Source organism: Hordeum vulgare, chromosome 5H (genome assembly GCF_904849725.1).
Source record: "Hordeum vulgare subsp. vulgare chromosome 5H, MorexV3_pseudomolecules_assembly, whole genome shotgun sequence".
NCBI classification, from domain to species: domain Eukaryota; kingdom Viridiplantae; phylum Streptophyta; class Magnoliopsida; order Poales; family Poaceae; genus Hordeum; species Hordeum vulgare.
The window spans coordinates 401,801,112-401,945,290 of NC_058522.1; the positions used below are offsets into that span (position 1 = coordinate 401,801,112).

The 144,179-nt window shown below is 45.4% G+C and overlaps 4 protein-coding genes and 2 pseudogenes across 5 annotated transcripts; 4 read left to right on the forward strand and 2 right to left on the reverse strand.

Annotated features, from left to right (window-relative positions):
• The first annotated feature begins 34,990 nt into the window (after nt 1–34,990).
• LOC123396776 lies at nt 34,991–38,106 on the forward strand (annotated as a pseudogene).
• A 1,312-nt stretch (nt 38,107–39,418) lies between these two features.
• Nucleotides 39,419–42,781, forward strand: LOC123453163 (mitochondrial outer membrane porin). Its single transcript, XM_045129934.1, has 6 exons — nt 39,419–39,611; nt 39,728–39,795; nt 40,992–41,102; nt 41,192–41,281; nt 41,356–41,564; nt 42,233–42,781. Exons 1-6 carry the CDS (start codon nt 39,566–39,568, stop codon nt 42,534–42,536), a joined length of 828 nt encoding a protein of 275 aa, XP_044985869.1. The 5' UTR covers nt 39,419–39,565; the 3' UTR covers nt 42,537–42,781.
• A 227-nt stretch (nt 42,782–43,008) lies between these two features.
• LOC123453162 (isochorismate synthase 2, chloroplastic) lies at nt 43,009–46,855 on the forward strand. 2 transcript variants are annotated; one of them, XM_045129932.1, is made up of 15 exons: nt 43,023–43,422; nt 43,512–43,762; nt 43,891–44,008; nt 44,120–44,236; nt 44,315–44,461; nt 44,681–44,755; nt 44,826–44,894; nt 45,090–45,208; nt 45,326–45,383; nt 45,528–45,638; nt 45,754–45,838; nt 45,961–46,058; nt 46,155–46,247; nt 46,330–46,448; nt 46,547–46,855. In XM_045129932.1, the coding sequence occupies exons 1-14, from the start codon at nt 43,036–43,038 to the stop codon at nt 46,402–46,404; spliced, it is 1,803 nt and encodes a 600-aa protein (XP_044985867.1). In that variant the 5' UTR covers nt 43,023–43,035; the 3' UTR covers nt 46,405–46,448; nt 46,547–46,855. The 2 variants fall into 2 exon arrangements, with proteins under 2 accessions (XP_044985868.1, XP_044985867.1); XM_045129933.1 differs by lacking the exons at nt 46,330–46,448; nt 46,547–46,855 and having other exon boundaries at nt 43,009–43,422; nt 46,142–46,246.
• A 25,539-nt stretch (nt 46,856–72,394) lies between these two features.
• LOC123396695 (uncharacterized protein At4g33100) lies at nt 72,395–74,610 on the forward strand. The gene is made up of 2 exons (XM_045091553.1): nt 72,395–72,692; nt 74,248–74,610. Exons 1-2 carry the CDS (start codon nt 72,489–72,491, stop codon nt 74,362–74,364), a joined length of 321 nt encoding a protein of 106 aa, XP_044947488.1. The 5' UTR covers nt 72,395–72,488; the 3' UTR covers nt 74,365–74,610.
• An 86-nt stretch (nt 74,611–74,696) lies between these two features.
• LOC123396696 (alcohol dehydrogenase 2) lies at nt 74,697–77,118 on the reverse strand. Its single transcript, XM_045091554.1, has 9 exons — nt 76,811–77,118; nt 76,570–76,706; nt 76,439–76,482; nt 75,932–76,260; nt 75,744–75,826; nt 75,572–75,647; nt 75,376–75,437; nt 75,169–75,264; nt 74,697–75,082 (listed from the first exon to the last, which is right to left on the reverse strand). The coding sequence occupies exons 1-9, from the start codon at nt 76,842–76,844 to the stop codon at nt 74,822–74,824; spliced, it is 1,122 nt and encodes a 373-aa protein (XP_044947489.1). The 5' UTR covers nt 76,845–77,118; the 3' UTR covers nt 74,697–74,821.
• A 52,674-nt stretch (nt 77,119–129,792) lies between these two features.
• On the reverse strand, nt 129,793–142,870 carry LOC123396777 (annotated as a pseudogene).
• Nucleotides 142,871–144,179: the final 1,309 nt, after the last annotated feature.

Below are 144,179 nucleotides of genomic sequence, written 5' to 3' on the forward strand. Positions count from 1 at the left end.
GCACCGCGTATTTCCGTTGAGATGACACAGTAAAGACTGAGGTTTAGAGAAATCTAAATTGTCGTTTCTTGAAAGTTTGGGGCTTCGACACTTATGTGAAAAAGTTTCAGTCTGATAAGCTCGAACCCAAAGCGGATAAATGCATCTTCATAGGATATCCAAAACAATTGGGTACATCTCCTATCTGAGATCCGAAAGCAAAGTATTTGTTTCTAGAAACGGATCCTTTCTCGAGGAAAGGTTTCTCTCGAAAGAATTGAGTGGGAGGGTAGTAGAACTTGATGAGGTTATTGAACCATCACTTCAACCAGTGTGTAGCAGGGCGCAGGAAGTTGTTCCTGTGGCGCCTACACCAATTGAAGTGGAAGCTGATGATGGTGATCATCAAGCATCGGTTCAAGTTTCTACAAGCCTCGTAGGTCGACAAGGTCGCGTACTACTGCAGAGTGGTACGGTAACCCTGTCTTGGAGGTCATGTTGTTGAGCAACAGTGAACCTACGAGTTATGGAGAAAGCAATGGTGGGCCCGGATTCCGACAAATGGCTGGAAGCCATGAAATCCGAGAGAGGATCCATGTGTGAAAACAAAGTGTAGACTTTGGTAGAACTACTTGATGGTCATAGGACTATTGAGTAAAATGGATCATTAAAAGAAGACAGACGATGATGGTGATAAGTCACTATTAAGAAAAGCTCGACTTGCGCAAAGATGTTTTCGACAAGATCAAACAGTTGACTATGATGAGACTTTCTCACTCGTAGCGATGCTAAAGGTCTGTTAGAATTATGTTAGTTGTTGATGCATTATTTATGAAATATTGCATGTAGGATGTCAAAACATTGTTTCCTCGACGGTTTCCTTGAGCAAACATTGTATGTGATACAACCAGAAGGTTTTGTCGATCCTAAAGATACTAGCAAGTATGCGAGCTCCAGTGATCCTTCAATGGACTGGTGCAAGCATCTCGTAGTTGGAATATACACTTTGATGAGATGATCAAAGATTTTGGGTTTGTACAAGGTTTATGAGAAACTTGTATTTCCAAAGAAGTGAGTGGGAGCACTATAGAATTTCTGATAGGTATATGTGGTTGACATATTGTGAATCAGAAGTAATGTAGAATTTCTGTAAAGCATACAAGGTTGTTTGAAAGAAGTTTTCAAAGGAGTACCTGGATTACGCTACTTGAATGTTGAGCATCAAAGATCTATGGAGATAGATCAAAAGCGCTTAATGAAAGTTTCAATAAGATGCATGCCTTGACAAGTTTTGAAAGAGTTCAAAATAAGATCAGCAAAGAAGGAGTTCTTGGTTGCGTTGTGAGGTGTGAATTTGAGTAAGACTCAAAACCCGACCCCGGCAGAATAAAGAGAATAGACGAAGGTCGTCTTCTATGACTTAGCCATAGAATCTAAAGTATGCCATGCTGTGTACCGCACCTGATGTGTGCCTTGACTCAAAATCTGTTGAGAGGTACAGAGAGTGATCCATGATTGAATCACTAGCAGTGGTCAAAATTTATCCTTAGTAACTAATGGACTAAGGAATCTTTCTCGATTATGGAGGTGGTTAAAGAGTTTGTCGTAAAGGGTTACGTCAATGCAAGCTTTGACACTAATCCGAATAACTATGAGTAGTGAAACGGATTCGTGTAGTAGAGTAGATATTTGGAGCATTTCCGAATAGCACGTAGTAGCAGCATCTATAAGATGACATAAAGATTTGTGAAGAACGCACGGATCTGAAAGTTTCAGAACCGTTGACTAAAACCTCTCTCACGAGCAAGACGTGATCAGACCCCATAACTATATGGGTGTGGGATTCATTGGAATCACATGGTGATGTGAACTAGATTATTGACTCTAATGCAAGTGGGAGACTGTTGGAAATATGCCCTAGAGGCAATAATAAATTAGTTATTATTATATTTCTTAGTTCATGATAATCGTTTATTATCCATGCTATAATTGTATTGATTGGAAACACAATACTTGTGTGGATACATAGACAAAACACTGTCCCTAGTAAGCCTCTAGTTGACTAGCTCGTTGATCAAAGATGGTCAAGGTTTCCTGGCCATAGGCAAGTGTTGTCACTTGATAACGGGATCACATCATTAGGAGAATCATGTGATGGACTAGACCCAAACTAATAGACGTAGCATGTTGATCGTGTCATTTTGTTGCTACTGTTTTCTGCGTGTCAAGTATTTATTCCTATGACCATGAGATCATATAACTCACTGACACCGGAGGAATACTTTGTGTGTATCAAACGTTGCAACGTAACTGGGTGACTATAAAGATGCTCTACAGGTATCTCCGAAGGTGTTAGTTGAGTTAGTATGGATCAAGACTAGGATTTGTCACTCCGTGTGACGGAGAGGTATCTCGGGGCCCACTCGGTAATACAACATCACACACAAGCCTTGCAAGCAATGTAACTTAGTGTAAGTTGCGGGATCTTGTATTACGGAACGAGTAAAGAGACTTGTCGGTAAACAAGATTGAAATAGGTATGCGGATACTCACGATCGAATCTCGGGCAAGTAACATACCGAAGGACAAAGGGAATGACATACGGGATTATACGAATCCTTGGCACTGAGGTTCAAACGATAAGATCTTCGTAGAATATGTAGGATCCAATATGGGCATCCAGGTCCCGCTATTGTATATTGACCGAGGCGTCTGTCGGGTCATGTCTACATAGTTCTCGAACCCGCAGGGTCTGCACACTTAAGGTTCGACGTTGTTTTATGCGTATTTGAGTTATATGGTTGGTTACCGAATGTTGTTAGGAGTCCCGGATGAGATCACGGACGTCACGAGGGTTTCCGGAATGGTCCGGAAACGAAGATTGATATATAGGATGACCTCATTTGATTACCGGAAGGTTTTCGGAGTTACCGGGAATGTACCGGGAATGACGAATGGGTTCCGGGAGTTCACCGGGGGGGCAACCCACCCCGGGGAAGCCCATAGGCTTTGGGGAGACACACCAGCCCTTAGTGGGCTGGTGGGACAGCCCCAAGGGAGCCTATGCGCCAAGAAAAAAGAATCAAAGGAAAAAGAAAAAAAAAAGAGGGAGGGAGTGGGAAGGGAGGGGGACTCCTCCCACCAAACCAAGTCCAACTCGGTTTGGGGGGGGGAGTCCTCCCCCCCTTGGCTCGGCCGACCCCTTGAGGGTCCCTTGGACCCCAAGGCAAGGTCCCCCTCCCTCCTCCTATATATATGGAGCAATTAGGGCTGATTTGAGACGACTTTCTCACGGCTGCCCGACCACATACCTCCATAGTTTTTCCTCTAGATCGCGTTTCTGCGGAGCTCGGGCGGAGCCCTGCTAAGACAAGATCATCACCAACCTCTGGAGCGCCGTCACGCTGCCGGAGAACTCTTCTACCTCTCCGTCTCTCTTGCTGGATCAAGAAGGCCGAGATCATCGTCGAGCTGTACGTGTGCTGAACGCGGAGGTGCCGTCCGTTCGGTACTAGATCGTGGGACTGATCGCGGGATTGTTCGCGGGGCGGATCGAGGGACGTGAGGACGTTCCACTACATCAACGGCGTTCTCTAACGCTTCTGCTGTACGATCTACAAGGGTACATAGATCACTCATCCCCTCTCGTAGATGGACATCACCATGATAGGTCTTCGTGCGCGTAGGAAAAATTTTGTTTCCCATGCGACGTTCCCCAACAAGTAACATACCAAAGGACAAAGGGAATGATATACGGGATTATATGAATCCTTGGCACAAAGGTTCAACCAGTAAGATCTTCATAGAATATGTAGGATTCAATATGGACATCCAGGTTCCACTATTGAATATTGATCGAGGAGTGTCTCGGGTTATGTCTACATAGTTCTCGTACCCGCAGGGTCTTCACACTTAAGGTTCGATGATGTTTTAGTATAGTTGAGTTATAGGTGTTGGTGACCGAAGGTTGTTCGGAATCCCGGATGAGATCATGGACATCACGAGGGTTTCCGGAATGGTCCGGAAACGAAGATTGATATATAGGAAGTTGGTGTTTGGATTTCGGGAAGTTTTCGGGCATTGCCGACAGTGTACCGGGAGTGACGAATGGGTTCCGGGGGCCCACTGGGTGGGCCCACCACGCCCCAAGGGGTCCACGTGGGTTTATTGGATGCACAATAAGGTATAATGGGCTGACAAAGTCATCCAAGGAATGCCCATGAGGAAAAAGTGAAAAATCCAAAAGAGGTGGGAAAATAAGGAAGGAGTCCTAATCCAAGTGGAATTGGAGAAGGACTCCTCCCTTCCCCAAGTCGGCCGACCCAAGGAGGCCTTCTTGGCCGGCGCCCTAAGGGCTTGCCCCACCCCTTGGCTCCTCCTATATATACTAGAGGTTTAAGGCTTTTTGAGACACAACTTTGCCACGTGCCGCCCTCTCCTCTAGATCGTAGTTCTTCCTCTAGATCGATTTTCTGCGGAGCTCGGACGGAGCCCTGCAGGAATAGACCATCACCATCACCGGCGTGCCATCACGCTTACGGAGAACTCATCTACTTCCCCGTCCCTCTTGCTAGATCAAGAAGGCAGAGATCGTCATCGAGCTATACGTGTGCGGGACGCGGAGGTGTCGTCCGTTCGGCACTTGATCGGGACGGATCACGAGACGGTTCGTGGGACGGATCGTGAAGACGTACCACTACATCAACCACGTTTATTAACGCTTTCGCGTAGCAATCTACAAGGGTATGTGGATCCGATCTCCCTCTCGTAGATGAACATCAGCAGGATAGGTCTTCGTGTGCGTAGGAATTTTTTTATTTCCCATGCAACGTTTCCCCACAGATGTGTCCGCATTTTTCTGCGGCTTGACGCAGAAAAGATTGAGCTAGAGCTGGAAGTGGGGCTTGATGAAGATGAAGTCCTCATATAAGACAATTTAAGAGGTGATATGGAAGATCGAATTGGGTTCAAGATGGTGTAATGGAAGGATGTATAAACGGAATAGGGCTTGGAGGAAGGGTGTATTGGAAATACGTACCTCGGATGAGGTGGGGAATGAGTACTACACGCTTGCCCTCCCAAGGTTCTCGAACTTGAGAGGCAGAGGATTTTCTTACCAACATCGGGTGAATGGCGCCTGACCTCATCCTATGGTGGGAGGTAGCCGAGTGCCTTGAGCTTGGTGATATTGTTTGTGATGACGTCGAGGGGAGCTACAACCCCCTCAACTCGCCACCTTCTCCTCCTCCCGTGTCGTTGCCGTGGTGAGCTTGCCTTTCCCGGCGAAAAGTGAGGAGGTAAGGATTGTGCTTGAGCTTTGTTCTCTGGCCGCTTCAGCTTGAAGATTGCAGGATCAAGGAGCAAGGGGAGACACGTGGAAATGAAATTTCACTCATCATTTACCTTTTATAGGGTAGTAGTAACAATACCGAAGGGGTGCGCTGCATGACAGTAACATAGCAAGTTCCCAACGCGACGCGCACACATGAATTGAGGGATGTTGCTGATGACGCCACTAAAAATCTGGAGCACGATCTCTTTACTGGTGGGACGTGCCAATGGCAACAACCTTGAGATGCGGTTCGCATGACATAATAACTACTGATGTGATCTTTCGGTTCAGCAATACACAATGGCGTTTCAAGTTTCGCCAAGTTTCGCCCAAGTTGTTAGACCATCTCCAACAGCCGCGCAAAAAGGCGCGCGCGCTAAAAAACGGCAGTTTACCGCGCGGGGGACTGAAATGCGCGCTCCAGCGGCGGCGGGAAAACCGCGCGCGCGGGAACTGCTAGCGCGCGCGCGAAAAGGCGGCAGCCCGCGCGCCATTTTTGTGGCGCCGCGTCCCGCGCGCCCAGAAAAGGCAGCGCGCTGCCCTGCCTCTCGCGCCGCGTTCTCTCTCCCTCTGCCGCTCGCGCCGCCGCCGCGTTCTCCCTGCCTCTCGCGCCGCGCTCTCTCTGCCTCTCGCGCCGCCGCCGCCGCCGACGAGCCACCATGCCGCCGCGCCGCCGTTCTGCGTCGGGCTACCGCGGCGTTCGCCAGCGCCCCAACGGCGGGTTCTACGCCGAGATACGCTCCGGCGATCTCCGGCTGAGCCTCGGCACGTACGACACGGCGCACGAGGCCGCCCGCGCGTTCGACGCGGCGGCGTGGCGCCTAGGCAGGCCGCGACTGCAGATGAATTTCCCCGACGTCCGCACGCTCCAGCAGGCATTAGACCTGGCCCCGCCGCCTCGTCTAAACTCCGCACAAGACCGTGCGGAGCACACTGCGCTGCAGCGCCGCCTCCTCGTCGCCCAGGAGGACGAGCGGGTCATGGCGGAGTGGCGCCGGCGCCACCCGGAAGACGTCGCCTACGGGCAGGAATACTGGGAACGGCGCCGCGAGGAGGACACGCGCCGCCTCCTTTTATTTAAATGCAATCTATTTATTAAAAAAAATTGTGCGTGCTGCATTTTTAGGCACTGCTGGAGCGGCGCGCGTGCGCTGCATTATAGCGCGGCTGCTGGAGCCAGCGCTGCGCGACGCGCAAAACCAGGCGACCAGCGCGCGGCGAACTCGTTTTTTAGGCGCGGCGCGAAGCGCGCCTGTTGGAGATGCTCTTAGAGCCTGGGCCAACTAATGCACCAACTCCCTCGTGGGGAGACTTTGTTGTTAAGCTAACTAGGCGCAGTACGAGTCTTCACATCTGTCGAGAACAAAAGTACTTCTCGGGGAAAGCTTTCTTGGGGCTCCTAGGAAGTCCTAGGTATATAACTCCTCAAATAAAAAATACAGTTACTTAAGAGGAATACTGTTAAAGAAGGCGTTGAAGCAGTTTACTAGGCCCGAAGACCAACAAAGAAGAACAAGTCATCCAAGGATTGTCCTTGGTTTGGAAGATCAGTTCAAGCGCTACTGATGGTATCATGAATAAGGAGGTGCTAACCATGTCGACCCCAAGGATGGGTCAGGTCAAGGACCCCCAAACTATCAACCAAGTGGGCTGCACTATTGAGGCCTTACAACATACTCAAGATGGAATCTTCTGAAGATTGGACGCACACTCCAAGACATTGGCCCCCTTCTTCCCTCCCAACCCTAGCCGCCTCCAGGCCTCACCCCCTCCCCCTCCCTTCCTCGCCGCCGCCTGAGGCAGCCGCCGGGCAAGCCGGGAGCGCCAAGGATGGTGGCGGCGGGGCCTAGGTTGCCCTGCCTCTGCGTGGGGAGCCCTGGATGTGGAGTTGCGGCTCCTTTGGCGAGGCACGGCAAGCTAGCAGCCGTGCGGGCGGTGGATCTGGCATCCCGGCCGCGCGGGCAGCGAGATCCGGTGGTCGTTGGCGTCCGACGGCGGCTTCTCCGATCTGGCGCCTCCCCTCCTCCCTTGTTCGGCGTGCGGGCTAGCCTGGTCGGGTCGCGCTTCCTTGGGTCATCAGTTCTTCTCAAGAGGTGTTGCTGGTGGCGGGGATCTAGTTCGGGCAAAATCCCTGGCCGGCCACGTCGACAACGACGCCTGAGGGCGTCGTTCCCCTCCTTGGAGGCGTCGATATGGACCGATCCCCTCACTTCCCCTTCCCCTAGGTCTCCCGGGCGAAAGCCTTAACTTTGTTGGGCGGCGGCGGCGCTCACGGCGTCGTTCCCTTCTTGAAGGCGTCGCTTTGGGGACCTTGGGGCTGGGTGGCGCTTGTGGGTGGTGGGCGACGGCGGTGCTGCGGCCCTATCCTAGCATGGATCTGTGTCCGTTGCTTGGAGATGGACTCGCGTAGGTGGAGGTTATCGTTTGGCGTCATGGTGGCGTCGATGGCGGAGGCACCTTCCAAGGCTAGCACCTCAATCTGCTCTGAAGATGGACCAGTGGAAGATGGCGGCGGCGACACATGTGCGTGCGTCGGACCGGTTTGTGCCCAAGACCCGGTATGTGGCTCGGTCGGGGCCTCTGGCTTTAGACGTTAGGCTTAGGTGAGAGGTCTGGGTATTTGGCCTAGCTTGCACCCCTTCATCATATGGATAGATGTAGCGGCAGATGTTGCCAAGATGGCAGATTCAGACATTTTGCTGTACTACTTTGTACGGTCCTCGAGAATAATCAATAAAATGGCCGCATGCATCTCCTAGATGCAGAGGCCGGGGGTCATCCTCCTTCTCTAAAAAAACACTCCAAGACATTATGTTATCCTCGGCATGTTCATCCTCCATGTAACCGACCTAGGTGTAATCCTAACTATCTCCGGTGTCTATATAACCTGAGAGGATTAGACCATAGGACCAGATTCATTCACACATATGATCTCGAGATAGATCAATTTATACTTTGTATCCATTCACAATCAATACAATACAAGCAAGACGTAGAGTTTTACCTCTTTGAGTGGGCCTGAACTGTAACGACTAAGATGCGGTCCTTTCCGATCGGGGGATCGAGGCCCCGAATTGGAAAGGAGCGCATCTAAGCGTCTCGCAAACAAGGTATCACATCACATGCATAATAATAACAGATAGACAATCAGGGGTTCAATTGCCTTCTCATAAATATATCAGAGTACATCACGCATACAATCAAAGTAGTTCCGCTACGGACTACAAAACAAGGGAAATGGCTATGCTACCCTGCCTGCTGGCCCACGATCACGACCACGCCTCAATCTTCTGGATAGTTCACGTACAGGCGGACGGTCTCCTCTTCGTACTGCCACGCCAGCTGCGTGCCATCGGGATCACCTGTCTCTGGGGTACCTGAACCTGTTGGTATTGTGGAGGAATCCGTGAGCCACGGGGACTCAACAATCTAAGACCTTGGTGCCAGAACTAGTCAAGTTATTAGGTTGGAAAGGGTAGAGTGTTTAAGGTTGCACCATCCGAAGCTTGATATGGTGGCTAACTTACGTAGAACATTTATGAAGGTGGACTATACTAGCGGTCGAGAATGCTTGATCACTAAGTGATCCTGAACACCTACCTACGTCAATCCTAACCCCACCATGTTCCCGATCGAAGAGGAATCTTCGAGGGGACAGTCACGGTTACGCACACAGTTGGCAATTTTAATAGCTTATGTTTAAGTTATCTATTACCGGATGTTAACAAAATATTCCAAGTTGCCACATAACCGCGGGCACGGCTTTCCGAAAGATTAAACCCTGCAGGGGTGCTCCAACTAGTCCATCACAAACGTACACAGGCCGCAAAGTAATCCTCTATCACGAATCTCGTGATCTCGTCGGATTCCTTAGAGGAAAACCTCAACTCTGGGGAGAACCAAAGCTTCACTGGGATTCCTATACGCAAGAAATATCGCTAAGGTAAGACAAGACTAGCAGGACCTCCCGACGTGTCGACGACCCTGATAAGAGTCGCGTATCTCAGTCTCAGGACACGCCGGATGAGCGATGGTTACCACGCCAAAACACCGAGTTGCCTCGGGGAGCGTAATAAGCTGCTCTGGGTTGGACCAACACTCATGAGGAGCACTGGCCCGGGTTGTTGATTAAATTCCTCGGGGTAGCTATTCCCTATGCAGATTATTATTAAGTGATTAGCAAATTAACACCAATGTTGGGTCCTGCCGGACAAGTCTTAACACTACGCGATTTATCGAGGGGGTCCCCATAACAACCCCGAACGTGTTAGGAGCGATCAATATGGAATCAAACACCGGTAGCCGGTAACTATGGCGGCAATAACGGAACAAAGCACCCGGTAAAAGGCTAGGCCTTCCGTTATTTACCAAGTATATAGGTGCATTAATTAAATAACAGAATTTAAGATAATGATATCAAGCTCATGTTATCACATGAGACAAAGCACCTGCATCTAGCAACGCTAACATTAGTAGCTGAGCAAAGCCTACTTAGCCATTCAAGTTTGCTAGGAAGGGATGTGTGTTTGGTTTCATGGCATATCAAGAGGCAAATATTTCAGTGGTACGCAGTGAGCATATGACAAAGGAAATGTGTTGGGGCATAGTTTATGCCTAAGTAATTTTGGTGATTGATGACTATACCGTAGAGGACTAACCGTGTGTGTCAAGGTTTCAGGTAACACACGTCAACAGCACAAGACGACACGACTCCTCTCTTCTGGAACGGAAGCACGGCGCTCTCGAAGATTCTCTTTATTTGAGTCATAGGAAAGCCGTACTATTAAGAGGGGATCCGTAGTGGAAAGGTTAGGGTGGAATCTATCTTTACACACGCACACTTTGCATTCTCCCTTTCCTTATCTTTTGGAGCGGCCCTCGCCTATTCATCTTGAGCATCTCTGCAAAATGGTCCCCAGCGGTAGTACCGCTGGACTGCCAGCGGTAGTACCGCTGCAGCCAGCGGTAGTACCGCTGTCTGGCGGTAGTACCGCCCCTTGTCAGCGGTAGTACCGCTAGCCAGCGGTAGTACCGCCCCCTGGTCAGCGGTAGTACCGCTCCAGGTGCCTTGTTCCACCTACCTAGCGGTAGTTCGTGGACGGACCCTTTTGCGAAGACTTTCCCGGCGGTAGTAGTGCTTATGCACTACCAAGGGGCCAGCGGTAGTACCGCTGGTGCCAGCGGTAGTACCGCTGGAAGCCCCAGCGGTAGTACCGCTGCATCCAGCGGTAGTACCGCTCCTTCCCAGCGGTAGTACCGCTGGATCTCGGGCAGAGAGTGGGAAAACGGTATGAATTTTCCCCCCACTATATAAAGGGTTCTTCTAGCTGAGGAACTCTATCTCTTACCTCTCTAAGCTCCATTGTTGCTCCACAAGCTTAAAAGTGCCCGATCTCTCTCCCTAGCCAATCAAACTTGTTGATTCTTTAGGGATTGGTTGAGAAGGCCTAGATCCACACTTCCACCAAGAGAAAAGTTGATTCCCCCCACCAATCCCTTGCGGATCTTGTTACTCTTGGGTGTTTGAGCATCCTAGACGGTTGAGGTCACCTCGAAGCCATATTCCATTGTGGTGAAGCTTCGTGGTCTTGTTGGGAGCCTCCAAGCTTTGTGTGGAGTTGCCCCAACCTTGTTTGTAAAGGTTCGGAAGCCGCCTTCAAGGGCACCTATAGTGGAATCACGGTACCTTGCATCGTGCGAGGCCGTGAGGAGAATACGGTGGCCTTAGTGGCATTTTGGGGAGCATTGTGCCTCCACACCGCTCCAACGAAGACGTACTTCCTGTCAAAGGGAAGGAACTTCGGTAACACATCCTCGTCTCCATCGGTTCCACTTGTGGTTGTTTCTATCCTTTACTTTGTATTTGCTTTTGCTTGTGACTTTATCTTAGTCAGCTTAATAGCTCTCATTGTTAGATTCTATCGGGGTCACCTCTTTGTCATATTATTTGTGAACCCACATAGTGTTTACCTTAACTTGCTAAGATTAATTAAAAAGTGGTCGTTGTCTATTCACCCCCCCTAGCCAACCATATCGATCCTTTCAATTGGTATCAGAGCCACGTCTCTTTATTAAGGGTTTAACCACCCGAAGATTATGGAAGGCGGAGAGGAAGTGAACCATGGGCAACCCGAGGACATGGACTTGACTTCGGTCACAAGGGACGACTTGAATACGGCTATGGCAGCCCTCAAGACGTCCTTGACGAGCGAAGTCAAAACCATGCTTAAGGAATTAATTGATGGTCTTAAAAGTTCACCCGAACCGGCTTTAGTGGTTAAACCCACCATTTCCGATTCGGAGGCCAACTCCTCTAAGGAAGCGGCTAAAGGTATGCAACCTGCTTCACCTCACGAAAAGGATGGGACTGGAACACATGCCTCTGTTCCACCTCCCATGACATATGGAGGACCCGTTCTCGCACCTCGTCTTAATCCTGTTGGTCCTCCTCCTAAACTTGTGAAAGGTGACTTTGCTAACTGGGTATTCTATATTAAGTCTCATTTGAATCACAGCTCAACAAACTTGTGGAGAATTATCGAGCAAGGATATTACCCCCATGACCCAAGCAACCTCACTCCAAGAGAAGATGCAGACAATCAATATAATCACTCTGCGCTGTTTATTCTCCAGTCTGCTGTGCCACCTGAAGATCTTCCCCACTTACGTCCCTTCACATTGGCCAAGGATTGTTGGGAGCATATTATGGTGTTGTATAAGGGAAGCTCTAGTATTCAACGATCCAACTATGAAGTGATACTTGATCAGGCCGATGAGTTTGTGATGAAGGAAGAAGAGGACCCTCGTGATCTCTATCGGAGGGTGACTGCTATTGCTGTGGCACTAAAGGACCATGGGAGTAAGGATGTGGATGACACTTGGGTCAAGCGCAAGTTTCTCAAAGCCATCATGCCTTTCAATAAAGCCATGTCATCTGTCATTCGTCAGCGGCCAGACTTCCACTCCTTGTCTTCCAGTGAAGTGTTGGATGAGTTCATTGCAATGTCAATCATAAACGAAACAGCCGACAATGCACTTGCTCGTGTCCGATCAAAAACCACTTCACCCAAACTTGCGTTGAAAGCAAGAGCAATGCTTGAAGAAGAAGAAGAAGATGAGGAAGAGGAGAGTTGCCCGGAAGACACAAAGTATGCCTATCATGAGCACATGGCTCTTGCATCAAGGCAATTCTGGGGAAATAAAAGGAACTCAAGACCAACCTTCAACAAGAACAACTCAAGTGGATTCAAACCCAAACAACGAGTAAGGACATGTTATAACTGTGGCAACGTGAGTCACTTCGTGGCAGAATGTCCCTATGAGAAGAGAGAAGACAACGGAGGCAAGCTCATTCGCAAAGACAAGACCAAATCATTTCCAATCAAGAACAACTTTGTGAAGAAACCTCACCCAAAAGGAATGGTGGCCCTGGAGGAGTATCCTTCTGATGATGATGATGATGATGATGATATAGTGGCAACGGCAACTGTTGCTATAGCCACTACCCCTTCCCAGAAGGTGTCTCTCTTCAACGCCCCCAACGAGAACCACATCACCAAGTGCCTCATGGCAAAAGGTACCAATCAGGTAACTCCTATCATTAAGACCAACATTGCTTCTGCTCCTTCATTGTTAAATTGTGTAGAAGATAGTGATGTTGGAGAACTTAATGAGCATGATCTTGATAAGTTTCTATGCACTATTAAGGGAGAAACCAAGAAGCATTTTGTTGCTCTCTTGGAACAACTGGGTGAGGCCACTGACCTCATTGAGTCTCATGAGGAGACCATCTCCGAGCTTCATGGACATAGTCGTGACTATGCCGATGAAATTGCCGAATTATCTAGTGTTCTAGAAGAAGAGCGCACTCTTCGTTTGGCTCTTGAGGAGTCATATAACGATGACTGCACTAAAATGCAAAAGAAACTAGATCATGATGTTGTTCTTACTCGCATGCTTAAATCTGAAAAGTATGCTCTTGAGGTTGGCCGTGACAGACTCAAAGAAGAGTTTGACATACTTGACAAGGCCCACAAAGCCTTGAAAGGTGTTCATTTCTCTCTGAAAGAGTCTCATGATCAACTCCAAGCAAAGCTTACCAAGGAGATCTCTACTTGTCCCCCCTTTGTGTTAATTGATAATACTTGTGCAACTAATCCCTGTTGTGAGCATGTTCATCTTGTGGAGGAAAATGCCAAGTTAAAGGAGAAACTTGAGAAGGGCCTTGTGTCATGCAGACAAGGTGAGAAGAGTCTGAACGACCTCTTGAGCACTCAAAAGGGTGTTGTAGGAAAGGAAGGACTTGGACTTACCTCCAAGTCAAAAGGTAAAAGGAAGAACAAGAACAAACGATCTCTCAACCTCATGGACATCTTTGTCAAAGAGGGTGAGGGGACTCAGAAGGTGAACAGGAACAAGGTGGACTATGGGAACCCCAAGAAGGGCAAAACCGCTCCTACTAACACAGCCGGCAAACTCAATTCCTCTTATGTGTTATGTTGTGCTAGTGATGGGCATGTTTATGCCAGATTTGTTGGTTCCTACGATGAAGATATTGAATGGGCTATCTGGGTTCCTAAGACCCTTGTATCTAACATGAAAGGACCCATTAAAAAATGGGTACCTAAAACCAAGCCTTGATCTATTGCAGGAGTTTGCTTCCGGTGGGGTGTCATGGTTGCTCGATAGTGGAGCAACAAATCATATGACCGGAAGCAAGGACTTAGTGGTGGATGTGCATCCTTCTCCATCTATGCCCACCCATGTCCAATTCGCCGATGCATCCTCGTCAAAGGTATTGGGATTTGGTAAGGTGGTCGTCTCTCAAGATTTGTCTATTGAGAAGGTCATGCTTGTTGAGTCTCTTGCCTACAACTTACTTTCCGTTCGTCAACTTGCAATCATGGGTTTTTCCACTTTCTTTAATATTGACACTGTGGTCCTCCTAAGGAGCAAGACTCTTAAAGTAGCCTATGTTGGACATGTCGAAAATGGTCTCTATGTGGTAAACTTTTCAAAGCGACCCACTAAGACTGCGACATGTTTAATGGCTAAAGTTGACGTGGGCTCGCTTTGGCATCGCCGTTTAGCTCATGTCAATATGAGATCTTTGCAAAGTCTTCTGACAGGGGACCATGTCCGTGGACTAAAAAATGTGAGCTTTGCTAAAGATCGTGTTTGCAGTGCTTGCATTGAAGGAAAGATTCATGAAACTGCTCATCGTCCAATGACTCTTATCTACACTAAGAGGCCATTGGAACTTCTCCACATGGATCTGTTTGGTCCCCCAACATTTGATAGTCTTGGAGGCAGAAAGTATTGCTTAGTGATTGTTGACGATTACTCAAGATATACCTGGGTATATTTCTTCAAAAGGAAGAGTGAAACTCAACAAACGGTCATCAACTTTGCTAATGAAGCGCAACGTCAACATGAAGCAAAGATCTTGATGATTAGGAGTGACAACGGCACCGAGTTCAAGAACTACACTCTAGATGAGTTTCTAGGTGATGAGGGAATAAAGCACCAATATTCTGCACCATATACCCCTCAGAAAAACGGCATGGCAGAAAGGAAGAACCGGACCTTGATAGACGCTGCAAGAACAATGATGGCAGAATTCAAATCTCCATACAACTTATGGGCAGAGGCCATCAACACAGCATGTCATGCGTCCAATCGGCTCTACATTCGCAAAGGCTTGAACAAGACTCCGTATGAGATTCTAACTGGAAACAAACCCAATCTCAAGTACTTCCGGGTATTCGGTTGTAAGTGTTTCATTCTTAAAAAGGGTACTCGGTTAGCTAAATTTGATTCTAGAGCACATGAGGGTATCTTTGCTGGTTATGCTACAAACTCTCATGCTTACCGTGTCCTCAACAAGTCCACCGGACTAATTGAGGAGACGTGTAACGTAGAGTTTGACGAAAATAATGGCTCCCAAGTGGAGCAAAGTGGTCTTTGTGATATAGGTGATGAAATTCCTCCCGAAGCCATAAGAAGAATGGGGATTGGTCAAATACTCCCCATTGAGGAACCCCTTGTGGCCGAAGGAGAAGGACAATGCTCTACTCAAGTGGAGCCATCACCCCCACAAGCCCCACACGCTTCCGATGAACAAAGAGAAGACTCTCAACAAATTGATCAAGCTCTCGGTCAAGATCAATTGCCTAACAATGGTGATATGCCCATTCAAGCACTACCACAAGACTCTGAACCAGCATGAGATCAAGATCAAGAGCAACCACTAATACAAGATAAAACCAGTGAACTTGCTCAAGTCGAAGGACAAGATGATCAGGAGACTGTCTCACAATTCCCATCTGGAGCTCCAACAACTGGCTCAAGACGCAAGGGCAAACAAGCGAAACAAGGCGACGCTCCTCCATTATCTAATGAAGAACTCTTGGAGCGTCGAGCAGCCAAGAATGCGAACAAGCTGAGAGTCAAGTCACACCTTATGAAGAATGTTCTTGGCAGTTTAAAAAAGGGAGTGTCTACTCGTCAACAGCTTTGGAATTATTGTGAGCATCACGCGTTTGTCTCGTATTGTGAACCTCAACAGGTACAGGAAGCGCTCGATGATGAGGATTGGCTTATGGCCATGCACGAAGAACTTAACAAAAGGGAGTGTCTACTCGTCAACAGCTTTGGAATTATTGTGAGCATCGCGCGTTTGTCTCGTATTGTGAACCTCAACAGGTACAGGAAGCGCTCGATGATGAGGATTGGCTTATGGCCATGCACGAAGAACTTAAAAAATTCGAGCGCAACCAAGTCTGGGATTTAGTACCTCGACCAACGAAGGAACATAATGTCATTGGGACCAAATGGATATTTAAGAACAAGCAAGATGCAAATGGAATTGTGATTCGAAACAAGGCAAGATTGGTGTCTCAAGGCTACTCCCAAGTCGAGGGTATCGACTACGGTGAAACCTTTGCCCCTGTTGCTCGTCTAGAATCTATTCGCATGTTACTTGCATTTGCTTCTCATCATAACTTCAAATTACAGCAAATGGATGTGAAAAGTGCATTTCTTAATGGTCCTTTGAATGAGTTGGTATATGTCAAACAACCCCCGGGATTCGAACATCCCAAGCTCCCCAATCATGTGTACAAACTCAATAAGGCACTCTATGGCCTTAAACAAGCCCCACGCGCGTGGTATGAGTACCTTACTGAGCTGTTACAAGATCGTGGGTTTGAAATTGGGAAGATTGATCCCACTCTTTTTACTAAGAGGGTTAAAGGGGACTTGTTCATATGCCAACTATATGTTGATGATATTATCTTTGGCTCTCCTAACATTTCATTCAATGAAGAATTTGCTGCACTAATGACTGAGAAGTTTGAGATGTCCATGATGGGAGAGTTGAAGTTTTTCCTCGGATTCGAGATTAGACAAGGTCTAGAAGGGACATTCATCAAACAAGCCAAATACACTCAAGACATGCTCAAGCGGTTCGAGCTCGAAGATGTCAAACCGGTCAAGTTTCCCATGCCAACCAGATGCAAGCTTGACAGTGATCCCAATGGTAAAGCAGTGGATCAAAAGGTATACCGCTCCATGATTGGATCCCTCCTTTACCTCTGTGCATCTAGACCGGATATTATGTTGAGTGTAGGGATATGTGCACGGTTTCAATCCGCACCAAAAGAAAGTCATTACATGGCTGTCAAACGAATCTTTCGATATTTGGCTCATACCCCAAACTTTGGTCTCTGGTATCCCAAAGGAGCAAACTTCAATCTAGTTGGCTATTCTGACTCAGATTGGGCTGGAGATTGTGTGGAGAGGAAGTCAACGTCTGGAGGATGCCAATTCCTTGGTCGCTCTTTGGTAAGTTGGTCTTCAAAGAAGCAGAACTGCGTCTCCTTATCATCCACCGAGGCTGAGTATGTGGCGGCTGCAAGTTGTTGTGCTCAATTGCTATGGATGAGGCAAACTTTAAGGGATTATGGTGTCACTTGTGACAAAGTGCCTCTTCTATGTGACAATCAAAGCGCCATCAAGATTTCCCTCAACCCAGTGCAACATAGCAAAACCAAACATATTGATATTCGTCATCACTTCATCCGTGAACATATCAAGCTAGGTGATATTGAGGTTCACTTCATCCACACTGAAGAGCAACTTGCAGATATTTTCACCAAGCCACTAGATGAAGCAAGGTTCCGGGAGTTAAGGCATGAGCTAAATATCATTGATTCAAGTAATGTGGATTGAAACTAGGCATATTGCACCTCACTTCACATTCCATCTTGGTCTAGATGTAGGCATGGACATAGGGGGAGTGTTGTTCTCTCAATGAACTCTCCCTCCCCCCATTATGCGTAAATCAATCTAGTCTTTCACGTTAGCCATTGTCAAATGGTACTTGTGCTTCAAAGACGAGCATTGGTCATGAACCCAAGGATAATTCTTCGCGGTGTCATACCATTGTCTCAAACATAGGTGGCCTCGGCCACCGCCCCTCCATCCTCTCTTGCGTATAAAGGAGAGGATATGCAATGACAAGTCAGTACTTTTCTTGGAAGTCATCCATTTTTACTCACTTGTCATATGCCCAAGTTTTCCCGCCTTCCCTAGCCGTGTTGAAACATGTACAACGGTACTACCGCCAGGGGTAGCGGTACTACCGCCAGGACCCCAGCGGTACTACCGCTAGGGGTAGCGGTACTACCGCCAGGACCCCAGCGGTACTACCGCCAGGACCCCAGCGGTACTACCGCCAGTGGTAGTGGTACTACCGCCAGGATTCAAAATCTAACACGCCCGGCTGGGATATTTCTAGGGTTTCGAGGGGGAGCGGTACTACCGCCAGGGGAGCGGTACTACCGCCAGGATCCCGGCGGTACTACCGCTACACCCCAGCGGTACTACCGCCAGGTCAGCGGTACTACCGCTGCCCGTACCCCTTGGGCTATATAAAGGGAGGGGGAGCCCGATTTTTCATCTGTTTCTTCTTCCTCGCAGCTCCTCCCTCCCCTAGCCCGAAAACCCCCCGATTGGATCTCCCTTCATGGAGCTCCTTCTCCCCGTTGGTGTGGAAGGGCTGCTTCACTTCTTCTTCCTCCTCCAAAGCCATGAATCCCGGTAAAAAAGGCTCCTCCCTTCTTCTTTTTGATTACACGTGTTCTAGGGTTAGGAGCATTGGGGATTGGACTCATATTTTTGATCCTATGGCTAGTTTTTGGATGGCATGAAGGAAATATTTGAGGGGGCTATAGGTCCGATGATTTGTTGTTGTGTTTGCTGCCATGTCCTAGGATTCATTCGTCTTAGATCGATCACTTGAATTTTTGGATTAGATCTAAAACGTGCTCTCTCTTGCCTAGGCATGTTTGTATCTCTTAATGCTATGTGTTCCTCATGACATTAGGGCTGGGATGTACGTCTTAGTGTTCACATTCAGCACATGCCCTCGAAAACGAGTATTATTTGTCAGATCTGAAAGTCAAACCCCCAGCGGTACTACCGCTAGGGGGTAGCGGTACTACCGCTAGGACCCCAGCGGTACTACCGCCTGGGGTACGGTACTACCGCCAGGACCCCCAGCCGTACTACCGCTAGGCCCCAGCGGTACTACCGCTGGGCCCCAGCGGTACTACCGCCAGGGGTGGCGGTACTACCGCCAGAGCATTCACAGTGTATTTCCTGCTTGTTTTTGCTTAGCAATGCGTGTTTACTTGTTTCGCGTTTTCAAGATTCATTGCCTTGACTCTTCTTGTCGCCTTTTTTTTGCTTTGTGGTCTGTGTCACAGGTGGCTCTGCTCGCCGTTCGAACCCCCACGGGAAACGCAATCCAAACAGTTTCGCAACCCAGAGGCGCCCGAGGGGTCTGCCACGTCTGGCCTGCCTCCCAAGAAGAAGTCCTTCAAGAAGGTCGCTCACAAGGATAAGAGGGTGAATGTCCGTACAATGTCCCCCAGGGACTTTCTGCAATTTCGCACCAAGAACCACTATCTCCAGGAGAGGGATGAGATTGATGGTGTTGACCATGTCTGGGTAAGGGACCATTGCAGGATCTATCGGGATGTTATTGCCAACTTCAAGAAGAACTTTGTCTCTGTCCAGTGGATTCATCTGGCACATCTTCAGCGGAACACGGAGTACTTTGGTGATGCCCTCACTTTGATTGACAAGCTGGGAATCAAAAACATCATCTCCTTCAAGACGGATTTTGATCCCACGGCAGTTGCTCAGTTTTATGTCACAGTCCATTTCTCCCATGATGAACAGCGCTCCATGATATGGATGACTGGGTCAAAGAAGATGACCGGTTCCTGGGCAGAGTTCATGCAGTTCCTTCACATTGACTTTCAGGGTGCTGACACTCCTCTTGGACTGCGTCCTCATGCTCCAGCCCCCACCGATAGGGCCCTCGTAAAGGACAGACTGCAGTCACTGTATCTGAGTAAGGGGGTGCTTCCCAAGCACCTGGACATCATGCATCGCATCTTTCACAACACCCTCTTCCCTCGGAGTGGTAACTTCGATGAGGTCCATGGCTACTTGGCTGAGATGTTGTTACTTTGTGAGGAGGCTATGTCTCAGGAGTCTGCTCCACTGGATATTGCAGATGTGATGTTCACAGAGCTCTGGAACTGCAGCATCAACCGTAAGGTTCCTATCTACGGGCCTTACCTGTTCGCATACATCTGCCATAAGTGGCAACAGGCGTTTCCGGATGAGGTGCTCTACGCACAGTCTGATTACATTGTGCATGACCCAATCAAGCTGCGCGTCAAGGACAAGTGGGCCAACCCATCTTCATCTTCTCAGCACATGGACACTGATACAGAGACCGCTGCTGGCAGAGGACCTGCCTCTCAGCCCCGCTCGTCTGCCATGCCATCTTGGGCTATCAAACTGCAGGACAAGATGAAGACACTTTTCTGTATGCAGGCCAAGGGTCAGTATCAGCCGCACGTGGCTCAGAAGCAGAGCCGCCAGAGGCATAAGCGTGTTCTCAGGACCTTGGATGTGGACATCTCCAGCGGCTCAGAGGACGACATCACGCCTGAGGCCACTTGGATGCAGGCTCAGGGGTACCAGTGGTCGGGCGATGAGGCGCAAGAGGAGGAGCAGACCGACCAGGAGGGGACAGACGAGTCTGGTGATCCTGAAAATGAGGAGTAGCTACCTTTGGCATTAGGTGTGCCCCTTTTTGGTGTCTTGTGCCAAAGGGGGAGAGAGTCTAGGATTTGCTTTTTGCCTTCATTTGCGAACTTTGCATTACTTTGCTTTATCTCGTATGATTTGCTTCGAACCTGGTTTGCTATCTTTTGTGAGACATGATGATCTTATGAGAGTTTTTATTTCCATCATATGATGTGAGTCATATGTTCTGTTTTTTCATATATCTCCATCTTTTTGTTCTCATATTATTCTCTGTGCAAATCCGATATTGTCATCAATCCACCAAAAAGGGGGAGATTGTTGGGGCATAGTTTATGCCTAAGTAATTTTGGTGATTGATGACAATACCGTAGAGGACTAACCGTGTGTGTCAAGGTTTCAGGTAACACACGTCAACAGCACAAGACGACACGACTCCTCTCTTCTGGAACGGAAGCACGGCGCTCTCGAAGATTCTCTTTATTTGAGTCATAGGAAAGTCGTACTATTAAGAGGGGATCCGTAGTGGAAAGGTTAGGGTGGAATCTATCTTTACACACGCACACTTTGCATTCTCCCTTTCCTTATCTTTTGGAGCGGCCCTCGCCTATTCGTCTTGAGCATCTCTGCAAAATGGTCCCCAGCGGTAGTACCGCTGGTGCCAGCGGTAGTACCGCTGCAGCCAGCGGTAGTACCGCTGTCTGGCGGTAGTACCGCCCCTTGTCAGCGGTAGTACCGCTAGCCAGCGGTAGTACCGCCCCCTGGTCAGCGGTAGTACCGCTCCAGGTACCTTGTTCCACCTACCTAGCGGTAGTTCGTGGACGGACCCTTTTGCAAAGACTTTCCCGGCGGTAGTAGTGCTTATGCACTATCAAGGGGCCAGCGGTAGTACCGCTGGAAGCCCCAGCGGTAGTACCGCTGCATCCAGCGGTAGTACCGCTCCTTCCCAGCGGTAGTACCGCTAGATCTCGGGCAGAGAGTGGGAAAACGGTCTGAATTTTCCCCCCACTATATAAAGGGTTCTTCTAGCTGAGGAACTCTATCTATTACCTCTCTATGCTCCATTGTTGCTCCACAAGCTTAAAAGTGCCCGATCTCTCTCCCTAGCCAATCAAACTTGTTGATTCTTTAGGGATTGGTTGAGAAGGCCTAGATCCACACTTCCACCAAGAGAAAAGTTGATTCCCCCCACCAATCCCTTGCGGATCTTGTTACTCTTGGGTGTTTGAGCATCCTAGACGGTTGAGGTCACCTCGAAGCCATATTCCATTGTGGTGAAGCTTCGTGGTCTTGTTGGGAGCCTCCAAGCTTTGTGTGGAGTTGCCCCAACCTTGTTTGTAAAGGTTCGGTCGCCGCCTTCAAGGGCACCTATAGTGGAATCACGGTACCTTGCATCGTGCGAGGCCGTGAGGAGAATACGGTGGCCTTAGTGGCATTTTGGGGAGCATTGTGCCTCCACACCGCTCCAACGGAGACGTACTTCCTGTCAAAGGGAAGGAACTTCGGTAACACATCCTCGTCTCCATCGGTTCCAGTTGTGGTTATTTCTATCCTTTACTTTGTATTTGCTTTTGCTTGTGACTTTATCTTAGTCGGCTTAATAGCTCTCATTGTTAGATTCTATCGGGGTCACCTCTTTGTCATATTATTTGTGAACCCACATAGTGTTTACCTTAACTTGCTAAGATTAATTAAAAAGTGGTCGTTGTCTATTCACCCCCCCCCCCCTAGCCAACCATATCGATCCTTTCAATTGGTATCAGAGCCACGTCTCTTTATTAAGGGTTTAACCACCCGAAGAGTATGGAAGGCGGAGAGGAAGTGAACCATGGGCAACCCGAGGACATGGACTTGACTTCGGTCACAAGGGACGACTTGAATACGGCTATGGCAGCCCTCAAGACGTCCTTGACGAGCGAAGTCAAAACCATGCTTAAGGAATTAATTGATGGTCTTAAAAATTCACCCGAACCGGCTTTAGTGGTTAAACCCACCATTTCCGATTCGGAGGCCAACTCCTCTAAGGAAGCGGCTAAAGGTATGCAACCTGCTTCACCTCACGAAAAGGATGGGACTGGAACACATGCCTCTGTTCCACCTCCCATGACATATGGAGGACCCGTTCTCGCACCTCGTCTTAATCCTGTTGGTCCTCCTCCTAAACTTGTGAAAGGTGACTTTGCTAACTGGGTATTCTCTATTAAGTCTCATTTGAATCACAACTCAACAAACTTGTGGAGAATTATCGAGCAAGGATATTACCCCCATGACCCAAGCAACCTCACTCCAAGAGAAGATGCAGACAATCAATATAATCACTCTGTGCTGTTTATTCTCCAGTCTGCTGTGCCACCTGAAGATCTTCCCCACTTACGTCCCTTCACATTGGCCAAGGATTGTTGGGAGCATATTATGGCGTTGTATAAGGGAAGCTCTAGTATTCAACGATCCAACTATGAAGTGATACTTGATCAGGCCGATGAGTTTGTGATGAAGGAAGAAGAGGACCCTCGTGATCTCTATCGGAGGGTGACTGCTATTGCTGTGGCACTAAAGGACCATGGGAGTAAGGATGTGGATGACACTTGGGTCAAGCGCAAGTTTCTCAAAGCCATCATGCCTTTCAATAAAGCCATGTCATCTGTCATTCGTCAGCGGCCAGACTTCCACTCCTTGTCTTCCAGTGAAGTGTTGGATGAGTTCATTGCAATGTCAATCATAAACGAAACAGCCGACAATGCACTTGCTCGTGTCCGATCAAAAACCACTTCACCCAAACTTGCGTTGAAAGCAAGAGCAATGCTTGAAGAAGAAGAAGAAGAAGATGAGGAAGAGGAGAGTTTCCCGGAAGACACAAAGTATGCCTATCATGAGCACATGGCTCTTGCATCAAGGCAATTCTGGGGAAATAAAAGGAACTCAAGACCAACCTTCAACAAGAACAACTCAAGTGGATTCAAACCCAAACAACGAGTAAGGACATGTTATAACTGTGGCAACGTGAGTCACTTCGTGGCAGAATGTCCCTATGAGAAGAGAGAAGACAACGGAATTTCGGATTTTCGGATTTTCACTAATCTGCCACATGCCCACTTTGTCTAAACAGATTCTCAGACTTAGTGAAAATCTCAGATTTTCACTAATCTGGAATTTCGGCCACATGCCCACTTTGTGTAGGCACAACTTGCACACAAGGAACACTAATAGAGATTTGACACCAACATGTTGTAGAGGAGATCACCTACTACTACCACACAAGAAACCATGCCCTTGGGCTCAACCTATTCCATGGAAACAAAGAGCAAACTTGGAACAAATCTGAATATGTCAACTCCAGAAAGTGTCCCAATGGCAAAACTAACCTCACCACTGGATTCCTTGGGAGATTATACCCCAAAATCATATATAATATGTGGGCACTTACTTGGAACAAGTGACCACAAATTAAGAAGGAAGAAGCTACTCCAAATCATGTATAGTGAATAGTGCAACATTTCATGTGCATTCACTAGATCAATCCTACATGGATGCTTGTTCATGTGCACAACACCAATGGTTACATGAGGGTTTTTGACCCCATGTATGTGTGTCATAACACATCAAAATCACAAGCACCTCTACCAAAGCTATCCACACACACAAAACACCATGCCCTCTCACATATGGTCATGTGAAGGTGCATAGTTTGCTTGCAAAGGTGGGATGCTTCTCACACACACGTCTACTCCACATGACCCACAACCACATCATGCTCTTGATCAAACACATACCTACACAAGCTATCATAGCAAGCATCTCTAGAACAAGCTCACACATACCAAGATATATGTGGTGAGGGGGAGACCCTCCACACACACAAACACACTCCTCTAAAACTTATAAGATCACTACACAAGAAATAGGGTGCAGCACACATGACCAAGCTAGGCTTGCATTCCTACTAACATAAAACAACCTACACAACCCTACTCAAAGCATCTACATACACACACAAAGCATCAACACCATGTATGTGCACAACACACACACCCACACCTCACACATGTAAGAACCACACCACTAATGCATTGCAGGAAAGTAAAATAGATGCACTCCTATTAATGCTCATAATATTGGCACAAGAAGTAGCACAAGAAAATAGCAAGGAAACAAAAAAATGAGAAACAAAGAAAAAGAAATAACAAAAGGGCTGGTCAGGGATTGAACCCCCTGCACACCACTGCGCTACGGAACGTTTCCTGACAAAGGAAAGGATTGAATCTAGTTAAGCAACTTCTCTGCGCGCCCTGCACCGAGATGCACCAGAACAGGGAGGTTGCCGGGCTTGCCTCGCCATTGCTGTTGCTGCTGCGCCAAGGAGACCTACCCCCTGCTACTGATGCGCCTGCTATGCCTCCTTTACACGCCACTACAACAAGCTACTGCTACTGCACCAACCTGCACCACCGCATCAACTACTACTCCGAGCAAGCCATCAGCATACACGCACAGCTACTACGGCTGTTGCTCGGGACAGGGGCGCACCGCTAGTACTCTTGCTGGATATGCTCGTGGGAGAGGGGAGGAAGGTCGGCTCACCTTGGGGAAGGAAGGGAAGGTAGCGATCGGAGGAGAGGGAGATGGAGAGGAAGAAGATCGGCAACGAAGACGCTCCTGGATGCAGAACCGAAGCAGAACGAAGGGGCTCCGGGTCCGCGGCGAAGACGAGCTCCTAGTCGATGGTGAGGGCGCTCCTCGACCTCACCGAGAACAAAAATGGGGCGCGGGCACCATCCCCGTGCCCCTGGACATGACCGTAGGCGCTGCTCGACGGAGACGGCGGGGTAGACGGCGGCGGGGCTGCTCTCTCTCTCTCTCTGCTAACTCCTACAGAGGCTTACCAGGAGGGGGAAAGAGAGAAGGAGGAAGGGGGAAAGAGAGAAGGAGGAAGGTGGCGGCGCACTGGAGGAAGGAGAGGGAAACCTAGGGAAGGAGGAGGGTTCCCTGCGTCTTATATTACCTCGGGGGAGGCGTTTGAGCCACAGAATCGAGGCCATGGAGAATCGGTGGAGGAGGGGGAGTCGTACACAGTGACGTCGACGGAGGAGGAAGAGGGACGCGGGATGGGCTGCGCTGCGCACTGGAGGAGGAGAGATGGGCCTCTCTGGTGGGAGGAAGCCCACCAGAGCGCATCTTAAAAGGAAAACGCCACAGCAACTATTCCTATTAATAAAACAACAGGAAAAGGAAAAAGGCCACAGAGTAAACCACAAAAGATAAAAATAAAAGGAAAATGTCCCTCAGCCTGAAATTTAGCAAGCTATTAGAATAAAATAACAGAATGATTTTTGGGGCATATGAAATAAATACAAAACAGCAATATTGGTGGCTGTTTTGTGTTTATTCTAGCACCTTTAGCACCCAAGACAAATCACCAAACTAGCACATATTTATTCCCACAATATTTCCTAAACCCTGAACATTTTAAATTCAGGTTAGGAACAAGTTGGAATTGCACTTGTGGAATAAAAGAGAGAGGGGGTTTTGCACATAACTAGAGGGGGTTTGAAAATAATGCCAAGCACCACACTCCACTACTTCACACCACATCATCACATGTGCATCAACACATTCTCCACACTAAGACATGGCAAGGTATAGAAGCAAGCAAAACAAGGCATGGTAAGAATGGTATGGCATGGATGCATGCATGCAAAAGAAGAATACAAGGTGACACATGAAATCATACATGCATAGATAGCTCTCATGACAATGTCAAGGTGGTCCCACATGAAAGGTTACAAAAAGGGGAAAGCTTTACACTTGGGGCACTACAAATTCTCCCACACTACAAAGAAGATCTCGCCCTCGAGATCTAAGACTGAAAGAAATTGGGAAATTCAGAACGGAGGTGATCCTCGCGTTCCCAAGTAGCCTCTTTATCGGAATGGTGTGACCACTGCACTTTGAGAAATTTGACGGTCTTGTTGCGGGTCTTGCGCTCAGTCGCCTCGACAACCGCAATTGGATGCTCACGATGAGAAAGGTCAGGCTGAAGGTCGATGTCTTGAAGGTGCACAGTGCGCTCGGGGGTCTTGAAGCACCTCCGAAGCTGAGAAACATGGAACACATCATGGACATTTGCAAAGGTTGACGGAAGCTCGAGCTGGTACGCAAGGTCGCCTCTCTTGCCGACCACTCTGAACGGACCAACAAAACGAGGTGCAAGCTTGCCTTTGATGCCAAAGCGATGCATACCCTTCATAGGCGACACCTTGAGATAGACGAAGTCATCAAGCTCATAAGACATGTCACGGTGCTTGCTATCATAATAGCTCTTCTGACGGGACTGAGCTGCTCTGAGGTTGTCGCGAATGATCCGACACATCTCCTCGGCTTCTTCTATCAAATCATTCCCAAGGATCTGACGCTCGCCGGTCTCGGACCAGTTGAGCGGGGTACGGCACTTCCTGCCATAGAGAATTTCAAACGGAACCTTGCCAGAACTAGCTTGATAACTGTTGTTATACGAGAACTCCGTGAAAGGCAGACAATCTTCCCACTTCATGCCAAAAGAGATAACACACGCTCTCAGCATATCCTCAAGAACTTGATTCACTCTCTCCACTTGACCACTAGTCTGAGGATGGAACGTTGTGCTGAAGCGGATCTTCGTGCCCATAGCAGACTGAAAGGAGTCCCAGAACTTGGAAGTGAAGATACTTCCGCGATCCGAAGAGATCATCATAGGCACACCGTGCAAAGAGACAATCCTGGAGGTGTACCACTCTGCCAGCTGAGCTGCTGAAATGGACTCCTTGACTGGAAGAAAATGAGCCACTTTACTCCACTTGTCGATGACGACGAAGATGGCATCATTACCCTTCTTGGACTTCGGAAACCCGGTGACGAAATCCATCTCAATGTGATCGAACTTCCACTCGAGAATCAACAAAGGCTGCAAAAGGCCTGTTGGACGTTGATGCTCTGCTTTCACCCTTCGACATACATCACATTCATTTACGAACTGGGCAATCTCACGCTTCATACGAGTCCACCAGAAGGTCTGTTTCAAGTCGTGGTACATTTTGGAGCTTCCAGGATGAATAGAGAGCAGAGAGTTATGAGCTTCCTCCATGATTACATTCCTGAGATCACCTTTCGGGACGACAAGGCGATCCTCGAAGAACAACGTGTCCCTGGCATCAACAGTGAAACAGTTATACTTACGAAGACTCTTTCCCATGCCAATCTTGACCTTCTTCACCATAGCGTCAAGAAGCTGTGCTTCTCGGACCTGATCCTCCAAGGTAGGAGAGATATGAAAGTTTGCAAGAAATCCCTGAGGTACTAGCTGAAGGTTGAGCTTCCTGAAAGACTCACAAAGACCAGGCTGGAGAGGTTGTAGAATCAGACTGTTGCAATATGCCTTCCTGCTCAAAGCATCCGCCACGACATTAGCTTTGCCTGGCGTGTACTCAACACTGGGATTAAAATCCTGGAGCATTTCCACCCAACGTGTTTTCCGAAGATTCAAGTTAGGCTGAGTGAAGATGTACTTGAGACTCTTGTGATCGGTGAAAACTTCAACCTTACGTTCCAACAAGAGGTGTCTCCAAGTCATCAGAGCATGTACCACAGCTGCTAGCTCAAGATCATGCACAGGATAATTCTTCTCCGCTGACTTCAACTACGTGGAGGTATAAGCAACCACCTTCTTATCTTGCATCAGGACTGCACCAAGACCCTGGAGAGAAGCGTCGCAAAAGACCTGGTACGACTTGGAATCATCCGGAGGGACCAAGACTGGAGTGGATGTAAGCTTCTCTTTGAGTGTATCGAAGGCCAGTTGACACACAGTCGGTCCGTGCCATCCTTCTTCTTGACAAACAGAACACCACAGGCCCACGGAGACGAGCTCGGTCTGATCAAACCCAAATGCTCCTTCTCATCGAGTTGCCTCTTAAGTTCCTTCAATTCTTCTGGACCCAGCTTGTACGGCCGCTTGCACACGGGCTCTGTGCCTGGCTCAAGCTCAATCACAAACTCAACTTCTCTGTGCGGAGGCATGCCTGGCAGCTCTTCAGGAAACACATCTTCATATTTGCAGACCACCAGGACTTGCGAAATAGGATTGATCTCACCCTTTTCATTCAAAGAGAACAGACGGATAGTATCATCGTGCGCCGCGAATATAATCACATCCTCCGAAGAGTGGGTAAACTTAACTTCTTTGGCTTCACAATCAATTGATGCCTTGTTCATGGCCAACCAGTCCATACCAAGGATCAAATCAATGTCGGAATTTCCCAAGACAATAGGAGACGCCAGAAAAGAATAACTGCCTATCTTGACAGAAGCATCCGGAACCCTCATGTGCGAACTCATTCGCATGCTCGGAGAAACCACACGGAAGGGACTATCCAAATGAATTGCAGGAATATCATGCTTAGCAATAAAAGGCTTGGAGATGAAGCAATGCGATGCACCAGAATCAAATAACACTTTAGCAGGAATATCATTGACGAGGAGGTTACCCATGATCACATTTGACGAGTTTTCTGCCTCAGCTGCGTTCACCATGTTGACTCGAGCTGATCTGGGGTTGAACTTGACAAGAGCGTTGCTTGGAGATTTGCATGGAGGAGGAGGCGGCAGTCGGAGCTGAGAAGTACACTTGTTGGCATAGTGACCCTTCTGCCCACACTTGTAACAAATGACATCTGCTGGCTGCCGGTATTGTGTCTGAGGAGGCCCTTGGTTGTGATGCTGGTATCTCTGCTGGAAGATAGGGTTGGGTGGGTGGGAAGAACCACGACCACCAGAGTGCTTAAGCTGTTGTGAGTGTCGAGGAGGAGGAGGAGACACCCAAAACTTCTGTTGCTTCTGAACCACGTGCGTCGAGGAAGAGTTGGAATCTCTGAAGCGCTTCTTAGAATTCTCCACCCTGAGCAAGGCTGCCTCTGCTCTAAGAGCTAGGTTGTAGAACTTGTCGAACTCCTCGGGATCGTGCACGGCAAGAGCTAACTGCAAATCTTCTTTCAAGCCACCTCTGAACTGATAAATCTTGCTCTTCTCGTCAGGGATATCCTGCAACGCGTAACGGGCCAGCTCGTGGAACTCAACGTTGTACTTGTACACGGAATTCCCACCCTACTTCAAACACCTGAACTTCTCACGCATCTCCTCCACAAAGCTGGAAGGGATGTAGTGGGACCTGAAGTCGCGAGAGAACTCATCCCAAGAAATCACCCTAGCGCCTCTGGAGTCCTTCAGCTGTTGCCACCATATAGAAGCCTGCCCCTTCAACTGGAATGTTGCAAACTTGACAAAATCCTCCAGACGCACATTGCTACACTTGAAATGCTTGTTCATATCACGGATCCAGTCTTCTACATCAAATGGCTGGTCGCAAGAAGTGAATGTCTTTGGTTGGTTCGACAGGAACTGGCTCATGCTGGAAATTGCCTTGCTGCTGATTGGCTCTCTCTTGCAATAACTGAAGCAACATCTGGGTGTTTGCATTAGTAGCAACCATCACCGCTTGCCAGGCCTCTGCAGGAGGAGGCGGCGGCGGAGGAGGATTCTCCGGAGGAGGAGGTGGAGGCGACATATCCTCACGCCCTGGGTTCTGACGAGTCGATGGAGACAGCATATTAGCCCACAGAATAAATTGAAGATTTTGCTGAATCAAAAGACAGGAATATCTGAACAGGAATAAGCAATTGCACTCGAACAAAATAGTAACGATGCTTCCTCAAAGTGACGGGCGACAAAATTCCGATTAAGACCAATGCAAACAAGTATGAGCTAGAACTGCTCGGAACAAACATATGATCGAGATTTCATCCGATATCTTCGTGGATAAGATCACACGGGCTTGAATTTACAGTAGCCATCCTGTGCAAGGCAGTGCACACGACATACGAAGTATCCCCGAGTCGTAGCGAGCTACAAGGACTCTTTAAGACACAACAAGAACCGTTGTGAGACGACCGTCAACAAACATACCCACTGAACATTGAATCCCAACCTCAATCATGCATCTGCAGGAAGATAGTCCTATAAGATACTACTTGATATCCCACCTAAGAATTCCCGAAATAATTGGTTATGCAATCTGGTACACGGATACAAGGAGTATTATCACACAACTCATATACTAACCCGTCACTTGTATCACATCCGTCAACACACAAGCAGCATCTCGGACCTTCATCTACAACAGACCCTTGTGATCACAACGATACTAAGTATGGCAGTACCCCCGAACAATCTGCACCAGTACTGGGGACATCGGGGTTATCTCGCCACTACCAGTATTGAAGCAATAACGAACATCCTTCGTTCTTAGATACTCAGAAATCTGAATGATGGCGATGTGCGCAAGAGTCCCCTGGAGCTTAACTCCCCGGAAGAAACTCAAAGCAGACAGGAGGCACCAAGACAGGACTCCATCACATCGAAATCAAATAGATTTCACAAATACCCGCGTGATCCTAAAAAAAATTGAGCAAGAAGAGGAGTAGAATTAAAGATTTCCTAAGTCGGGAACCTCACCAGAGCATAGAAGAGGAGAAAAAAGAATCCTAATCTCCGATATAACTAAGACTCAAAACATTTTCTAGACTCGACTCGGCCAAGTACGATCACACAAAGGCTCCTATGGTCGTAAGGCTCTGATACCAACTTGTAACGACTAAGATGCGGTCCTTTTTGATCTGGGGATCGAGGCCCAAAATTGGAAAGGAGTGCATCTAAGCGTCTCGCAAACAAGGTATCACATCACATACATAATAATAACAGATAGACAATCAGGGGTTCAATTGCCTTCTCATAAATATATCAGAGTACATCACGCATACAATCAAAGTAGTTCCGCTACGGACTACAAAACAAGGGAAATGGCTATGCTACCCTGCCTGCTGGCCCACGATCACGACCACGCCTCAATCTTCTGGATAGTTCACGTACAGGTGGACGGTCTCCTCGTCGTACTGCCACGCCAGCTGCGTGCCGTCGGGGTCACCTGTCTCTGGGGTACCTGAACCTGTTGGTATTGTGGAGGAATCCGTGAGCCACGGGGACTCAACAATCTAAGACCTTGGTGCCAGAACTAGTCAAGTTATTAGGTTGGAAAGGGTAGAGTGTTTAAGGTTGCAGCATCCTAAGCTTGATATGGTGGCTAACTTACGTAGAACATTTATGAAGGTGGACTATACTAGCGGTCGAGAATGCTTGATCACTAAGTGATCCTGAACACCTACCTACGTCAATCCTAACCCCACCATGTTCCCGATCGAAGAGGAATCTTCGAGGGGACAGTCACGGTTACGCACACAGTTGGCAATTTTAATAGCTTATGTTTAAGTTATCTATTACCGGATGTTAACAAAATATTCCAAGTTGCCACATAACCGCGGGCACGGCTTTCCGAAAGATTAAACCCTGCAGGGGTGCTCCAACTAGTCCATCACAAACGTACACAGGCCGCAAAGTAATCCTCTATCACGAATCTCGTGATCTCGTCGGATTCCTTAGAGGAAAACCTCAACTCTGGGGAGAACCAAAGCTTCACTGGGATTCCTATACGCAAGAAATATCGCTAAGGTAAGACAAGACTAGCAGGACCTCCCGACGTGTCGACGACCCTGATAAGAGTCGCGTATCTCAGTCTCAGGACACGCCGGATGAGCGATGGTTACCACGCCAAAACACCGAGTTGCCCCGGGGAGCGTAATAAGCTGCTCTGGGTTGGACCAACACTCATGAGGAGCACTGGCCCGGGTTGTTGATTAAATTCCTCGGGGTAGCTATTCCCTATGCAGATTATTATTAAGTGATTAGCAAATTAACACCAATGTTGGGTCCTGCCGGACAAGTCTTAACACTACGCGATTTATCGAGGGGGTCCCCATAACAACCCCGAACGTGTTAGGAGCGATCAATATGGAATCAAACACCGGTAGCCGGTAACTATGGCGGCAATAATGGAACAAAGCACCGGGCAAAAGGCTAGGCCTTCCGTTATTTACCAAGTGTATAGGTGCATTAATTAAATAACAGAATTTAAGATAATGATATCAAGCTCATGTTATCACATGAGACAAAGCACCTGCATCTAGCAACGCTAACATTAGTAGCTGAGCAAAGCCTACTTAGCCATTCAAGTTTGCTAGGAAGGGACATGTGTTTGGTTTCATGGCATATCAAGAGGCAAATATTTCAGTGGTAGGCAGCGAGCATATGACAAAGGAAACGTAATCTAGCATAACAAGTCTAGAGATGGAATCAAGGTCATATCATCTTGCCTGTGATATCCTCAGCTTGGAATGGTTCTCGATCGTCCTGCACGTACTCTCCTGAGTCCACGTATTCGTTCTCCGATCCCGGTGCTACCCAACATAAGAATAACATCCAATGAACAACATCACCTCAAGATGCAACAAGCACATGATGCATGAGATGAATATGAGCATGCATCACTATTTCTACCACTAACACGAGCACGAGGAGTGAATACATGTTCCTGGATAGAACTGCACACTAAGCTATTTTGACATGCATGAGAATGACATGATCAGATGCGTCTTGTGAAAACGATGCAAAACCATATAAAGAATATTACAATCGGAGCTACGGAGCTACGGATCAACGGGAATCAACGAAACAAGATATGAAGCCCTACGTAACAAAATCATCACCACACACTCAAATGCACAACTCTGGTATTTCCAGGTTGCCAAGACATAAAACAAACCATCATGTATGGGGTGGAGCAAAGAAGAACACCACAACATCAACTAAGCACTCACAAACATCAAAATGACAAAACTACAGAATCTACCATAAACGGCATCATAGCACTTTGTGAGCTACATGCAAAGCACCTACAGCCACCCAAATATGACAAATAATATATGTGGATGTAGCTATCCAAGAATACTACAAGCACAAGCAAGAATCACGCAAAAAGGAATTAAACACAGAAAGTTACAATGCTGCGAACTTGCCCAGAAATATCAGTTTTCAGGGACTTAGTGAAAATTCCAGATTCTCACTTTCTGTCTATGCTCTGAAGCATTTTGACAGCAGCCAAAACAATATCTACAGGACTCCAAATGACATGAAATTTTACAAGGAGCTAGCTCATTATGATGATGGATTACCGAGTGGGCCTAGAGATACCTCTCCGTCACACAGAGTGACAAATCCCAGTCTCGATTCGTACAACCCAACACACACTTTCGGAGATACCTGTAGTGCACCTTTATAATCGCCCAGTTACGTTGTGACATTTGATACACCCAAAGCCCTCCTACGGTATCCGGGAGTTGCACAATCTCATGGTCTAAGGAAATGATACTTGACATTAGAAAAGCTTTAGCACACGAATAACACGATCTAGTGCTATGCTTAGGATTGGGTCTTGTCCATCACATCATTCCCCAGTGATGTGATCCGTTATCAATGATATCCGATGTGCATGATCAAGAAACCATGATCGTCTATTGATCAACGAGCTAGCCAACTAGAGGCTCACTAGGGACACACTGTGGTCTATATATTCACACATGTATTATGATTTCCGGTAATACAATTAGAGCATGAATAATAGACAATTATCATGAACTAGGAAATACAATAATAACCACTTTATTATTGCCTCTAGGGCATATTTCCAACACCTTCCATCTCCCAGCTTATCGCGTCAATCCAGGACGAGGCTAGATCCTGGGCCAGGGCGGGCGCACACGGGCTTAGATCGTTACTTTCATAGTTGACTAGGGTTGTACTTGGGCTAAGCAGCCTGTCACCATTGCTCTGCAACTCTCTGTCTTGTCTTATGTGCACAAGACAATGAGTTTGCACCCCCTCTCTCTTTATACGTTGTACACATCATCTCCCCTATCAACGAAAAGTTATGCACCATTGAGTATTCGCGAAAGAAACCAAGTGCACCAACACACAAACACACACACACATATGTTGTTTTTTCTACTTGTGCACCTAGTACAAGAAAAACTCAAGCGCTGCATGGCAGATGATTTATGAGGGCTAGTGGTATTCCGAGCCCACCAGGGCTCAAGTCCTCGTGGTTGCATTATTTCAGGATTTATGACGATACATTTTTAGTGAGAGGATACGTTTTCGTCGATGACGAGGCGCCTATGGTGACATCGTAAATCTCAAGATGATATGTCGGTTCACTCTCTGAGAGGTGCTCGTACGGATAGGATGTGCATGTGTGCGTTCATAAAAATAAATATATGCGCGTGTATATGAGTGTTTGTGTGTGTACTATGTTTAAAAAAGATGATTTTACCAAACATGATTGCATGAGCATAGCAAGAAAGATGTGATAAAAATAAGGAAAACTCTTACCTCCCACCGGTTGATCGGAACGATCTATTCGCCGCCTCCTCGTCCGTTGATCTCGCTCCATCCGCCAAACCAGATTATGCTCGTGCGCCAACGGAGCACAGATCTAGCGAGACCGTTTCCTGAAACTAGAGCGTTATTTCAGGAAACAGCCCTGAAGCTGGGCACGCTCGCGCTCGCTGGAAGGAGGCGATGGCTACCGGATCTCGGAGGGTGACGGCACGGCCGCTCGCCCCCGACGTCGGCCGCTCCCGCCGCAGTCCCTCCGTCACGAAGTCAGTCAGCCCTCCCCTACCCCCACACCTCGCGCCGCCAGCCGCTCGTCTCCCACGTCGGCGACCAACGCACACCGTTGCCAGCCGCTCCCGCCGGCAGCCCCTCCGCCCCCACCGACAACTCCTCCGCCCCCGATGCCGGTCGACCCTCCCCTTCCCCCAGCCTGCCCCACCCCCGTGCTGCAAGCCGCTCGGCCCCAACGCCGGCCGACCCTCTGCACGCGGCAAGCCGCACCATGAAGGGTTGCAATTTTTTTTTGCAACCTCGCTTTTGTTGCAAAAGTTGTGTGCAACATGACCTTTGTTGCAAAAATTTCTTTCGCAACAGTACCTATGTTGCAAAAAGACGAAGGATTTTTTTTCTGCAACAAAGCGACTGTTTCTGGAACTCGACCGTTGTTTCAGAAATTAATGGATCTAAAATTTACTTTTTGCAACAAAGCAATTGTTTCTGCAACTCGACCGTCGTTTCAGGAATCACTGGGTGCCCGGTCGTAGCCTCGCGCGCTGATCGAAAGTTGCTCGTGAAGATTGGACGGTCATTCAGATGACGAATGTTTACTAAATATCCGTCGATGGACGCGTAACAGTCCACTAAAAATAATGTTATTTAAACCATAAGGACAAAATGTCGCAGGAGTCGTGTGGAAACCTGAAAATGAGTCTATCCTACTAATAAAAGGTCAAATGAAAACTTCTCTAAATACACACAGCTATTACCCCCATAAAAAACAAACACCAATCACCACCACACAGTTAGTCAACAAATTACAATCTAACGGCCTTCCACCATCCATGCACCACGACGGTGTGCAGTTACCAAATTAACAAAGGATGACAGTGCTCCACCTCCTCCTACAACGAACAACTGTTGCACCTCCCAAAAAAAAACGAGCCAATCAACTACAGAAATTTAGGCAGAATTAACGGCAGCCACACGCCCTGTCCTCCACCATCGCCGTCGCCTCCGCCTCCGCCTCCCCCTCCCTGTCCGCCTCCGCCTCCAACTCCCCCTCCCCGTCCGCCTCCGCCTCCGCCTCCCCCTCCCCCTCCCCGTACGCCTCCGCCTCCGTCGTTGTCGCTCCCGCCGATCCGGGTGTCCGAGGACACCTCCCGCTTCCGCTACACCAACCCTACGGGCCACCCTTCTGGGATCCGGATCGCGCACATCACTGCCGAGGCCGTGCGGCTAGTCGGGGGTGGGGGCGCGCGGTGGGTGGTGCTCGTGGACGACGACACTGTGCTCTCCCCGGACAACTTGGTGGTGGTGCTCGGGAAGTACGACTGGAGGGAGATGGTGTACGTCGGGGCCCCGTCGAAGAGCCACTCGGCCAACAACTACTTCAGCCACGGCATGGCGTTCGGAGGCGGAGGCGTCACGCTCAGCTTCTCTCTCACCGCTGCGCTCGCGCGGACGCTCGACGTGTGCATCGAGAGGTACCCCAGGCTGTATGGAAGCGACGACCGCCTCCATGCTTGCATCATAGAGCTTGGCGTGCCCCTTTCACGCGAATATGGATTCCATCAGGTGTGGAGCTATATCCTTCAACTTTTGTTTGACACTCAACATTTTTTTGCTATTTACAGCGCTTATCTTATTTGTAGAGATCTTATCAAATGGCTATAAATCTCATCCGAGCAACGCAATTGGGTCGCTTAGCCTGTCATGCTATGTAGATTCTGCTAGCAAACTGTAGTTCTCAGGCACGCTCCTCCCCCCATTCCATGCTTCATTAGTGCAATGTGACATGCTCTTCATGTCGACTGAACGAATATGGGGATTGCTGAGGAATTAGCCCCACCGTTGATCTTGCTTTGCAAGTTTTGATGCCGATGCGCTGTTTTGAACTTTACTATGGGTATCATGCTTGATTCGTTATGACAGAAAGAAAGTTGATCCTTTCTCTGTGGTACCACCCTAGCTGTGTCCTGTTTTGTTACCTCGCTGGTTGTAATGCATGTACAAAAGTAGGGCCTTGCCAGAGTGTTTATGATAGTGAAAGCAAGTTTGGTTGGGCTTGACTGGTGCTTCCTTCTCATAGAATTTGCTTGCTTGTCTACTTTTTTACGGTACTATCTTTGTACATCTATCTGTTGAATAAGCAGTGCGTCATTAGAGAAAGAGACAATTACTGATCAAGCTATTTTGCTTAGTGTGGGCAATCGACCTTTGACTACATATTTTGATTTTCCAGTTCATTTATGTATTATTGATTTGGAATTTTGAATACATCTCTCTAACCTCCCTGCTCTCCTAATGTATGTACTTTCTCTCTGATGTTGTAATCAGTGGGATATCAGAGGCAATGCCCATGGTATATTGGCTGCTCATCCAATTGCTCCTTTCATCAGTATCCACCATGTGGAGTTTGTGGATCCTATATATCCTGGATTGAACTCTCTTGAGAGCTTGGAGCTTTTTACGAAGGCTATGAAAACAGAACCCATGAGCTTCTTGCAGCGCTCAGTTTGTTATGATAAAAAGTAGAAGCTTACACTTGACATCTCTTTGGGTTATGTTGTTCAAGTGTACCCGAGTGTTCTTCTTCCTCCTGAATTGGAACGATCCGAGCGGACTTACATTGCTTTCAAAAGGATGAGCCAGAGAACTGAATTCGATTTTGACACCAAGGAAATTCAGAAGTCTATGTGCAAGAAGCCAGTCTTATTTTTCTTGAAGGATGTTTGGAAGGATGGGAACATAACTAGAGGCTCCTACATAAGGTCAAGTGAACGGGATGACCTCAAAAGGAAGGTGTTTTGCTTTAGGTCTCCTCCTTTATCTGACATAGACGAGATTCAAGTTTCTGCGTCCTCATTAAGCAAAAGATGGCATCTGGTTCGTTCTAACATTCCTTAGAAAAATCTCCTCTGCTCTTTCAACCTTCACAATTGCTAACCATCATTATTCTGATATAGGCACCAAGACGGTTATGCAGTGTTGTGAAAGGATATGTTAATGATACTCTGTTTATGTTTGTTCGGCAATGTGGACGCGGAGCATTCGGCTCAGCCTCTGATTCTCTTGATTGATGGAGATCAGAGATGTATATTTTCTGTCCACATGATACCTGCAAGATGTAGTTACCATCCTACATTCTTTGGATCAAGTGTTCTGGAGGCTCTTTTTCTGCCTCAAGCACTTGGCAGTAATTGGCTGCTTCTATACTACTGTTAAACAAGCAAACAAGAACTTTCTTACGTGTACCCAGCAATTATTTTTTCTTATTTTTTTGTTTCTGCTTTCTTTTATTATTTTCTGCTTTATTTAATTTCAGCAACTATTCCCTATAGCAAAAATGTGTGACATGGTCCAACACATATCTTACAGTATTTTAAATGATCACAAAAATAATTGGGCCCATTGGAATATGTTTGGATTTTTCCATGGAATTTAAGAGCACTTTTAAATGCAAAAATGACTTTGTTTTGATGGTGGGGTCCACACCAACATCGAGGGTGATGTTGTTTTCCTTAATAATAATTGTTTTGGATTATTCCACAATTGTGCAACATTTTTTTGATGTTGTTTGGAAAATTATTTTATTTCCATATAATTCAAGTGGCTTTTTACGTGGAATTTGAAAAGAGACATGCATTTCAACTTGATCATATCCAATTTAGCAAAATGATTTCTTGCTGATCATGGTCATCATTGTAGCTTAATTACAATGCTTACTGTAGCAAAAGCTGAGGATGTCACAAGACCGGCATACCCCATTAATAAGCCACAATTCTTCACCTGTGAGGTAGCTCTAGAAGCTTTAATTTCACGTCAACTGGTTATATATGTTGGGACTGTTGATATTTTTTGTGATTTACAGTTACTCACAACGGATTTCTGTTTGATTTTTTGGAGTTTCTGCAGGTGATACCTCAACCTTTATATGCAAGTGTCAAAAGATCTCAGGTTGTATATATTTTCTTTGAAATATCAGGTTGTGTCCTGTTCTAATGCCAGATTATCTGTATTTTAAGCCTTTTTTTCAAACATCGAAGCTAGATATGATGCATCAAGTGAAGAAGTTAGGATTCATTCCAGTTTGCTGCAACCTTCAAGCGAGCCCAATGTTTCTCCTTGTCTTATGTTACTCCAAACATTTTTTACATCATTCCACTGAATACATTTGTTTTCAATTTTTCAATGAAGTGCAAGTAATGTGTATATTGTGTGTGTTTCAATATTTTTGCAGCTATATATATATACTAAAATTTTAATATAAAAAGTAATTTATAAATTATTCGATTAGTCGTGCGTTGCATGTGCATGCTAACTAGTGACAAAAACAAAACATTAAGCTAGGGTTTATGAGGGCCCACTCGCAGCCGCAGCCGCTCTCGCCATCGCCGGGTGCGCCGTAGAATTCTCCGCCTTTATTCTCCTCTCCCCCCCTTCCTCCCTCCCCCCCACCACCTATCCGCCGCCTCCCCCCATCCTCCACAAACCCACGCAGCTCCAGCGGCGCAGGCGCATCCCAGCTCACCGGCGGAAATGGGCGGGCCAGGCCTCTACTCCGGGATCGGCAAGAAGGCCAAGGGTGAGCGACCGGCCCTCCGTCCCTCCCGCTCTACCCGCGTTCGTGGGATTTTTCCCCCCTCCGAGCTAGCTTCCTCCCTGTGAGATGCGCTGATTGATGCTGCTCGCTCGCTGCAGATCTGCTCTACAGGGACTACCAGACCGACCACAAGTTCACCCTCACCACCTACACCGCCAATGGCGCCGTAAGTGCCCCCCGACATCTCGTCTATTCATTCATTCAGGTCGTGCCGTTGCGTGCCCCGTCGTGCGTGAAAGAGACGCGGTCTGATCCGGGCTCTAGGAGATTATTAGGTTTCCCTGATCTGGTCGCGCGGTTTATTGTCGTTCCATGTGATCCGAGTGATCGCTGCTGGGTAGTGGTTTGACGACCTCTGGGTAGCGCGAGGGTATTTAGGTAAGGTGTATTGCTGCTTATGGCTTTGCATTTGTTTGGCTGATAGAAGAATTGATTCTGTTGGTTAGGACTTCGGAGTATGGGATGGAACTCAATATTCTAGCCTTGTCATGATCCTGAATTCGCCAGGGAGTTTCTTGTTATAGAAAGTACACTTAATATGTATCGGTTGGTTAGATTTCGATGCTTGAACCACATATTTCGACATCCAAGTCATCAGCACAGGGCTGGAGCCTGGAGAACAATAGCTGCATTACTGTTTTGTTGAGGTAGCTATCTTGTGAGTAAATTACAAGCACACCAGTATTTAACGACTGTTGTACTGCGTTCTCTGGGGCTGTGTATGGGGGCTTTTCTGTCAATGTTGATCAGGTAATACAGTCATCCGTTAGACCAAAAGAAATGGACTAATCCAATGTTCCAAAAACTATTCTACTTTATTATCTGGGCGTTTCCTTATTCTAGTGGCGCTGGGGGAGGTGTGGGCTCTGATTTTTTTCATCTAAAATAAAATAAGATATGTATCTTGAGTCTGATGCAAATGGATTTATGCTGTCATCAATCTCTTCAAAACATGATATATTCCTTCAAATTATCATTATTGTGGATGCCACCCCATTCTTAGAACAGAATCTTTGTGTGAAATGTCATTACAGTGATATATACTCCCTCCGTTCCTAAATATAAGTCTTTTTAGAGATTCCACTACGGACTACATACGGAGCAAAACGAGTCAACCTATACTCTAAAGTATGTCTATATACATCTGTACGTAGTCCTTGGTGGAATCTCTAAAAAGACGTATATTTAGGAACTGAGGGATTACTAGTGTCACTGATGTAATGCTGTACATATCCTAGCGTTCTCTTGATATTACTTTTCTTGTGACAAGTGTTGTTATTTTGACACTGCTATGGTAACGGTGCGGTGCGTATGATATAAGTTCTATTGTCTTTAACATTTCCTTTGGATTTCTCTATGCAGGCAATTACTGCTACCAGTACAAAGAAGGCTGATCTGATACTCGGTGAGATCCAATCACAGATCAAGAACAAGAACATCACCGTAGATGTGAAGGCAAACTCGGCATCAAATGTATGTCTCTCTCTCTCTCTCATCAAACATTATAATTATTCTGCTGTGTTTCCAGCTTTTAGTACTGACTGGTTCGTTCTATTGGGCAGGTCATTACAACAATTACCGCTGACGATCTTGCAGCGCCAGGGCTGAAGACCATCTTGAGCTTTGCTGTTCCTGATCAGAAATCTGGAAAGGTTGTACCCTAACCCTGAATGTAATGGTTTCTTAATTGGTTGTTTCTCATGTTTGATTATTTCTTTGTGTGCAGGTGGAGCTCCAGTACTTACATGATTATGCTGGTATTAATGCAAGCATTGGCTTGACTGCCAATCCTGTAGTCAACCTCTCTGCTGCGTTTGGAACTAGTGCTCTAGCTGTTGGTGGTGATGTGTCGCTTGATACATCCACCAAGAATTTCACCAAATACAATGCTGCGTTTAGCTACACTAACCAAGATCTTATCGCATCCCTGAACCTGTGAGTTTTCAAGATCTAGCTATGTAAATTGGACTTCCAAGTATTACTTTGCCAATCTTAGCTTTTAATCCTTGTGACATCTGCATAGGTACTCCCTCTGTAAAGAAATATAAGAGCGTTGAGATACTAAAGTAGTGATCTAAACACTCCTATATTTCTTTATGGAGGGAGTAGATGTTAATCTTCACAATTTGCTGTATCTCACTTAGCAAGTTTTTGTTCAGTTGAGACAGTATACAAATAGCTAGAATATAACTTTCCAAGGTCTTTTTGTGTTATATTAGTTCAATCTCTGTCATCTATCATTTGCCTTGGTAGTTGCAACATGTTCCTAACAAACTCTTGTATCATTGCAACCACAAATAAAACTGATCTAGCAAGCAGTTGCTGTGTGCTTTTATTATTATTTTTTCCTTCAAATCAGACGTATCCTTTCTCAACTAGCTAATATTGAGCAGTGCCCCTGGAAGTACAGATTGTGAGCTGTTAGATTCTTTAATCCAAACCAATTAAACAAGCTCTTGGTCTTATTTCTCTCGTATGTTTGAGCTTCCTCAGAAGAATCAAAATGTATATGAGCTAATGCAGTTAACCAGAAACTAACGTCAACTTGCAGAGCACCGCTGGCTAGTTCCCACTAACGATTTGAAATTGAATTATTCTTGCAGGAACAACAAGGGAGACAGCCTCACCGCATCCTATTACCACTTTGTGGAGAAGTCCAGCACAGCTGTTGGGGCGGAGCTGACCCACAGCTTCTCGAGCAACGAGAACAGCCTCACCTTCGGCACTCAGCATACCCTAGACCCGCTCACCCTCGTGAAGGCTCGCATCAACAACTCTGGCAAGGCAAGCGCGCTGATCCAGCACGAGTTCAGGCCGAAGTCGCTCTGCACCATCTCGGCGGAGGTGGACACCAAGGCCATCGAGAAGAGCTCGAAGGTCGGCATTGCGATTGCTCTCAAGCCTTGATGGCGAAATCAAGCCCTCTCTTTTCTGAACTCTCAGGGGTGTTCCTCGGTTTCGGATGGAATCGTGGCGATTTGACAAATACTTCACACGCCTTGGGCGCGTTGTCGCAGTCTGTTAGATTTGAAGAACTGCCGTGTTTCATTCCTGAGGAATTTTGTCTTTGGTCGGTGTAGTGCCTGTCCGTTGAGCCACACTTTGCAGTAATAATTCAAGCTCTGAAAATCCTGAACTTGATTCAGCATTCATTCGCCTCTTCCATTCCCCCCCAATTTTTTTTACCTTCCTCTGGTAGTCCTACTCTACTTTGGGAGAAGAAATTGATGCTGAATTAAGCCCTCGATATAAACGGCTGACATCTAGAACGGCTGACTGGTTGGCCACGTCGGAAAGTGTGGTGCGAACGTGCGGCTGATCTGCTGGCCACGTGGCGGAAGAGGAGATTTACGTTTCTGCCACTTATCCCGATGAGAATCGTCTCTTATCTCTTCTCTTTTCCGTCATGACGAAACATGCATCAACGTCTACAACGTACGTGGGGCACTACAGTCTCGCTCGATACCCCGTCCTCACGGCCGCAGCGTCAGCAATGGCGCCGTCGTCGTCGCTCTACTCCTCCGGCCGCCTCCTCTCGTCCCGCCCGGCGTCCAAGGGGCTCGTACGTGGTCTCCTCACTCGCGACGGGAGCAGGTGGGTCAGGCCGTCGTGCTCCCTGTCCATGAACGGCTGCACGGCCGACGCCGGCGACCAGGGCGCGGTGACCACGCGCGAGACGCGGGCCCTGCCGGCCGCGTCGGCGCCGCAGGAGGCCGTGGGACAGCTCAGAGCCGCCGTCGCCGCGCTCAACGCCGACCCGCCGGTGTCCTCCTCCGGCATCATCCGCCTCGAGGTAGCAAAGCATATATCATACGCATCGTCGATGGCGCGTGTGTGGTGTGGAACTGCGTTTGATCGTATCTGGATAAAATGCGCGCGCAGGTGCCGATTCGGCAGCGAGGGGACGCCATCGAGTGGCTGCACGCGCAGACGCAGAGCTCCCTGCCCCGCTGCTTCTTCTCCGCCCGGGCGCCGCTGCCGGACACGCCGGCCATTGCCGTGGGCAGCAGCAACGGCAACGGTGGCCACAAGGAGCAGTGGGAGCAGCCGGTGAGCGTCGCCGGCTTGGGGTCGGCGGTCTTCTTCCGCGGCACGGACGCCTTCTCCGTCCGCGACTGGCGAGCCATCAAGAGGTACTACGCAAAAACTCACTACCTACTCGATCAGCTAGTAGTATGCCTTTTGGAATCGAATGAATTATGATAAAGCTTAGCTGAGAGCGCGTTCACGATGCTGTTCCTCCTCTTCTTTCTCCGTGAAGATTTCTTCCAAGGGATTGCCCGCTGATCCGCGCGTACGGCGCCATCCGTTTCGATGCGTCGAGTGACGCCTCGGTCGAATGGGAGGATTATGGCGCGTTCTACTTCGTTGTTCCACAAGTAAGTCGATCTGCGACTGGTGACAATTTCATTCTGCATGATGAATGCAATGTGCATGTGTACTGGCTTCTTTCAAGTGTGTGTGATGTAAAAATGTACTGCATTTTGCAGGTTGAGTTCAGTGAGCTCGAGGAGGGCTCGGTTCTCGCGACGACGATCGCGTGGGACGACTCGCTTTCTTGGACATGGCAGAGCGCTGTGGACGAGCTCCAGTCAACATTGCACGAGGCATGGCATTTTAATTCTGTATATCTTATCATGTGGAAGATAGTAAGTTAGCAACCGCTAATCTGAATTTGTATGCAGATATCACCCTGTTCAGTTAAGGTGAACAGGTCCACCCTACAAACCGCCATCGTAAATCTCAATCATGTCCCCACCAAGGCGTCCTGGGATCTTGCGGTTACTCAAGCTCTTCGGATGATCAAAGGGAGCCAAACGGAATTAGTCAAGGTAAACCATTCATTACGTCACTGTCTGCCAAAACAAAAACTACCCGAGTAGTTCTTCTTGCTCGTCTTTTTGCGAGTAGAGAGTGGTTTACTTCAACCAATCTCTTCCAAATCTGATATTCGTGCCAATGCTAGAATTTTCCAATTGGTGAAGAACATACTTGTTTTCCATTTTTGTTCACCAAATATTTTGAACTTGCCAATGAAATATTTTCTGCAGGTTGTGCTGGCAAGGTGCAGCAGGTACATCACTGATACTTGCATCGACCCTCTGGAGCTGTTAGCTTGTCTGAAGGTATGCTGCATTGCTGCCCCCTCCCCTCGTTGTTTACGAGAAGATCATTCCGTGACTCCTTTGTTTACAGGTTGAGGGCCAGAATGCCTATCAGTTCTGCATACAGCCACCTGACGCTCCTGCATTTGTTGGAAATAGTGTATGTCTTCTGCTATGCACTTTCTTTTCATCCTGATATACCTGACCTTCCTCCATATCATGTGTAGTCAGAATCCACTTTAGAAATAGGTCTTACTTATGCCTTGTGCATTGTTCATCTTTATATTTTTGCTCTAGCGTTGTTAAATAACTCTGTTCTAACTATTTGCTAATTTTATCGAAACATTCTGAATAGCCAGAGCAACTATTTCACCGGAAATACTTGAAGATTTCCAGCGAGGCTTTAGCCGGCACGCGAGCAAGAGGGAAAACAAGGGCCGATGATTTTAAAATTGGCCAGGATTTGCTTCTAAGGTTTGTTTCCCCTCTTTGTGTTCATAATCATAAGATTAACATATTTATGAAATTTTACGGTCATATCGGCACCTTGTACGGAAACCGACGGGCCAGTAATTTGAATAATTCTTACAGCATCAAAGAGGACACTGAATTTACTATAGTACGGGAAAACATAAAGAAGAAGCTTGAGGCAAGTTAAGTTTCACAGTCCTATTTCAGATATGATCCTGAAATAGTTTGCTTTGCTCTTGGTACTCAGCAGTAATGCTTTTCCGAAAACAAATTATGGTTACTGCAATTTTTGTTGAACCAGTGGATCTGATGTGATCTGCAGATGATATGTGATGAGGTTGTTGTCAATCCCAGCAAGGCCCTTCGGAAACTTCCAAGAGTACAACATTTGTCAGCTCAATTAGCTGCAAGATTAAGAAATGAGGACGACGAGGTAATCTATGATTCAAACATTAGGGATTATTTAAATTTTCTTTTGTCTTGGATTATTGGAGACATCGACTAGCATTCCTATAATAAACTATTGATTCTTTGTTCTGGTATTGCAGTTTGACATCCTAAATGCTCTTCATCCAAGCCCAGCTGTTTGTGGCTTGCCCACTGAAGAAGCGCGCCAATTCATACGAGATTATGGTGTGCGCCTTTATTCTGGCTAAAATGTCACCTATAAACTGACATATGCTATATGTGTTTTGTATTTACTATGCAACATATTGATTGCTATCTCTGAATGCTATTTTCTGATGTTGTTGCAGAAATTTTCGACCGTGGAATGTATGCTGGACCTGTTGGTTGGTTTGGTGGGGCTGAAAGTGAGTTTGCTGTTGGGATTAGATCAGCACTACTTGGAAAAGTAAATAAAACTACATGTCATCAATATTTGTGTAAGCCTGTTCCTTGTTAACTCATCCTAATTTAGAAGCATAAGTCACGTAGCTGTCTTGTCCAGGGATATAGCACTTTAGTTTATGCCGGTGCCGGGATTGTCGAAGGTACAAATCCATCTTTTGAATGGGATGAGCTTGATCTCAAAGCATCTCAGGTAGTCTCTGTCCAACATCATGATTGTTATTGCTGACTTCTATTTGGAATGCTAACACATTAGGTATTATGGTTATTTTCAGTTTGCAAAGTTGTTGAAGTATCAAGAACATCATATTTTCTACCAAGAGGCAGGAAACATGGGGACATTGATTTGAACTGTAACTAATAAGTCATCAGAGATTACAATGCTTAGAAAGAGGTGGGAAATTACGTTATCTCAGTTATATAGAAAGTCCACAACTTCAGTTTCTGATCTGACATTGGAACCGCCGATGTGTTGATTTTGAACTCCTACAGGGAAGTTTTGATTTGATGGGAAGATTCTAAATGGAGTTCGTCGGTTTGTGTGTGTGCGTAGTAAACTTGAAAGGATTTCAGCCTGATTTGCATGGCTCCTGAAGATGCAATCACAAAAATATCGATTCGAGGAGATGACAGTGATGATAGTCGTGGAGCGTACAAAAGATTAAATAAAAGCATATTAGATAATTATGTACAATGATTGTAACAAACCAGTTTAGTGCAAGTGTATATTACCATTCTTTTGAGTTCTTCTCCGGCCTGGTTGTTCAATTGCTTATATGATCTGGATGCTTCTTGTTGCAAGCATAATGTACCTAATGCATTATTTTCATCTGATGGGCAATGCCATAGATCACTCATTTATATGAGATCATGTAACTCACTCACACCGGAGGAATACCTTGTGGTCGTGGGTTTAAGCCCCACGATTGGCGCCAACTGTCGTGGTTTTGTCACGGCAGATGTCCTCGTACAAGGACTTAGGTGTGAGGCCATCACAACCATGTGGCGGCTTGAGAGGGGTTAGTCGGAATCGAGAGACGCGAGTTTACCCAGGTTCGGCCCCTCCGATGGAGGTAAAAGCCTACGTCCTGCTTGTGTTTCATTGATGAAGATGATGATCTCGATTACAAAGGTGCAGACTCGGCACCTCTAATCTCGTGGGTGTCTAATCTGTCTATCTCATGATTTGTCTTGTCTAGACCTAAGTTGTGAATCTTGTCCCTCTTGGGGCGCCTTACCCCTCCTTATATAGGTGGAAGGGGTAGGTTTACATGTAGAGTCCTACTAGGAGTAGGAATAGGACTAGTCTCTCTTGAATCCTAATCCGGGTCTTGTTTCCTTTGTGAGGGAGTCTCTCCTCTTCTTGGGCCTTCTCTTGTGAGCCGGCCCTCCTGGCCTCTCTATGAGACGCCTTATGCCAGGGTGTACGCCGGGCCTAGGGCCTTCGTCATTTATCTAAGTCGCCTGTGGGGTCTGTTGGGTAACGTAGCATAAATTCAAAATTTTCCTACGCATATTCAGATCTTCCTATGGAGAGACCAGCAACGAGAGAGGGGTAACAGCATCTTCATACCTTTGAAGATCGTTAAGCGGAAGCGTTGCTAGAACGCGGTTGATGGAGTCGTACTCGCAGCGATTCCGATCTAGTGCCGAACCACGACACCTCCGCGTTCAACACACGTGCAGCCCGGTGACGTCTCCCGCACCTTGATCCAGCAAGGAGGAGGGAGAGGTTGGGGAAGAACTCCAGCAGCACGACGGCGTGGTGTCGATGGAGAGACGAGGTCTCCCGGCAGGGCTTCGCCAAGCACCGGCAGAGAGGAGGAGAAAGAAGAGCACGGCTGCGCCGAGAGAGATGGAAAACCGTGTGTCTCAATGGCCAAAACCCCTCTCTATTTATAGGAGGAGGGGAGGGGGGTGCGCCACCCCTAGGGTTCCCCCCTAGGTGGTGCGGCAGCCACCAGATGGGAGGGGGGCGGCGGCCAGGGCACGGAAAGGGGGGGGGGCGCCCTAGGTGGGCCTTGGGCCTCACCTGCGCCTAGGGTTTCCCCCCTCCCCCCTTCTCTGGTGCGCATGGGCTGGGAGGGGGGCGCACCAGCCCACCTAGGGGCTGGTTCCCTTCCCCACTTAGCCCATCTAGCCTCCCGGGGTCGTTGCCCCCCTTCGGTGGACCCCCGGGGCCACCTCCGGTGGTCCCGGTACGTTACCGGTGATGCCCGAAACACTTCCGGTATCCGAAACCATCCGTCCTGTATATCAATCTTTACCTCCGGACCATTCCGGAGCTCCTCGTGACATCCGAGATCTCATCCGGGACTCCGAACAACTTTCAGTAACCTCGTATAACAATTCCCTATAACCCTAGCGTCACCGAACCTTAAGTGTGTAGACCCTACGGGTTCGGGAGACAGGCAGACATGACCGAGACACCTCTCTGGCCAATAACCATTAGCGGGGTCTGGATACCCATGGTGGCTCCCACTTGCTCCACGATGATCTCATCGGGTGAACCACGATGTCAAGGATTCAATCAATCCCGTATACGATTCCCTTTGTTTGTCGGTATAGAACTTGCCCGAGATTCGATCGTCGGTATACCTATACCTTGTTCAATCTCGTTACCGGTAAGTCTCTTTACTTGTTCCGTAGCACGTCATCGTGTGACTAACTCCTTAGTCACATTGAGCTCATGATGATGTTCTACCGAGTGGGCCCAGAGCTACCTCTCCGTCACACGGAGTGACAAATCCCGATCTCGATTCGTACCAACCCAACAAACACTTTCGGAGGTACCCGTAGTGCACCTTTATAGTCACCCAGTTACGTTGTGACGTTTGATACACCCAAAGCACTCCTATGGTATCCGGGAGTTGCACAATCTCACGGTCGAAGGAAAAGATACTTGACCTTAGAAAAGCTTTAGCATACGAACAATACAATCTAGTGCTATGCTTAGGATTGGGTCTTGTCCATCACATCATTCTCCCGATGATGTGATCCCGTTATCAATGACATCTAATGCCCATGATCAGGAAACCATGATCATCTATTGACTAACGAGCTAGCCAACTAGAGGCTTGCTAGGGACACATTGTGATCTATTTATTCACACATGTATTACTGTTTCCTGTTAATACAATTATAGCATGAACAATAGATGATTATCATGAACAAGGAAATATGATAATAACCATTTTATTATTGCCTCTAGGGCATATTTCCAACAGTCTCCCACTTGCACTAGAGTCAATAATCTAGTTACATTGTGATGTATCGAACACCCATAGCATTATGGTGTTGATCATGTTTTGCTCGTGGAAGAGGTTTAGTCAACGGGTCTGCAATATTCAGATTCGTGTGTACTTTACAAATATCTATCACTCCACTCTGGACATGGTCCTGGATGGAGTTGTAGCGGCGTTTGATGTGCTTCGTCTTCCTGTGAAACCTGGGCTCCTTGGCTATGGCAATGGCTCCAGTGTTATCACATAAGAGTGTCATTGGACCCGACGCGCTTGGAATCACTCCAAGGTCGGTGATGAGCTCCTTCATCCAAATTCCTTCATGAGCTGCTTCTGAAGCAGCTATGTACTCCGCTTCACATGTAGATGCTGCCACGACTTCTTGCTTGCTGCTGCACCAGCTCACTGCCCCACCATTCAACACATATACGTATCCGGTTTGTGACTTAGAGTCATCCGGATCTGTGTCGAAGCTAGCGTCGACGTAACCCTTTACGACGAGCTCTTCGTCACCTCCATAAACGAGAAACATTTCCTTAGTCCTTTTCAGGTACTTAAGGATATTCTTGACCGTTGTCCAGTGTTCCATACCGGGATCACTTTGGTACCTCCCTACCAAACTTATGGCAAGGTTTATATCAGGTCTGGTACACAGCCTGGCATACATTAAAGAGCCCACGGCTGAAGCGTAGGGGACAGAACTCATCTTCTCTCTATCTGCTGCCGTGGTCGGCGACTGAGTCTTACTCAATCTCATACCTTGCAAAACTGGCAAGAACCCTTTCTTTGAGTTTTCCATATTGAACTTCTTCAATATCTTGTCAAGGTATGTACTTTGCGAAAGACCTATGAGGCGTCTCGATCTATCTCTATAGATCTTGATGCCCAATATGTATGCAGCTTCTCCAAGGTCCTTCATTGAAAAACTCTTGTTCAAATAGGCCTTTATGCTCTCCAACATCTCTATATTATTCCCCATCAATAATATGTCATCCACATACAGTATGAGGAAAGCTACAGAGCTCCCACTCACTTTCTTGTACAAACAGGCTTCTCCGTAAACCTGTATGAACCCAAACGCTTTAATCACCTCATTAAAGCGAATGTTCCAACTCCGAGATGCTTGCACCAGCCCATAGATGGAGCGCTGGAGCTTGCACACTTTGTTAGCACCCTTAGGGTCGACAAAACCTTCTGGTTGCATCATATACAACTCTTCCTTAAGGTTCCCGTTAAGGAACGCTGTTTTGACGTCCATTTGCCAAATTTCATAATCATAAAAGGCGGCAATTGCTAACATGATTCGGACTGATTTCAGCTTCGCTACGGGAGAGAAAGTCTCTTCGTAGTCAACTCCTTGAATTTGTCGAAAACCCTTTGCGACAAGTCGAGCTTTGTAAACGGTTACATTACCGTTTGCATCAGTCTTCTTCTTGAAGATCCATTTATTTTCTATGGCTCGCCGGTCATCGGGCAAGTCCACCAAAGTCCATACTTTGTTCTCATACATGGATCCTATCTCGGATTTCATAGCCTCAAGCCATTTGTTGGAATCCGGGCCCGCTATCGCTTCTTCATAGTTCGAATGTTGGGGAACGTCGCATGGGAAACAAAAATTTTCCTACGCGCACGAAGACCTATCATGGTGATGTCCATCTACGAGAGGGGATGAGTGATCTACGTACCCTTGTAGATCGTACAGCAGAAGCGTTAGAGAACGCGGTTGATGTAGTGGAACGTCCTCACGTCCCTCGATCCGCCCCGCGAACAATCCCGCGATCAGTCCCACGATCTAGTACCGAACGGACGGCACCTCCGCGTTCAGCACACGTACAGCTCGACGATGATCTCGGCCTTCTTGATCCAGCAAGAGAGACGGAGAGGTAGAATAGTTCTCCGGCAGCGTGACGGCGCTCCGGAGGTTGGTGATGATCTCGTCTCAGCAGGGCTCCGCCTGAGCTCCGCAGAAACGCGATCTAGAGGAAAAACTATGGAGGTATGTGGTCGGGCTGCCGTGGCAAAAGTTGTCTCAAATCAGCCCTAATACCTTAGTATATATAGGAGGGAGGGGGAGGGAAGAGGCAGCCTCAAACCCTCAAGGTTTGGCCGAAATTGGAGGTGGAGGAGTCCTACTCCAATCCTACTTGGAGTAGGATTCCACCTTCCCACTTGGAAACTCTTTCCACCTTGTGTTTTTTTTCCTTCTCAAACCTTATGGGCCTTAGTGGGAACTTATTCCAGCCCACTAGGGGCTGGTTTATCTCTTCCCATAGCCCATGAGACCCCTTGGGGCGTGACACCCCTCCCGATGGTCCCCGGCACCCCTCCCGGCACTCCCGGTACACTACCGATGAGCCCGAAACTTTTCCGGTAATGCACGAAAACCTTCCGGTAACCAAATGGGGTCATCCTATATATCAATCTTCGTTTCCGGACCATTCCGGAAACCCTCGTGACGTCCGTGATCTCATCCGGGACTCCGAACAACATTCGGTAACCAACCATATAACTCAAATACGCATAAAACAACGTCGAACCTTAAGTGTGCAGACCCTGCGGGTTCGAGAACTATGTAGACATGACCCGAGAGACTCCTCGGTCAATATCCAATAGCGGGACCTGGATGCCCATATTGGATCCTACATATTCTACGAAGATCTTATCGTTTGAACCTCAGTGCCAAGGATTCGTATAATCCCGTATGTCATTCCCTTTGTCCTTCGGTATGTTACTTGCCCGAGATTCGATCGTCAGTATCCGCATACCTATTTCAATCTCGTTTACCGGCAAGTCTCTTTACTCGTTCCGTAATACAAGATCCCGCAACTTACACTAAGTTACATTGCTTGCAAGGCTTGTGTGTGATGTTGTATTACCGAGTGGGCCCCGAGATACCTCTCCGTCACACGGAGTGACAAATCCCAGTCTTGATCCATACTAACTCAACTAACACCTTCGGAGATACCTGTAGAGCATCTTTATAGTCACCCAGTTACGTTGCGACGTTTGATACACACAAAGCATTCCTCCGGTGTCAGTGAGTTATATGATCTCATGGTCATAGGAATAAATACTTGACACGCAGAAAATAGTAGCAACAAAATGACACGATCAACATGCTACGTCTATTAGTTTGGGTCTAGTCCATCACGTGATTCTCCCAATGACGTGATCCAGTTATCAAGCAACAACACCTTGTTCATAATCAGAAGACACTGACTATCATCGATCAACTGGCTAGCCAACTAGAGGCATGCTAGGGATGGTGTTTTGTCTATGTATCCACACATGTAAATGAGTCTTCATTCAATACAATTATAGCATGGATAATAAACTATTATCTTGATACAGGAATTATAATAATAACTATACATTTATTATTGCCTCTAGGGCATAATTCCAACAGTCTCCCACTTGCACTAGAGTCAATAATCTAGCCCTCACATCACCATGTGAATTACATTGTAATAAATCTAACACCCATACAGTTCTGGTGTCGATCATGTTTTGGCCGTGGAAGAGGTTTAGTCAGCGGGTCTGCTACATTCAGATCCGTGTGCACCTTGCATATATTTACGTCCTCCTCCTCGACGTAGTCGCGGATGAGGTTGAAGCGTCGTTTGATGTGTCTGGTCTTCTTGTGAAACCTTGGTTCCTTTGCTAAGGCAATGGCACCAGTGTTGTCACAGAACAAGGTTATTGGATCCAGTGCACTTGGCACCACTCCAAGATCCGTCATGAACTGCTTCATCCAGACACCTTCCTTAGCCGCCTCCGAGGCAGCCATGTACTCTGCTTCACATGTAGAATCTGCTACGACGCTTTGCTTGGAACTGCACCAGCTTACTGCACCCCCATTAAGAATAAATACGTATCCGGTTTGTGACTTAGAGTCGTCCGGATCTGTGTCAAAGCTTGCATCGACGTAACCTTTTACGGCGAGCTCTTCGTCACCTCCATACACGAGAAACATCTCCTTAGTCCTTTTCAGGTACTTCAGGATATTCTTGACCGCCGTCCAGTGATCCACTCCTGGATTACTCTGGAACCTGCCTGCCATACTTATGGCCAGGCTAACATCCGGTCTAGTGCACAACATCGCATACATGATAGAACCTATGGCTGAAGCATAGGGGACGGAGCGCATATGCTCTCTATCTTCATCAGTTGCTGGGCACTGAGTCTTACTCAATCTCGTACCTTGTAACACTGGCAAGAACCCTTTCTTGGACTGTTCCATTTTGAACCTCTTCAAAACTTTATCAAGGTATGTGCTTTGTGAAAGTCCTATCAGGCGTTTTGATCTATCCCTATAGATCTTAATGCCTAGAATGTAAGCAGCTTCTCCTAGGTCCTTCATAGAGAAACTTTTATTCAAGTAACCTTTTATGCTCTCCAAAAGCTCTACGTTGTTTCCAATCAGTAATATGTCATCCACATATAATATTAGAAACGCCACAGAGCTCCCACTCACTTTCTTGTAAATACAAGATTCTCCAACCACTTGTATAAACCCAAATGCTTTGATCACCTCATCAAAGCGTTTGTTCCAACTCCGAGATGCTTGCACCAGTCCATAAATGGATCGCTGGAGTTTGCACACTTTGTCAGCATTTTTAGGATCGACAAAACCTTCGGGTTGCATCATATACAACTCTTCCTTAAGGAAACCGTTAAGGAACGCCGTTTTGACATCCATCTGCCAGATTTCATAATCGAAAAATGCAGCTATTGCTAACATGATTCTGACGGACTTAAGCATCGCTACAGGAGAGAAAGTCTCATCGTAGTCAATTCCTGGAACTTGTGAAAAACCCTTTGCCACAAGTCGAGCTTTATAAACGGTCACATTACCGTCAGCGTCCGTCTTCTTCTTAAAGATCCATTTGTTCTGAATAGCCTTGCGGCCCTCAGGCAGTATCTCCAAAGTCCATACTTTGTTCTCATACATGGATCCTATCTCGGATTTCATGGCTTCTAGCCATTTGTTGGAATCTGGGCCCACCATCGCTTCTTCATAATTTGCAGGTTCATTGTTGTCTAACAACATGATTGATAAGACGGGATTACCGTACCACTCTGGAGCAGCGCGTGATCTCGTCGACCTGCGTGGTTCAACAGAAACTTGAACTGGAGTTTCATGATCATCATCATTAACTTCCTCCTCAACCGGCGTCGCAACGACAGAGGTTTCCCCTTGCCCTGCGCCACCATCCAGAGGGATGAGAGGTTCGACAACCTCGTCAAGTTCTATCTTCCTCCCACTCAATTCTCTCGAGAGAAACTATTTCTCGAGAAAAGTTCCGTTCTTAGCAACAAACACTTTGCCCTCGGATTTGAGATAGAAGGTGTACCCAACTGTCTCTTTTGGGTAACCTATGAAGACGCACTTTTCCGCTTTGGGTTCCAGCTTTTCACGCTGAAGCTTTTTGACATAAGCATCACATCCCCAAACTTTAAGAAACGACAACTTTGGCCTTTTGCCATACCACAGTTCGTATGGTGTCGTCTCAACGGATTTCGATGGTGCCCTATTTAAAGTGAATGCAGCTGTTTCTAATGCATAACCCCAAAATGATAACGGCAAATCAGTAAGAGACATCATAGATCGCACCATTTCTAATAAAGTACGATTACGACGTTCGGACACACCATTACGCTGTGGTGTTCCGGGCGGTGTTAACTGTGAAACAATTCCACATTGTCTTAAGTGAGTACCAAACTCGAAACTCAGATATTCACCCCCACGATCAGACCGTAGGAACTTGATCTTCTTGTTACGATGATTTTCCACTTCACTCTGAAATTGCTTGAACTTTTCAAATGTTTCAGACTTGTGCTTCATCAAGTAGACATAACCATATCTACTTAGATCGTCAGTGAAGGTGAGAAAATAACGATATCCGCCCCGTGCCTCCATGCTCATTGGACCACACACATCGGTATGTATGATTTCCAACAAGTCACTTGCACGCTCCATTGTTCCGGAGAACGGAGTCTTAGTCATATTGCCCATGAGGCATGGTTCGCACGTGTCAAGTGAATCAAAGTCAAGTGACTCCAAAAGTCCATCAGCATGGAGTTTCTTCATGCGCTTTACACCAATATGACCCAAGCGGCAGTGCCACAAAAATATGGCGCTATCATTGTTTACTCTAACTCTTTTGGTCTCAATGTTATGTATATGCGTATCTCTATCAAGATTCAATATGAACAATCCTCTCACATTCGGTGCATGACCATAAAAGATGTTACTCATAGTAATAGAACAACCATTATTCTCAGACTTAAAGGAGTAACCGTCTCGCAATAAACAAGATCCAGATATAATGTTCATGCTCAACGCAGGCACTAAATAACAATGATTTAAGTTCATCACTAATCCCGATGGTAGTTGAAGTGACACTGTGCCGACGGCGATTGCATCAACCTTGGAACCGTTTCCTACGCGCATCGTCACTTCGTCTTTCGCCAGCCTTCGTCTATTCCGCAGTTCCTGCTTCGAGTTGCAAATGTGAGCAACAGAACCGGTATCGAATACCCAGGCACTACTACGAGAGCTGGTTAAGTACACATCAATAACATGTATATCAAATATACCTGATTTTTCTTTGCCCGCCTTCTTATCTGCCAGATACTTGGGGCAATTGCGCTTCCAGTGACCCATACCCTTGCAATAGAAGCACTCTGTTTCAGGCTTAGGTCCAGCCTTGGGTTTCTTCGGCGGATTGGCAACAGGCTTGCCGCTCTTCTTCGAATTGCCCTTCTTGCCTTTGCCGTTTCTCTTGAAACTAGTGGTCTTGCTCACCATCAACACTTGATGTTCTTTACGGAGTTCAGACTCTGCGACTTTCAGCATCGCAAACAACTCGCCGGGAGACTTGTTCATCCCTTGCATGTTGTAGTTCAACACAAAGCCTTTATAGCTTGGCGGCAGTGATTGAAGGATTCTGTCAGTGATAGCTTCTTGCGGGAGTTCAATCCCCAGTTCAGCTAGACGGTTTGAGTACCCAGACATTTTGAGCACATGTTCACTGACAGACGAGTTTTCCTCCATCTTGCAAGCATAGAATTTATCGGAGGTCTCATACCTCTCGATCCGGGCATTCTTCTGAAAGATGAACTTCAACTCCTGGAACATCTCAAATGCTCCATGACGCTCAAAGCGACGTTGAAGTCCCGGTTCTAAGCCATACAAGACTGCACATTGAACTATTGAGTAGTCCTCCTTACGCGCTAACCAAGCGTTCTTAACATCCTGATCAGCCGTAGCGGGTGGTTCATCTCCTAGCGCAGCATTAAGGACATAATCCTTCTTTCCAGCTTGTAAGATTAGCTTAAGATTACGAGCCCAGTCTACAAAGTTGCTTCCATCATCTTTCAACTTAGCTTTCTCTAGGAACGTATTAAAATTGAGGATGACACTTGCGTGAGCCATGATCTACAACACAAATATATTCAAAGTGGACTTAGACTATGTTCAAGATAATTAGAGTTCAACTTAATCAAATTAGATGCTAAACTCCCACTCAAAAAGTACATCTCTCTAGTCATTTGAGTGGTTCATGATCCACCTACACTATCCCAAGTCCGATCATCACGTGAGTCGGGAGTAGTTTCAGTGGTAAGCATCCCTATGCTAATCATATCATCTATATGATTCATGATCGACCTTTCGGTCTCATGTGTTCCGAGGCCATGTCTGCACATGCTAGGCTCGTCAAGCTTAACCCGAGTGTTCCGCGTGCGCAACTGTTTTGCACCCGTTGTATGTGAACGTTGAGTCTATCACACCCGATCATCACGTGGTGTCTCGAAACGACGAACTGTAGCAACGGTGCACAGTCGGGGAGAACACAATTTCGTCTTGAAATTTTAGTGAGAGATCACCTCATAATGCTACCGTCGTTCTAAGCAAAATAAGGTGCATAAAAGGATTAACATCACATGCAATTCATAAGTGACATGATATGGCCATCATCACGTGCTTCTTGATCTCCATCACCAAAGCACCGGCACGATCTTCTTGTCACCGGCGCCACACCATGATCATCCATCAACGTGTCGCCATCGGGGTTGTCGTGCTACTTATGCTATCACTACTAAAGCTACATCCTAGCAAAATAGTAAACGCATCTGCAAGCACATATGTTAGTATAAAGACAACCCTATGGCTCCTGCCGGTTGCCGTACCATCGACGTGCAAGTCGATATTTCTATTACAACATGATCATCTCATACATCCAATATATCACATCACATCATTGGCCATATCACATCACAATCATACCCTGCAAAAACAAGTTAGACGTCCTCTAATTTTGTTGTTGCAAGTTTTACGTGGTGACCAAGGGTATCTAGTAGGATCGCATCTTACTTACGCAAACACCACAACGGAGATGTATGAGTTGCTATTTAACCTCATCCAAGGACCTCCTCGGTCAAATCCGATTCAACTAAAGTTGGAGAAACCGTCACTTGCCAGTCATCTTTGAGCAAAGGGGGTTACTCGTAACGATGAAACCAGTCTCTCGTAAGCGTACGAGTAATGTCGGTCCAAGCCGCTTCAATCCAACAATGCCGCGGAATCAAGAAAAGACTAAGGAGGGCAGCAAAACGCACATCACCGCCCACAAAACCTTTTGTGTTCTACTCGAGAAGACATCTACGCATGAACCTAGCTCATGATGCCACTGTTGGGGAACGTCGCATGGGAAACAAAAAATTTCCTACACGCACGAAGACCTATCATGGTGATGTCCATCTACGAGAGGGGATGAGTGATCTACGTACCCTTGTAGATCGTACAGCAGAAGCGTTAGAGAACGCGGTTGATGTAGTGGAACGTCCTCACGTCCCTCGATCCGCCCCGCGAACAATCCCGCGATCAGTCCCACGATCTAGTACCGAACGGACGGCACCTCCACGTTCAGCACACGTACAGCTCGACGATGATCTCGGCCTTCTTGATCCAGCAAGAGAGACGGAGAGGTAGAAGAGTTCTCCGGCAGCGTGACGGCGCTCCGGAGGTTGGTGATGATCTCGTCTCAGCAGGGCTCCGCCTGAGCTCCGCAGAAACGCGATCTAGAGGAAAAACTATGGAGGTATGTGGTCGGGCTGCCGTGGCAAAAGTTGTCTCAAATCAGCCCTAATACCTTAGTATATATAGGAGGGAGGGGGAGGGAAGAGGCAGCCTCAAACCCTCAAGGTTTGGCCGAAATTGGAGGTGGAGGAGTCCTACTCCAATCCTACTTGGAGTAGGATTCCACCTTCCCACTTGGAAACTCTTTCCACCTTGTGTTTTTTTTCCTTCTCAAACCTTATGGGCCTTAGTGGGAACTTATTCCAGCCCACTAGGGGCTGGTTTATCTCTTCCCATAGCCCATGAGACCCCTTGGGGCGTGACACCCCTCCCGATGGTCCCCGGCACCCCTCCCGGCACTCCCGGTACACTACCGATGAGCCCGAAACTTTTCCGGTAATGCACGAAAACCTTCCGGTAACCAAATGGGGTCATCCTATATATCAATCTTCGTTTCCGGACCATTCCGGAAACCCTCGTGACGTCCGTGATCTCATCCGGGACTCCGAACAACATTCGGTAACCAACCATATAACTCAAATACGCATAAAACAACGTCGAACCTTAAGTGTGCAGACCCTGCGGGTTCGAGAACTATGTAGACATGACCCGAGAGACTCCTCGGTCAATATCCAATAGCGGGACCTGGATGCCCATATTGGATCCTACATATTCTACGAAGATCTTATCGTTTGAACCTCAGTGCCAAGGATTCGTATAATCCCGTATGTCATTCCCTTTGTCCTTCGGTATGTTACTTGCCCGAGATTCGATCGTCAGTATCCGCATACCTATTTCAATCTCGTTTACCGGCAAGTCTCTTTACTCGTTCCGTAATACAAGATCCCGCAACTTACACTAAGTTACATTGCTTGCAAGGCTTGTGTGTGATGTTGTATTACCGAGTGGGCCCCGAGATACCTCTCCGTCACACGGAGTGACAAATCCCAGTCTTGATCCATACTAACTCAACTAACACCTTCGGAGATACCTGTAGAGCATCTTTATAGTCACCCAGTTACGTTGCGACGTTTGATACACACAAAGCATTCCTCCGGTGTCAGTGAGTTATATGATCTCATGGTCATAGGAATAAATACTTGACACGCAGAAAATAGTAGCAACAAAATGACACGATCAACATGCTACGTCTATTAGTTTGGGTCTAGTCCATCACGTGATTCTCCCAATGACGTGATCCAGTTATCAAGCAACAACACCTTGTTCATAATCAGAAGACACTGACTATCATCGATCAACTGGCTAGCCAACTAGAGGCATGCTAGGGATGGTGTTTTGTCTATGTATCCACACATGTAAATGAGTCTTCATTCAATACAATTATAGCATGGATAATAAACTATTATCTTGATACAGGAATTATAATAATAACTATACATTTATTATTGCCTCTAGGGCATAATTCCAACAGTCTCCCACTTGCACTAGAGTCAATAATCTAGCCCTCACATCACCATGTGAATTACATTGTAATAAATCTAACACCCATACAGTTCTGGTGTCGATCATGTTTTGGCCGTGGAAGAGGTTTAGTCAGCGGGTCTGCTACATTCAGATCCGTGTGCACCTTGCATATATTTACGTCCTCCTCCTCGACGTAGTCGCGGATGAGGTTGAAGCGTCGTTTGATGTGTCTGGTCTTCTTGTGAAACCTTGGTTCCTTTGCTAAGGCAATGGCACCAGTGTTGTCACAGAACAAGGTTATTGGATCCAGTGCACTTGGCACCACTCCAAGATCCGTCATGAACTGCTTCATCCAGACACCTTCCTTAGCCGCCTCCGAGGCAGCCATGTACTCTGCTTCACATGTAGAATCTGCTACGACGCTTTGCTTGGAACTGCACCAGCTTACTGCACCCCCATTAAGAATAAATACGTATCCGGTTTGTGACTTAGAGTCGTCCGGATCTGTGTCAAAGCTTGCATCGACGTAACCTTTTACGGCGAGCTCTTCGTCACCTCCATACACGAGAAACATCTCCTTAGTCCTTTTCAGGTACTTCAGGATATTCTTGACCGCCGTCCAGTGATCCACTCCTGGATTACTCTGGAACCTGCCTGCCATACTTATGGCCAGGCTAACATCCGGTCTAGTGCACAACATCGCATACATGATAGAACCTATGGCTGAAGCATAGGGGACGGAGCGCATATGCTCTCTATCTTCATCAGTTGCTGGGCACTGAGTCTTACTCAATCTCGTACCTTGTAACACTGGCAAGAACCCTTTCTTGGACTGTTCCATTTTGAACCTCTTCAAAACTTTATCAAGGTATGTGCTTTGTGAAAGTCCTATCAGGCGTTTTGATCTATCCCTATAGATCTTAATGCCTAGAATGTAAGCAGCTTCTCCTAGGTCCTTCATAGAGAAACTTTTATTCAAGTAACCTTTTATGCTCTCCAAAAGCTCTACGTTGTTTCCAATCAGTAATATGTCATCCACATATAATATTAGAAACGCCACAGAGCTCCCACTCACTTTCTTGTAAATACAAGATTCTCCAACCACTTGTATAAACCCAAATGCTTTGATCACCTCATCAAAGCGTTTGTTCCAACTCCGAGATGCTTGCACCAGTCCATAAATGGATCGCTGGAGTTTGCACACTTTGTCAGCATTTTTAGGATCGACAAAACCTTCGGGTTGCATCATATACAACTCTTCCTTAAGGAAACCGTTAAGGAACGCCGTTTTGACATCCATCTGCCAGATTTCATAATCGAAAAATGCAGCTATTGCTAACATGATTCTGACGGACTTAAGCATCGCTACAGGAGAGAAAGTCTCATCGTAGTCAATTCCTGGAACTTGTGAAAAACCCTTTGCCACAAGTCGAGCTTTATAAACGGTCACATTACCGTCAGCGTCCGTCTTCTTCTTAAAGATCCATTTGTTCTGAATAGCCTTGCGGCCCTCAGGCAGTATCTCCAAAGTCCATACTTTGTTCTCATACATGGATCCTATCTCGGATTTCATGGCTTCTAGCCATTTGTTGGAATCTGGGCCCACCATCGCTTCTTCATAATTTGCAGGTTCATTGTTGTCTAACAACATGATTGATAAGACGGGATTACCGTACCACTCTGGAGCAGCGCGTGATCTCGTCGACCTGCGTGGTTCAACAGAAACTTGAACTGGAGTTTCATGATCATCATCATTAACTTCCTCCTCAACCGGCGTCGCAACGACAGAGGTTTCCCCTTGCCCTGCGCCACCATCCAGAGGGATGAGAGGTTCGACAACCTCGTCAAGTTCTATCTTCCTCCCACTCAATTCTCTCGAGAGAAACTATTTCTCGAGAAAAGTTCCGTTCTTAGCAACAAACACTTTGCCCTCGGATTTGAGATAGAAGGTGTACCCAACTGTCTCTTTTGGGTAACCTATGAAGACGCACTTTTCCGCTTTGGGTTCCAGCTTTTCACGCTGAAGCTTTTTGACATAAGCATCACATCCCCAAACTTTAAGAAACGACAACTTTGGCCTTTTGCCATACCACAGTTCGTATGGTGTCGTCTCAACGGATTTCGATGGTGCCCTATTTAAAGTGAATGCAGCTGTTTCTAATGCATAACCCCAAAATGATAACGGCAAATCAGTAAGAGACATCATAGATCGCACCATTTCTAATAAAGTACGATTACGACGTTCGGACACACCATTACGCTGTGGTGTTCCGGGCGGTGTTAACTGTGAAACAATTCCACATTGTCTTAAGTGAGTACCAAACTCGAAACTCAGATATTCACCCCCACGATCAGACCGTAGGAACTTGATCTTCTTGTTACGATGATTTTCCACTTCACTCTGAAATTGCTTGAACTTTTCAAATGTTTCAGACTTGTGCTTCATCAAGTAGACATAACCATATCTACTTAGATCGTCAGTGAAGGTGAGAAAATAACGATATCCGCCGCGTGCCTCCACGCTCATTGGACCACACACATCGGTATGTATGATTTCCAACAAGTCACTTGCACGCTCCATTGTTCCGGAGAACGGAGTCTTAGTCATATTGCCCATGAGGCATGGTTCGCACGTGTCAAGTGAATCAAAGTCAAGTGACTCCAAAAGTCCATCAGCATGGAGTTTCTTCATGCGCTTTACACCAATATGACCCAAGCGGCAGTGCCACAAAAATATGGCGCTATCATTGTTTACTCTAACTCTTTTGGTCTCAATGTTATGTATATGCGTATCTCTATCAAGATTCAATATGAACAATCCTCTCACATTCGGTGCATGACCATAAAAGATGTTACTCATAGTAATAGAACAACCATTATTCTCAGACTTAAAGGAGTAACCGTCTCGCAATAAACAAGATCCAGATATAATGTTCTCGGCCTTCTTGATCCAGCAAGAGAGACGGAGAGGTAGAAGAGTTCTCCGGCAGCGTGACGGCGCTCCGGAGGTTGGTGATGATCTCGTCTCAGCAGGGCTCCGCCTGAGCTCCGCAGAAACGCGATCTAGAGGAAAAACTATGGAGGTATGTGGTCGGGCTGCCGTGGCAAAAGTTGTCTCAAATCAGCCCTAATACCTTAGTATATATAGGAGGGAGGGGGAGGGAAGAGGCAGCCTCAAACCCTCAAGGTTTGGCCGAAATTGGAGGTGGAGGAGTCCTACTCCAATCCTACTTGGAGTAGGATTCCACCTTCCCACTTGGAAACTCTTTCCACCTTGTGTTTTTTTTCCTTCTCAAACCTTATGGGCCTTAGTGGGAACTTATTCCAGCCCACTAGGGGCTGGTTTATCTCTTCCCATAGCCCATGAGACCCCTTGGGGCGTGACACCCCTCCCGATGGTCCCCGGCACCCCTCCCGGCACTCCCGGTACACTACCGATGAGCCCGAAACTTTTCCGGTAATGCACGAAAACCTTCCGGTAACCAAATGGGGTCATCCTATATATCAATCTTCGTTTCCGGACCATTCCGGAAACCCTCGTGACGTCCGTGATCTCATCCGGGACTCCGAACAACATTCGGTAACCAACCATATAACTCAAATACGCATAAAACAACGTCGAACCTTAAGTGTGCAGACCCTGCGGGTTCAAGAACTATGTAGACATGACCCGAGAGACTCCTCGGTCAATATCCAATAGCGGGACCTGGATGCCCATATTGGATCCTACATATTCTACGAAGATCTTATCGTTTGAACCTCAGTGCCAAGGATTCGTATAATCCCGTATGTTATTCCCTTTGTCCTTCGGTATGTTACTTGCCCGAGATTCGATCGTCAGTATCCGCATACCTATTTCAATCTCGTTTACCGGCAAGTCTCTTTACTCGTTCCGTAATACAAGATCCCGCAACTTACACTAAGTTACATTGCTTGCAAGGCTTGTGTGTGATGTTGTATTACCGAGTGGGCCCCGAGATACCTCTCCGTCACACGGAGTGACAAATCCCAGTCTTGATCCATACTAACTCAACTAACACCTTCGGAGATACCTGTAGAGCATCTTTATAGTCACCCAGTTACGTTGCGACGTTTGATACACACAAAGCATTCCTCCGGTGTCAGTGAGTTATATGATCTCATGGCCATAGGAATAAATACTTGACACGCAGAAAACAGTAGCAACAAAATGACACGATCAACATGCTACGTCTATTAGTTTGGGTCTAGTCCATCACGTGATTCTCCCAATGACGTGATCCAGTTATCAAGCAACAACACCTTGTTCATAATCAGAAGACACTGACTATCATCGATCAACTGGCTAGCCAACTAGAGGCATGCTAGGGATGGTGTTTTGTCTATGTATCCACACATGTAAATGAGTCTTCATTCAATACAATTATAGCATGGATAATAAACTATTATCTTGATACAGGAATTATAATAATAACTATACATTTATTATTGCCTCTAGGGCATAATTCCAACATCGAAGGTTCACCGTTGTCTAATAACATGATTTCCATCACAGGGTTGCCGTACCACTCTGGTGCGGAGCGTGCCCTTGTGGACCTTCGCGGTTCAGCAGTAACTTGATCCGAAGCTTCATGATCATCATCATTAACTTCCTCTACAGTTGGTGTAGGCGCCACAGGAACAACTTTCCGCGCTACGCTACTATCCTGTTCGAGAGGGGGTGTAATTACCTCATCAAGTTCTACCTTCCTCCCACTTACTTCTTTCGAGAGAAACTCTTTCTCTAGAAAGGATCCGTTCTTGGCAACAAAGGTTTTACCTTCGGATCTAAGATAGAAGGTATACCCAATAGTTTCCTTAGGGTATCCTATGAATACGCATTTCTCCGCTTTGGGTTCGAGCTTTTCTGGTTGAAGTTTCTTCACATAAGCATCGCAGCCCCAAACTTTAAGAAACGACAACTTATGTTTCTTGCCAAACCATAGTTCATACGGTGTCGTCTCAACGGATTTAGACGGTGCCCTATTTAAAGTGAATGCTGCAGTTTCTAATGCGTATCCCCAAAATGATAGCGGTAAGTCGGTAAGAGACATCATAGATCGTACCATATCTAATAAAGTGCGATTACGACGTTCAGACACTCCGTTGCGTTGCGGTGTGCCAGGCGACGTCAGTTGTGAAACGATTCCACACTTCCTTAGGTGTGTGCCAAACTCGTGACTCAAATATTCTCCTCCACGATCAGATCGTAGACATTTAATTTTTCTGTCACGTTGATTCTCAACCTCACTCTGAAATTCCTTGAACTTTTCAAACGTCTCAGATTTGTGCTTCATCAAGTAGATATACCCATACCTACTCAAATCATCGGTGAGAGTGAGAACATAACGATAGCCACCGCGAGCTTCAACGTTCATTGGACCACACACATCAGTATGTATTATTTCCAATAAGTCGTTTGCTCTCTCCATTATTCCTGAGAATGGAGTCTTAGTCATCTTGCCCATGAGGCACGGTTCGCATGTGTCAAATGATTCAAAGTCAAGAGACTCTAATAGTCCATCAGTATGGAGCTTCTTCATGCGCTTAACGCCGATATGACCAAGGCGGCAGTGCCACAAGTATGTGGGACTATCATTATCAACTTTACATCTTTTGGTACTCACACTATGAATATGTGTAACATCACGATCGAGATTCATCAAGAATAAACCATTCACCAGCGGAGCATGACCATAAAACATATCACTCATATAAATAGAACAACCATTATTCTCTGACTTAAATGAGTAGCCGTCTCGCATTAAGCAAGACCCTGATACAATGTTCATGCTTAAAGCTGGTACTAAATAACAATTATTAAGGTTTAAAACTAATCCTGACGGTAGATGTAGAGGTAGCGTGCCGACGGCGATCACATCGACCTTTGAACCATTCCCGACGCGCATCGTCACCTCGTCCTTGGCCAGTCTCCGCTTATTCCGCAGTTCCTGCTTTGAGTTGCAAATGTGAGCAACAACACCGGTATCAAATACCCATGAGCTACTACGAGCGCTAGTAAGGTACACATCAATAACATCTATATCACATATACCTTTAACATTGCCGGCCTTCTTGTCCGCTAAGTATTTGGGGCAGTTCCGCTTCCAGTGACCTTTTCCCTTGCAATAGAAGCACTCAGTCTCAGGCTTGGGTCCGTTCTTTTTCTTCTTCCCGGCATCTGGCTTACCGGGCACGACAACAACTTTGCCGTCTTTCTTGAAGTTCTTCTTACCCTTGCCTTTCTTAAAACTAGTGGTCTTGTTGACCATCAACACTTGATGCTCTTTCTTGATTTCTACTTCTGCAGACTTGAGCATCGAGTACAACTCGGGAATGGTCTTCTCCATCCCTTGCATGTTGTAGTTAAGCACAAAGCCTTTGTAGCTTGGTGGGAGAGACTGGAGGATTCTGTCAATTATAACATCATCCGGAAGTTCGACTCCAAGTGAAGTCAGACGACCGTGTAACCCAGACATTTTGAGTATGTGCTCACTGACAGAACTGTTCTCCTCCATCTTACAGCTAAAGAACTTGTCGGAGACTTCATATCTCTCGACACGGGCATGAGCTTGAAAAACTAGCTTCAGCTCCTGGAACATCTCATATGCCCCGTGTTGCTCAAAACGCCTTTGGAGCCCCGTTTCTGAACTGTATAGCATGCCACACCTAACCAGAGAGTAGTCATCACTCCGCGTTTGCCAGACGTTCAGAATGTCCTGGGCTGCTGCGGGAGCGGGAGGGTCACCTAGCGGCGCATCAAGGACATAAGCCTTTTTAGCTGGTTCAAGGATGAGCTTCAAGTTGCGAACCCAGATCGCATAGTTGCTACCATCATCTTTCAACTTGTTTTTCTCTAGGAATGCATTGAAATTGAGGTTGACGTTGGACATCTACAATATTTATAAAGACAACTTTTAGACTAAGTTCATGACAATTAAGTTCACTTAATCAAATTAAGTATGAACTCCCACTTAAATCGACATCCCTCTAGTCATCTAAGTGATACATGATCCATGTTGACTAACCCGTGTCCGATCATCACGTGAGACGGACTAGTCACCATGGTGAGCAACTCCATGCTGATCGTATTCAACCATACGACTCATGTTCGACCTTTCGGTCTCTTGTATTCGAGGTCATGTCTGTACATGCTAAGCTCGTCGAGTCAACCTAGGTGTTTCGCGTGTGTAAATCTGGCTTACACCCGTTGTATGCGAACGTTAGAATCTATCACACCCGATCATCACGTGGTGCTTCGAGACAACGAACCTTCGCAACGGTGCACACTTAGGGGAATACGTTCTCGAAATTTTAAGAGGGATCATCTTATTATGCTACCATCGTTCTAAGCAATAAGATGTAAAACATGATAAACATCATAATGCAATCATATAGTGACATGATATGGCCATTATCATCTTTGCTCTTTTGATCTCCATCTTCAGGCATCGCATGATCATCATCGTCACCGACGTGACACCGTGATCTCCATCATTGTGTCTCTGTGAAGTCGTCACGCCAACTACTACTATCACTACTACTATAGCTAACCGTTAGCAATGAAGTAAAAGTAGTAAGCACATGCCGTTGCATCTCATACAATAAATTAAGACAACTCCTATGGCTCCTGCCGGTTGTCATACTCATCGACATGCAAGTCGTGAAACCTATTACAATAACATGGTCATCTCATACATCATACATGCAACATCACAACTTTGGCCATATCACATCACATGTCAAACCCTGCAAAAACAAGTTAGACGTCCTCTAGTTGTTGTTGCAAGTTTTACGTGGCTGATTTGGGTTTCTAGCAAGAACGCCTTCTTACCTACGTGACAGCCACAATGATGATATGCCAAAGCTATTTACCCTTCATAAGGACCCTTTTCATCAAATCCAATCCGACTAGAGTAGGAGAGACAGACACCCGCTAGCCACCTTTATGCACGGTGTGCATGTCTGTCGGTGGAACCAGTCTCACGTAAGCGTACGTGTAAAGTCGGTCCGGGCTGCTTCATCCCACAATACCGCTAGAAAAGAATAAGACTAGTAGCGGCAAGCAAATTGACAAATCATCGCCCACAACTTTTGTGTTCTACTCGTGCATAGAATCTACACATAGAAAACCTGGCTCGGATGCCACTGTTGGGTAACGTAGCATAAATTCAAAATTTTCCTACGCATATTCAGATCTTCCTATGGAGAAACCAGCAACGAGAGAGGGGTAAGAGCATCTTTATACCTTTGAAGATCGTTAATCGGAAGCGTTGCTAGAACGCGGTTGATGGAGTCGTACTCGCAGCGATTCTGATCTAGTGCCGAACCACGTCACCTCCGCGTTCAACACACGTGCAGCCCGGTGACGTCTCCCAAACCTTGATCCAACAAGGAGGAGGGAGAGGTTGGGGAAGAACTCCAGCAGCACGACGGCGTGGTGTCGATGGAGAGACGAGGTCTCCCGACAGGGCTTCGCCAAGCACCGGCAGAGAGGAGGAGAAAGAAGAGCAGGGCTGCGCCGAGAGAGATGGAAAACCGTGTGTCTCAATGGCCAAAACCCCTCTCTATTTATAGGAGGAGGGGAGGGGGGTGGGCCACCCCTAGGGTTCCCCCCTAGGTGGTGCGGCAGCCACCAGATGGGAGGGGGGCGGCGGCCAGGGCAGGGAAAGGGGGGGGGGCGCCCTAGGTGGGCCTTGGGCCTCACCTGCGCCTAGGGTTTCCCCCCTCCCCCCTTCTCTGGTGCGCATGGGCTGGGTGGGGGGCGCACCAGCCCACCTAGGGGCTGGTTACCTTCCCCAGTTAGCCCATCTAGCCTCCCGGGGTCGTTGCCCCCCTTCGGTGGACCCCCGGGGCCACCTCCGGTGGTCCCGGTGGTCCCGGTACGTTACCGGTGATGCCCGAAACACTTCCGGTATCCGAAACCATCCGTCCTATATATCAATCTTTACCTCCGGACCATTCCGGAGCTCCTCGTGACGTCCGTGGTCTCATCCGGGACTCCTAACAACTTTCGGTAACCTCGTATAACAATTCCCTATAACCCTAGCGTCACCGAACCTTAAGTGTGTAGACCCTACGGGTTCGGGAGATAGGCAGACATGACCGAGACACCTCTCTGGCCAATAACCATTAGCGGGGTCTGGATACCCATGGTGGCTCCCACTTGCTCCACGATGATCTCATCGGATGAACCACGATGTCAAGGATTCAATCAATCCCGTATACGATTCCCTTTGTCTGTCGGTATAGAACTTGCCCGAGATTCGATCGTCGGTATACCTATACCTTGTTCAATCTCGTTACTGGTAAGTCTCTTTACTTGTTCCGTAGCACGTCATCGTGTGACTAACTCTTTAGTCACATTGAGCTCATGATGATGTTCTACCGAGTGGGCCCAGAGCTACCTCTCCATCACACGGAGTGACAAATCCCGATCTCGATTTGTACCAACCCAACAAACACTTTCGGAGGTACCCGTAGTGCACCTTTATAGTCACCCAGTTACGTTGTGACGTTTGATACATCCAAAGCACTCTTACGGTATCCGGGAGTTGCACAATCTCACGGTCGAAGGAAAAGATACTTGACATTAGAAAAGCTTTAGCATACGAACAATACGATCTAGTGCTATGCTTAGGATTGGGTCTTGTCCATCACATCATTCTCCCGATGATGTGATCCCGTTATCAATGACATCTAATGCCCATGATCAGGAAACCATGATCATCTATTGACTAACGAGCTAGCCAACTAGAGGCTTGCTAGGGACACATTGTGATCTATTTATTCACACATGTATTACTGTTTCCTGTTAATACAATTATAGCATGAACAATAGATGATTATCATGAACAAGGAAATATGATAATAACCATTTTATTATTGCCTCTAGGGCATATTTCCAACAGGGTCAAGTATGAGTCGCCCGCTAGGTCACTTCTGAGTCGCCGGTGAGTCGCCAAGTCCTTGGCGGGTCATACTTCAAGCCGGGTTACACTGCGGGGTATATCCCCGACACCTTGTATGTATCAAACGTCACAATGTTATTGGGTGACTATAAAGGTGCTCTACAGGTATCTCCGAAGGTGTCCGTTGAGTTGGCATGGATCAAGACTGGGATTTGTCACTCGGTGTGACGGAGAGGTATCTCGAGGCCCACTCCGTAATACAACATCACAAATAAGCCTTGCAAGCAATGTGACTCAAGTGTTAGTCACGGGATCTTGTATTACGGAACGAGTAAAAAGACTTGTCGGTAACGAGATTGAAATAGGTATAGGGATACCGACGATCAAATCTCGGGCAAGTAACATACCGAAGGACAAAGGAAATGTTATACGAGATTATATGAATCCTTGGCACAGAGGTTCAACCGGTAAGATCTTCGTACAATATGTAGGATCCAATATGGACATCTAGGTCCCGCTATTCGATATTGACCGGGGAGTGTCTCAGGTCATGTCTGCATAGTTCTCGAACCCACAGGGTCTGCACACTTAAGGTTCAGTGACGTTTTGGTATAGTTGAGTTATAGGTGTTGGTGATCGAAGGTTGTTCGGAGTCCCGAATGAGATCACGAACGCCACGAGGGTTTGCCGAATGGTCCGAAAACGAAGATTGATATATATGATGGTTTCATTATGTCTCCGGAAGGATTTCGGGCATTACCAGCAGTGTACCGGAAGTGACGAATGGGTTCGAGGTTTTCACCCGGAGGGGCCCACCCATCCGGGAGAGAGCCTAATAGCCCAAGGGTGGTGCACCAACCCTTAGTGGGCTGGTGAGGCCAGCCCAAGTGGGCTATGTCGGCTAAGGAGAAAAAACCAAAGAGAAAGAAAAAAAGAGGGGGGTGGGAAGGAAGGAGGGGACTCATCCTCCTCCAAACCGAATTGGAGTTGGAGTCCTCCTCCTCCTCTCTTGGCCAGCTCCCTTGGGGCTCGCCCCTCCCCTCCTCCTATATATACTAGAGGTTTTAGGGTTTTTGAGACACAACTTTGCCACGTGCAACTCAAACCTCTACTTCGTAGTTCTTCCTCTAGATCGATTTTCTGCGGAGCTCGGGCGAAGCCCTGCAGGAATAGATCATCACCATCACCGCGCGCCGTCACGCTGCCGGAGAACTCATCTACTTTCCCGTCTCTCTTGCTGGATCAAGAAGGCGGAGATCGTCATCGAGCTGTACGTGTGCTGAACGTGAAGGTGCCGTCCGTTCGGCGCTAGATCGGAACGGATCGTGGGATGATGATGATTTGAATCACGAAGTTGTACCACTACATCAACCGCGTTTTTTAACGCTTCCCGCTTAGGCCTCGTTCAGTTACGCCCAGCCCCGCGTGGTTTTGAGTCGAATCCATGGGGGTCCACGCGGATTACCCCCGCTGGGGAATAAACCTTGCGTGACCATATTCCTTCGTTCGTTTAAGCCCCGCGTGTTCTTTCCCCGACCGAAACCTCTTCAAATTCATGCGGAAATAATCACCGTCTAGCACCCCATGGAAGGAATCCCTGGCGAAGCGCAACTCTCCTCTCTCCCATCTCTGCAGAGCGAGGCGACAAAAACGAACGCGTATTTGTCGCGGTGGGTGTCTGCGGAAGGGGATAGCAGGGATTAGTGGGGATTGGGTGCAGGGAAGGGGTTCACTCAATCCCTGCAGGGATTGGACCCCCTAGTGGATTAAATTCATAAGAACCGAACAAGGCCTTAGCGATCTACAAGGGTATGTGGATCCGATCTCCCTCTCGTAGATGAACATCACCATGATATGTCTTCGTGTGCGTAGGAATTTTTTTGTTTCCCATGCATCGGTCCCCAACAAAGGCGTGGCCGGCGTGGTGATGGGGCGCGGTCGACGGGGACGAACCACGGGCGACGAGCGACGGGGCATGACGGACGGCCGACGGGGTTGGACGCGGCCGGCATGGCCGGCTCGGACGGCTGGAGGAAGGGGCGATGGTCGCCGGACCGGAGGAAGGAGCTCTTACCACAGTTTTACAATTTCTTTTACAGTTTTTGTTCGGATGTAGATAAAATGAACCCTTAAAATGGCTTTTTTCGATTTGTATCTCAGTTTTACAGTTTGTGTTTTTACCGGATCTGCTAGAGATACTTTTACAGTAGGAAAAAAACACCCCTTAAAAAATAGAAGAAGAAAAACAAACAGGCGTTCGTGTGAAAGTAAATACAACACGTGTATGCAAATTCGGCCTCGCTTTCCTCTCAAAAAAAAAAGTCGACACGACATTTTTTTAACACAATACAAACGCAAGCGCTCATATATACGCGCATATAGTTATTCCTATGAACGCACACACGCACACCCTAACTCTATAAGCATCTCCGACAGACTAAACCGTCATATCATCTTAATATTTATGAAGTCATCGTAGGCGCGCCCTCGTTCTCTCACTGAAAGTGCATCCTCGAAAATTCTGAAAAAAAATGCAGAAATAATGACGATTTGTGGGAGAAACTGGAATCCGCTTCGATTTAGTTTAAGTAGTAATACCCCAATACGCCTTATGACCCGATTATACGGTAAATAAACTGTCTTTGCGCAGGAAGGTGGGGTCGTGGTGACGGGAGAGAGAGGGGGAATCAGGGAAGGACAGAGCGAGAACACAAAACGAGACTCGGCGACGGCGACCAGGGAGAAGCAGCACAAGGATGGTGTTCGGCCGGAGCAAGCCGTCCTCGTCCACGCCCTCCCCGGAGGCCTCCACATCGTCCGCCTCCGCGGCGGCGTGCTCCGAGCTCCGGGCGGCGTACCACGAGTGCTTCAACCGTTGGTACGCCGACAAGTTCGCCAAGGGGCAGTGGAACAAGGACGACTGCGCCGCCGACTGGCACAAGTACCGCGCCTGCCTCGAGGTAAACCCAAGCCCACGCCTGCCATCCCCCCTCCCCCCAACCACAGTTCGCTGTCATTGCCTGCCACTTTAGATTGGATCACCGGTTTGCTATGCGCGCGGTGGAGATCCACCCGCCATTGACCGCCTAGTTTTCTCTAACGGGGCTCCCATCAGGGATGTGGATTCGTGGTTACGAAGATCTTATAGTTTAGGCTGAGGTAATTCCAGTGAGGCATTAATTTCATGTAAGATTTGGAATTGCTTGTTTAGGAAGATATTTGAGGAGGGACTGTCTCGATTGTGTCGCTTCTTGGACTGGGTTGCCTTAAGGTGGGTATTCTGGGGAGAATGTGAGAATCGTCATAGTAGGGGGGCTTATCGCGTTGCTTATTACAATCTTGATTTAGATTGTGCTGCAGTCCTCATGTTGCAAATGTGGGATCTGGCCATCGTCTGCAATGGCAGTTCAGACTTCAGAGCTTTTATGTCGACAAGTAATGTAGGCTAACGAGGATGTTGTTTCTTGTTAATTGTTATATCCACTCTTCAACCCCAAAAGGTTATTGCCTAAAGACAGAGGTTATTAGCCTTTTTTGAATAGTCCGAGCAATTGAGCTTGCAAGACTCTGCTAGTTCCATCGCATTTGCATGACAAGGCAGTTAATTGATATCTCAGGGGAGCTCAGTCTGTAGAGAGTTAACTAACAATGGATTTTTATTTTCTGGATAAAAGGGACCGAAGTAACCACTAACCAACAAACCCTTCTATGCTTACATCCCAGGCTACACCAAAAAGGAATCTTGCTAAAACCATTTGCAGTTACAGGTGTTTTTGTTTTGCTTATTGGCTGCTGCTAGGTTGTTTTCTAGGCAAGTATTGGTCATAACTGGTGCGATGCTGGTGAGAATTCGGGACATGGTTGGTAGGCATTCTGGTTGCTTAGTGGCTGCCAACCCAGCCAAAGATTTGCTATTTCTTAGGAAAACTCACCGTTGCCAATTTCTATTGTTGGACAGACTTTTTTTTTCACTTGCAGAGTTGGAAGCCCATTGTTCTTCATGACTTAATTATGTAGTGTAAATAGCAATGATGTGTATTCCGTAAAACTGGTGGTTATATCAAATCATGCAAGATCGATGGTTCACAGATTTGTATTTTTGTTTGCAGTAATTTGCCATTACTGCGAGGAACGAAACCTTCTTAACAGCCGAATGTGTTTTACTATTACTTTTATTTACAGATAAAGTTCTCACTTTATCAAGATTCGGCCTGTATCTGTGTTATTTACCATGTTGTCATATATCTGTGTGTTACGAATGATTGTTCAGGGATTGAGTTCAACAAAGTTGTTTCATTCACAAAAGCACTGTTGTATCGCACGATGAGTGTTGAACATGCACCAGTACCCTGTTTTCTTCACTGCGACATAAGCAATATGTCTTGTCTTGAATTTCAGTCATTTAGGTTTAGTTTTTTTTTTCTTTTTTGAGAACAGGTTTAGATTTTATGATTTAATGTTGCATGTTTCTTGCTTATCTAATGGCCCATCGTTCCGCGTTTTAATTATTTCTAGGAACATCTCGAGGACAAGCATCTCAGGCAAATCCTACTGGAGTCTGAAACTTCTCCCTCTTATGCCCAGCTTGATCCCAATTCTTCGTCAAGACAAGGTTCCGCCCCTTCAAAATGACAGTCTTGTGCTAACAACATGGTCGAGTTCTTTGCTTGATCAAAATTCAGAGATCATTGGTAGAGTGAACCACAAAGTCTGTATTTAGATACATGTTATGTCCCTGGATCATGTCGATTTCAGCTCATGAGATTAACTTCGTAAAATTTGCTTGGATCTGACTGTACCCAACTCACAAAGTGTACTCAACCAAGCAATAGTTTGTAATACTGAGCAGTTCTGGATTATGAAATTAGTTGAATAGTATCAGCTGTCCAGGTTCTGTAACACTGTTTCGCGCACGCTTCCTGTAGCCAAAGGATGAGATGTAGATTAAGTCTGATCATGTGCTGTGATGAGAAACAAATCACTGATAGTATTTCGAATAAGTAGACAGAGGGAGGGGGGTTGCATAAGAGCTGATACATGTGTGTTGTACAATAGCAGCGAGGGATGAAGAACAGCCAGGTGCTCTACTCTACTCCTCCATCCTGATGACGCAGCGCAGGCCTTCCCCCCTGAGCATGAGGTCGAAGGCTGTGTTGATCTGCGAGAAGGGCAGGCTGTGGGTGATGAACTTGTCCAGCTCCAGCTCCTTCCTCATGTACATGTCGACGACGCCGGGGAGGCCGGTGCGCGGCTTGTAGTTGCCGAAGAAGGTGCCCCTGAGCGTCCTCTCGTTGAGGAAGTTCATGGGGTGGGTCTTGAACACCGCCTCCTTGTGCGCCACGCCCCACCCCTGCTCCCATCATCAGGCCATAGCATTAGTTTCAGGATTCAGTTTCAACTTTGAAGCAGAAGAAGCAAGGTGGTCATCGTATGTACGTCGTGCACGCATTCAAAGGCGGATATCATGGCGTCGGCGTTGCCCGTGCACTCCACCGCCCGGTTGACTCCTCCATCGGTCATCTCCACGATCACCTGTGGCGGCACCACCATTGATTGGACTGTCAGGATTTGATTTGGCGCAAGGTTCTTGTGTACGAATGTCATGAACAAAAGGGAGAGATCGATGCATATATGCATGTATACCTCTTGCACCGGCTTGGTGTGGTCTTTGGGGTTCACAAAGTCGGTGCAGCCAAATTTCTTAGCTGAAAAACAATGGACATGCATGGGGTTGCAAGGTTGAGTCGGTGTGCTCCGATAACTTTTGGCCAAGATGGGTGGAGTATTTTTTTTTCCTTCTTCCTGAATATCGATGGCAGTGGCAGATTATCATGCGTACCTTGTTCGTGTTTTGCAGGGTTCAAGTCCACGCCGATAATCCTTGATGCGCCGGACATCCTGGCCCCTTCCATGGCCTGATCATGCATGTGTCAGATACGCAGCAATTTTGGCATGGTTATAGCACACAATTCTCATCGAAATCAAACAATATTTCCTTGAGGAATACTTACAGCGAGGCCTACAGCTCCAAGACCGAAAATCGCCACCGTCATACCCTTCTTCGGTTTCGTGACGTTGAGCGTCGCACCGAGCCCTGAATTGGAGGCGTGACAACTTAGTAGTTCCACCAAATATGTTGATTTCACCGGCTGGGAAGATTTCCATACGTGTAGGTATAGATATAATGATAGATTCTTACCGGTCGAGATACCACAGCTAAGGAGGCAGACTTTGTCGAGGGGCGCCTCGGGGTCGATCTTGGCGACGCACCCGACATGGATCACGGTGTACTCGCTGAAGGTGGACGTCCCGAGGAAGTGGAAGATGGGTTTCCCGTCGATGGTGAAGCGGGACTGCCCATCGTCAATCATCACGCCACGGTCGACATTGATCCTGAGGAGGTCACAGAGGTTGCTCTCCTCTGACATGCAGTGGGCACACTCCTTGCACTCTCCGGTGAACACCGGGAGGACATGGTCTCCCGGCACCAGCTCCGTCACGCCCTCGCCAACGCTCTCCACAATGCCGTGAGCATACAAATCATAATTCAGGTGAGGATTCAAGCTAGTAGATTTCATCAAGTAATTAACAAATACTTCCTTCGTTTTATAATATAATAGCGTTTTTAACACTAGGGAGTAGAACTTAATACAGGGGAAAGAGAGTGGGAACTAAGAGAGAGGCAAAAGGTGAAGATGGATACCCTCCAGCTTCATGGCCCAAGATCCTAGGGAAGACCGGAGTTTGGCCCTGCCCAAATCCAAGCAGCACGTCACCAACACCCACTGATCCATCCATCCATTCAGATGAAGTAATTTGAAAACACAAAAGTGGTACGTTCGCCTCCCAGAAGTAGACGTCGGTGTGGCAGAGGGCGGTGTAGAGGATCTTGTCGCGCACCTCCATGGCCTGCGGCGGCGCCACCTCCACCTCCTCCATCGACAGCGGCTTCCCGGCCTCCCAGGCCACCGCCGCTGCCAATACCAACCAAATTAACCCATTAGATTAACTAGGCGCCCTTGCTAATCTCATCTCATCCGTCCATTCCAGGAAATTAAATAGTTCAGGAACATCCAACCTTTGCACTTGATCACCTTCCCGGCGGTCGCCATTTCACTCCAAGAACTTTGGTCGATATCTCCCCTGCTGTTTCTTCTTCTTTTTCCCGGTCACGGCTTTGCTGATGAGCTGCTGGTGAGTAGCCGAGCTACATATATACACTGGCTGCTGCTTCACTGTGCTCGATTTTTCAACAAAGGGAATATGTTAATATCATAAAGATACTAATTACATCCTGTCTCTACAATAACGAAATGTACTAAAGACATTATGGATGCACACAACCAAAAAACTTAAGAAGTAAAAAAATAATCTTGCTATGATGATCAATTTCTAGTAGCTGCAATACAAACCACCACTAAAACAACACTTGAAGTCTAAATTCTTTAAAAACGACGCTAAAAAAACCAGTGTATAAGCACCATCGTCGTCTGATCATATATGAAGCGGATTGATTGATGACATGAGACGGGGTGTCAATGCTGGCCTTGCGAAGGCGGATTGTTTTCTTCTTTTGATTATGATAGTTTTTATTGATTTTTACCACCGCATCGCGTCAATCAACATTAATCGGTCCATTCAGAAGACAATTCTCAGATTTGGTTTACGACATGATATCTGTGGGGTTGGACTAGTTGTCTGGCTAAAACTTTGGAGCACTGTTTCAGCAATGGACCGTAGCATATGGTGACGGTAGCAAGGAGATAAGTGTGTGGAAAATAATTGTGTGGCCCGTGAAATTAAAGCCTCAATAATTGGCTCATTGATCTGTTCTTGCTCTCATACTGTGATTTCGACGTTTATGTGTGAAGAATTTTTTACATCAATCAAACTGCTGCCTGCCTTTCATTTTTATGAATGTTAGGGTTTATGTACTAAACTACTAAACGGTTCCAAAATGGTTGCACTGTTGCAGGGTACGATTTTACTATGATCATCCAGATATTTTTATTGGATATTTCATTTGACAAGATGTGGTGTAAGAAAATCCTCTAAAATCATAAACTTAAGTGAGGATGTATTTGCTGGTAATTTAAATATTTGTTATGTTGAAAATAATAATTTCATGTCATTTTAACAGAAATTACACCTTAACATTAACTTTACATGTTATAATTCCATATTGTGTTGCGGAAATATAACTTATAATGAGTACTTTCAAGTTGGCAAATGGCATGATGTTAGTCTTAATCATATATCATTATTTGAAGCCAAAGTTGCAAATGGCAATGGTGAACAACCGTGAAATATAATGCCTAGGGCATGGATTTGTTTTCCCCGGAGGCTTTTATGTTATTTCACCACGGTGGGGTTCTACTTCAACAGCCTAGCACTCCCTTCATTCCCTTATACAAGGTCACAAACTTAAATTACAGGTATCAAGATAAAATTTAATGACTACTTTAAAAGACAACTTTTCTTTTGTTAACCGGGATCATTAATACGATGCATGCATTCAAGGTGGGAATGAGAAGAAAGTAGATATGTGTCATTATGACTACATGCATGCAAGTATTAAATAAGTTGCTAGAATGAGAAAACATCATTAATTTTTTTACCTAGATTAGTGTTTATGGTCTTATATATATGCAAAATATATGTTTTATAGTGTTCTTGTATAAAGGAATGAAGGGAGTATGTTTTTTTCCCTCCCTTCCCCTCATGCATGCTTGCATAGTAACTTCAGCTTAGTCAAATCCAATATTTTTTGTGGATGTACTTTTTAGTTTAGCACAAAGGAGGAGTACTATTATTCTACCGGGTCCATATTTTAGGCAGTTATCAATTGTAGGTGTTTATATTTTCCTCTATGGGCAGTTGTATTTCGTTGTTAGTGGGCTGCACAAAGTTGTCCTACTTAAAGCGGATGCTAAGAATATGAAGTCATTAGAAATTTCTTTCGCATCCTAGTCTTTTATCCAACTTGGATTGCTTATGGGTGGCGGAGCTAGGAGAGAACCAAAGGTGGAGGAGAATATACATTGGGGGGGGGGCACCGGCCCCCTGAGGAATGCATGTAGCTCTGCCAGTGACTTACGGGATTGCCTGTGATGATAGAACCCATTCTTGAAAAGGGTTTTCAAGCAACCGTCACTGAGTCGTCCTAATGCAACTCCAAGGTGCTTCAGTTTTTATTTCCACATTCTTGCTTGGAAGAAAGCACACAACTATGGACGCACTCTCATTCAAGGACGAGCTAATATCGATCGACGGGGCGTAATTTTTTTGCTTTTCACGTAAGCTTTATAGAAAATTATCAGCTCTACTCCTCGAGTCACTTTGTCAAAGGGTTTGAGTTGATATTTTCTTTTGAAAGTTTACCATATCTTGATGAGATCACAAGTGCTCAGTATAGTACATTTGATGATTGCGTCGACATGGTTTATGGTGATGACTTGGATGTTTGGGCCTTCTTTCTTAATCACCCCGGTTTCAATTGGCCAAAAGTTCTTGATGACCGAGCAGAATGCAATAAGTGGATGATGAATCAAAGGGGGCATAGGGGTGTAACCAAAAAAGAGTTGGGAATCATGTTGATATTGTTGAGAATGTACATCGATGTCACTCGGTGCTAAGTTGTAGAAATCTCAAAGCATTTCGTTCTTTATGCTTCTTTGTATATCAATGTGCTTTGTATATGGCACTTACACATAAGATGACTTTTTTTTGCATATCCACTTGCTTCCGTGGGCTTTGGTCATTATCCGCGTGGTTTTGTCGAGGTACATTTTCTCTTGAAAACTTAATGTGTTCTAGATAATAAGTTTTTTTATTATGTTGATCTTTTTTTGAACATATTGCCATTTGTGAAAATATTTGCTCAAGCTTCTGAATTGGGTTAGCCATCGTTTGAGAGATCACCCGCTTATGTTTAGGCTTACGAAATTGTTGGCATTTCTATCAATCATGGCTTCCTTTATGGTTGTACGACATACGAACGTTCTCGCATAAAGCTAACTAAAAGTCTATTTCCATAGGATCCGATTTTGTTTGAATACATTCGTGAAATGTGTATAATTATTTGTTTCAGTTGATGGCTTGTTATTTGAGATCTATTTGTATATTTATCTTAGTGACCATGGATCATCCTAAATATTTACTCTTTTCTCCATCCCCAGTTCTCCAAATTAATCATTTTTCAGCAAATTTATTCCTTTCAGTATACATATCTCCTCCTTGCATGCCCTAGACGACATCCTCTCCTTCCACCCTTGAATCTCTTCCAAATCATTTCTTTAAGAAAATTCAAAACCTCCACTTTTGATTCAACATTAATTTCTCGCTGAACATGACATCAAGTTATTCCTTTTAGTGGTCATTGTTTGTTTCGGCATTAATTTCCAACACCTCTGAGACTTCTTTCATGCGTTGAGCAATGAGCAGTAGTGTTCTCGTTGAACATGATTGTAGTCTTCTCTTTGTCTATGCATTGTCCCAACAAGGATTCGTACATACTTAAAATTTCTTTTAGCTTCACAACATTCTTCATGATCTGCATAATATGAGGGAGTCACCTACGAAAAAGGTGCAACGTACTAGGAGTTTTTTAGTAAAAAATTATTCCTTTTCATTGAGCCATCTGCTTCAACTCTGTGTAGCAAAGATGAGAAAGCCTCAACACAAATAATAAATAGATAAGGGGACAAAGGGTCCCTTATCCAAGCAGCATTCAACTACGACATATGTTAAAAATGATTTTCTTGGTGCCATTAAATCACAAACTGAGTCGATGACATCTTTAATTTATGACTTTGAAAAAACTGTCATTAGCTCCTTGTTTATTTCATGAGTGACCCTCGGTTGTTTATCCTTCGTTAAATTTGGAGGAACTGAGGGATGGCAGTTTTAAAAAGATTAGTGAAGTACTCCTTGTTCCTCTTTTACAACCCATCCACCATCTTTATTTTCTTAGCTTGTTTATGTGGTTCCTCCTTTCTCTTCAACAGATGCATGGAAATAAGCATTGTTTCTTCTCCAAATTGAAGCCGGTTTTGTGTGCTCTTTGTATCCTATCCATCTCATGTTGATCCTCTAATTCTTCCAATTTATCCCTCAACACTCCTTCTCTCGCAAATGAATGTGATGTGATCTGACAACTTCGGCAATCTAGAAGTTCACACTTCATTTGCTTTATCCTTCTTTCCCTGTCACCAAGCTCATTTTGATCCATTCATTTAACTTCTATTAAATTCTTGTAAGTCCATTCATACTTCCTTCGTTTCATAGTAGCATAGATTCTTCCTAAGATTTTGTCACCACTTTCTCACAGTTTGGTTCTGATAGACATTTTGCTTCAAACATAAAATTCCACTTCCTGGTCTCATGTGAACTCTTTATGAATTTCCAGTGTTTTATATTATAGCATGGTGGTCATAGTGGCCCGGGGGGGGGGGGGCATTTCAGTTTAAAACCACCAAACTTGTTTCCCCAACTTGGATTTTCAAGTGACTTACCAACTCTCATATACTGTGACCAACAAGCTAGTTCATAAAATTTATTTAGAGACTACCGTGTAGGGCAACATCTTCGCTTATACAAGTAACACATCACATTAAGAATAATCAACCTCTTTACAGTATCAGTGAGAGATTTGCATCTTTAGCGGAGCGATTTTATGAAATGTTCTCTCTAACTGCAAAGGTCTTTTTCCCAGGTCCTACTTCACGGGATCCCCTCGTGCCAAAGATTAGTATGCCATCAACATAGAAGGAAAGGACACTCCTTGCCCCCACCATAATGGTAGCAAACATGTTTTTCGTCTTCATTGACAACAAATCCTATAGATTTGAAGCTTTGTTAATTTTTGTTGTCATTACTTATGTGCTTGTTTTAGGCCATATAAATATTTCAATAAATTGTAAACCTATCTTTTCTGACCCGATACTACAAAACCATCTGTAGTTGCATGTAATTTTTTTTCTCCCACTCTCCATTTAGAAAAGTTATGTTAACGTCCATTTGATGAACGAGAAGAAAGTCTGAGGTGGTCAATCATAGTAGTACTCATATTGTGGTCCATCTAGCCTCAAGGTGACAATGGGGAATACCCAGTTGGATATTGCTATAATGTCATCCACACCCCTGTGATACCATCTCGGTGCCCATCCCCATCCCCGAGGTACATTGGTAAAAAGAATTGCATCCTCTTCCCCATCGAGGTTTTCATCCCCACGAGGAAACCCGCACTCGCAAGTACAAACATACTATACATCAGGAACTTAGCCTTTAGGCTAGGCCGGTGGCAGTGTCATGACTTCAATCTTGTGTGGCCAATCTAAAATTGTATGGTCAAATATATAATTTTGTAATTATTTTTTGCAAGAATTATACATGTATATGTTGATTTTGTAAAAAAATGACTACCCAAGTGGAACGGGCTTTGACACTGGGCTAGGCTAGGTTAAGTCGTTTTGGGCAATATAGGGCTCAACAACTTGAGGTTTGGGTGTTTTTTGGACGCGGTTGCGTGGAAAGATGGATTCTTCTGTTAGATGGGAGGGAGCTAAAGTTTAGGAGCCCACTAGTCATGTATACAAGTAGGGTAATCGGTACATTTAGCATTGTCCCATCCCCGTCTTCATCGCACCCATTATGCAACATATTTGGTCCAACAACTTTCCGCCGATATTAAACTTGGCCCATTGATGTTCCCTAACAGAATAATTACTACCGAGGCTCATCGGTGTATATGTACTCATTGTTTAAGTACACATTTTAAAAAGTAAAAAAAAAATCCCACCTGTAAATCCAGACACTATATGTGCGTGCATCAAGTTTTGATGAAAAAAGATATCTTTTATGGCTTGTGTAAAAAAGACAGTTTTCTATGCTTGATTACAACTATTCACGAAGCATATTTTTTATCTTTTTTATACATGCCATAAAAAATGTCCTTTTTCACATAAATTCTGTGTGCTAACATAGGATGTCCGGATGTATACACGGGATTTTTTCTTGAATTTCTTTTCATATTTTGAAATGTGTTTTTATACATATTTTATAATACGTGTATTTACACCTAGGAGCCAAAACGCCACTCTCCAAAACAAGCCGGTATAGGCTACATTATAGCTCCTGCGCAGGCCATCCATGGAAAATTTCTGCCGAAATAAACTAATTAAAATAATGAGTACTCTCTTCATTTGAATTTATAAGGCATATATGTAATGTTTTTCATTGTTTTTGATATAGCTCATCGTTCGTGCCAAATGGTGCATATATGTATTTTAATATTTACTTTGACCATAGCTCGGTCAAAGTTTTGAAATATGAATTTGAAAATTATACCGTTGGAAACTTCTTTGAAATATGAATTTGATGGTGTACTTTCGTGGCATACATCCCATATATTGGGGGTCTAATTGATACATATATATTATTTTTTGCGAATGAGTCTAATTGATATTTAAAGTAAAAGTTAATATGTATCAAGCCTTATAAACCCATAGGAAAGGAGTATCATTCACAATACAAATTCTATCAAGACTCCAATTTATCCTACAACAAATCCCCAATTTTGTATAACCCCAACCCAACTCCACTAATCTTTCTATCTTCTTCCACGTGGGAGCTGCAATGTTGACCATGCATGTCAGGTTTGTCCTAGAAATTGTGGTTGCGTGGGAAATTTTCCAAAAGTTGTGGCTTTGTGTGACGTTGGCTTATTTTTTGTGACTACATTTGAAATAGAAAGGGGATCATGGGCTCGGAGATTATGCCACGCTGTAAGAATCACTGCAATAGGTACCAACTGGACTAAAGATTGTTCTTATACTCGTGGTTATAGGAATAAATACTTGCCACGCAGAAAACAATAGCAATAAAATGACACGATCACATGCTATGTTCATAGTTTGGGTCTAGTCCATCACATGATTCTCCTAATGATGTGATCCAGTTATCAAGTGACAACACTTGCATATAGTCAGAAAACCTTGACTATCCTTGATCAACTGGCTAGCCAACTAGAGGCTTGCTAGGGACATGGTTTTGTCTATGTATCCACACATGTATCTATGTTTTCATTCAATACAATTATAACATGGATAATAAATGATTATCTTGAAACAGGAAATATAATAATAACTATTTTATCATTGCCTCTAGGGCAAATTTCCAACACGAATTGGTGCTAGCTCTATGTCGCTGTAGTATGTAACTGTTACATGATGAATGTTATCCAATCAATACGCTTATCCATCACCAATCCAAATGCCTATGTTTTTCATAAATTGATCCTTGCTAAGTTACTATTGCTGTTGCTACTGCTACATCATTCAAAACTGCCGTTATTACCATTACCGTTACTACTACTATTTTTTTGTGCTACTAAAACTTTTGTTGGAGAGAGATATCCCAGGTGTGGTTGAATTGGCAACTAAACTGCTAAGACCAATAAATATTCTTTGCCCCCCTTGTGTCGTATCAATAAATTAGGGTGTAATACTACCCGTGAAGACTATTGCGATCCTCTATACTTGTGGGTTAGCAAGAATTTTTTTGGACACCGTTGCTGGGGAGCATAGATCTATTTATTGTGTTCACATGAGGATATCTAATTGTCACTATGAAGAATCTGAAAGACACCAGAACCAAGATCATAGCCTTTAAGTCGAGGGGAGCAAGGAACTGCCATCTAGCTCTGCTTTTGATTCACCTACTATTTTGAATCAGCTTATGATACCACCACTTGCTACTCATTGTGATATGTCACAAGTACTTGATGATGCTACTTCTGAATTTCATGAAACTTATGATGATACTACTAATATGCTTGATAAAACTAAAACTGTGCCACTTGGTGAATTACTTGATGCTCATATTGCTAGATCTAGAGAAATTGAAAATGTTGAAAGTGATGAAAACTATGATTCACATATTATACCTAGCTCTCCTAATACTCCCTCCATCACAGTTTGTTGGGCGCCTCTCGCGTCGCTCTGGGCCCAAGGTGTGTTGTGATAGGCAGGAAATAAGGATGCGATGGAGCTACGAAATTGAAGGAGAGGCGCCTAATGAATCGCTAAACCAATGCTTTGTAACCTCCCCCTCCAATAAAAGAAGGAACCGATCGCATGCATTGGTGTAAATTCATGTTCCCACTTGCCAGCGCTTGAAGAAGAGAAACGGAAGAGTACTAATGCGCCCCAATTAATAGAAGTAGTTAAGGAGTTGCGCCCAGGGCCGGCCCTGAGGGGGGGGGGGGCGAACGGGGCGGCCGCCCCGGCCCCCAAATATTAAGGGCCCCCTCCAGTATGTGTACGTAGAGTGCAACACAAGTATATACTTTGAGCGAAAAAAATGAAGCCAAACTCAAAGATGCATCAGCCTCTCGTGACTCTGCTGCTAGGCCTAGGAAAGAATAGGAGAGATGGTGAGCCTGACCCATATGTACACATACATGCAGCAGAGGAAAGGAATCGTTGGATTCGATTGAAGGAATCGCTGGACTCACGGAGGATTTCCTTTTTCGTCAGATCGTTCGGTGGCCTCATTCCCTGCCCTTTTTCATGTTTCATTGACCGATCTTCAACTAATCGCCTTTAAGATTTCAACTCTGCCTCCTGACGAACGACGCGATGGCTGCAGCAGGCACGTCTCCTCGCGCGCGCTTTCCCCCCTCCCGTGTTCTTCTTCTTAATTTTTTTTCTAATCCCGATTTCTGAATTCTATATCGATCAAAGATATAAATAGGGAATTGTTGTCGGGGTGATCAAATCATTGCGCACATATTGCCAGGTTAGACTACAGAGAGAAGGTATTGTACTACGCCCTAGCAGATTTTCTCATGATATTATATCAAGATCTCCTGTAATTAATCTAACTAGCAAGGTTGCGAGGGCATTGCTCTATACATTATTGAATATATCTCAGAAACAAAACCATATTACCAACATGAACTCTTGGAATGAAGTGAGAAAGCATGAAACAAATTGACAAAGAGTTACCAAAGCTTGGTAACATTATGCATTGAGAAAAAAGTGCTTCATGAAATTGATATTGATACTATCATCAATGATTTTGCATTTTGACATATTAGGAGAAAATTGTGAAGGTATATGTAATACATTATTTGGTACACACTTAATAGTTTTTTTTGATACAAAATATATCTACATATAATGAATCGTAACTAGACATTTATACTAAGGGCCACAGAGGGCCCCTAATAATAGTTTCGCCCCAGGCCCTTGATATCTCAGGACCGGCCCTGGTTGCGCCCTATTTCCGTGGGGTTGTGAAAAAATCTGGTTTTGAAGAGGTGCCTAACAAACTGTGATGGAGGGAGTAGATATGATCTGCTTGAAGTACGTGAGGGTTATGTTATGGATGGGAAGATAGCTAGAGACTTTCTTTCTTGCAATGATAGAGATGATTTGAGAAAATTGCTATGTAAACTAAAAGAAAAATCTATGATCGAGAAAATGAAACATGATCCTGAATTTGCTACTTCTTCCACTACTGCAGGATGGTCCAAACGTGACACTACAATGAGACACCCTTAAACAAAGCTATGTGCATCCACCAATCGCAAACAATATAGTTCAAGCTCCGTCGCCAATGACACAAACTGTGTGCGATGGTGAACCCATCAAATACAGTTCAATAAATAGTTGCGTGTGTGATATACGATAGATAGTTGACTTTTACAAAATGTTAGTGATGAGGAGAAATGGCACAAACGGTTAATCAAACATAGATGTGTGCGATATACGACATACAGTTAAAAGTGTAGAACTTTTTGCAAAGACACAATATAACACAAACGGTTATGCGAATCCAGATATGTGTGTTGTAGAAGGCATACATGTCCCTCAGATGAACTGTTTGCAATGAGAGCGACAACAGATACGATTTGTTGTTCTGAATTGTGTGCTCGATAGGGCACACAGTTCAAGAAACCAACTGTGTGCGATATTGTGAGTGATCACCGTCGAATCTGTATTCTTAACCATTTGTGATGAGATTAATAGGGTAGACATAGTTCAGGAATAAATATGAGCAAACGACAACAAAGTTAAGGAGTACAATCTGTTTTACTTCTTGTTCTTCTTGTGTTGGATGGCCCCGCACTATCGTCTTGACATGGACGCTTCTCCCTGTTGACCTCTATCTTTTAATCGCCATCATCGTCACCATCGTCGTTAATGTCCTCATCATCGTCCTACTTGTTTGACCATTCCTCCTCTTTCTCATCGCCGTCGTCTTCTTTGTCCTTTGGCGGCTCCTCCTCATCGTCCTCCTTGTTTGACCAATCCTCCTCCTCCTCATCGTTGTCGTCTACTTCGTCCTTTGGTGGCTCCTCATCGTGGTCCTCCTCGTTCGACCATTCCTCATCCTCCTCATCGTTGTCGTGTTCTTCGTCCTTGGGCAGCTCCTCGTTCATGTGATCCTTGTACGATGACTCCAGCGACAGTGTCCCTTAAATGAACCGGATAAAATGGAGGTCACGACTTGACGCTGGACTCATGGAAAACGAGCGTGATGATTTTGAGGTTGATCCCAGATGGAGTGCCAGACTGGCGGAATTGTCGTCCTCACTGGTGCTCAACATTTCTGCGCTACGTAATTAAACGACCGACAAGAAAGCGAGATTGCAGAGTGTGTAGAAGTGTAGAGTGGCCACCTGGGACGATGAAGATGGTGGCAACTGAAGCGTGCTGTGAAGACTAGAGGAATGACAATTGAAGCAGGGGATTCACGGATTATATTGGCACCTTGGGAGGCAGTTAGAATTCCGATATAATCAACCCAATTGTGTGTACCCGTCCCATCACTCTAAATTCTTGCTATTGTGCAGTTCTCAATGTGATAATTACGGGCAAGGGTTGGAGTATCCAAACGTGTGCAATATGCCAAATGTTTCACATATCTACATTTTAGCAGTTCACACGGTTCACTAGATGCATTGTTTAACTACCCACACGCTTATATGAAACACACCAAGTGTGAAACAAGCATTTAATATAGGACAGTTGGTAAGCAATAGACGAGGTCTGCTTATTGATGTAGCCATTAATAATCAAACAAAACCCGTATTGTTCATTACAAATAGCGCATAGAAGATGGCTAATGCGGCAACTACAAACACACATGCTAGTTCCTTCTTGTCTCTTGCTTTCAACTGTTACCTGTGAATCTGTGATTGGTTCTTTCTTGCTTCATCATAATGATTGCACACTCCAGATCAATTAGTTTCTTCTTCAACTTTACGTTATCTTCAGCAAGCTTGGTGACAACACTCCGAGCCTTGCCATGCCAATAATCACCCAACTAGTTAACAAAGGCACAAGCATCATATCCGTGCGGATATTTAATAATAAGGGATGAAGTTATCACTAATCTCTAAGGGTCAACTGACAAACCGTCTGCCAATGTCGAATCCCTCCGTGCATACACGTCGAGAGGGAGTGTGTCCGTGCACACAACTCAGCTTTTGGTACTTCTCGGTGGTGAAAAACTCGGAATCGAACTCATGTTGCGGGAATTTGGTGGAGTCATACTCTCGATCCGACAATTGGTCACTTTCCTAAGAGAGATGTGTGTGTGTGGGGGGGGGGGTCCAATTCAGGAAGGATTGAGTGATCTGCTTGCTTTTGGACATGCTAAAAAGATGAGGAATGATTGGGACCTGACAAGATGATTCGGATCCGTAGTACACCGGCCTCCTGATGACTTTTGGCAAGTACTCTGCGGTGACCGCCATCATGGTGGCGTCGCCAATGGTTCTACCAAGAGCGACTATACGAACTGGAGCATCTGCACTAAAACCATCAGCACCACTCGTCCACATTCCCCTAATTTCAGCGCCATGCTAGGGAATTTGGGGGCTACACATTTGGTGTTTGTTTAGCGATTTGGGGAAGATTGGAAAACTATGGGTATTGGATAACGACCGGGAACTATTTATTGCACTCTATTGTATACGGCACACGGTTTCCCAAACCAAATCGTTTGAGATGGATCATGACCATTTGTGATGTGCTACCCGATACATATGGGGCGGTAAACAACTTCTCTCTGGAAACCCAAAAAGACGTTATCCTGATAGAGATGTAGGCGGCATCGAGGTAGTGGCTACCGGATAGGAGGTCAATCTTTGGTCGGTCGGCGTTGTCGGTGTTATAGGAAGTCCATTGTCGTGGTAACGATTCCGACAATAGAAAGGGGTAGGATAAAGGAGCATGATTTATCGAGATGCAAATGGGTGACACAAGTGTTTTAGCGAGTTCGGGCCTCTCACAGTGGAGATAACAACCCTATGTATCATGCTCCGGAGAGGCTTTGCTTATCTATTATGAACACAAAGTTAGATGGTGTAATAGAGAGAGGGGAGAACGGATCTCCAAGCTGAGTCTTGAGACTAGAGAGAGCCAGAGATCTGGGGGAAGAATGAGCAACCTCGAGCTATGTGGTGGGGGTGGCTTATATAGAGTGTTCCACCCCCTCACCTCTTATGTTACAACGTGGGGCATTAATGCCATGTTGTTAGCCCACTACGAAACCTGCACTATGAGGACGATGCTCCGAGTGCCTTGTTGACTGTTGATCCTTGCATATCCGAGTGAGTCGTACGACCAAGTGGTTGACTATCATCCGAGTCGATAGGCTGTACTTATCCGAGTGGATAGAGTGTACTTGTCCGAGTGTATATGTAACAGCCCGAGACCGACGCTCCAGAAGATTCCCCTTTTATTCCGTTGCCGCCCTGTGATTATTTGTTTGTCGCAATCAACATCGCATCATTCGCATCATCTGCATTGCATCAGCACTTCGTTGCCGCCAGTTTTCAAAAACTTGCATCCGTTATTAGTGGCCGGTTCTCTCCATTTCCGTCGTTGACCGTTTCGAGTCCAACCACACACGTACGCGCCGGCGACATCGTTAAAATATTGTTTTTAAATGTGTGTATAAAATATTCCCGGATTGGGTTTAAACTTGGCGTGCGGTCTTATTTTAATGTAGGTAGGCCGCGTGCATAATTTCATCGCAGTCGGAGTCCGTTTGATACCCAAACGGTCGACCGTAGCGGCTCCGTCATCGTTTTATCGTTGGACGTTTTTTGGTGTTTAAAATCTTGTGCCGAGCCGCAAATCTCCCTCTATTCTCAGCCCAACCTATTCTACACAGCCCAATACCACCCACCTAGCCTACCCCTCCGTTTCGGACCGCCCGATCGAGATCTCATGGTCCAAAAAACGGTGCAAAAATCCCTACCCTAGCCCCATTTCCTATAATAAACCACTAATTAAGCTAAACCTAGCCTTCTCCTCGAAATCCATGCAGTCAACCCGCACCCTCAGTCGCCAGCCAGCCAACCACCTCCTACCTCCAGCCAACCACTGCGCGGGCCCGCCCTAGCCCATCATAGGCCCGCCCGCGGCCCGAAGCAGAGCCGTCGCCCCCAAGCGCTCCACATCGGGAGAGGAGTTCTGATGACCCACAAGTATAGGGGATCTATCGTAGTCCTTTCGATAAGAAAGAGTGTCGAACCCAACGAGGAGCAGAAGGATCTGACAAGTGGTTTTCAGCAAGGTAATATCTGCAAGCACTGAAATTATCGGTAACAAGTAGTTGTGTGGTGAGATGATTCGTAGCAAGTAGCAAGTAACAAAAGTAATAACGGTGCAGCAAAGTGGCACAATCCCTTTTGTAGCAAGGGACAAGCCTGGACAAAGTCTTATAAGGATCCCTTTTGTGTGGTGAGGAAAAACGCTCCCGAGGACACACGGGAATTTCTGTCACGCTAGTTTTCATCATGTTCATATGATTCACGTTCGTTACTTTGATAGTTTAATATGTGGGTGGACCGGCGCTTGGGTACTGCCCTTAATTGGACAAGCATCCCACTTATGATTAACCCCTCTCGCAAGCATCCGCAACTACGAAAGAAGAATTAAGACAAAGTCTAACCATAGCATTAAACTAGTGGATCCAAATCAGCCCCTTACGAAGCAACGCATAAACTAGGGTTTAAGCTTATGTCACTCTAGCAACCCATCATCTACTTACTACTTCCCAATGCCTTCCTCTAGGACCAAATAATGGTGAAGTGTTATGTAGTCGACGTTCACATAACACCACTAGAGGAAAAACAACATACAACACATCAAAATATCGAACGAATACAAAATTCACAAGACTACTTATAGCATGACTTATCCCATGTCCTCAGGAACAAAAGTAACTACTCACAAAGCATAATCATATTCATGACCAGAGAGGTAATGAGTAGCATCAAAGATCTGAACATAAACTCTTCCACCAAGTAATCCAACTAGCATCAACTACAAGGAGTAATTAACACTACTAGCAACCTTACAAGTACCAATCGGAGTCGCGAGACGGAGATTGGTTACAAGTGATGAAATACGGTTTGGAGATGAGATGGTGCTGATGAAGATGTTGATGGTGATGAGTCCCCTCCGATGAGAGGAGTATTGGTGATGACGATGACGATGATTTCCCGCTCCGGGAGGAAAGTTTCCCCGGCAGGATCGTCCTGCCGGAGCTCTAGATTGGTTCTGCTCAAGTTCCGCCTCGTGGTGGCGGTGAATCCTCCGAAAAGCCTCCTCTCGATTTTTTCCAGACCGAAACCCTTCTTGTAGTAAAAGAGGGGGGCCAGTGGGCCAGCAGGGAGCCCACAAGTCCCCTAGGCGTGACCAGTGGGGTGGCCGCGCCTAGCAGGCTTGTGGCCACCTACTAGCGCCCCTCTGGCACTTCTTTGGCTAGTATTTTTTATAAATCCCCAAAAAAATCCACGTTGATTTTCACGGCTTTTGGAGTTGCGCAGAATAGGCACCTCAAAATTGCTCCTTTTTCAGGCCATAATTCCAGTAGCGACATTCTCCCTCTTCATGTAAACCTTGCAAAATAAGAGAGAAAAGGCATAAGTATTGTACCGTGAAGTGAAATAACAACACAAAAAGCGATAAATATCAACATGAAAGCATGATGCAAAATGGACGTATCAACTCCCCAAGCTTAGACCTCGCTTGCCCTCAAGCGAAAGCCTAGATCAATAAACATGACCACATGTTTAGAGAGAGAAGTGTCGACAAAACAAGATACGAACATGCAGGCATCATGATCATGATTAGAACAGCAATACCAACATATAATCTCTCATGCTAAAGTGACAATTCCTTCACAAAGTAAATTATGGATCAAGAACCTTACCGAGAATTAACAACCGATAGCCTTTAGTCACTGAAGCAATTGCAATTTATCACAACATCAGAAAGAGTTAGATAAGAGCTTGTAAAGCAAATCCACATACTCAATCATCTTTTCATTCTCTACAATTGCTACAACTCACGTGGTACTCATGAGATCAAAGTTTCAGCTGGACATAGAGAAAGATAGGGGCTTATGGTTTCGCCTCCCAACTGCTTACCTCAAGGGTAATGTCAACAATAATAATTCAAGAATACTTACTTCCAAGTTGACATATGAATATAGATATTTCCCAAGCATATGACGTTAGCCAAGATAAAGGCAAAACAAGGAATTGGTGAAGATCACCATGACTCTTTCAAGGGAAAAAAAGTAAAGGTACAAGATAGGCCCTTCGCAGAGGGAAGCAGAGGTTGTCATGCGCTTTTGAGGTTTGGATGCGTGTCCTCTTAGTGCGGAGGAACGCCACTTTATATTGCCTCCTGTGATAAAGAACTTTATTATGCAGTCTGTCGCTTTTATGTCTTCCTCATCACAGGTTCGTACAAAGCTTATTTTCCACACACTAATAGATCACACATATTAGGGAGCAATTTTTATTGCTTGCACCGATGACAACTTACTTGAGGGATCTTATTCAATCCATAGGTAGGTATGGTGCACTCTCATGGCAAAACTGGGTTGAAGGTTTGTGGATGCACAAGTAGTATCTCTACTTAGTGCGGGAGGTTCGGCTAATATGAGGTGGAAGCAATTGTCACATGCTAAGGGATCTCTAATCATATAACATTCTTCGGAACCAAGCATACACAATTCATTATGTTGTCTTCCTTGTCCAACATCTACTTCTAAGCATGCAATAGTTTAGTGAGTGTTCACAATCATAGATGGTGTTAAAGATGATATATTTATATGTGAACCTCTCCTTCTTTATCACTTCCTATTAATTGCAACAATGACCAAGGTCTACATTTGTCTACCCTCAACAAGTTTCAATCAACATTCTTTTTATATGTGAAGCCATCACTTCCCATAAGATCATTACATGATCTTTCATGCTTTTGTTCTTTTCTCAATCTTTTGATCATGGCATGAGGCAAGGTCCTTCAACTAAGACACTCTTTATTATATGGCTCACGAGCTCGAATACATCGGGGGTGACACAAAGCAAAACTCAAGCCTAAAACACTAAGACCTTTATTCTACTAGAGAAAGAGAAAACTGAAAACGAACAAACTAAAACAAAGGTAAAGGCAAAAGATGTGATGGTGATACGATACCGGGGCAACTCCCCCAAGCTTGGCACAAGCCAAGGGGATTGCCCCTACCCATGCTTAGTTGTCTTCCTTTGGAGATGATGGTGGTGGAGTTGTTGCAACATGGGTTTGATCCTTCGTCTTCCAAGGCATAGGTGCTCCATCATGGAAAGATGAACGAGTCTCCGGAATCCTCAAATCTGCAGCCAACCGTATTGATTTAAATCTATACTCATACTCACAGTTTTGGTTCTACAGGTCATAGATCTGGGCCTGGAGTTGATCAATCCTGTCGTAGAGCCTGGAGAGGTGCTTCCAAATGTCATTGGCATCAATCTTGTGCTTGTTGGTGAACTCCGTGATCATCATGTGGTTGGCGTTGAGTCCACGCTCCACCATCCGTTGGCACTTGAAGACCTGTTGCTCCATTGCTTCGAGCCTCGCCTCCACGCTTCCGGTCTTCTTGGGCCCCTCAACATCACGGATGTGCAAGATCCCCTCACGCATCTCGATAGATTGAGGGTGTTGCAGCACTCCTGCGAGGTAGGGATTGATGACCTTCTCGAAGATCTTGTCCTTCGGAGCTTTTGGGGACGTCATAGCGATCTAGATCTGCAGCAGAAACAAGTTCAAAACGAAAACACAGGAAATTTGCGTGATACAAGGGTCAGACCTTTCGGGAGAATATATAATGATTTTTTCCAGACCAGAAGGAGTACTCCGCATGAAAACGGAGTCCGGGAGGCACACGAGGTGGCCACAAGCCCCCCAGGCCCGACCAGGGGGTGGGCCCGCGCCTAGCAGACTTGTCGCCTCCTCGCGCGCTTTTCGGACTACTTCCAATTTTTCTATTTTTCAAATATTCCAAAACAGAGAAAAATTCCTACTGGAAAAGTTTCGGAGTCTGTTTTCTCACCGAATCACATACCTCTTCGTTTTCGGAGTCTGAAACAGGCTGATAAATATCCCTTAGGTATTCCTCCGGAGTTATGGTATTGATAATATTGCTTTCAACATTTATGGGAGTACCTGAGATATAATGCTTGATTCTCTGCCCATTTACAACTCTCGGACAATTACCTTCCGTGTTGTTGATCTTGATAGCACCGGAACGATATACTTCCTCAACAATATAGGGACCTTCCCATTTAGAGAGAAGCTTGCCTGCAAAAAATCTTAAACGAGAATTATATAGCAAGACATAATCACCTACATTGAACTCATGCTTTTGTGTCCTCTTATCATGCCACCTCTTAACCTTTTATTTGAACAACTTGACATTTTCATATGCCCGAGTTCTCCATTCATCAAGCGAGCTAATGTCAAATAACCTCTTCTCACCAGCAAGTTTGAAATCAAAGTTGAGCTCTTTGATTGCCCAATAAGCTTTATGCTCTAGCTCAAGAGGTAAATGACAAGCTTTACCATCGACCATTTTGTACGGAGACATGCCCACGGGATTCTTATAGGGAGTTCTATAAGCCCACAGTGCATCATTGAGCTTCTTAGACCAATTATTTCTAGACCTATTGACAGTCTTTTGTAGAATCAGTTAAATCTCTCTATTGCTTAGCTCTACTTGACCAGTGGACTGAGGGTGATATGGAGACACAATTCTATGGTTGACATCATACTTAGCAAGCATCTTATGGAAAGCACCATGAATGAAATGTGAACCACCATCAGTCATTAGATATCTAGGGACCCAAATCTAGGGAAAATAACTTCTTTAAGCATCCTGATAGAGGTGTTGTGATCAACACTACTAGTGGGGATAGCTTCTACCCACTTAGTGACGTAATCAACAACAACTAGGATATGAGTATACCCGTTGGATTTTGGAAAAGGTCCCATATAATCAAAGCCCCAGACATCAAATGGTTCAATGACAAGTGAATAGTTCATAGGCATTTCCTGACGTTTACTAATATTACCTATTCTTTGACATTCGTCACAAGACAAGACAAACTTACGGGCATCCTTGAAGAGAGTGGGCCAATAGAAACCTGATTGCAATACCTTGTGTGCAGTTCTACCTCCCGCATGGTGTCCTCCGTAGGCCTCGAAGTGACACTTCTGTAGGATCTGTCCCTGTTCATGTTCAGGTACACAACGTCTAATAACACCATCTACTCCTTCCTTATAAAGCTGAGGATCATCCCAAAAGTAATGTCTCAAGTCAAAGAAGTCTTCTTTTGCTGGTATGTGAAACTAGGTGGTATATATTTGGCAACAATATAGTTTGCATAATCAGCATACCACAGTGCACTACGTGAAGCATTGATGACATTCAATTGCTCATCGGGAAAGCTATCATCAATAGGTTGTGGGACATCAAGAATGTTCTCCAACCTAGACAAGTTATCTGCTATGGGGTTATCAACACCCTTCCTGTCGACAAGGTGCAAATCAAATTCTTGTAGCAAGAGAACCCATCTAATAAGTCTAGGTTTAGTGTCTTTCTTCTCCATGAGGTACTTAATAGCAGCTTGATCAGTGTGAATAGTGACTTTGGAATCAACTATGTAAGACCTAAACTTTTCACATGCAAACACGACTGCTAAAAATTCCTTTTGCGTAGTAGCATAGTTTCTTTGGGCACTGTCTAGAGTTTTACTAGCATAGTGAATAACATTCAACTTCTTATCAACTCTTTGCCCTAGGACAACACCAACAACATAATCGCTAGCATCACACATGATTTCAAAAGGTAAGTTCCAATCAGGTGGTTGAACAATAGGTGCGGTTATCAAAGCCTTCTTAAGTATTTCAAAGGCTTCCTCACAATCATCATCAAAAACAAAAGGAATATCCTTTTGCAAGAGATTGGTAAGAGGCCTAGAAATATTAGAGAAGTCTTTAATGAACCTTCTATAGAAACCAACATGACCAAGGAAACTTCTTATACCTTTGATATCTATGGGGTATGGCATTTTCTTGATTGCATCAACCTTAGCCTTATCGACTTCAATACCTCTTTCAGAAATTTTATGACCTAAGACGATGCCTTCATTAACCATAAAGTGGCACTTCTCCCAATTCAAGACAAGATTGGTATCTTTACATCTCTACAAGACCCGATCAAGGTTGCTGAGGCAATCATCAAAAGAAGACCCTTAAACGGAGAAGTCATCCATGAAAACCTCGACAATATTTTCACAAAAGTCAAAGAATATAGCCATCATACATATTTGAAAGGTGGCAGGTGCTACGGCGACATAAACCTTTCTGTCACCCCTTGAGCTTGCGTTGGTTTTTCCCTTGAAGAGGAAAGGGCGATGCAGCACAGGACCAGTAAGTATTTCCCTCAGTTGAGAACCAAGGTATCAATCCAGTAGGAGAATCGCGTCAAGTCCAGAGTACCTGCACAAACACAAACAAGCTTGCACCCAACGCTATAAAGGCGTTGTTAATCCCTTCAAGATTGATTGCAAAGTGAGATCTGAAGGCGGAAAGTGCAACGAAGTAAAAGTGTAAGGCTGAAAATATGCTGTGGAGTAGACCGGGGGGCCATAGTGTTCACTAGAGGCTTCTCTCAAAATAGCAAGTATTACGGTGGGTGAACAAATTACTGTCGAGCAATTGATAGAACCGCGCAAAGTCATGACGATATCTAAGGCAATGATCATACATATAGGCATCACGTCCGAGACAAGTAGACCGATACTTTCTGCATCTACTACTATTACTCCACACATCGACCGCTATCCAGCATGCATCTAGTGTATTGAGTTCATGACGAATAGAGTAACGCCTTAAGCAAGATGACATGATGTAGAGGGATAATCTCAAACCAATGATGAAAACCCCATCTTTTTACCCTTGATGGCAACAACATGATGCGTGCCTCGCTACCCCTTCTGTCACTGGGTGAGGTCACCGCACGGTATGAACCCAAAACCAAGCACTTCTCCCATTGCAAGAATCATAGATCTAGTTGGCCAAACAAAACCCACAACTCGAAGAGAATTACAAGGATATGAAATCATGCATAAGAGAGATCAGAAGAAACTCAAATAAGATTCATAGATAATCTGATCATAAATCCACAATTCATCGGATCTCAACAAACACACCGCAAAAGAAGATTACATCGGATAGATCTCCATGAAGATCATGGAGAACTTTGTATTGAAGATCCAAGAGAGAGAAGAAGCCATCTAGCTACTAGCTATGGACCCGTAGGTCTATGGTGAACTACTCACGCATCATCGGAGAGGTCATGGTGTTGATGAAGAAGCCCTCCGTATCCGAATCCCCCCTCCGGCAGGGCACCAGAACGTGCCCCAGATGGATCTTGCAGAGACAGAAGTTTGCGGCGGCGGAAAAGTACTTTCGATGATCTCCTGATTTTTTCTGGAATTTATGGGAATATATAGGCAAAAGACCTAGGTCAGGGGAGACCCACGGAGGCCACAAGCCTGGGAGGCGCGGGCCCCCTGGTCGCGGCTAGGGGGCTTGTGGGGTCCCTGGAGACCCCCTGCCTTGGTTCTCAAGCTTCTCGATCTTCTTCTGTTTCGGAAAAAATCTTTTTGGATGTTTTGTTCCGTTTGGACTCCGTTTAAAATCCTCCTCTGAAAAGGGTCAAAAACACGGAAAAAACATGAACTGGCACTTGGCACTAAGTTAATAAGTTAGTCCCAAAAAAGATATAAAAGACATACAAAACATCCAAAGTTTGACAAGATAATATCATGAAACCATCAAAAATTATAGATACATTGGATACGTATCAACAGGTGCATTACATAAGCCAAAAGGCATAAGTCTATAAGAAAAAGTACCGAAAGGACAAGTGAAGGTGGTTTTCTCCTGATCAGATTGTGCAACTGGTATTTGGGAGAAATCAGAATAACCGTCTAGAAAGCAGAAGTGTGTGTGTTTAGACAATTTTTCTAGCATTTGGTCGATAAAAGGCAAAGGGTAATGATCTTTCCTAGTGGCTTTATTCAATTTCCTAAAATCGATCACCATCCTATAGCCAGTAATAATGCTCTGTGGGATCAATTCATCCTTATCATTAGGGACAATGGTAATGCCTCCCTTCTTAGGGACGCAATGCACCGGACTCACCCAATCACTATGAGCAACATGATAGATAATACCTGCTTCCAGGAGCTTTAGTATTTCTTTTCTTACTACCTCTTTCATCTTAGGATGCAGTCTCCGTTGATGATCAGCAACTGGCTTGGAATCAGGATCAGTTTTAATCTTGTGCTGGCATAGAGTGGGACTAATGCCCTTAAGATCATCAAGAGTGTATCCAATAGGAGCACGGTGCTTCCTCAGAGTTTTTAGTAACTTCTTTTCTTCATGCTCTGAGAGGCTAGCACTAATTATGACATGATATATCTCTTTCTCATCAAGATTAGCATACTTAAGAGTATCAGGCAACTGTTTAAGCTCGAACACATGATCACCTTTTGGTGGGGGTGGATCCCCAAGCAGTTCAACATGCAAATTATTCTTAAGGATAGGATATTGTTCTAAGACAACTCTATCTATCTCATCCCTTTCATCCATATGCATATCATTTTCATGCTCAAGCAAGTATTTCTCTAAAGGATCAGTAGGAGGCACGACAATAGAAGCTAAGGCAATAGTTTCATCCTTACAAGGCAACTCCTTTTCATGAGGTTGTCTACCAGACTTGGAGAAATTGAACTCGTGTGACACACCTTCAAAGCCAACAGTGACAGTTTGCTTCTCACAGTCAATATGAGCATTGACAGTATTGAGAAAAGGTCTACCAAATATGATGGGACAAAAGCTATATTGTGTGGTAGCAAGAACGAGGAAATCAGCAAGATACTTCGTTTTACCACACAAGACTTCAGCATCCCTAACAATTCCCACAGGGCAGATAGTATCTCTATTGGCAAGCTGAATAGTGACATCAATAGGTTCTATCTCAATAGGTGCAATCTCGTCTTTGATTTCATCATATAAGGATTGAGGTATTGCACTAACACTAGCACCCACGTCACATAAACCATGATAACAATGATCTCCTATCTTAACAGAAACAACAGGCGTGCCAACAACAGGCCTATGTTTGTCTCTAGCGTGAGGTTTAGCAATTCTAGCAGCATCTTCCTAGAAGTGAATATTATGTCCCTCAACATTGTCGGACAGGAGATCTTTGATAATAGCAATGCTAGGTTCAATTATAATTTGCCCAGGGGGTGTAGGTGTTCTAATGTAGCCTCTACGTATCACAGTTGAAGCTTTAGAATGATCCTTTATCCTAACAGGGAAAAGTGGTTTCTCAATGTACGCACTAGGAACAACAGGATCATTACAGGCAATGACTTTCTCTTCAACTGGATTGGGTTTAACTACATTGACTTCTAAACGAGGATGATATTTAAACCACTTCTCTTTGGGGAGATCAATATGAGAAGCGAATCATTCACACAATGAAGCTACTATCTCAGAGTCAAGTCCATACTTAGCGCTAAAGTCACAAAAAGTATTCATTTCAACAAAGGATTTAACGCAATCAAACTTGAAATTCATACCTGAATCCTTACCTTCTTCAAGCTCCCAATCTTCAGAGTTGCATTTAATTCTCTCCAATAAATTCCATTTGAAGTCAATATCTCTCTTCATAAAAGAACCGGTACAAGAAGTGTCAAGCATGGTGCGTTCATCATGAGAAAGCCGAGCATAGAAGTTCTGGATGATAATTTCTCTCGAGAGCTCATGATTGGGGCATGAATATAACTTTGATTTAAGCCTCCCCCAAGCTTGAGCGATGCTTTCTCTGTCACGAGGCCAAAAATTGTAAATATAATTCCGATCATGATGTACTAGATGCATAGGATAAAACTTTTGATGAAATTCCAATTTCAACCGATTGTAGTTCCATGATCCAGTATCATCACATAGCCTATACCATGTCAACGCCTTATCCCTAAAAGATAAAGGAAATACCTTCTTCTTGACCACATCCTCGGGCAAACCTGCAAGCTTAAATAAACCACAAACTTCATCTACATAGATTAGATGCAAGTCTGGTTGTGATGTTCCATCTCGTGTAAAAGGATTAGCCAGCAGTTTCTCAAGCATACCCGAAGGAAATTCAAAGCAAATATTTTCAGTAGGTGCAGAAGGTTGAGGAGAAACTCTTTGTACTTCCGTTCGAGGTGAAGATACCCCGAACAAGCCCCTCAAAGGATTAGTTTCCATAGTGACAAGTGACAATAAATTTCAGCACACTATATGAATGTTTCCTTACCAAGTTCCACTTACCAAAGGCGCTTCACTCCCCGGCAACGGCGCCAGAAAAGAGTCTTGATGACCCACAAGTATAGGGGATATATCATAGTCCTTTCGATAAGCAAGAGTGTCGAACCCAACGAGGATCAGAAGGATCTGACAAGTGGTTTTCAGCAAGGTAATATCTGCAAGCACTGAAATTATCGGTTACAAGTAGTTGTGTGGTGAGATGATTCATAGCAAGTAGCAAGTAAAAAAAGTAACAACGGTGCAGCAAAGTGGCCCAATCCCTTTTGTAGCAAGGGACAAGCCTGGACAAAGTCTTATAGGAGGAAAAATGCTCCCGAGGACACACGGGAATTTCTGTCATGCTAGTTTTCATCATGTTCATATGATTCACGTTCGTTACTTTGATAGTTTGATATGTGGGTGGACCGGCGCTTGGGTACTGCCCTTACTTGGACAAGAATCCCACTTATGATTAACCCCTCTCGCAAGCATCCGCAACTACGAAAGAAGAATTAAGACAAAGTCTAACCATAGCATTAAACTAATGGATCCAAATCAGCCCCTTACGAAGCAACACATAAACTAGGGTTTAAGCTTCTGTCACTCTAGCAACCCATCATCTACATACTACTTCCCAATGCCTTCCTCTAGGCCCAAATAATGGTGAAGTGTTATGTAGTCGACGTTGACATAACACCACTAGAGGAAAAACAACATACAACACATCAAAATATCGAACAAATACAAAATTCACATGACTACTTATAGCATGACTTATCCCATGTCCCCAGGAACAAAAGTAACTACTCACAAAGCATAATCATATTCATGACCAGAGAGGTAATGAGTAGCATCAAAGATCTGAACATAAACTCTTCCACCAAGTAATCCAACTAGCATCAATTACAAGGAGTAATTAACACTACTAGCAACCTTACAAGTACCAATCGGAGTCGCGAGACGGAGATTGGTTACAAGTGATGAACTAGGGTTTGGAGATGAGATGGTGCTGATGAAGATGTTGATGGTGATGAGTCCCCTCCGATGAGAGGAGTGTTGGTGATGACGATGGCGACGATTTCCCCCTCCGGGAGGGAAGTTTCCCCGGCAGGATCGTCCTGCCAGAGCTCTAGATTGGTTCTGCTCAAGTTCTGCCTTGTGGTGGCGGCTAATCCTCCGAAAAGCCTCCTCTCGTTTTTTTCCAGACCGAAACCCTTCTTGTAGCAAAAGAGGGGGGCTAGTGGGCCAGCAGGGAGCCCACAAGCCCCTAGGCGCGGCCAGGGGGTAGCCGCGCCTAGCAGGCTTGTGGCCACCTCCTGGCGCCCCTCTGGCACTTCTTCGACCCAATATTTTTGATAAATCCCAAAAAAATCCACGTTGATTTTCACGGCTTTTGGAGTTGTGTAGAATAGGCATCTCAAACTTGCTCCTTATTCAGGCGAGAATTCCAGCTGCCGGCATTCTCCCTCTTCATGTAAACATTGCAAAATAAGAGAGAAAAGGCATAAGTATTGTACCGTGAAGTGAAATAACAGCCCAAAAAGAGATAAATAACAACCCAAAAAGAGATAAATATCAACATGAAAGCATGATGCAAAATGGACGTATCAAGTTCCAGATCCAAAGCACTTGCAGCCGTCGCCCCCCCCCCCCCCCCGCTCGCCGCTACCTCCGCCGTTTGCCCTGCCTCGTCGGAGCTCCGCTGGAGCCGCCCTACGCGATGCCTGAACCCTGGTGAACCCGTGCCGCTTCCCTCTCCTCCCATTTATCTCTTCTCCCCTCACCCCAATGCTCTCTCTCTCTCCCTGCAGAGCTTGCTTGCCATGGGAGCAGGAGCTCCACGGAGCCACGCCGCCCTTCGCCCGATCCAGCCGGGATACGCCTCTCCTCCCCAAATCCGGTCGGAACCCAGCCAGATCCGTGAGTCGCCCCTCACCTCAAGCTCGCCGATGTCCTGTGTGTCGCCTCGTCCCTCCACCCTGCCATGGCCTCGTGCTCTTGTAGGAGCATGGGAGGACCGAAGTCGTCCGAACTGGTCGTTGGCCGCCAGGCCCAGCCTCACCACTCCACGAGGTCCAGCGCCCCGCCGGCCCGCTTCTCCTCGAGGCCGGCCCAAGGTGGCCACGGCCTCGCAAGCCTCGCCGCCCCAAGTGGCCACTCAGGTGAGCCGCTCCCCCCTTTTCCTACATGACGCCTAGGCGATGTTTAGATATTTTGTGCCATGCCCGTGTTTTGGCCCGTGTGCATTTTTGCCTATTAACGATTTTATTCAGTGTGGCGGTTTTTTGCTATTACCAGGACCTAAATAATTCCAGAAAAACCATTAGTTTTAAAACGCCCGTATCTTTTAAACCGTGCGTCGGATCGAGATAAGTTTTATAGGTAAATCGTGTAGAATTTTGTGTAGATCAATATTTTCTAAATTGCATGCATTATTAAAACTGTTTGACCTGCTATTTGCTGTTATATTAATGTGTTTTATTCCGTAGCTATTTAAGCGTGCATCCGAATTGCTCAAACCTAGTGTCGTGGTTTTGTCACGGCATATGTCCTCGTGAAAGGACTTAGAGATGGAGCCATCGCACCTTGGTGGCGACTCAAAGGGGGTGAGCGAAAGCGAGACTCAGATTTACCCAGGTTCGGCTCCTCGTGTGGAGGTAAAAGCCTACGTCCTGCTTTGTGTAGATTGATGATGGTTTTGATTACAAGGAGGGCATAACTCACCTGACTTAGCTCTTGATGATTTCTAACTTGGCGTATCTTTCCTAGGGACTCACCTTTATATACAGGTCGTGGCCCTAGGGTTTACAAGAGTCCTGGCTATGCTACAAATAGTAGCTTTTGTGTCTCTAAGTCCCCGTGCCTTCCAAGACTGGAAACCTCCCTGGCAGTGTATCTTCTGTACAACTCTTGAACCGCCATCCGGCTCCTGGGCCAAGGGTTGTACTACTGATGGATAAGTCGTACTTTTAATGACCCAACCCATCAAGGGTGGGTTACACCACAGGTAATATTCCCAACATTAGGCCCCAGATTGTCTTGAATTCATTCACGCCAATAAACCTTCACCCACTTGGGGCGACTTGTGCCATCCTTGCTTTTCGACGGTTGATAAGCCGCCATTCATCATGAATTTGTTTGACCCGCCATGCAATCTTTGATGACATCACCTTATCCCGTTAATTCCGGGGTTTTAATGCCGTAACCACCCAACAGACTTTTTGCTCCACATTTACTTATCCCAAAAATCCACGCGCCATCATTGCAGATTCTCGATTTGTCGCCTCAATTCCCGCTCTGGCCGCCTCGATTCCAGCTTTGGTTCTTTAAATAGCTGCAGGGGGAGTGGGGGCACCGTCACCTACCCCCACTTTGGCCTCCTCGTGACCTTCGTCTTCCAGGCGCCCTTCGTCTTCCTCGTGCCAGCGCCTCAGCCTCCTCATCGGGCCCCGAAGCTCCATCGCCAGCCGTGGGTTCCTGGGCGTCTCCGAGCCAATCGAAGGCGCGAAGTTCTCCACGTCCATCTCCGGCGCCGTTCTCCTCTCCCAGGTAAAAGCATTTCCCCATTAGGGTTTAGACCGAGAACGCCATTGTTCCTGTAAGTTAGCTTCGAAATGCAACGAACGTCCTTTCTTGCTCCGGATCTGCTTCATATTGTTGCGGTAGATCTTTGTGGTAGCAAATCATGGTAACCTCATTGCATCTCTCCGCCACTTAAGTTTTTACTCCATAGATCCAGATAATAGCACTGCCGCATCTTTGTGTTCATAGCCTTCACCATTTTATCAAGTATTATCCCTTTAATTTGATATGCCCGTAGATCCGTAGTTCACTGCTCGTTTTTAGAAACATGTTTGTCCTTCTCCCCGGAATATCCCTAAGGAAAAAGACCTTTGAGAGTCGCCGCTCAGTTCCTTCCACCACAGCGAGTTAGACTATCACCATAGCCACGCCCTTTGTACGGTCGAGGGGCGAGTCGCAATACCTTAAAGATATTTCATTAATCGCTCAACTGTCGAGTTAGAATGCCTTCACGTACATATTTTGTCACCTAATGGTGAGTCATAAAGTCCTTCACAGCCACATCGTAGATCCCGAACTGGCGAGTTACCGTACTTCATGGTCCCCACTGAACCGCCTTATTTCCTCTCTTTTTTGTAGTCATGGTCGTTGTTTTGAAATGCGATTGGTTACCCACCAAGATTGATGATGATATTCTTGAGACATTTGTTAAGTCGGGTCACCTCGACAGTAAGGAAGTCATCGGTTGGCGAACCGCCCCAGGCGAGTTCATCCCCAACCCTACCGAAGGAGAAGTAGTCATTTTCAACGACTATCTTGAACGAGGTTTTAAACCGCCCGGGTCAAAGTTTTTTAGAGACACTCTGCATTTCCTTAATGTTCATCCTCAAGATCTGGGACCCAATTCCATCAGCAATCTCTGTCAGTTTCAAGTATTTTGCGAGGTATACGTGCAAAGATAGCCCATAGTTCCTTTGTTCTGGAACTTCTTTCATTTGAATTGCCAGACTGAATTCTCTAATGGACCCAATCATGAACTCGGAGGGTTCAACATCCAAAGACACCGTGAGCGTGGGTTTCCATCAGTCCTTCTTCCTAGCCATCCCAAAGGCTGGGCCGAGTCATGGTTTTACTGTCGCGACACCTCTCCTCCTGGCGAGAACCCACTTCCGGGTTATAGAGAAGATCGCCTACCCATGGATTTCAAGCTGACCGAGAAGCTCACAGAAGAAGAAGAATCAGAATTCATCCCCATCTTCTTCAAGTTATGATCCTTGACCAATAACGGGCTCATTGGGATTGATCTGTTCCGTTGCTGGGTGGAATGGAACATTTTTCCTCTGAGTCACTGGGACAGATTGATGTGTGAATACGATGGTAGCGTGGACCATCCGCAATGCTTCCACCATAAAAAACTCGCAGAGAGGGACATTGTTGGGATAATTAAGAAGCTAACCGACGAGTCTTTGGAAGATTGTGCCAAAATTGAGCTCAAGGCCTTCCGCCGCTCGAACCCGGCTCCACTGGTAAGAATCTAAGCCACCTTCCTTTACCTTATAAATACACGTGCCAACGCTCCGGGTTTGACATTTTATTCTGTCCATCAGAAAGGTGATCCCTTTTGGCGAAGGGGTCCAAAAGTGACAGCCCGAAAAACAACCAAACCACCACCGAAGAAGAAGAAGAAAGCAAGCAAAGGCAAAGCCGCCATAAAGGATTCATCCGTTGTCAGCGAGTCACAAGCTGTCGAAGAACAGTCAGAGGTAAAACTTCCCCTTTACTTATCATGCTTATGTTTCGACTCATGCTTATACCATGTGTCCTTGTGCATAGGGATACGACGACGATAGCCAAGATGATGCGGTTGAGGTAATTTCTATTTCTTCCGACTCAACTTCCTCTTCACCTAGGCCAGCCAGGCGAATCTGTGGGAAAGTTGCCATGTCTCATCCAGATGCTTATATGGACCCTGATTTCCTTTTGAAGAAGGCGAAATATACTCCCAAGCGCAAAACCCGGAGCCGCTGTGGCGAATTAATTTTCGGGTTGCCTCAGAAGACAACTGGTCGGAAGTGCACAAGCGAGGTATACTTTTGTTTAAACACACTCTTCCTTGTGAAAAACATGCGATTCTCAACTCCCTCGGTCTTCAAACTTTTACTCTTTCAGACTTCTCCTCCTTCATCTGGCGACTCAGCGATGTCAGCTCTTCCGCCAATGATTCGTGTACAAGGGTGAGTTCCTTTATTAACTCTTTCTCTTCCCAATAATGACATTTGCCCTAAACTTGGTGTCTTCATCTCAGAGCACAAGCAAAGAAAAGAAAGATTGGCGACTCATCTTCTGCTCCTAAGACGACAGAGGTCTTAGGCATGAGCGCCTCTGTCCCAGAGCTTGATGAGGACCAAGTGGCGTCTCATGATGTTCCTGTGGATGATATCCCCGACGTCCGGGATGACTCGCCATGCATCTTCAAGGAAACTGCTGACAAGGTTAACCCGCTGAGCCCTCCCAAGGTGACTGAGGATCCAGATGCCATCGTAATCACTGGTACTGGCTACTCCAAACCTGCGGTGGCGGTGTTATCTAAGCAAACCTCAAAGGAATCCCATCCTTCCACCGAACAAGATGTCAGTAAGTTGAAACTTCCCCAGTATGAGAAGCTAGAGTTCGATCAACTCTGCTCTGGCTTCGCAAGTCGCCTAGAGACGAGTTTTAAAATGAACAAAAGCTTGATCCACCTGATGAAAGTTAAACATGAGGTACGTCTATTATGTATTCTCTTCCACCCATTAGCCTTCCGATAGACTAGTCTTTGCTTGATGAAATAATTTTTGTTGCAATGTCTGTTAGACCCGTATCTGTCCATAGCCCCAAGGGCCGGGTCATCTTTTGAAAGATGAGCTGGGTCTTGTGTATAGTTTAAAATCTTCAACCTGTAGCCCCGAGGGCCGGGTCATCTTTTTGAAAGATGAGTCGGGTCTTGTATTTAGTGAAAAACTTCAACCTGTAGCCCCCAAGGCCCGGGTCATCTTTTGAAAGATGAGCCGGGTCTTGTATTTAGTTTAAAAACTTCAACCTGTAGCCCCCAAGGGCCAGGTCATCTTGTGAGAAGATGGGTTGGGTCTTGTATTTAGAGAAAATCTTCAACCTGTAGCCCCCAAGGGACGGGTCATCTTTTGAAAGATGAGCCGGGTCTTGTATTTAGAGAAAATCTTCAACCTGTAGCCCCCAAGGGTCGGGTCATCTTTTTAAAGATGAACCAGGTCTTGTACTTAGAGAAAACTCTTCAACCTGTAGCCCCCAAGGGCCGGGTCATCTTTTGAAAGATGAGCCGGGTCTTGTATTTAGAGAAAAATCTTCAACCTGTAGCCCCCAAGGGCAGGGTCATCTTTTGAAAGATGAGCCGGGTCTTGTATTTAGAGAATAGAATCATACATTAGCCCCCAAGTGTCAGGAATATTGCTTGCAATAGTTTTGAAACTTGTCTCCCCAAATTTTGTTTTCTAGGAATCTGTGACTCAGACTGAGTCAGCCTTAGCTGAATTAAAGAAGAATCAAGCCGAACAATAGAAAGCTCGGTCTGAGTCGGAGAAGAAATATCACTTGGTTCTGGCTGAACTAGAAAGAATGAAAGCTGATCACCAGAAACTGGAAAAGAAAGCCAAAGCTGACCAAGTCGCCATCCTGAAGCGGGCTGAGCAAGCCGAGGGAAAACTGGAAGCCGCCCAGCAAGAGCTCTCCGGTCTGAAAAAACACATCTCCAACATGACACTAGCCATGTTTGGTAAGTATTAAACCCCTTCATCGAAAAATCGGTCTAGTTTCCCAAGGCTAACAAACACGGATGTATCCTGTGTAGGTCCACGAGCCGCCAATATCCAAGATGACTGCATGCTGAAACTAAAGGCTATGCATACCTTCGCCGAGCAGTTGTATACAGGGAGCATGCTGACGATTAAAGCAGTGATGGGCAGCAAAGAGACGGTTAAATCCATCAAGGACATGCTCAGCTACCTGTCCACGTTGCCTCCTCAAATAGAGGAGCTGAAGAGATCAGCCGCCCGGAAGGGAGCCTTGAATACCCTAAGCCGGTGTTTGGCCTATGCTCCTGAGCTGAAACCAAAAGAGGTAGCTGCTGGCTATCCTGAACTGAAAGACGACGGGTTGGAGTTCACCGAGGACGACTACCACCGAGTAATCAAGGAATCCCGCTTTGCAGCGACTCAACTGGCAGCCGGCTTGGATTTAAACAAATACCAAGCCGCGTATGATGATAAGAACAAGAAGGTGACTCCTCCCCCATACCAAATTACTAGCTTGGCTCCTCGCCGGCCCAAGAATCCCTTTGACCTTGATGTAGATCTATCCATCTTCCTTAATGATGAAGATGAGTTCGTCGCCTTATCCAAGTGTAACTGGAAACTGGGCGACTTACAAATTGAAGGTGGAGAGAGCTCGAGGCAAGGTGACCTGGAGGCGGCTTGAGTCTTCTCAAGATGTAATTATTGCCTTTAAAAGACAATCTGATCTTTTCTTTATCGGGGGATGACGCCCGACTTGGCCGTGCAAGCCATGTAATAGTTTTTAGATTTTGTAGGGAAACAATCTGTCACCCCTGCCTTTTGCTTGGCATTCCTGAATAGCTTATCCCTTTAGTGTTTTATAAATCGCCCTTTAAAATTCTTCGGGTTGATAAGCGAGGAAGTGTCACAGTTTGACATAAAAGCCTTCAACCTGTGTGTTAGGAAAAACATAAGCCGACTCGGTGAGTTATGGCAGAAGATAAACCAACCCCCTGGGTTATGGCCAAAGATAAACCAGCCCCTTGGGTTATGGCGAATAGCAGTTAAAAACTGGCCCAATGAGTCGCCGCGAGTTATGAACAAAAGCCGACTCAATGATATTATGAAACCTTGTGGTTGTGCCATCAAGAAATAAAATTCATCGGCTCAATGAGCTGCGACAGGACAAGACGAGTTTGCAAAACTCTAGTGTTACCCCTGGAAGGCTTTTGCAACAACTCATATTTTTTAGACCGGCTGATCAGGCGCGAGTCAAGCTTTAGTGAACCAATGGTTTCTCTATTTTTCATGTGTGGCTCCGGCCGGTACCTTTTATGTTTTAACCAAGGCGAGTTCATGGTCCAAATAACGGATTGACTCGCCCATAGTACATAGGTCCATGTGGCGACTTGTCCAACACATAGTCTAGTATAACCATTTGTAATGCGGTAATTTTTCGCTAGCCCAGAGGGTATTGAGGCTAAACTTAGTGAGTGGAAGCCCCCAAGTGACCTATGATTTAGGAAAAGTTGGGCATAGGATTGCAGAAGCGTCTACACTCTTACTGCAAAACGACTTGGGAACTTGTAGCCCCCAAGTAAGCCGGCTTAATTCTCAAAATCATATAAGGCGCCCATGTTTGAACTGTGCAACATGGCGACTGATCCTCTTTGGCTTACCAGGGCCAAGTTTTGAAATAAGTGCAGCATGGCGACTTATGCTCTTTGGCCCTGATAGCGTCCATGTTTGGACGACTCATAGAACAATAAAGACTCATGCTTTCGAGAAGCTGAAACGGCAAAGGACCCCGAAGTTCGTGGGTGCTGGCTTATTGCTTTATAAATAAGGGATTACAATTTCTGAAATTCAGAAAAAAGAAAGGAGCCCATGGCTCTAGGTGTAGTAAGGCCGCAGGTGGGCTATATTTGAGGGGCGAGTTGTCTCAACCTCTGTGGTTGGCCGATCTGGGCGAAGATCCACCAAGTAGTATGAGCCGTTTCAAAGATTCTTGCTGATGACAAACGGTCCTTCCCATGGAGGTGATAGCTTGTGCATACCAGTGTGATCTTGTATCAACCGGAGCACTAAGTCGCCCTCTTGAAAAGTCCGGCTCTTGACACGGCGACTGTGGTAGCGTCGCAAGTCTTGTTGGTAGATCGCCGACCGTGACGCGGCCAATTCACGCTCTTCCTCCAAAGCATCCAACGAGTCTTGTCGTGCAACTCGTTGTCCTGTTCCACATAGGGGGCGACTCGCCGTGAATCGTGTCTGATGTCGCTTGGCAATACCGCCTCTGCCCCGTAGACCAGAAAGAAAGGAGTAAAACCCGTGGAGCGATTTGGAGTGGTCCTGATGCTCCATAACACTGAGGGCAATTCTTCCACCCAACATCCCGGAGTACGTTCCAAAGGTACCATGAGCCGGGGCTTGATTCCCCGCAATATTTCCTAATTCGCCCTTTCTGCCTGTCCATTAGACTGAGGATGTGCGACTGCAGAATCGTCAAGCCGGAGATGCTCTTGACTACAAAACTCTTGCATTGCACCCTTCGATAGATTAGTACCATTATCAGTAATGATACTATGAGGGTATCGAAACCGGAAAATCAATTTTTCAAGAACTTGACAGCCGTATCTGCATCACAGCTACTAACGGGTTCTGCCTCGACCCACTTTGTAAACTTGTCAACCGCCACCAATAGGTGAGTCTTTTTATTGGATGACATCTTGAAAGGGCCAACCATGTCAAGCCCCCAGACTGCAAACGGCCAAGTGATTGGTATCATCCGCAACTCCTGAGCCGGCACGTGCATGTGACGTCCAAATTTCTGGCAACCATCACATCGGCGAACTATCTCCTCTGCGTCTGCATGATCCGTCAGCCAATAGAACCCATGTCTGAAGGCCTTAGAAACCAAAGATCGTGACCCGGCATGATGACCACAGTTGCCTGCATGAATCTCATTGAGGATCATACATCCTTCTTCAGAAGAGACACACCTTTGAAATACTCCTGAAGTGCTTCGCTTGTGCAACTCGCTGTTGTGTATGACCATGGATTTGCACCGACGGACGATTTGGCGAGCCAATAATTCATCTGCGGGTAACCCGCCTCGGGTGAGATACGCCATATAGGGAGCCACCCAATCCGGAGTAGCACGAAGAGCCGCCACGAGTTGAGACTCGGGGTCTGGCACCGCCAAGTCTTCCTCTGAAGGCAGTCTCTACGAAGGGTTATGTAATACATACAAAAAGACATTGGGAGGGACCGGCTTACACAGTGAACCAAGACGGGAAAGAGCATCCGTTGCTTCGTTAAGTCGCTGGTTGATGTGATCCACTTGATAGCCATGAAAATGACCCGCTACATCTGACACAGCTCGCGTGTAAGCCGCCATCAAGGGATCTCTTGAATCCGAGGTGCCAGAAACCTGCTATGCCACCAAATCGGAGTCGCCCAAACATCTGGCTTGTGTGAGGTTCATCTCTTTGGTGAGTCGCAACCCATGGAGCAAGGCTTCATACTGTGCTGCATTGTTGGTACATGGGAACATGAGCCGGAGGACGTAGCAAAATTTGTCACCCTGAGGCGAAGTTATCACTACGCCAGCCCCCGAGCCTTCCAGCTGTCTGGATCCAATGATTGATGAAGTCCACTAGTGCTTGAGACTTAATGGCCGTACGGGGAGTATACCGCACATGATGGGGCCCTAACTCAATGGCCCACTTAGCAATCCGTCCGGTTGCTTCTCGATTTTGTATGATGTCGCCGAGGGGGCAGAGCTGGCAACCGTGATGGGATGTTCCTGGAAGTAGTGCTTCAGCTTCCGACTCGCCATAAACACCCCAAAGACCAGCTTCTGTCAATGCGGGTGGCATTGTTTGGAGAGGGTCAAGACCTCGCTGATAAAATATACTGGTCGTTGGACCGGGCATTCCTTTCCTTCTTCCTTCCGCTCGACAACCACTTCCATGCTTACTGCCTTGGAATTGGCCACGATGTACAGGAGCATAGGCTCCTTGTCCATCGGAGCTGCCAATACTGGCGGCTTAACTAATTGTCGCTTCAAAGCTTCAAAGGCTTCGTTGGCTTCGTCTGTCCATACGAGTTGATCAGTTTTCTTGAGCACCTGATAGAGAGGGATAGCCTTCTCCCCGAGGCGACTTATAAAGTGGCTTAGAGCTGCGATACGACCAGCCATGCGCTGGACTTGGTTAATATTAGCCGGCTTCCCTAGTGAAGTAATCGCTTCGATTTTGTCCGGGTTAGCTTCAACGCCGCGTTCCGACACCAGAAAACCCAATAACTTTCCTGCAGGAACACCAAACACACACTTGGTGGGATTAAGCCTCATTTGGTACACGCGCAAGTTGTCAAAAGTCTCCTTGAGATCCTCCAAGAGCGACTCTTTCTTCTGAGATCTGACTACAATGTCGTCCACATAAGCGTGGACATTTCGACTGATCTGGTTATGCAAACAATTTTTGGATGCAACAGTGATAAGTTGCCCCCGCACTCTTGAGCCCGAACGACATCGACACGTAACAGAAGGCTCCGAAGGGGGTTATGAAGGATGTTTTCTCCTGGTCCGCCACTGCCATCTTGATCTGGTGGTACCCTAAATAAGCATCCAAGAAACACAAACGCTCGCAACCCGCCATCGAGTCAATAATTTGATCAATGCGGGGAAGGGCGAAGGGATCCTTCGGACAGGCTCTGTTGAGGTCAGTGTAGTCGATGCACATGCGGAAAGTGCCATTCTTTTTGAGCACCAGGACCGGCTTAGCCAACCATTCAGGATGGAAAACCTCGATGATGAACCCGGCGGCCAAAAGCAGGGCGACTTCCTCTCCGACCGCCTTACGACGCTCCTCATTAAACCCGCGAAGGTACTGCCGGACTGGCTTTACTTTGGGGTCAGTATTAAGGTGGTGCTCAGCGAATTCTCTCGGTACACCAGGCATGTCAGAAGGTTTCCACGCGAAGATGTCCCGATTCTCAAGGATGAATTCGATGAGCGCGCTTTCCTATTTGGGATCCAGACCCGTCCCAATAGTGAACTGCTTGGTGGAGTCGCCAGGCTTGAAGTCTATGACCTTGGTATCGTCTGTCGGTTTAAACTTGAGGGGCGACTCAGAGTCGATTGTTGGCCTCTTGAGTGGCGTCATGTCTGCCGAAATTGGCTTGGTGAAACTTGAGCTCTTTGGCCGCGCAAGCCGACTTGGCATAAGCTGCGTCTCCCTCTTCGCATTCTTGGGCTATCTTCTTGTCTCCGCTGATTGTAATAGGTCTCTTAGGACCAGGCATTTTGAGCTTGAGATAAACATAACATGGGCGAGCCATGAATCGGGCATAAGCCGGCCTCCCGAACAATGTGTGGTAGGGGCTCTTGATTTTGACCACCTCAAACATGAGAGACTCGCTTCTGTAATTGGACTCTATGCCAAAAGCCACGTTAAGTTTAATCCACCCAATTGGATATGTCGACTTACCGGGGACGATGCCGTGGAAGACCGTGGACGATGGCATCAAGTCTTTCTCCAAGAGATTCATCCATCGGAAAGTATTGAAGTATATGATGTTAATGCTGTTGCCTCCATCAATGAGGACTTTGGAAAGGGTGTATCCTCCGACTTGGGGAGCCACGACCAAAGCCAAGTCGCCAGGGTTATCCACTCGGGGCGGGTGATCCTCCCTGCTCCAGGTTATGGGCTGTTCAGACCAATGAAGGTACCTGGGGAGCGCCGACTCAACCACGCTGAAGGTTTGATGCTTCACCTTCTGATCCCGTTTGCAGGTGCTGGTGGTGAACACATGATACTGCCCGTTGTTCAGTTTCTTAGGGTTATACTGGAAACCGACGCGGTCATCCTGTCGCTGGAGATCCCCTTGCGGGGGTGGTTGCTGAAACACTCCTGGCGGGTTGTACTGCTGTTGATTGTGAACTTGGTATTGTCCACTGTTGGGTTGCGACCCGCCCTGTGGACCCGGGTTAGGAAAGCCACCGAACGGGCTTTGGCGTGACCCGGGCACGCCGCGTTGCTCTTGTCGCTGACCCTGATCGCCACCCTGGCCTTTTTTGAGCGCCTCGGCCCGGAACTCCTGCATCACGTAGCAATCCTCCCAAGAATGAGTCGCCGGCCCCTCAGCCGTAGCATGCTGTGGACAAGGGCCTTTGAGCATCTCATGATAATTGCGCGGCTTCTTCCCACTGAAACCCCGCCTCTTCTGGCACTGGTTACCGTTGCCGGTATTGGTATTAGCAACGAAATCTACGAGACCTTCCTGGTGTCTCTTTTTGCCTTGCCCACCATGATGGTGGTTGCCCCGACTCTGAAACTGAGAATGACCCTTCGACAACTCGCCCCTCCTGGCGGTGCTAGCTTTGTCGTCGTCTTCTCCAGGATCCTTGGTGTCATCTGACTCGGCATATCTGGTGAGGTTATCCATCAACTCGCCCATGTCCTGTACTTTTCGCTTAAGTCGCCCCAGCTTCAGCACCAGAGGCTCGTAATGGCTGTTTTTCTCCAGGATCAACACTGCCTCAGCCATCGAGATGCCCTCTGATGAATGAATAACATCTGCGACTCGCCGTGTCCAATGATGGGCCGACTCATCCAGCCGTTGGACGCAGTGTTGTAGGTCGCCAATGGTCATCGGGCGTTTGCAAGTTCCTCTAAAATTCTTGATGAAGCGCTCTTTTAACTCTGCCCATGTGCCGATGGAGTTAGGCAGCAAGTTTTTTAGCCACGCACGCGCCGTTGCTTCAAGCATCATAGTGAAATACTTGGCGCAAACCGCCTCGTTTACGTCGAGCATATCCATCGCAAGTTCGTAACTCTCGATCCATGACCCTGGTTCGAGATCTGGCGTGTAATTAGGCACCTTTCTGGGTCCTTTGAAGTCCTTCGGCATCCGCTCGTTGCGTAGAGAGGGCATGAGACATGACACCCCAATGTGCTTGCCTCCAGCATCGAGAGGCGTGGGAGGTGTCTAGGTGTAAGCCGGATAACCCTGACCCTCCGCGGCTTCCGTTTCCATCTGATGCGCGGTTCGCGTTGCGTCCACAATGTCTTGGGCTTGTGTGTCGGGCATCCCAAGTGGTTCGTTTTGAGGAAGGCGTCGTTGCCCGCTGGTTACTACGGGTAAGTCCTCGTGGCGACTTCTGGTGTGACTCGCCTGGGGCGTGGAGTTGTAACCGGTCGAGGCTGTGAGAATATTGCGCGTGTTGGACCACAACTATCTTTAGCATCTCGATGGCGTTTCTCGCCTCTATCTCGGATGGGGAGTTTCCATAAATCGGGAGGGACTCCAGGTGGCGGGTTGCCGCCAGCACATTATCCACGGGGTTTGGGAAGTGGCCTCGTGGCGTCTGGAAACGAGTCGCATGGGCATCCATTGGTTGAGGCGGCAGGCAGGTTAGGTGGTTGAACCATACCTCCCCTCAAAACAACTTGTAAAGGTCGACCAGGACCCGCCCTAGGGGTGCGCGGGGTGCCGAAGAGGCGAGTTGGGTGTAAGTCGGATGGGATGCGTCCGTGGTGTCTCCTTTGGTGAACAGCGTCGGACGCATGCCGTTGTCTCTCGAGCCGCCAACCTTCAGTGTTCAGCCGTTCCGTCTCTGCTGCGATCGTAGCCTGCTGTGTCTCTACCCTAGCGGCTTCTGCTTCCATGTCCCGCTGGGCTTTGGCCATCTGTAAGTGCATCTAGTGCCCCTTAGTGATTTTGGTGGTTTGAAGACTTATAGGTTAAGTATCTAATGTGTTTATGAGTGTACACAGGATCTATAAGTCACCGAGGAGTTTGAGATATTTGATGAATATCGACCCCTAAAAATGTATATCTTCGGTTGAAGAAATTGGTCCGAAGCTGAAAAATTGAATCACAAAGAATCTGCGATGAAATTGATATTCCTCATGAAGATACTGAAATTGAGGAATTCGGTGTGTCCTGAAGAAAATCAGTTTGAAGACTTTGAAGCATGAAGATTTACTCTTTCTGTTTTATTTTCTTCACATTTGAGTAATAGGAACACCGTACTGTTAAAGGGGGTCGAAGTTACACTTTGGAATGAATTTCCTCATGATGCTCAACCCAAGCCTAATCCTACCAAAAGCCTCAAGTGAGGAATACGATTGACATGAGGACTCTCACAGTTGAGGGTTCCGACCGTTTTGATAGCCACGCCAAGTCATTGGTCTTATCCACACCAACGGTCATATTACTTAAGGGCATTAGTGTCAAATCATGTCGGGATGCTCCGACCGCCCCCAGAACCATTAGCTTGTTGGCTGCTCCGCTAGGAACTGACACTTTTCATAAGAGCAACCCAAATTCCTCAGTCTTCGAGAGTAATTCATCAGTGAGGAAATACCCCATACACCGAAACCACAAACCAAACCTAGTGATTGAGGATCACTGAAGAAGTTGTTCCTGTGTGGGACTGAAGCCTTTTACCTTTGAGGACTGTGCATCCTCCAGACGGTTAGGCGTCATGGTCTAGAGCTTTCCAGCAGTTAATTGTGGATTGCCGGGTGACCAAGTTTGTGAGGGTTTGGAAGTCTGCCCTGAAGACTTATCACGAGTGTTGGGCGAGGACTGTGTGTTCTTAGCCCAAGGAGAACACGGTAGGGACTGTGTGTCCCGGGACTGTGTGTCCTTTGGTTTCAATACCAAGCCGCTCCAAACCAGATGTACGACTGTCACAACAGTTGGAACTGGGTCATCAACTATTGTCTTCGCTGTGAAACGGGTTCTAATTCCTCAACTCCTTACTTTCCTCAGATTATGTGTTGATGACTTTCACTGCTACTGTTTGAAGAATTTGCTGAAGACTTTCTCTGAAATTCCTCAACCCCAAATTCTTCATGCTAGTTAATCCTCATATGTTTTATGCGTGCCTCCTCACTGTGCAATCTGCTTTCACATTCTTCACTCTGAAAAACTGCTGTTGTGAAACTTTGCACTTCTGATCCTTTACTGTTTCCGCTGTAAGTTAGTCATTAGTGAGGAATTTCCTCAAAAGGAATTTCCTCAGTGATGAAATTCTAAAAATCTCCTATTCACCCCCTCTAGTCGATATAACGCACTTTCAATTGGTATCTGAGCAAGGTACTCCCTTGTTCTGTGTGATTTTGATTTAACCACCTGGAGTTTTAGTTATGTCGACTGCAGGCATGTTTAAGGTGACTGCAACATGTCCTACCTTCGAAGGAAAGAACTTTCCCTTCTGGAAGAACAAGATGCAAATGCATCTACAAGCTATTGATAATGATCTCTGGTATATTGTGGAACATGGCGTCCCCATCATCTCTGCGAGTGCCTCTGCTGCTGATGTGAAGAAATTCAAGCAACTCGATTCTCAAGCGAAGAATATCATCTGTGGCCATCTGAGCCCAGGCCAGTTTGGAAGAGTGAGTGCTTTAGGCTATGCACACTGATCTGGGAGAGACTGTGCAAAGTAAATGAAGGAGTTTCAACCCAGCGTGACTCTCGTGTTGATATTCTTCGCAATCTATTCAATCGCTTCAAGAGGCATGACAATGAAAGCTGCCAAGACACCTTTGATCGCCTCACTGACATATCAAATGAGCTGCAAGAACTGGGAGCTCGAGACATTACTGATCACGAAGTTTTGAAGAAACTGCTGAGATCTTTGGACTCTTCATTTGATACTTTAGTTGTGATGATTCAAGAAAGACCAGACTACAGGATGCTTGACCCAACTGATATACTCGAAAGACTCAATACTCATGAATTCCAGCTAGAAGAAAAGAAAGATCTATATGGACCAAGCTATTCTAGACCACGTGCACTGAAGGCTAGAGCAATTTCCTCATCTGAAGAAGAAGACTCAGATGACAGCATTGGTGACCCTGAAGAATTTGGACAAGAGCTTGCAATGCTCGTGAGGAAATTCCAGAGGTTTACACGACGTGGCCAGTTCGGTAAATCTTCAAGAAGAGACATGAGGAAATAATAATCTTCATCTAAGGACTACAAGAAAAGAACCTGCCACAAATGCAAGAAACCAGGTCATTACATTGCTGATTGTCCCCGTTGGGGAAAGGAATCAAAGAAGAAGAAATACAAGGATGACAGTTCTGACTCGAAGAAGAAGAAGAAATCTTCAAAATCCTCATCTTCAAAGCCCTCATCGCACAAGAAGACTAGTTTCAGAAAGGCTCTGGCACTTATTAGCAAGGAAATGGACTCTGAGGCAGAATCAGAGGAATGTGATGAAGAAGAGGGTTCTGATGAAGACTCAGAATCCAGACAGGCTAGTCTCGCACTGGCAACCACTTCCGTCAGCAAGTCAATCTTCAATCTTGAAGAAGATAATAACACCATCCACACTGATGACTATGCTGATGTCTTCGCTCCAACCTATTGCTTCATGGCAAAAGGTTCAAAGGTACCAAATGATGCCTCCTCCTCTGATTCAAGTGACTGTGAACCTAATGATTATAAAAAACCCAGTTACAGTAAACTTGCTATCATTGCCACTAAACAACAAACTGCCCTGGAAAAGCTTCAGAAACTGCTAGATAGAAGTGATGATATGTTGAATGATGAAATGAACCTTACCCAAATCCTCACTGAAAATGTGAAAAGTCTTCAGTCTAGATTTGATAATCTTCAAGATTGTTATGGTACACTCCTCGCTGATCATGAGAAGCTTTCCTATGAATTTCTTCAAAGGAAGCTTGATTTAGAGAAGCTGAGGATGTCTCATGATGATCTTCGTATGGAAAATAATTCATTACTAGCTCAACAGATCAGTGCTGCTCAAGCTGAATTCATTCCTCCATGTCTTAAATGCATTGAATGCGAAACTGCTAATTCTTCACCAGAATCATCAAATGCTTCTATTGCTACAAATTCCTCAACTGCACCTGTAGTGTCTATTTCCTCACTTGAGGAAAACACAAATGTTACTGATAAAAATGCAGGGTTGAAGGAATTGTATGTGACAGGCATATACAAAATCCTCAAAGGACATCAAACCCTTTGTGATGTGCTCAAAAAGAAGATCTTGAACAGGGACCCGAGGAAAGAAGGAATTGCCTTTGAGAGGAAATTAAATGCTGATGGATCTTATTGGAAACCTGAACAGTATCCCAAAACCTCATGGGTTGCTGCTACTGGGCCTCCTTTTGATCCATCTAATCTAACTGGCTTTTCATGTGAATTATCCTATTCCTCACATGAGTCATTTGACTCCAATTATAAACTGTTCAAAAATCAATCTGGTGAAGTATTTGCTCGATATGTTGGAACTAACTGCAGGAATGGCCCTCCCTTGAGGAAAATCTGGGTTCCCAAAAGCTGTCTTAAAAATCTTCAGGTGAATGTCCTCATGACACCACCACTGAAGAATCTGAACCCCCGATCAAATTCCTCAGGAGGACCAAAGTCTTCAAGAGGATCAAAATCCTCAACTCGTCAAAATTATGCTCGTACCTGTGTTAATGCTTCTAACATGCAGGGAAACTACAAGGAATATGAATATGAGCGTTACTCTTCAAATCATTATGTTCATAAATCCTCAAACCAGTTCTCTACATATTCATATGAGTACTTTAACCCCCTACTGTTAAGAGAGGTGCATTAGCTTTAATGCCACCTTTCTCATATGGTGCTCGCAGAATGATGAATGCTTTACCACCCCTTCAGATGTGGGTGGTGAAGAAATCAAACTAATCACTTCTGGAGGACAGGTCTCCAGATGAAAATCATCATGTGAAGAATTTGTTGGAGTCCTGAGAAAATGCTTGATAGGATGCAAGCTAATATTGATGAAATAGAAATATTTCACACGTCCTTATAATTCTGTTATGATGAAATTCTTGTCTGATGAAATTGACATCATATTCTTCAAACTTGAAGCATATGAGATGGTAAGCTGTACTAATTCATCTGCAGGATGATAAACCCAAGAATACTGAGTGGGTTATTGATAGTGGCTGCACACATCACATGACTGGTGATAAAATCTTGTGGATGAATATGCCACTAACTCCATCACCTCTGAAGCAAATCACATATGCTGACAAAGGTAAAAGCAAGGTATTGGGACTTGGCAAAGTGGCTATTTCCAAGGATAGGCATATGGACAAAGTGATGCTTGTTGAATCCCTTGGTTTTAACCTCATGTCAGTCTTGATGCTTTGTGATCTTGATATGATTGTTATCTTTGGTAGATATAGATGTGTAGTCATCATGGAATCTGACAGATCCAAAGTCTTCGAAGGTGTAAGAAGAGGGGATTTGTACATTGTTGATTTCTCTACAGGTCCTCAACCAGCCACTTGCTTACTAGCAAAAACCTCAGAAGGATGGTTGTGGCACCGAAGACTAGGTCATGCAGGCATGAGGAATTTGCACACGCTTGCGAAGAAGAAGCATGTCATCGGCATCGAATCAGTCAAATTCCTCAAAGATCATCTCTGCGGTGCATGTGAATCTGGGAAAATGACCAGATCCAAGCATCCCTCGAAGACTATCATGACCACTACACGTCCATTCGAATTGCTTCATATGGATCTATTTGGACCTACTCACTATGCCACACTAACCAATGCAACATCTTTATATGGCTTCGTTATAGTTGATGATTATTCCAGATATACATGGGTGCATATCATAGTGTATAAAACTGAAGTGCAGGAAATCTTCAAACGATTTTCTTCAAGGGCCTCGACGAACTTTGGCATCAAGATCAAACATATCAGGAGTGATAATGGAACAGAGTTCAAAAACACTGGTCTTGATGATTATCTTGATGAACTTGGTATTACTCACGAATTATCTGCTCCTTATACTCCTCAGCAGAATGGTGTCGTCGAAAGGAAGAACATGACTCTGGTTGAGATGGCAAGAACTATGCTTGAAGAATATCAGACTCCTCGTCGCTTTTGGCCTGAAGCAATCAACACTGCATGCCATATCATCAACAGGGTATATCTTCACAAATTCCTCAAGAAAACCTCATATGAACTCCTCACTGATAAGAAACCCAATGTAAGTTATTTCAAAGTCTTCGGTGCAAAATGTTGGATTAGAGATCCTCACCATAGCTCAAAATTTGCACCTAAGGCACATGAAGGTTTTATGCTCGGTTATGGAAAGGACTCACACACCTTCAGAGTCTTCAACAACTATCACAACAAAGTTGTTGAGACTGTAGATGTGCGGTTCGATGAAACTAATGGCTCGCAAAGAGAGCAATTGCCTTCTGATCCAGATAAGCTGTCTCCTGAGGAAGCAATAAAGCTCAAACCTACTGAAGACATTGTCCCCACTGAGGAAATTGGTGAAGAAACCATCCCCATCACTGATGAAAATCAAGAAGATGCTCCTGAGGAAATTGCACCAGAACCACTTCCTCAGCCCAGACGAAATCCTCAACCAGCTCATCCGAGGATTGCAAATGAAGTAGAACTTGACAAAATCCTCAACGACATCAATGCGCCAGGTCCTCTCACTCGCTCAAAAGCTTCACACTTAGTTAAATTTTGTGGGCATTTTTCCTTTGTATCCATCACAGAACCCTCAAAAGTTGCTGAGGCTTTTCTGGAACCGGAGTGGATCCAAGCTATGCAAGACGAACTCCTTCAATTCAAGCTGAATGACGTATGGGAGCTAGTCAAACGACCAGATCCTCGCAAGCACAACATCATTGGCACCAAGTGGATTTTCCGAAACAAGCAAGATGAGGACGGACAAGTGGTGAGGAACAAGGCACGACTTGTAGCCCAAGCCTACACCCAGGTTGAAGGAATAGATTTCGATGAAACTTTTGCACCTGTTGCTAGACTTGAAGATATTCGAATATTACTTGGTTATGCTAATCATCATAACATCATCTTATATCAAATGGATGTGAAAAGTGCATTCCTCAATGGTAAGCTTGAGGAAGAAGTATATGTTGCTCAGCCCCTAGGTTTTGAGGATCCAAAGAATCTAGACAAAGTCTTCAGACTCAAAAATGCTCTTTATGGTCTCAAGCAAGCCCCTCGGGCATGGTATGATACATTGAAGGAATTCCTCATGAAGAAAGGCTTCAAACCTGGTTCACTCGATCCAACTCTTTTCACTAAATCCTATGATAATGAGCTATTTGTGTGTCAAATATATGTCGATGATATCATATTTGGATGTACTGACAAACGATACAGTTATGAATTTGCTTACATGATGAGTGAAGAATATCAGATGTCTATGATGGGGGAGCTGAAATTCTTCTTAGGTCTTCAAATTCGTCAACAACGCAATGGAATCTTCATATCACATGAGAAATACCTCAAGGATGTTCTGAGGAAATTCGACATGCATGAATGCAAAGGTGCCAAGACTCCAATGCCTACCAACGCCCACCTCGGCACTGATGAAAATGGTAAAGATTTCGATGAGCGGGTATATCGCTCTATGATTGGCTCTTTATTGTATCTATGTGCATCTAGGCCAGATATAATGCTTAGTGTTTGCATGTGTGCACGTTTTCAAGCAAAACCGAGGGAATCACACCATAAGGTTGTGAAGCATATTCTTCGATACTTAGCTCACACACCAACACTAGGATTATGGTATCCCAAGGGCTCAAATCTTCATCTGGTAGGGTATTCTGATTCTGACTATGCTGGTGACCGTGTGGATCACAAGTCACTTCTGGCACATGCCATTTCCTTGGAAGATCACTAGTTTGCTGGTCCTCAAAGAAGCAGAACTGCGTATCACTCTCCATTGCCGAAGCTGAGTACATTGCTGCTGGTTCATGCTGTGCTCAATTACTATGGATGAAGCAAACCCTCAAGGACTACGACATCAACATGAAGAATGTGCCTCTCTACTGCGACAATGAGAGTGCAATCAAGATTGCATATAACCCAGTACAACACTCGAAGTCCAAGCACATCCAGATTCGTCATCATTTTCTTCGGGACCATGTCCTCAAGGGCAATATCCTCATCGACCATGTGAAGACTGATGATCAATTGGCAGATATCTTCACTAAGCCCTTGGATGAGAAAAGGTTTTGCAAGTTACGTTGTGAGCTAAATATCTTAGAATCTTCAAATGTTCTGTAAAAACATGCACACACCCTAACACTTATGCAAAATTGATGACTTAGATGTGCAACACATGATGAATCAATTTTCTTCAACTGATGAAGAATATCACTCTGAATGTGAAGAAATCAATGAAGAAATTGATTCTCAGGGCCCTACGACAATTGTACGCGGCGTCTGTAATCAACATTCTTATATGGTGGGTCACGCCACCGCCCAACGTGAAATTCCTCAAGTTGATTTTCTTCAAATGTTTCATTTCCTCAAAATGTGTTTTTCTTCAAAACAGTTGTTCTTCATTATGACGATTTATCACAAAATCCTCAAGTTACTCATATCTTCAAAAACACTTGATGACTTTCGTTTGACTAGATAGACTATGATTTCAAGTCCTCAACAGCATATACTTATAGCTATTTCTTCAGGTTGATATTTCTTCTAAGTGAATGTGATCGGACCCTACTTTCCCTCTATGTTATTCTCATCCAGTCTATTCGATTCGTCATATGCGTTCTACTTGAGACCTTGTTCAAAATCCTCACTGCGTCCTTGTCAGTTGATGATTTTGTAACAAAAATCCTCAAATCTTCAAAAATTGTTTCTTTAATGCACATTAACTGAACCACACTTCCCACGTTCGGATAACCACGATCTCCACTATCTCCACCGCCTTGCGCGGGAACTACACGTGTCCTGCGGAGACGTAGAGGCAGGGGTTGTTTGGTCCGAATTCTTCGCGCCAACACTAACTGTCTGGCTATAAATATGTCCTTACCCCCCTCGGAAAACACTTCTTCGCCCCATCGCTCTCCTGCTACAGCAAAAAGCACCGAACCCTAGCGCCACCGCTGGAAGTCTCGTCGCCGGTGAGGAAGAGCTTCACTGCCTCAGCTTCTCCGTCGCCGGAACCACGCCGGAGTCGGACCATCTTCGTCCGCTGCCGCCGTAGACGTCCTCTGCCGCCGGGTTAGGGCGCATTGGACACGCAAACGAAGAGCCTCCCTACACAACTTTTCTGTGTTCTTTGTGCGCACCTTCAAGGGTAAATAAAATCCCATTTTTACTGCAAGTTAGATCTACTATTTTACATCTCCTATGTGAAATCTGTTTTTCCTCAAGAATCGATATGCACATGATTCCTCAAACACTGCCTATCACCACACCATTGATGAACTTCACTAAGCATCTAAGATTTTCATGAGATTCCTCAATTGTGCGAATTTTAGGATGTGTACAACTCTGGAACCCAAGAACAGTATGCTTAGGCAAATTCCTCAACCACTGGTTAAATTCCTCAACTGTCAAACTTTTTCATTTTCTTCAAATCTGAGAACGCATATGACCTCTCCAAATTCCTCGCAACTATACTCTGTTCACAGGTACACACATGTGAGCTGATGAATCTCTCGGTTCTCATCACATTAACTCATTTGCAGCGTTTCTTGAAGAAAATCTTCAAGTCTCATCAGAATCCTCAAGAGTTCAATCTCATCAGCAAAATCCTCAGCTGAAGAAAATGGAGGATGACAGAAAGCAGAAGGGAGGAAAGAAACTTGAGCAGAACACAGCTTTGGATATCCCTCAGGATATTTACTTGGAATATTGCACACCTGATGAATATGAAACCATGGACAAGAGAAAGATTCGGTTGCAGAAGATAGAACGCCGATGGGCTATGGAATGGAAGGAATACATGTTTGTAACTGCCAAGTATGCGAAGACATTCGCCCTGAAGCCTCCTGGCAAACCGGCCCCACTTGAGGCTCATCAAGTAGCACATCCCTCAAGCCTCAAGAGCATTGACGACTATCCAGATGAGAAGGAAAAGCATCTGGCTAAGCTCAAGAAGTAGGCAGATGCTGCAGTGAGGAAATTCAATGAATCCTCAGCTGCTGCCTCAACTGCAGCTACTTCCTCTGCCGCTGAGACCTCTGGTTCAGCAATTCCTCAACCACAGTCTGTGCCGTCAAAACCAAGGGCTCAAAAGCCTCAAGAGAAGTCTGCTCAGGCATCAGTTACAAAACCCTCGGCGCCAAAACCCTCAGCTCCAAAATCCTCAGCACCACCACCAAAGCCTCAAGAGATACTAGTACAGAAGCCGATCATGAAGCCACTGATCGCCACCTCCAGCTCCTCACTCCCGGCTGCAACCAGCTCGGAGACAAAGTCTTCACCACCTCCTATGAAGACTCAGGTGTCTGCTGAAAGAGCAACTCTGCCAAGCCCCAGCAAAATCATCACAGTCCTGTCTGCATCAGAGGGCAGTGATGAATATGATGATCAAACCCTTCAAGCGATAATCAGAAACAAGCAGGAAAGGGTAGCTCAAGCATCAAGAAGCGCCATTCCTCTAGCCATGGACCCAAGGTCCTCCTAGACCACATAAACATCTGGTATGAGGACCCAAACACTCCGCTTGATGATTTGAAACTTCCCCCTGGCATCAGCCACATGGTGGCCACTTTCATCAATGAAGCCAAGTGGAAAGAACAGCAAGCCAAGCAGGCCAAGGTTGCGAAGCTTAAAAAGGAGAAGTTCCTCAAGCAGAATCTCCTCAGCTTGACGCCCGATGCACTGGTGTCAACACATGCTGAGTTGAAGAATTTTGCTGATAAGTACTCCAAGCTGTCAGATCGTCAGAGTCTCAAGAGCAATTTCATCAAGCTGGCCACTAAAGCTGTTGATGACTACAACAAGAAGGTTGCACCTCCAGCACTAACTCCCCAGCCGTTGATTGAAGAGCCTGCTGATGAATCTCCTCAAGCTGAGGAAATACACCAAGAAAGCCGTGTGGATGTATCGGCTATTGAAGAAATCACCATGGAAAATCCAGCTGATGAACCTGCTGCAGCTGGTGAGACTGCCCCTGACCCAGCTGTTTCACCAAAGCAAGCTGATGACTCTGCTCCAGCTGGTTCCTCAAAGCCAGCTGAAGAATCTGTCGAGAGAACCCCTTCACCAAAAGTTTCAAAGGTGAAGAAGATGACTCCGTCTGCATCATACGTGAAGAAAACCAGGGCTGCTGAGAAGGAAGCCAAAAAGAGAAAGGCCTCCTCAGCAGAAGAAGAAACAGAGGCCAAGCGCCTCAAAGCGCTTGAAGATATTGCTCCACTGGACCCTGTGCCCCTAAATGTCGCTCCGTCTTATGAAATGGTCATCATTGATGACCAAGCGAAAGGGAAAGATGAGGAAATGAAGGATGCCGCCTCTGAGGAACACACCGACGAATAAATTCGTATTGACGACAGTCCTCAGCCCTCCATTCCTCAGAAAGACACTACGCAAGGATTAGCTGCACCAGCTGATGAAACTGCCTCTGTCACCAAGCCAGTTGAGGAAGAACAAAGTGAAATTCCTCAAGCTGATGAAATTCAAAGTTCTGAGCAAAATCCTCAAGATGAGGAGCAGGCTGACCCAACTCCTCCACCTGAGTAAAATCCTCAAGATGAGCTAGCCCCTCAGCCTGATGCCCAGCCAGAGTAAGCTCCTCAGCCTGAAGCCCCAGCTGATTAAATTCCTCACCCTGAGGACAATGCTGAGGAAAATGCACCTGATCAAGACAATGCCTTCGTCGTGCTCAACCCCGAGACTGCAATTGTTGTCTCCCCTCCTGTTCCTCAGCAAAATCTTCAGCCAGTTCAGCGTCAGCCGTTCTCCAAGCGACCACAGTTTCAAAAGGAGAATTTCTTTGAAGAGCGCATGTACTTCATTGGAGAGAATCCCTATGACAAGCCTCAAATGAGGCATCTGAAGTTTTGGACAAGGACACAGCTGAATTACTATGCCTCTGTGCTGTGTGGAAGAAACAAGATATTCCAGCACATGCATATTCCTCATGTTGAACTTGAAGCAATACCGTGCCTAGCTCCAGTCCTCAATGTACTCCATGACGTTGGTCTGCTGCCAATGTGCTCCGACATCTCTGATTGGAACAGTGAGCTCATTCTTCAGTTCTATGCCACTCTGCACATATCTAGCAACCCTGAAGCCATTAACACCTGGGTGTTTGACTGGATGACACAAAACACTCACTACAAGGCTCCTGCTACTGAGCTCCTCCGTGAACTGCCTGTACCAATTCCCTCAGAGGAGGCTGTGAAGCTTTACGGTGAGCGTGAGCTGCCCAACGGGATGATGGAAGTCCTCATGAAGCCTTTGGCTGAAGGGCAATCACCAACAAAAACCTTCCTCGTCCACGAGCTCAAATATACACCAAGGTTTGTCTACAGAATCCTCTACAGTGTGCTCGCGCCGATCAAAGGCCATGATGATGAAGAAGATGTCGTAGGCATCATGAAGAATATCCTCTTCAACATCATCCATGGTATTCCTATCAACATCCATGATTTCTTCTTGAGGACTTTGGCCGACAATGCTATGTGTCCATTTGATCACAAGATATATGCCCCATGGATCATGAGATTCATCAGGACAAGGACAGGCATCAACTTCCATGCTGATTTCCAAAACCATGTTGGTTATATGCCTCCTATCCGGGTCAACAAGAAGACTTTCGAGCCCATTGAAGGAAAAGGCAAGTCAGTGATTGATGAAGGCAGTAGGCCCCTTGATGGCCAGTTCAGAGAGCCATAAGCTTATTCTTCATGGGATGATACTGAGACTCGCCCGGCAAGCCCCGTTCCTCCTTGCGTGATGAATACAAGAGAGCTCCTCCTCAGTCTTCACCAAAAAGTGGATCGCAATCACAAGTCGGTCAAACGCCAGTTTGGCGCCATTGTGAAAACCCTCACTGAAACACAGAACTCTGTGAAGCTTAACCATCACTATCTGCATGAGGTTTTTGATTGCACCTGGGCTACACTTGCACATCTGAAGACTCAGACAGAGCTTGAAGAAATGGACTTTGAGTGAGACTTTGACTGGTCGTGGCCTCCCAAGAAGAAGTTCAGGCCCATTCCAGTTCCAGACCTTGAAGACAGCTCCTTTTCTTCATTCCGCACTGCTGAAACTGATGAAGAACAGCTCGATACTGCTACCGGTCCAAGGAAGAAGACTACTCCCAAGAAGCATCACGCCTCTTCATCAACCGCCAAGAAGTGAAGTCTTCACGGGCGTTAGTCCTCAGTTTGTCCCTTTTTGTCACTTGATAACAAAGGGGGGGAAACTTGAGAGTTAGTCTTCAAGCGGGATATTTTGGGGCTTATGAACTATATTTAAGTTACAAACTCTTGGCTCTTCTGAAGTTTTTATGTAATGAGTTGTAACTTAAGCCCGATGGTACTCTGACGCTTTTGAACGTTTTTCTTCGCATGCTTATTCCTCAAGTTTTAATGCACGCATGCTGGAATTCGTCAGATACCATTTTTCATCATGCATCTTCATTTTCTTCATACGATATGTGACATGTATGCATGATTTACAAGACTCAGGGGGAGATCTCCATGATATAAATCATCAATGTGCATTTGCTGTGAAAAGCAAAATCCTCAAGATATGCACATCTTCAGGGGGAGTCTCTCTGAATCATGATTTCAAATTCCTCAAATGAGCATTTACATTTCATCTTTTTGATCCCTGTTGAAGAGTTAACCTAATTGTCATCAACCACCAAAAAGGGGGAGATTGTAAGTGCATCTAGTGCCCCTTAGTGATTTTGGTGGTTTGAAGACTTATAGGTTAAGTATCTAATGTGTTTATGAGTGTACACAGGATCTATAAGTCACTGAGGAGTTTGAGATATTTGATGAATATCGACCCCTAAAAATGTATATCTTCGGTTGAAGAAATTGGTCTGAAGCTGAAGAATTGAATCGCAAAGAATCTGCAATGAAATTGATATTCCTCATGAAGATACTGAAATTGAGGAATTCGGTGTGTCCTGAAGAAAATCAGTTTGAAGACTTTGAAGCATGAAGATTTACTCTTTCTGTTTTATTTTCTTCACATTTGAGTAATAGGAACACCGTACTATTAACGGGGGTCGAAGTTACACTTTGGAATGAATTTCCTCATGATGTTCAACCCAAGCCTAATCCTACCAAAAGCCTCAAGTGAGGAATACGAGTGACATGAGGACTCTCACAGTTGAGGGTTCCGACCGTTTCAATAGCCACGCCAAGTCATTGGTCTTATCCACACCAACGGTCATATTATTTAAGGGCATTAGTGTCAAATCATGTCGGGATGCTCCCAGGCTATAAATAGCCGCCCCCACAACCATTAGCTTGTTAGCTGCTCCGCTAGGAACTGACACTTGTCATAAGAGCAACCCAAATTCCTCAGAGTCTTCAAGAGTAATTCATCAGTGAGGAAATACCCCATACACCGAAACCACAAACCAAACCTAGTGATTGAGCATCACTGAAGAAGTTGTTCCTGTGTGGGACTGAAGCCTTTTACCTTTGAGGACTTTGCATCCTCCAGACAGTTAGGCGTCATGGTCTAGAGATTTCCAGCAGTTAATTGTGGATCGCCGGGTGACCAAGTTTGTGAGGGTTTGGAAGTCTGCCCTGAAGACTTACCACGAGTGTTGGGCGAGGACTGTGTGTTCTTAGCCCAAGGAGAACACGGTAGGGACTGTGTGTCCTTTGGTTTCAATACCAAGCCGCTCCAAACCAGATGTACGTCTGTCACAGCAGTTGGAACTGGGTCATCAACTACTGTCTTCGCTGTGAAACGGGTTCTAATTCCTCAAATCCTTACTTTCCTCAGATTATGTGTTGATGACTTTCACTGTTACTGTTTGAAGAATTTGCTGAAGACTTTCTCTGAAATTCCTCAACTCCAAATTCTTCATGCTAGGTAATCCTCATCTGTTTTCTGCGTGCCTGCTCACTCTGCAATCTGCTTTCACATTCTTCACTCTGAAAAACTGCTGTTGTGAAACTTTGCACTTCTGATCCTTTACTGTTTCCGCTGTAAGTTAGTCATCAGTGAGGAATTTCCTCAAAAGGAGTTTCCTCAGTGATGAAATTCTAAAAATCTCCTATTCACCCCCCTCTAGTCGATATAACGCACTTTCACCATCGCATCCCGCAGCTTCGCCAGCTCGGCGTTGATCGACTCCTGATTCTCGGGCGTCACGACGGTTGCCATGAGACTCGTGACCTCCGTCACTAACTCCGCCATGGCTTGAGCTGGGGTTTTCGACGTCCCGCCGGTCTCATTGTTGCCGTCCGGGTTTTGCTGAGGTTGTGCCGCCCCTGCCATATAAATAGCGATTTGTCGATGGGATCTCTCAAGGATCTCGGGGTCCATCGCCAGTGACAGCCCTCCGAGTTGTCCTTCGTGAAGAGGATGAATTGAATCTGTCTCGCCCATGGACGACTCGCCGTCAGAATTGACGAGGGTGACCTCTTGGGTCGCCGGTTCGTCTTGTACGTCGTTTCCCTGCGTGAAACCGACAAAAACATGGCGGCTCCTGTCATGTCGTGTGATGGGGAGGACGTACCTGGCCGGCTCGACGATGTCGGTGGAGGTGTCCGGCTCAGGCACGGGTGTTCCAATCATGCTGATGAAGATGTTGATCTTGCCGAAGGGGACTCTGTAACCAGATTCGACTGAATCGGCTTCTGGCCCCCATAGCGAGTTGTCGATGTAGTACCTTCCGCGGCTGCTCTTCGTCATGATGCCGACCGCATAGCTTTCTGACCCTGGTAGGGCTCCCTTTGAGAACTCAACTCCATCGTGCGCTAGCCCCATGGTGGGCGCCAACTGTCGTGGTTTTGTCACGACAGATGTCCTCATGAAAGGACTTAGAGATGGAGCCATCGCACCTTGGTGGTGACTCAAAGGTGGTGAGCGAAAGCGAGACTCAGATTTACCCAGGTTCGGTCCCTCGTGTGGAGGTAAAAGCCTACGTCATGCTTTGTGTAGATTGATGATGGTTTTGATTACAAGGAGGGCCTAACTCGCCTGACCTAGCTCTCGATGATTTCTAACTTGGCGTATCTTTCCCAGGGACTCGCCTTTATATACAGGTCGAGGCCCTAGGGTTTACAAGAGTCCTGGCTATGCTACAAATCGTAGCTTTCCCTATCTATAAGTCGCCGTGCCTTCCAAGACTGGAAACCTCCCTGGGAGTTTATCTTCTGTACAGCTCTTGAACCGCCATCCGGCTCCTGGGCCAGGGGTTGTACTACTGATGGATAAGTCACCCTTTTAATGACCCGGTACATCTAGGGCGGGTTACACCGCAAGTAATATCCACAACACCTAGTATGTAAAATGTTGATGTCGTTTGCAACCCCTTGCCATGCATATTAGAAATATTTGTCTTGCTATTTTCATGTAGGTGGCATAAATAGTTTGCTAAGACGGGCTTATGTCTTATTCTCGCATATATGTGGTGGCATTAGTTTTATTTCAAAACTCCACATATTATATATGTTTTCGGGGTAGAAAAATCCATAGAATTTAACTGTGCATTTAGTTTTGTCTTTTGATCAAGTTAGTGTGCATGATATTTTGCCATGATGCCATTTTTTATTTTGTGTGGTTTATTCCGTGCATGATATGAATTACTTGTGAAGATGAGATATGCCCTTGGACATGCATGCGAGCCCGCGGTAATTTTAGTTGCTATAGAAATCCATGGTTAGGTGTTGTTTTCGTGTTGCCAACATGCTACAAAATAGTGCTGATTTGAGATGCTGAAATATTTCCAAGTCTGAAAATCTGTAATATTTTGTTGCTGACTTGCCATGTATTTTTCTAGTGATCTACAACCGCTTTGGGGTTGGTGTAATGGAGTTAGTTGTAGTGATTAAGATTCTCTAGCATGCTATTAAGTTTCATGCCATTCTATGCCGTGTAGCATATATTTTTACAGCTGTCAATATGCCATCTGGTTAAAAACTGCACTGTCAAAACTGATATTTTCATCAAGTCTGAAACTGTGTGCAACTTGCCATTTTGTGAGCTTAGTTACTAGTGATCCATGCTTCCATGCTACTTTCCATTAGTATAGGGTTATTCTGTATCTTGACTACTCCTACCTCATGCCTTGTTTGAGCACTTTAGAATCGTGTAGGTGTAAGTTTTGGTGTGTAAAAAATGCCATGTTGCTATTTTTGGCAGATTGTAGTTATTTCTCGCGTTGCTTGTAATTGTTGGACTGTTACTCCGTTTGGAACGTGTCATATATGAAACTTTCTTAGAATCTCGTGTAGTTTCATTATATCTTGCTGCCTTCATGATTTGGAATGCTTGTGACTGTCATTTGCATACATATTGCATTCATGGCATCATATCTTGCGGTGATCATATCTTTTGAACCGTAGCTCCGTGTGCAATGATCTCTATATGTAAATCTACTAGAATGATGCGTAGAACCACATGAACCTCTTTATTCTGCTGTTTAAAAAACATTAAAACATGTTAGTTCAGATCTGGACAGATTTCTTAATTAACGTATGGGGTCATTTCGGAGATGCTATAAGTTGGTTCCGACCTCATTTAATATGCCAAGATAGATAGTTTAATTATGCTTCACCTCTTGCCATGTTTAACAACATTTAATATTGCCGTGTAAATAAGTGGGAGCAAACTAAATAATTCAAATGTGGAGTTTCATCAATATGCAACTCGTTGCATATTGAGCTTCACTTAATGTGGAGTGTTTGATTGTTGTGAATTGCCATGCCATGCCTTGCATAATTAAGCCGATCATGCATCATATGTCTTGTGCGTCATGTCGTGCATATGCTGTGGCATTATCGTGTGTTGATTCTTGTTTTTGGTTTGCTTCTTCTCGGTAGAGTTCCGCAAGCGTGTCAGAATGTGAGTCGTTCTTCTTCCAAGCGGGATCACAGGCAAGATGATCATTTCCCTAGATACCATTACTATCATTGCCATGCTAGTTGTCTCATTACTTACGCTATGTCTCGTTTCCTACCACATGTTCAATAAGCCTCCCAACATTTCCATAAAAACCTCTAACCTTTCCACAACCCAGTAAACCACTGATTGGCTATATTACCGCTTGCTCAGCCTTTTGTTAGCGTTGCTGGTTGCAGGTGCAGATGCTTCCATGTGCCAACATGGTTTCATTGTTATACCACCATATTATTGCTAATTAATTTAATGCACCTATATACTTGGTAAAAGGTGGAAGGCTTGGCCCTCTAGCTTGGTGTTTTGTTCCACCTTTGTCGCCTTAGTTTTGGCTAACGGCGTTATGTTCTATAAATGAGCGCTCCGAACATGCTTGGGGTTGTCATGGGGACCCCCTAGATTTTTGTTTTGGGATAAAACTGTTCTGGCAAGGCCCAACATTGCTACTATATTTGCCCAACATAATAATACTAAAAATGTAGGGTGTCATGAACTCGAGGATTAATTCAATATAATACACGGGGGCAGTGCTGCTGGTGCTGGTCTAAACTAGAGCTATTTGCGGGGCCAACCTGGGGCAAATCGGGAGATTTCTATCAGGCCACCGTACGCTATGCTTATCCGCCGTGTCCTGAGAACGAGATACGCGGGTCCTATCAGGATCATTGACACGCCGAGCGGCCTTGCTAGATTTGTTTTACCTTTCTCGAGCGTCTTGATCGAGGGGTTCCGAGGATACTTTGTGTTGGGGATATTACCTGTGGATAACCCACCCTAGTTGGGTCGGGTCACCAAATTAGGCGATTCATCTAAGCGTGGTTCGGGCCTTGGCCTGGCAAGACCGAAGGTTGTATGGCGGTTTACAACTTCCGGAAGGTCTCCAAGCTTTGGAAGATGGCGACTTAGAGATCGTAAAAGTCACGGTTTGTAGAAAGGAAAGTACCCTTGTAAACCCTAGGGGCCCGACCTGTATATAAAGGCGAGTCCCAGGGAAGAAGAGGGCAGGTTAGAAATCATCGAGTGCTAGGTTTGGCGAGTTACGCCCTCCTTGTAGTCGAAACTCCATCAATACAACTCAAAGCAGGACGTAGGCCTTTACCTCCTCACGAGGGGCCGGACCTGGGTAAATCGCCGTCTCTCTCCCGTTCAACCCCTTTGAGTCGCCACCAAAGTGCGATGGCTCCAGTCCTAAGTCCTTTCACGAGGACATCTACCGTGACAAAACCACGACACTTTGGGTTATCTCGAGGTTGAGGATTTCCAATAGGAACCCGAGGATATCACAGGTTTTCCCTGATCGAGGTTATTCCGTCGCAGCGTGTGGTAGTTTGTGATGGACTAGTTGGAGCACCCCTGCAGGGTTAAATCTTTCGGAAAGCCGTGCCCGCGGTTATGTGGCAAACTTGGAAACTTTGTTTAACATCCGGGTCTAGATAAGTTGAAGTAAACTTAATTAAAACTTGCCAACTGTGTGCGTGACCGTGACTGTCTCTTCTCGTGAGTTCTGTATCCGGAAGAGGACACGGTGGGGTTATGTCTAACGTAAGTAGGTGTTCAGGATCATTCTTTTGATCATCAGTAGTTCACGTCTGCTATGCATAGATCACCCCCCTCTTTTATTCTTGTACTCGTAAGTTAGCCACCTCAAATAAATGCTTAGTCGCTTGCTGCAGCCTCACCACTTAACCATACCTCAACCATTAAGCTTCGCTAGTCTTGATACCTTTGGAAATGAGATTCTTGAGTCCCCGTGGCTCACAGATTATTAAAACACCAGTTGCAGGTACAGGTAAAGAGTTACTTTGACGTGAGCATGATGATTGTTCTATTTGGATTTTCTTCTTCTTCTTCTTCATCAATCTAGGATGGGTTCTAGGCCGGTAGCCTCAGATAGCAAGGATGGACGTCGTTCTTTTATTGTTTTTTTCGTCCGTAGCTGGGCCCTGCTCTTCTTCATGATTATTGATTATGTTGTTGTATTGATGTGATCTTGATGTAGCTTGTTGCGAGTGTAAGCCAACTCCTTATACTCATCTTTTCAGTACATGTACTTGTAATGATATCCATTCTTGTGAGACGACGAGCTGCGTTTCTATCCCTGTCGAGGCCCTCACGCCAAAATAAGGATAGGATCGCATCTTGGTCCTTAAAAGTTGGTATCATAGCATTACCTACCTAGGAGCCTCCTTGATTGATCGAACTTGGCCGAGTCGAGTCTAGTGAAAAACTGCTTTGAGTCTAGTTATATATGGGAGAGTAGGATTATTTTTTCTCTTCTTCAATGCTATGGTGAGGAATCTTGACGTAATAATTTTAATTCTACTCCTCCTCTCACTCAATTTTTTTAGGATCACGCGGATATTTTTGGAATCTATATGATGTCGATGTGACGGAGTTCTTTCTTGGTGCCTCCTGTCTGACTTGATTTCTTTCGAGGAGTTGAGCTCCAGGGGATTCTTGAGCACATCGTTATCATTCAGATTTCTTAGTATCTTAGGACGGAGGATGTTCAAAATTGCTTCAATACTAGTAGTGGCGAGAGGAGTCTGACATCCCCAGTACTGGTGGAGAGCGTCCGGATGTACTGCCATACTTGGTATCGTTGTGATTACGAGTGTCTGAGATAGATGAGTTTCCAAGATCTCTGGTTATGTGTTGACGGATGTGATACACTGGACGAGTATTGTTATTGCTCGGAGTTGAGTGATGAACTTTACTCCTTGTATCCGTGGACCCGATTGCATGACCAGAAAATTTCAGGAGTTCTTAGGTGGGAATTCAAGTAGCTACCTATATGACAATCTTCCAAAAGATGCATGATGTGAGGTTGGGGTTCAACATCTAGTGGATTCGTTTGTTCACAATCGTTTTTACTGAGGAGAGTCTCGATATATGTCATCAGTATGCTTCGACAAGCCTTGTAGTTCGCTACGCCTAGGGAGCATATCCAAGCGTCATTTCAATATGAAAATCCAATGTACGATCGAGCCTGTGCGATCCTATCCACGAAAATATCAGACGGAATATGTGTCATGAATTTGTTTTGGCTTATTTCGTAAGCCGCATCCTTTGTTTTGTTGCAGTATGGTAATTCGAGTTGCTTTGATGTCAAGTGGTGAATTCATATCTTTCCAAGAGGTATTCCCATATTTGTATGGGAGTGCTAATTCTTCTGCTCAATCAAATTGTCTTATCAATTCTTGTCAATCGGAGTTGTCATGTCAATTCTTTTCAACCGGTGTGCTTCTCTTCAAGTCAATTCAATCCTCTCCAATATTGCAAGAACAATCTCTCGTTTATTTTCGGAGTTCGTCTCATCTGTCCCAAGTTGTCTTTGTTTTCCCCTCCCTCCCTCCCTTTTCTTCAATGATTTAATTACCATCCAAGTGCATCTCTTTTCATGTTGCTTGTGTTTTCTTTTCTTCTATATCGTGTCTGGTGATTCATTATGAAGATTCTCAGGAGTTCTAAGTTCATCATTTTTCATTCTTGTTCTCTTTTCCGGTGAATTCAATTCAAGCTATTCGTGTTCATCATATCCTTTTCATCCTTTAAATTCTTTCCCATGTTGGTAATTCTTATCAAGTCTCTTTTTTTATTCATCCCTCTCTATTCTATCCCGAGTGTTGAAGATATCTCGAAAGTTTCTTGTTCTCGATCCTTTCAATTATTTCAAGGCTCTCACCTCATCAAGTTTTCTTTGTACCCGTGCAATATCTCTTTTATAATCAATTGTTTCAACGATGTTTTATTTTGAGTGTGCCCATAACCCACGGGTTCTTTCAGAGGATCTTTCCTGGCTCTTCTAATATTTTTTTGGAGATCTCTAAATCTTTTCAAGTGTGATGTAAGTATGCATTCCATCAGTCATATTCCTTTTCAAGATCACTTTGAAATATTTTCTAAGTTGGCTCAACTTTTCCTCATTCATTATTCGGGAGTGTCTCAGTAATTCATGGTGTTGTTTCTCGCCATCATTCTCAGCTTGGAAGACCGAAGTAGTGTTTCTCTTAAATCTTGGTCAATTCCTTGAAGATTCTTGGTTTCATCTTGTTCCTATCCTTTCAAATTGTTTTCAATCATGAGTAATCCCTTCCATATCTACCTGGTGCATTTCAGAGTCGTTTTCTCTCTCGATCCTGTGAAGGCCATCATTTGAGAAGATTTCTTCGTTCTCAGCTTTCAGCTTTCATTCTCAAATTCTTCCCAATTGTTGTCTCTTCGTTCGTCTCTCAATTATTCTGGTTCCTTGTCCAAGCTTATTCTAGGTGGATCATGATCTCTTCATTCTCAAGTATATTCATTCATTCATGGTTGTCTCATTCGTTTCAATTCTTATCGGTGTTTCTTCCAAGACTTCTTCAGTTGTGCTCCATCTCTCTCTCTCCAATCTTTTTAAGAAGGATAAGTGGTGTGCTAAATACGTTGCTTGTCATCAATTTAATTTGATGAAGGATGAGCATAACATAATTCCTATTCTTGTTTCATCAAGCTGATTTCAATTCTTCTTCCGAAATTGTTCATGATATCATATTCTTTGTTCCAAGTGTTCTTATCTTTTGTTTTCTGGAGTTCCAAGTTTCCTCAAGTATCTCTTCGGGAAGCTTCATTTGTTTGCAAGGTCTTGATCTTATTGTTTTCAACCTTCATTTCTTTGGATCATTCTTTTGTATATGGAGGTTCGCCATGGTGGTTCTTCAAGATTTCATTCATTCTCAAGTGTTCTTCAAGATTCTTGTTGGAGAACCTGAAGTATTCTTTCTCTTGCATGTCAAAGTGCATTCCTTCCCCCTTTATCTTTGAGGTGGTGTTATAGAGTTCTTGTTAGTGGAGGAGTCTCGAAGAGAATTTATTTCAATAATGTGATATTAAAATCCACCAATTCTTTGATCATGAGATTTCTTTCAACCCATCTCACCTAAAGCTTTTCCTAAGGGTTGTTTCTATATGGTGATCATCGTTGACCCAAGTACTCAATATATCCTCTTGGTGTAAGAAGTTTTGCCTTTCTTGTTGCATACAATCAATCCTTGTTTCTGTTAGTGGTTGGTTGTCACCTCATTGTTTTGGGTTGATTTTCATAAGTCCACTACAAGCTTGTTCTTTTCGTTGTTGGTTTTCCAACAACTCCATTCAATTCTTCTTGCAAGGTGCTTGCCAAATTCAATTGTGGTAGAAGTTGTCATTTTCTTATCCATTGTTTTCTTTCCAATGATCTAGTTCCTATTCTCTTGTTTCGGAGATGTTGTGATGTTGCTATTTTTATATCAATCATCTCGGGTTGTCAAGATCATGTTCTTTCCTTGCTTATCAATTTAGTTAGTTTGTTGTGAATCTTGCCAACATATTTCCATCTTATCAATTTTTTTGCCTCAATTTTCTACCGAAGTGCTGCCGATTGTTTTTGGAATTCTTGCTTGTTCTTCATGTCATTCTTCAACCTCTTAGCAACCTTCAAGGATCGTTGGTTTCACTCATTTGTCAAGAAGCAAGTAAGTTTACCTCTTCCTTTCCTCATCCTCTTCCCCTTTCATTCTTAGATCTCGTGGTGAGATCTCTTGTTAGTGTAGGAGAGTTATAATAGCCCGAGACTGGCGCTCCAGAAGATTCCCCTTTTATTCTGTTATCGTCCTGTGATTATTTGTTTGTCGCAATCATCACCGCATCATTCGCATCATCTGCATTGCATCGGCACTGCGTTGCCGCCAATTTTCAAAAACTTGCATCCGTTATTAGTGGCCGGTTCTCCCCGTTTCCGTCATTGATCGTTTCGAGTCCAACCACATGCACGCGCCTTCGGCATCGTTAAAATATTGTTTTTAAAAGTGCGTAATAAATATTTTCGGATTGGGTTGAAACTTGGCGTGCGGTCTTATTTTAATGTAGGTACGCCACCTACCAAATTTAATCGCAATCGGAGTACGTTTGATACCCAAACGGTCGACCGTAGCGGCACCGAAATGAGTTTATCGTCGGACATTTTTTGGTGCTTAAAATCTCGTGCCGGGCCGCAAATCTCCCTCTCTTCTCAGCCCAACCTATTCTACGCAGCCCAACACCAACCACCTAGCCTATCCCTCCATTTTGGACTGTTCAATCGAGATCCGACGGTCGAAAACGGTGCAAAAATCCCTACCCTAACCCCATTTCCTATAAATAGACCCCTAATTAAGCTAACCCTAGCCCTCTCCTTGAAATCCGCACAGCCAACCCGCTCCCTCAGCCGCCAGCCAGCCAGCCGCCTCCCACCTCCAGCCAACCGCCACGTGGGCCCACTCAAGCCCATCACAGGCCCGCCCGCAACCCGAACCAGAGCCGCCACCCCGATCTAGAGCACGAGCAGCCGCCGCCCCCACTCGCCGCGACCTCCGCCGCTCGTCTTGCCTCGTCGGAGCTCCATCGGAACCGCCCTGCGTGACGTCTGAAACCCCGTGGAAGATTAAAAAAAAGATTGGAAAGAAAAGGACATACAATTCTTAGTTCACATTGATCAAGGAAAGAATTAAGTAAGCCTAACTTTGCCACGTACGAGCTGTACATGAATCAATCAGGCCTGGATCGATGTGTTACCTCCTACATGCGCATCGCTGCCGGTGCCTTGCTTCCCACAGCGGAGCCCAACATCTCTTACAGTCCATATAATCGTAGATTCTTCCATCCTGAAGCTGCCCCGAAATCTGTACTCGACGACTTGCCCAGCCGAACGTGCTAGCTGCTCGGAAACTTGTCCACGCATGCTGTCGCTCCTACCTACGTCATCAAGAACAATATATCTCTGTGAGAATTACAGGAATTTTAGGACATTAGTTGACGGAAGGAGGAGGAACTTTTTGCTGTAATTTATTAGACCTGCCTTTAGAGCAAGTACAATAAGGTACACTCAGCAGATTGTAAGAATTAAAATACTATATTTTGCTGAGTCGGATAAGAGAGAAGAGGAAAGAGAAGGGAAGCGGACTCTTCGTAAAGAGCTAGCTCTAGCACGTGCTCCTAGATGTTTAAAAAAAATAAAGATGGACCATATATGATAAAAGTAGTACTCTTTTATAGCTAACTATTGTACAAGATAACTATAAACTGGGCTATAAGATGGCTTACAGCCAGCAGTTGGCTATACTATTAAGAGCATGGTTAATAGTATAGCCAGCTGTTGGCTATATGATGTTGACATGTCATCTATAGCCAAGTTTATAGCCCGCAAGTACAATAGATAGATGTAAATAAGTACTACTTTATTGATACAAGGCCCACCATCCTTTCTCACAAATTGCCTAGGAGCACGTGTTACAGCCGGATGTTAGTTTGTAGCCCGCTTCTCTTCTCTCTCCTATTCTCTCTCTTCCAACTCATCACAAATATAATATTTTAAGTCTTACAGCCCGCCTACGTCATCCTATTGTACTTGCTCTTAACCATGCTCTTAGCCAAATGCACGGCCGTCCCGAACATCCACATGCACCTGTGCATGCGTGCTACATGAAAAGGGATGCTGATTAGGAATGCCAACTAGCTAGCATCTATTAATTTATTGTATCGTTGATTAACGGACTAACTTGTTTGATGGCTAATCTACTGCCAGGGCCGTGCCGGGAAAAACCGGGGCCCTGTACAAAAATAAAAATTGAGGCCCTATCTAAAAAAATCTAAAAAGTAATTATAATGATATATATCTTGTAGAAAGTTTTTATAACATATGTAATATAACGTCTTGCATAACAATTGGATATATAAAAAGTCATACCTATCCAACTCCCGATTGCTATTTCTTTGAACATCCTCATTCTTTTAGTATTCTTTGAAATGAAATCTTCAATGATATCCTCATAATCAATCTTCTCCAACACTTCACTCTCAAGCGCTATTGTGACCAAATTATTGAGTCTTTGCTGAGTCATAGTAGTACGTATATAGGACTTCAATAGTTTTAATTTAGAAAAACTTATTTCTACCGATGCCACTGTCACAGGAATGGTCAGCAGAACTCTATATGCAATACATGCATTGGGAAAACAATCATGTCGCTTTAGAAAATTCAGAATTTCAACGGGTCTAATATTTTCTTTTGGCATGAAATTTTGAAGAAACTGCAACTCAACAAATAGATCATTGGCATCAATATCAGATTGTTTATCCTTCATAAGCGCATCCTCAAGATTAACACAAGAAGATTTCAAACTATCTTTATCCAATGAACGCAATGTTTCACAAGTAAATAAGAAACCAAATATTTTCTGGTAATCTTCATATTGCTCAAATCTCCTTGTGAGCGAGGAAATTGCCTGATCAACAACACGTATAAAATAGTTGATTCTAAATGATTCTTCTGCGGACTGTGTGGCAATATTTATCTCGTCTGGGTTCTCATCAAATTGTTTCTTTCTTTTAATTTCTCTCCTTTTACGAAATGTTGCATCAATATCCATCTCAAGTGCAATTTCCTTGGCTATCTCCAATGCATCTAAGAAACCAGTTTGTCTGTACCCCTCCAAGAAAGAAATAAGCCCTTTCACTTTCTCAATTGCAACATCAATAAGCTTATCCTTTGTTTGTAAACTTTTGCTTACTAAGTTAATAGCAGACAATACCTCATACCAAATGACTATTGCCACGATAAATTCATACTCTCCAAGTTCATTGTTTGCCAAACCTAGAGCCTCACTGCTTGCCTTTGGATCACTATCAATTTCAGATACCTGAAATTAAAGGAAAGTTCATAAACGTTATGGTTGGATCTAGTCAAAGCCTTAATGAATTACATCATTACCAATATCAACATATTGGTTACCTGAAGTAGAGCCCCCTGAATGTCAGAACATTGAAATCTAATAGCTTTAACACTTTCAATACGACTTTCCCAACGCGTAGCTGACACAGACTTGAGAGTCAATCCTGATATGTTTTCTTTCAAAATATTCCACTTCTTTGTAGAATTGGCAAAATTTGTATAGATGCGTTGGATGATTCCAAAAAATCTTTTGCTCTACCACAAGTCTTGGACATATCACAAAGTGTTAAGTTAAGGCTATGACAACGACAAGCAGAATAAAAAGCTCTAGGATTTATATCCAAAAATTTCCTTTCTACCCCTTGATGTGTTACTTTCATATTTGAACCATCATCATAACCTTGTCCTCTCACATCATTTATATCAATATCAAGAAGTTTTAGCTCATTTTGTATCACCTCAAAAAGTCCTTGGCCAGTTGTATAATTTACGTCTAGAAATCCTAGAAAGGACTCTTCTATGCAAACTTGACTTGAAGATGAATCCACATATCTTATAAGTAAAGACATCTGCTTTTGGTGACTTGAATCAGGGGTCAATCAAGTATGACAGAGAAATACTTTGAACTCTTTATTTTCTTGATAATTTCAGACCTAATACAAGAAGCAAGCAAGTGTAGCAATTCATTCTCAATCTTATGATCAAGATAATGAGCATGAGTTTGTTCATTTGTAATACGACGAACATGCTCGTGAATAACATGGTCAAATTCTGCCAACATCTCTACCAAACCCAAGAAATTACCATTACTATCTTCGCAGAGCTTGCCATTTGTACCACAGAATGTTAGGTTATGCTTGGCAAGAAATTTAACAATGCAAACAATTCTGAATTATACCTTTCTCCAATGGTCCTTCTCTTTCTCAAGTTGTCGTTGAGTTGCTTTATCAATAGTTTGATGTTTTTCCAATCTACTACGCAACTCATACCAATTAGTCATGCTCAAAACATGATCCACACTTGTCTCGTGATCTTTTAGTTTATTGGTCATATGTGACCAATCATTACAACCCTCCTTTGCCAACTGACCTTTCCGATGACCTTTTGTAGATAATTTACAACCAAAGCAAAATACTCTATCAAGTTGTTTAGAATAGACAAGCCAGTCTATGTCACAATACTCACCATTTGATAGGAATCTAGCATAGAAGACCACAGTAAGCCTTTTATGATATCTATCTTTGGGACCTTTCTTAATTGACTTGTCTCTTTTTGGACCCTTTTGTGCTAAAATATCAATCTGTTTAGAATCAAGAGAATTATAGTTTCTTGGATCAAATATATTGTATTGAAAAGAATCACAGCCTCAATATTATCTATCTATACCTCTATATTATCTATCTCTATGTGAGCATATCTTGAATTAATGTAAGGAACAATTGCAAGTGCAAGGCTAGAAGGAACAACAGACTGATTACTAGATGATAATTCGAGTGCTTTTTTAACAAATCTGTCCATACCTCCTTTATAAGATTTATCAATAAAATTTTGTTCTTGTGTTTTTCTCTTGCATTATAGGCACCAGACCGTTATTTCCCCATAATGACTTAAATCTGCATTGTTGAAACATAAGATAAAAACGATTAGACGATGAATAAAAAGAACTTGAAGATCAACTGGACGAGAAGACGTCCACGAATCTAAAATTTTTGAGAGGAGGCAAAGTCTCTGTACAGGGGGCTTGTCTCTGTAGTGTGTAGTCTATTCGAGGCGACGAGTGGCCTGCAAGCGGACGAGGCGATGAGTACTTGAGGAGGAGATGAGCGACGAGGCGATGAGCGGACGAGGCGACGAAGAGGCGACTTGCAGGCTGTTGCGATCCCAAAAAAGCAGCAGCAGCGTGATTAGGGGAAGCAGATTAGAGTCGCGCACACGCACGTCGGATGGCCTGGACTCAGCAGCAGCGTGATTCGCATCAACTCCCACGAGCGATCCTCGATGGCTGGATCGTGGCCTCGATGGCCTCAGCGGGAGATCGAGCCTGGCTGGCTCGCTGGCTCCGAGCAGGCCATTGGCCCAGTAGTGAGTAGTCCATATTTTTTTAATACATGGCCTACCTAAATTTTTTTGGGCCCTTGTGCAGGCCACACAGTTTTCACCACTGTGGGCCCGGGCTCGTCTACTACATATAGTACGTCATAACAAGGAAAATATGTTTACTACTTGGAAGAAGTTAAAGAGGACCCCAGATTAAATGTCTGGATGGACTGCACGGAGTAAATGATTTCATATTAAAAATCCCCACGGTTAAATTATTATGTGGAAAATTACGCATATATTGGAAAGTGATTTCAGACAACTATTATTATTGAGCATAACTTGTGTATGGAGGAATATGAGAGCCACTCCAAGGACAAGGAAATTTGCTCTTCATTTGCTCGTATGTCTAATGATAATATTTGCATTATATTTTTTTGTGGATACTCTTTAAAATAGTTGGATTATGTGTTGGTTTATATACATCATTTATTGTGGGAATACAATAGCATCTTTATTGGCATGCAAAAATTTCAAAGGAAAAATGATGCCCTTTGGTTTGGAAATTATGCCATGAAACTCCCTTGTACAAGAAAGTTATTATTATTATAGGACATGCAATTTAACTTCAGTGAGCAGGAATTTAATTTATGATTATGAAATACCATTAGAAAAGGAAGAGCGGAAATATTGCTCAATGATAAAATTAGTGCAATATGGAATTTCACACAATGGTCTATTCTTTATTGATGGTCCATTGGAAGTTAGAAATTAACCAAAATTTGTTTAT

Bases quoted from the DNA above. Each gene is read 5' to 3' on its own strand.
- LOC123453163 (XM_045129934.1), top strand. From the start codon at position 39,566: ATGGGCGGGCCAGGCCTCTACTCCGGGATCGGCAAGAAGGCCAAGG. The intron at 39,796-40,991 runs GTAAGTGCCCCC...TTCTCTATGCAG, and splicing joins CCTACACCGCCAATGGCGCC to GCAATTACTGCTACCAGTAC. The intron at 41,103-41,191 runs GTATGTCTCTCT...TCTATTGGGCAG, and splicing joins AGGCAAACTCGGCATCAAAT to GTCATTACAACAATTACCGC.
- LOC123453162 (XM_045129932.1), top strand. From the start codon at position 43,036: ATGACGAAACATGCATCAACGTCTACAACGTACGTGGGGCACTACAGT. The intron at 44,895-45,089 runs GTATGTCTTCTG...CATTCTGAATAG, and splicing joins CTGCATTTGTTGGAAATAGT to CCAGAGCAACTATTTCACCG. The intron at 45,839-45,960 runs GTGTGCGCCTTT...ATGTTGTTGCAG, and splicing joins CCAATTCATACGAGATTATG to AAATTTTCGACCGTGGAATG.
- LOC123396695 (XM_045091553.1), top strand. From the start codon at position 72,489: ATGGTGTTCGGCCGGAGCAAGCCGTCCTCGTCCACGCCCTCCCCGGAG. The intron at 72,693-74,247 runs GTAAACCCAAGC...AATTATTTCTAG, and splicing joins AGTACCGCGCCTGCCTCGAG to GAACATCTCGAGGACAAGCA.
- LOC123396696 (XM_045091554.1), bottom strand. From the start codon at position 76,844: ATGGCGACCGCCGGGAAGGTGATCAAGTGCAAAG. The intron at 75,438-75,571 runs GTACGCATGATA...ATTGTTTTTCAG, and splicing joins CCCTGCAAAACACGAACAAG to CTAAGAAATTTGGCTGCACC. The intron at 75,083-75,168 runs GTACATACGATG...TGATGGGAGCAG, and splicing joins CCTTTGAATGCGTGCACGAC to GGGTGGGGCGTGGCGCACAA.